We start from the raw sequence: 121,479 nt of genomic DNA, 5'->3' as shown, positions 1-121,479 counted from the left end.
CTCATAGTGTCAGTGACTTGCTGACTTGCTCATCTGTACTGGCACCACCGCAAAGCGTCACTAATGAAGTGCATCATTGCCAGTAATTAATCTCTACCTGACGTTAATTGCTTTATCGTGTCGGTTGCTCTTATCGCATCTTTTAATGTCGTTAATGCTCTAAAGTCCTTGAAAAATGTTTCAGTCTTTTCTTCACTCCATTAGGGTTTAACTTTCCTCTTTTTATCAGGTATTTACAATGTGAAATTGCCTCTGTGGTATAATTTACGAGCACACCAAGCCAATGAAAGCTCCATTTTGATAATTCATTCCTTCTTTAATGTGTTTTTTTCCCCTGAAACATTTCATGCCAAGTCATCTTGAGGTGCAAAATCACACATATTCAGACTCCAGTCAAGTGCACGCAACAAGCCATTTATCAGTGTTAATGAGAAACCCTGTCCCAAAAAGAGCAGAAGAATAGAGCAGCTTTCGTTCATTGTGGAGTCTGGAGATCAGAGAAGAGTAAGAAATCATTGTAAATTGCTGCAGTGATGTTGGGGGGAGGGGGAGGGGATGGGGCATTACTTGAAGGAGAAACTTTTTAAATATGTATGTAGGTGCTGAGTGACATGGCTATTCAAAACAACGAAGAGTCCTTGCATGACACTTTTTTTTTTACACAGATAACTTAAAGTTTCTCTGAATGTTGCTTCGGGTTCACAAGAGTTCGTCTCCGTCTGCTAGACTCTGCATCAAATGCTGCTGAATAATGAGAGAGAATACAGCTGGTCTACTTTCGACTTAGCAACAAACCCGAGACACATCAGGACTCTGGGGAGTAAGCCTATATTGATATAACGCAGCTTTGAAATTAGATGTTCTGGAGGAGGATCCGATGAGGGGGCAAAACTTTAACAATGCCAACCGACTTTTAAACTTTTCTCTTTTATTAATGTGAAATTTGAACTGGGAATTGCAATCAGTGATCTCCTGATGCCTGTATGGTGTTTAAAAATGGGATGTTCAGAGATGTTTTTTATCTATCTTTTGTCAATTTTTTTTTAAAGGCACGTAGCATTTCCTCATCTGTCGATGGAGGGTAACTTGATTATTCATGTCACACTTTGTGTCCCGTCCTTGTCGCTTCAGATCAAGGATGCGCAACCCTCTCAGGCCTCAGACTGCTCTGTGAGATAATTGGTGTTAAAGGTGGGTTGCACCTCTTCCAGCAGAGAGTCCGTAATAAGTATAGGGGGCTGCACCATGCAGATGTCAGCCCAGCTCCAAAGTCACTACTGGCACTATTTCCCTTTTTACAATCCTGCCACAAAACTCATTTTTGGCTCTATTCAGCCATGTGTCGCTGGTCAAGCGCGAAAGCCATTTTTCACTTCATGCAGCTTGTAAAGCAGCCATATGGAAGGAAGGGCCTGGCTGCACTCATGCTGGCTCACCACTACAGTAATAATATTTCACTGTCTCAAGGTCATAGGATATTTATATTTCTCTCTAAGCTGTTTTACTAATGTTTAATCAAATGTTTTAAAATTGGCTTTGTGAGACAAAAAAACAGTCCAGTTCACTTTTTCCTCTGATCTCATAAAAAGCATTAATGGTATTTTCGCTCCTGTACAGGTGAGTGTCACACACTTTGTGACACACTTCTGCAAACATTTGTGAAAGAGTGGGTGCTGCTCAGGAGCTCAGTGAATTCCAGCTCGGTACTGTGATACGATGCTGCCTGTGCAACAAGTCCATTCGTGAAATTTCCTTGCTACTAAATATTCCACAGTCAGCTGTTAATGGTATTATAACCAAGTGGAAGTTATTGGTGACGACGGCAACTCAATAGCTACAGACCTTTGAACATTATGTGGCCTTCAGATTTGCTCATGAACAGCGGGTAGAGAGCTCGTCGAATGGGTTTCTGTGGTCGAGAAGCTGCATCCAGCCTAACATCACCAAGCGCAAACAGCACAAAATGCAGTGGTTTAAAGCATGCTGCCTATAGGATCTAGTGCAGTGGAGACATGAGATGCTCTGGAGTGACGAATCAAGCTTCTCTTCCTGGTAACCTGATGGATGAGTCTGGGTTTGGCAGTTGCCAGGGAAACATGACTGTATTGTGCCAAGTATAACATTTGGTGGAGGGGGATTGTAGCATGGGGTTGTTTTACAGGAGTTAGCTTGAACTCTTAATGCTTCAGCATACCAAGACATTATGGACAATTTGATGCCCCCACCTTTGTGTGAACAGTTTTTTGGATGGTCTTTTCCTGTTCCAACATGACTGCCCACCAGTGCACAAAGCAAGGTCCATAAAGACATGGATGAAAAGGTTTGGTGGAAAGAGCTTGGCTGGCCTGCACGGAGTCCTGACCTCTGGGATGAATTAGAGCAGAGACTGCAAGCCAGTGTCTGACCCCACACTTTCTTCTGGAAGAATAGTCAGAAAATAGGACGTTACTTAATTTCATATGCATTTTTAAGACGAGTGAACACTTTGGGCAATATAGTGTATAAAAAGTGATTAATGAATAAACAACTGAGTTTTTTTGTTCTCTTCAACATATTTATTGAGGGAACAAAAGACGAGACATGGTTTGGCATAGCAAAAAGTCTTTCTCACAAACCAAGAAATAAAAGAACCTTTAATAGAGCATATTAAATCTTCTCTTTAATATAGTATAAGTCTAATAAAGAAAGCAAAAAACAACAACAACAAAAAAACAACAACTGCACAGAGACAAATTAAAAAGAAAGAAAATTGATGAATAAATAAATAAATAACATTTAAAAAAGGGTCAATAAATACAGGATGGACAAAAGATTAGGGTTAGAGTTAGAACAGGGTCACTGTCATGAGATGGGGGTTATAATGAACTAAATTAGTTCAGGAAGAGCTGCCACTTAACCAAGAATTTTTGGGATTTGCCTTGGAGAGAATAGCTGATCTTATCAAGTTCAAGAAAGTTCATCACATCACAGAGCTGCTGAGTGTGGAAGGGGGCACTACAAGACTTCCAGCAGAGGAATAGGTGTCAATAATGAGGTGAATTATAAAACCTTCAACTGATTAATAAAGAACCGTCTGTATTTGAATAGCAAACAATTGAGAAAAAAACTAATTAGGCCATAAAAAACTTTACAGAAAGTTCGCCTACACATTTTCAGTGAATGAAAATGCAATGATTAAATGCAACTCCTGAATACCGCCCGAAGACACTCTCAGTGAGATGCATTTTAATGTGTGCCAGGAATCACCTCCACAAGTTTGCTGTATGCTAACTGCTTTGTTGACTGTTTTTTTTTCTTTTCAAAGACTAAGCAAGATGGAGACAGAAAATCAGCCTACGGCTCCTGATCCAATTCAGGGGTGGGTGGGTCATTGCCATCTACACAGCACAAACCTTCAGATTTGTTTGCATAAAAACAAAAAAGTGGTGAACATGATTATTTCATCAAATCATCACTGTGCTGCTAAGTAAGGAGCACTGTGCCTTTCTTTTGGAACCCAGAAAGAGGAACACCCCCCCCCCCCCCCCCCCCCCCGCCGCCCAAAAGAGAAAAAAAAGCCACCATCTAAAACACAAAGACTGCTGTGTGACAAAAAGATCACCATGAGCGATACTAATCACATCACACATTCATATAGTGAGCAGGGAATTGCATCTAATTCAAATGCTGACGTCGAAACATCCAGCAACTCCCAGCTTTTATTATGATAAAATATTACCTGATTTCAAAGATCAGAGATGGAGGAAGAAATGATACCACGAAGAGCTTTGTAGACAAACAGGAAGATCTTGAAACTGTTTCTAAAGCTCACTAGCAACCAGCTGGGAGAATGTAAAACAGGTGTAATATAATCTCTTTTTCAGGTGCCTGTGAGGAGCTCAGCAGCAGCATTTCAGACAAGTTGGAGAGGGGACAGAGCAGACTGACTGAGACCAGCATAAAGTGAATTGCAGTAGTCCAAGCGAGAGGAAACAAGGGCATAAGTAACAATTTTGCAATCTCTCATGGAAAGAAAAGGCTCATTTTTCAAAATAGAGTTGAAATGGAAGACACTAATTGGTTTAAATTGAAGATCTATGTTTAATTTCTGGGTAGCATAGTTGTGCAGTGTTTACCGTTGTTATTTTCTAGAGAGAAGGTTCTGGGTTCAAACCTTCTGGTGTGGGCGTGAGTGTGAATGGTTGTCTTAATGTTCAGTATTATTTCAATTCAGTTCAGTTTTGCTTATATATAATATAAAGGCACTTTATACTGCAAGATAAGACCCTATATCTGGAGAAAACCCTAATAACCAAGCAATTTCTCCCTTAGAGCAAACACTTTGTGAAAGTACGGAGGAAAAACTCCCTTTTCAGGGAGGTGTAGCCATTTGTAACAGCTAGTTGGCATTGAGGAGAGAGAGAAAAGAAGAGAAGAGAAGAGAAAAGAAAAGAAAAGAAAAGAAAGGGAGGAAAACGTGGGGAGAGAGTAGAAAACACAGAATAAGGGAGAAAGAAACAAGACAAAAAAAAAAAAACTGACTGGACTGTTGCCTGTGGGTTGGGCAGCAGCTTTCACGTTTAACGCTTTCACGTTTAACGTGAAAGCTGCTAGATTATTTGCCCTGCGTGTTTACATCACTGGTCCACTACGGCCCCGCCTCCGGACTCCGGTGATGCTGATCCCCCCTTGCATCAGCACCATTTCTGGTTTCCTTGCAAAGTACTGAGAGAGAGAAAGAGAGAGAGGGGGGTGGGGAAAGAGACAGGGAGAGAGCGAGAGAGAGACTCAACCTCACCAGAGCGTAGAGGCGTCAGACTGCCGCCACAGCATCTCGGTTACGCACTGTTCAGAGGCCCCATCGACCGATCACCGCTCCAGAACCAGCTAAAGGAGAAGTCAACATAGCCGGGCGCGTTGCCACAGCTACAGTCAGTAATGGAGAGCCTGCTGGATAATCCAATGAAAGCCGTTCTTTATCTGAAGGAGCTCACCACTATCGTCCAGAACCAGCAAAGCCTGATCCAAACACAGCGCCAGCGCATCGACGAACTCGAGCGGAAGGTGGAGGACCTGATCGGAGAGAACCGACAGTTGCGGGACCCCCATCACTACGTCCAGCAGCCCTCTCAGCACCACCATCACCACCACCACCACCACCCGACTCACCGCAGCGCCAGTCCCCAGGCGCCGGCCCACCTTCACCCACACCCGGGAAGCAACAAAGCTGCGGCTCATCTCGGCCAGCAGGCGCATCATCAGCAGCCACCACCATCCCAGCAGCAGCAGCATCAGCAGATTACCGGTCTGTCGGCCCAGCCTCAGCAGCAGCAGCAGCAGCACCCGACTCCTCCTGCACCGTCTTCCCACCACCCACAGCAGCTGCAGCTCGTTCCCACCTCGCCGCAGTCGCCCAAAGCGAGCCAAGCCAGCCCCGACTCCGCCGAGGAGGACAAGAGGAGCCCCTGCTGCAAGTCGCTTGTTCCGCAGACTCCAACCACTCTCTGCCGTTCAGTGGGTCTGGCCAGGAAAGCGGAGTAAGTAGCTTTCGTGCTGCGTGCACTGCATAAAAAAGTTCCATTAGTAACATTAATAATAATAATGATGATGATAATGATAATAATGTGCCTTTTCCCAAATGACCTTTAATTAAAATGACAGAAACTGCTCTGTGTCAAACAGGTGACATTACTTCCCCAGATCTGCAGACTTTCTTGCCTCTCATGAATATCAGATTTAGTGACCTGAGTAATTTGTTCTACATATTACATTACTGTGACGTTACCTATTTTATTGCAGTTTTTCCAGGCTAAATATAGCATATATAGAGTCCCTTCCTAAGTAGCCATCATGTCAAGTCAGTGCACGCACACACTATAACAGACCACAGTGTCTGTATGAGCTCAGTGCTGGACTCCATGTGATTTCACTTTGATTTACTTAACATCCCGCTTTCAAGCTGAGGCCTAATTTTCTCATTCAAGTTCCTCCTGTATTTTCACATTGTTCACTCTCAGTCACGCTCCCATTAGATCAAATGAATACTTAATGGATATTGATTTCAAGGACCGAGACTGGCATTTTAACTTGGGTTAATTTTGCACCAAGGTAGAACGTGACCACCTTTGCACGACCAAACAGTGGAAAGGACGTTTTTTTTCTTTTTCAGGAGAGTAGAACTGAAATGTGGTTCATTTATGCAGTTTACATGCTGTTCTCTTTGAGATGAGGTTACAGCGCTCTGCCCCCTCGTGTTTCCACATTCTGACTGTGGAATGCATCTGTTAAAATGCATCTGTTTTTAGGCACAGCTGAGGTAGCAGTTTCACAGGTGCCAGGAGTGCCTGGTGACATCGTAAACACCCATCTTAAAACATCAAGCAACTCCTAAAGGCACATCACTGACTCTGAGACGAAATGTCACCAATTTTGCTTGGAACACACCTACATGGAACTTTGATAGTGCAGGCTGTGGGTAAAAACAGCACACTCCTCATTAAGACAGAAACGGAAACACACAAGAGGAGCAATCCAGCAGGAATAAAAGCAAAGATAGAAAGACATTTTGGGGCTGTTTATAAATCGCCTAACAGCCACGTCAGATTGAAGCTGAATTTTCTGCTTTTTATAGAAGTTTTGCAATTATGGGCATCTTTACCGCAAATAAAACATATAAACCAAAATGTAAATCATCAGCAGCTATTTCTATACACACTGATTATTTACTACTTGTCTTCGTCTTACTTGACAGTAAATTGCTTATAACTTACACAAAGACACAAGCGTTGGCTCTGCAGCCACTTTTCACCAACAAATACATTAATGGAGCAAAAATTAATAAATGAAAATAAACACTGTCTGCATTAGCTGAAATTTTGGACGGCGGTAAAAGGTCAAAGATCAAATATTTACATATCTTATATCAATTAATCAATACAAATGATGGATAAAGGTATAATAAATACATATTGTCTGTGACCTCCTTTTATGCAGCTTTAGTTAAAATGTACAGAGAAGACTGATGAGTGTTAGTATGCATCTATATGAATAGATTACTAGTTTGACCATTTCAACTGTTTTTATGCCATTTCTGTGCATCTTAAAGTTTCTCCTCTGTGTCACCTTCTTGCTGGATAACAAATCCTCCACAAAATTGCAGGTGTAGTGCAACTGATTTTGATTTGATTTGCATCATTTTTTCCCAGTACCTTTTTGTCATTTACAGCATACATTCGAGCTCACGGGTTCTGCAGGGCTCACATGGCATATTCTGATCGGCGTTACAAAAATCCCCTTTGATTCAAAGTTGTAAAACAATAAAACCTGCAAACCTTTCGTATTTAAACGCGCCGGAGTTGCTTCAGAGGTTTCCGTGCTGCTGATGTTGTTTGCCTCCTGCAATCAAGGTCACATGAACTGACTCTTCCAGATCCGCACAGTTACAGAAACAGCGCACTGCACTGAGCCCCATCTGCTCCACTTGGCTGCATTTGCATTGTTTTTGTTAATCCAGATTGATTCATCATGCCATTAAGTCGTAATTTCTAAAGAGTGCAGGGCAGGAATGGTACCCACACATGCACAAACACACACACACACACACACACACACAAAATCAGCAACACACAAACTCACACAGTATGAACTGTACACATTGCATGTGATTCAGTAAGTAGGTTCAATTGTTGATTCAGTAACCATGCCCCCTGACAGTTCCACTAGGGTGATGAACAACAAGACAGAGAGATGATGAGATGGACACAATTCAAAAGAGCGTATGGTACGATATCCCATCGTTAATGTAAAAGCGGTGATACATAAAATGCGCGAGACGTGAAGCAGCATCGTAATTTCCACTTAGAGCATTGATCTCGGTCAGGCAAGATTGTGAGTCGTTGCGCTGTCACTGCTGCAGGAGAATAGATACATTTCGAGTAATGGGAGGGTGACAGGGACACATTGCGAGCATCCTAATAAGCCGTGCATGTAAATGTACCTGTATATTTATCTATTCTATTTGCTGGCCAGTGACTTCTGGTTATTCCTATCACACAGCAAGTGTTGTGTAACAAGTGGCTTCTCCTGAGAAGTCTGTGGAAAATAAATGATGAGGGAAGCCCGCCACAAACTTAAGCAAAAGAACAGGGTACAGGCTTTCTTCCTGACATCACTAGGGTGTCTGTTTTCTGCTGTTTTCAGTGATACTGCTAAACTCAGATTTGCCCCACTGCTTGCAGTAGCTTTACATTATGAGCGTGGTATTGATCTTATCTAACTCTCGGAAAGAAAGCAAATAAATATATTTCCCCAAAGTTCACATGCCTATTGATCAGTGTAAACAATGAACATGTTTTATTTATAAAAGCATACATTTAGGTATGCTTTCCAAAGAAACAAGCTGAAATTAGCAGTCAAACGTGCTGATGTGGAGGGATTTTCACGGTATCTCAGTATGTCTTTTGAAATAAATTTTTGTACTATATTTACATGCACGTATTTTGCACAGTTGCACAAAACAGATGCATAGAAATCTCAGGAAAAATAACCCAAATAGCATCAAGAGGTTCTTGCATTAGCTGCAGAATTAAACAAATAATTCTTGACTATTGAGATGTAATGGATTTCCAGCTTAGCCGCCATTTTCCCAGCTCAACTAGGTGTTTTTGTTTGATTAAAAGACAGCAGAAAATCCATTTGCAAAGCTCTAAATTAAAAATTAAATGCTCGCTTGCTCCCGTCATGCATTTCTCGCCTCCTTCATTATTTTAGCACTGCGAATCGAGGCTGTTTTCAGCTTTGAGCGTCGAACTTGGCTGAAAAGTTGTTTCTAGTAACTTCTCAGAAAGACAGTCTGAAGTGTTGCAATTGTGTTACTCAGTCTGAGGCAGATTCATAAAGGGCCTGTGTGATCTAAACGCAGCAATCCTGGCTACACCTCTTTCCTCGTCACCCTTTTTCCGTCAACTGCGCCTCCAACTTTCTCGGCTTCCATTGTTCATATTCTCCCAATCTTTGACTCCTTCCTCATTACTTGTTTTCCATTCTCAGCTGTCCATCTGCTTGTCTTTTCCCACCCTTCATTCAAACTCCCTCTCTTAAATTTCCTCTTCTCCACATGCCTTCATATCATCATTCCCCTCCCCACTTCCCGTTTCCCTCTTAATCAGCAGCTTATGCTTCAGGAACCACCTCTGCTGTCTGAATCAGTATTCAGACCAGTCCTCAAACCATCAGGCTCTCCACCACTTAAACCATCTCCTGACTGGACTGGAACCTTCAGTTCACCCTGCCTGCTCTGTATAGGGGTTGCCAAGTATGTGTGTGTGTGTTAAAACGTATGTTCAGGAGGGAATCGAGGAGAGTGACATTAAGAGTAGGCGAGGTGGTGCGTTTGTGTTCATAGGGGCGACTGAGGTGGAAATCCCTGAGTTCTCACTTAGCTCCAGGTGCTTCTCTACCGTTTTTTGTACCTCCCACACACTCTTACAGATATAATAGGCCTCTCGCCTTTACACACAAAACGCTCACTAATGCAGATAAAACCCTGACATGTCACATGGCAGCCTGCATGTTTTTCCACATTGGCTGCAACTCCCTCTGCACCCACCGTGCCCTCGTTTTCCCTCCTACTGGGCCTGCACCAACTGGAGAGCAGAATGTATGACATTTCACATGCCATTTCCTGCCTGCGACCGTCTCCTTCAGGAAAATCATGTGTGTGTGTGTGTGTGTGTGTGTGTGTGTGTGGGGGGGGTTTCACATAACTCTTCTAGATTGGGATTTCAGTGAACGCACATACACTCACAAATACATTGTAGCATACATTAGAGTAACCCCGCCGTGTTCCTGCTGGATGCCACTTCGGCTCCTTGTTCTGATGCTCTCAGATCAATGAGCCTGGAGCTTGACAGTTCATGCTCTAACACCTAAGCCATCACTTTAAAGGCCCGCTAGCCTTGATCCTATTAAATCTCTATTCTAAGGCTAGACTTTTGCTTTTATCAAAATTTATTGTCTGCCTTTTCTCCAAATAATATTCTTCATCATGACTTTACAAGAGCACTGTGCAACCAACACAAGGTTAAGAGCCAAAGAGACTGCTAAAGATATGTGACAATGAGCGTTTAAATTGATGAATGCTGAATGCTTCTTGGGTGATTGTGTCACAGGAGGCTGAGCAGGTCATCCCTTATTTGGAAAGTTGGGGGGTTCAGTCAGCCTGCTTGCCAAAGGGTCCTTAGGAAGTGTGTCTGTGAATGTAGCTTGCAGTGAAAGAGTGTTTGGAGTGGTCAAGAAGACTTGAAAAACACTACATTAGCAGCAAATCTTCTTTTAGGCATAATAAATGTCGGATACCTTTGCATCTCAACTTACCACTTGTCAGTGCTGGTTTATTTTTTCTATCAGGATAGAGCTGGAGCAAAATGTGTACAGGATGTTTGAGTGTTTGCTTGTTCTTATTGGATGCATCCAGTTTTCACTTCAGCAGCTTATACAAATTTAGTTATGGATTCTTTACCCAGTAGGTGATTAAAAAAAATCCCCTGAAGATTAAAATGACAAGAAAATTAATTTTGTAGTGCAAAAAATAAATAAATAAATAAAAAAGATTTTAAGATTGCTTAAAATGGTTCAGTGAAGTCACGTAACTTCAACTTCAACTTCTGTGAGTGATAGCCTACAACCTATATTCATTGTAGCTCCACTTCTGCACTTCTGTGATTGCCCAAGTTTCTAGGCCAAAAACCTTGGCACAAAAAGTGATGTGACTAGTTCAAAGCCAGTAGTGGTAAATGGCAAAATATATATTTATGATTCAAAAACAACCATTTCCTGTCTCTGGAGCCTGACAGAAAAGTAATACTGCTTCTAAGCATGTTTGTGTATTGGAAAACAACAGTGGGAGTGATTCCAAGAGAAGTAGATGGGTGGATGATGGATTTTAGGAGGTAAATGGTCCTTTCTATTTCTTGCTCTCTCGCTCTCTCTCTCTCTCAGCCCCCTTTCTCTTGCCATTTCCCTTTGTACCATTACTGGAGCTCTTTACTCTACTTCCCCCTCACCTCTCTGTATGGGAATCATGTCTGTTCGGTTATGACAGGGTGACTGCTGCTGCTGGAATCCAAATCATGAATATCACATTTGGTGCGTAGTGCTTTTAAATTGCTTCATTTCTCTGAGGATGTAGCTGCGGGGTGATTCCTGACTCACTGGTAGAATATTAGCTGTTTTCATGCACAAGTTGAGCGGGTCGAAAGACTGTCCCAGCTGTCTGTAATCCAACCGTGTGCGCTCGTGTGTGCATATGTATTTAGGATTGTGACTGTTTTTGTGCTAGGGTGTAAGAAAATTACATAAAAATTGCTGTTTTCTGAGATATACGGGATACATATCAAAGCCTTTACATTTATTTCAGTATGTGGATATGTGTAGTAATCCAGAGTGTAACTTCTTTAGGATTTGCCCCACCGGACACTGGACTGTTGGTCTGCAGTGCTGGTTTGATCCAATTTAGTTGTAACTGTGGCTGAATTTAAATTGAATTATATTGTACTGAGTGCAAATAAATAGGACAGCACTGCTCACACTGTGCAAATGGTATAAAATAAAATTACAGTTAATGGAATGGGCAGTTCTCTTCACAAGTGTGATGAGAAGCACAGGGAAATTGATCAGTTCTGTTGACTGAAAACATTCACTTTTAAAAGAGATTCAGTTCAATTTTTCTCTGTAACAAATTCAGTACTTAAATGAAAACAAACTACTGGCAGCTGCATTTGTCAGTGTCAAATGGTTTATTACCGTAAAACTATTACATTACTGTGTTGTATAGAACATAATATTTGGTTGCCATTATACTATTGATTTAGTGTCCCTACTCAACATGAATATAAATATAACATATGAAAAATACTTTCCTCTATACCTTTCCTGATGAACAGGGTCTTAACCGTATGTTCTTATTAATGCATTAGGTTTCTTATCTTTTCTTAATTGGTAAAGGGGTCTTTGTTATGGTGACACACTACCCACTGACAATAATGTATTAACACAGTTAGTGCAGGACTCTATGCAGTTCTTTTGAGTACTAAGGGTGTACTAAGTACACCCTTAACCGAATGTAGCTGATTGTCGTTGAGCAAATGTGAGCACCTCTATGAGAGCAGAAGTTTTGGCAGTTTGCTGGTTTGGAGGATTCAGATGCATGTTAGCAGCACACCAAGAAGTGGATGTCCCATGGTGGGCCGTGCAATGGCGAAAGAAATTGCAAAAAAACTAAGAGACTTCTGGAGCAATGTCATTTTACAGATAAGACCAACATGAAGATATTTCACAATAATGCACTGTGCCACAGTAATTCAGCATAAACACCTCAAACCAACTGTAAGCAAGGAGGTTTTGCGCCTTTCACTAAGTCGAAACCCAGTTTGGGACAAGGTGTTGTCCTGCAAAAGGATAATGAACACAACAAACACACTAGCAATGTCTAAAAAAGGTGCTGCAATGACCCAGTAAAAGTCCAGATCTAAATCTGAAATGCTAAAATGAAAGCCCACAAATCTCGATGAACTGAAGTAAGGGGCAAAAATTCCTCCACAACATTTTGATATGAGAGACTGAAAAATTCATGCAGAAAAATGATTACTTGAAGGTACTGCAACTAAAGTTGGTTCTACAACTTATTGAATTTGATGGGGTGCGCTTAGTTTTTTGCAGGACTGTAAAGAGAAAAAAATGAGAGAAACCCCCCCCCAAGAGCTACATCTCTGACTCTACAGACCTCAGTTAGCATGTTAACTGTTATGCCTGTTAACAGACCTGCATAGAGTCCTGTGAAAATGTTCCTTTTCACAAAAATAACTGTGACCAATATTACTTATGCACTACTTTTAAAGTAGAGTTGAGATGACCTTTGTTATGTATTTGCTCAATATAAATATTGTAAAACTGAACTGCAGTGTGATGTTAAACATTTAGTAGGAAGAGTCTTTGCACTCTCCAGTACATAACTGTCATCCTGGTGGTGCCCAGTTCGTATCATTACATTGACTCTGGGAATGGATGAAAAATGATCGTGCACAGATGAGTTTGATGTGGACTCAAGCAAAAGAGATACTCAAGTGTGACTTTTCTGAAAAACAAAAAAAACCTTTATCATACCACAAAAACAATATGATACTGTATACAGGTTTTCCTGAATTTTTTGCAGGAATGTATTCATTTATTTAGTTTACACATGGAAAAATCTGAAACCCTTTTTTTCAGTACAAGCTAAAAACCCGATCCGTTCAGTAACTGTATATATCAGGTTTAAATAATGGTGTTTTTGACTGCGTTCCAGGTGATGCCAGGTGTTTCAAGCTATAGTGAGAGGGGTGATAATGTGGCACGTAGTACAACAGTATACACCCCCCCATGACGGACAGGCTAAATAATTGGACAGATTAAAAAATAAAACAGGGGCAAAACAATTGCATAACACATACTGAGAAGCCCCATAGGGCTGAGGAGCCCAAATGAAATGTTGTCCCACTTTCCTCACGGCTGAAGTGCAAAACGGTTTCCTTTCATTGTCCTCCATCTGCATGCTCCCTAATCAATCAAAATGAAAAACTTTGGCTCAGCCGTTCTTTTTCTTGTTCTTTTTTTTCCTGAACATGGCTTCCAACTGTTTCCCAGGCAACACGCCGACTCGCTGAAAGACAGACGTGCCGTTCTCGTCCTTGACGCATCCAGATGCCTCATATGACATTTCATTCCATTAGTAAATATTGCACACCCACAACGTGGCTCTGCCCAGGATTTTGACATGTTTTTGTAGGTTGTCATGTTACACTAGCTGCGCAGCAAGTTGCCGCCTTCATGGTTGGAGGTAAATTATTCACACATCTGATGGATGCATTTCATTTCTTCTCCATGCAAATGAACAGCAGGCCTAATGAGCAATCAGCGGAGTGCACGCGCGCCATTAGTATGCAATCTACATATTTCAGAGTTGTGTTTGCAAATGGAAATGCCATCAGTGTTATCATCTGGTGTCACTCAGTCCCATCGCATATTGTAAACAGATAACGTCACGAAGTAACCAAAGCTTGCATCAATATCAGTTGCTTCTGAAATCTGTGCTTTCTCATCACTGCGATAACTTTTATTACGTTAATGGTACATTAACAAAATCTACGATCATATAATATTTCAAAGAGCTGGCCTCTTTAGCAGCTGCCTACCAATCGTATGATTTAAAACTATTTTTGTTATTGTGGAGCTAAGAAAATAAGTGATGTGCAGATGTCATTAGAGTAGCACTAATACATGCCTCATGGCTTGCTTTAAAAAAAAACTCCTTAAAATCCATTGCAATCTGTGTTATCGTTCAACTTAAAATGTGCTTTTAAGCGTCAGTTAACAGCTGCTAGCATATGCAGTGTTTTAAAAATCTGTTGACCGTAGCGTAACACTTCTAACCCTCTCAAGGCAGGCGTTGCAGATTTGCAACAGTTAAAAGCTAACAACCTGATTACCCCACATACATATTTTATGAGTTTTTTTTTACTCAGAAGTACCACTGCAGGTATTCTTTTGTGCATTAGCAACAAAAACTTAATTTGAGCCTGAGAGGGCTAAATGTCTTCAATGTTATGCTTCATTTCAATCTGTGCTGCTCTAGTGTTTGCCCTTCATGCTAAGATGCTGGAATTCCTCAAGGGCAGACAGCGCTGTGGCATGTCTGCGAGTGGTCAGTGAGCTCCTGAAAATGTTCTTTGAAAGTAAAAGCAGTTGTGGAAAAATGTCCTCCCATCTGTCACAGAGATTTCACCTCCCGAAAGCTTAGCAGAGAAAATCCCTCGACAGACAACTGTGATTGTTTAGTACCATGTGCACTCGTCTGCATCAGCGTGTGTGTCCGCACGAGCAGTTAAATTATGGGGTTGTGTTGGAGGTGAACAGTTTGAACAAAATATTTAATTTTGTGTCATTTTTTGAGTCCAGTAGTGAGATTTAGTTAAAGAACTAAAGATATATATGATGCACTTCTGCTACTACAGAGTGTTTATTGTGTTACGCTTCTTTTATATGTTGAGGGTATAAATGATTTTGCAAAGGATAAACCTGTGCATCTTCAATCATAGCTAACCCAGCAAGCCTCCTCTGCCCTCAGTCCTCTCTCCTCTAGATGCATTTCCAGAATTGAGACATCCTTCAAGATGGCGTGTGGGATTGATGTCCGTGTCACAGCGGGAGGATGGAGGTTACCCGAGACAAGGAGGCACGGAATAGAAAAATGAGACGAGGAGTTCAGCAAAAAAGGGAAAGGGAGAAAAAGTAAAAGCAAAAAAAAAAGAAGCCACGTGAGAAATATAGATAGATATATAGATTGATAAAGGATGGTGCACACAGTTAATAAGGAAGATGCAGTAAAGGGAAATGTTTACAGGGGCTATATATTTTTTATTTTAATTTCATAACATGAAGTATGCAACATATGCATTTCCTGCCTTTTAAACTTTGTGTAATCTGAACATTACTGCAGTTCATTTATCGGCCGTTGCTCTCTATCCAACATAATCTCCGTACAGCATTAGATACTCGCACAGCTACACGCACACACACACTTGTGGACAAGCACACGCTAGCCTAAGGAAATGTCAGGTATGGTTAACTTTACGAGCCAGAGTAATGTTCAAAGCCGTCCACCTAAGCCTGCGAGGCACTCTGGAGTTGATCGGAACAGGCACTGCATGTCCAATCGCCTTTCCTGGTCTTCTCAGCGGCTCCACCAAGCCTCAACCATGATTTATTGTGCTGTGTAGTAGAAAAAATATACAGGAAATACTTTCATTCAGATAATAACTTAATCACATATTCACTCATTTGCATTATTTATTGCAGCTGTGGGTGCAATTTTTTCACCTGATTGATTTGACTTTTCACTTATGAAGCTTTTAGAATTTATTGCTGCACAAAAGTTTGCGGCTTGTATCGGCTGTGATCTGTGATATTTTGTAGCCATCATAGCCTGTGCGCACATTTGGACGACCATAAAAGCACTCTGTCCTTCTCCTGCACTGTGGTTACATCATCAACGCCTGTCTGTCAACCCTTTGACGCCCTGTATTACATCATCAGGTACACAGTCCCATAGGGAGGAGACGATGTTGTCTTTGGATGCTTCGACTTGGAGCAAATCCTAAAAACGGGCTAATGAGGTAATCAGGACACGGATGCTGTATGAGTCATATATATGAGACCCGAGCTTCCACGCCTTCATTTTCCTCACCGTACAAACACAATGTACAAATTATGCAAAAATCCCAAAGCACAAATGCTGTCTGAATGAAAATAAGTTAAGCTACATCCTCAGAAAATATAAAGCTGCTGCTGCTGATCTGTTACATGGCATTTTCCTCATCAGCATTAAATCTGCAGATATGACAGCCATGTCACTTTGATAGCATCAGCGTGAAGTGTGGAAAATATCTGTAAAATCTGACCCGCTGCCAAGTCTTCAGCAGATGGCCCCGCGGCAATACGGTGCAGCTTGATGCTCGATATGAGCTGCTAAAACGGCTCGATAGTGGAGGCACCAGCTGGAGGTCAGATGGACGACAGTGGAAATAAATAAAAAAATAAGTAAAAATTGCTGCTTTCATGGGAGAAAGAGTGAATGTAATTTCTGTGCGAACAAAAAAAAAGTCTATGTGTCATATTTAGCATTGCGCCTGAGAATCTGTCAATTTTTTTTCATTTATTCAGGCTGACAAAAGAGTTCAGGCTAGCAAAATCAGTTGTGTTCATAATATTAAAATTGATTTTGAAAATCCGATTTATGATTTGCTATAAAAGGAGTCAACCAAATAAAATGCAAAAATGAGAAATAGGTGGAGCAATTTGCTGAAACTTGTGCAAGCCTATGGAAATGTAGTATATAAGGAAGCAGGAACTATGTTAGTATAATTCTAAGAGCCTTTACTGACAATATTTGGCATGACCACCTTTATTTTTATTTTTTTTTTGCACTGCCTGAACTCTCTTAAGCAAGCTTTTTTGTAATTTCTTCGATCCATTGCTTGTTTCTGGATTTCTTTCTTCCAATGACCTAAATTTTAGGTCATTGTGTTAGTCGCAGCCAGTCACAAAAACACATAATCTGTTCTAATTTTCTTCCCAAAGAACTATTAGATCAAAACTCAGCATGGTGTAAAGTAATTCCTCTGAAATACAAGTGAATTGGCCAAGTCAAAGACAAAACCAGGAAGGGTCAGTCTAAAAAAAAGTATCTAACTAAAAAGAAATAGAAAAAAAACAGCAAAGAGCTGACAGGACCTGATAGATGCATGTGGACCCTCATTATTAGGAAAAGCTTACAAGAGATTACAAAAGATTACACATTACACAAGAACAGGGTTGAAAACCAGTGCCAGGTTCTTATGGAGTGATGAATCCAAATTTGACATTTTTGGTTCAAATTGTCATCAATTAATACAGCGAAAATCAGGTAAGAAGGACAACAGTGAGTATCCGCAGCATCTGTGTGAATGGCAGTGGCTTAATTTTTCAGTTTAGTCTTGATCTCAAACACAAGGTCAGTACTGTTAAAGTATACGTGGGTTGAAAAGCACACAATAGAATACTACAGTATGAGTCATGGGTTAGCCTCCTCAGAGCCTGGACCTCAATATTATTGAAGCAGCGTGGGATCATCTTGACAGAGAATGGATCAAAAGCTGCCAAAAACCCAAGAAGAGCTTTGAAATGTCCTTCAAGAAGCCTGGAGAACTATTGCTCAAGACCACTTAAAAAAAGGGCTCCTTAGAAGCAAAATATGAAGAAATGATGGGTAGCTCAAGACTTAGTAGTTAATGAGATATAACTCTTACTGCATTCTGTAGGAAGATTAAGCTTTGTCAAGATGAGATGTAAGAGATGTCCAAATTGAGGCACTTGCGGGCATTTGAGGCAGCGATAAGTCCACAGTGAAATAATAAAGATACACGTGGCACTCAGAGACTTTACAATTGTCAGACTACATTATTCACACTTGCAGGTGCACATTTGTTCACCCCATTAATTTGTCTTCATTTTTGCACATGCTACTTTTAGAACTTCAACGTTTGCTTTAAAGCCCAAGAAGCAGCTGATTCAGGTCCATTTTGCTCTAAGATGAACTAGTTTCTGGTTTGCGGTTACAAGCCTGAGTGTTATCTGGCATTAAAACCCGCATAGGACTGTCTTAGTGTGGCATGAAATTTGGCTAAAGAACAACATTTCTGACATAAAACATCTCCAGATGACATAAATCCAGCTCAGAGTCAATCTTCGCTGAGATGGAGCTCTCTTTGACAAGCGTGCACTCTGGAAAGTGGTTCACTCCTGTTCATCGAAAGGGGCAGAGCTCTCTCATGCTCTACTGGGTGTGCCTCTATTCATCAGAAGGTTTTTAGGTTTTATTGAAGAGGGACCAACAGCTGGGAGTGAAGTTAAAATAGAGCATAAAATGTCGAGAGCCTGGAAAGTGCTTTGATTTCAGGGGGTGTGATATCAAAACTTGACATTTGCTGTTGATATTTTGTACATGTCTTTTTTACTTGTACATAACTCATGTCGCTGCTAAAATATGCCCAAACAGACAACACAGTATGAAAAACCTGGTTTATATTCAAATGAAGCTTTCAAACGGGCTCAATGTTCAGAAAAAATTATTACTCATCACATTCGGAAGCTTGGTTCCCACCAACTGGAGGTTTGTTTTGGCATAAACGCAAAGCTTTAGAGTGAACTGGTTTACTGTCAAATGCTGGAAATCACATAGGCTATGATCACACAGAGAGAGTGTATATATAAAGCTAAAATCCTGGAGGTTTTTTTTTCTTGTTTGAGGGCCTGAATATGTGGATGGAATGTTTTTCCACCTCCTTTGTTAGCTTCATCTTGGAAAAATTGGACTTGCCTTTCTCGTCCATCTCCAGCTCTTCCCGTTTAAAGCTAAGCCGCTTGGGAGAGCCCATAAGTCCATGCTGACGTAAACCTTTCAGGGATTTTTTTTAATTCACTGTCTGTATGTGTAGAGGAATTAATATAGCAGGCTTTAAGGTGTGTGTGTGTGTGTGTGTGTGTGAGAGAGAGGAAGACTGAGATCACTGCGTTACTCATAATAGATGCCTGATTTAGTTTAAGGATAGTTTCCTGCTAATAATCCACTGCACTATCACGTTTAATTTTAATGCCCCAACACACCCCCAGATGCAAGCACTGGGTATGTGTGTTGAATTTATTCGTCACAGAAAGCCTTACACACTTGTAGCCTGTAAAACACGGTGATAAACTAGCACTTAGAGCGGCTGCCAATTTGCCAAATGGAGGTGAAGTATTGCAAAAACATTTTGGGTCTATATTTTTTATTTAACATGATCAAAGTGCTTCCAATAATACTGCCACAGGATAAGTTGACTTGCGAAATGCATGTAATATATTAGCCGACCTAAATTAATCTCAAGGGCTGAGAGGATCGCTATGGCGATGCAGAGTACCAGTGTTTTCTCTTTTTTTCCATTCTGTGTGAAGCACTGACAGAGCTGCTTGGCTTTAAAGCCTTTTTTCAATGGAACGCATCATGAATGTGCTTTATATAGATTTTTTTTGTTGCTTCATATAAATTTTACCTTGAATTTTAAATCCATTTATGTCACAGTGTGAAATAATGTCAAAAAACAGAAATTAATCCCCTTTAAAGCTAACTAAAAGTCCTCAGCTAGCCTTAATATCTCCCCCCAAGGTTAATTCTTTTTGTATTTACCATGTTTGGTCTTCAGAGGCAGACTAATATGTTATTTCCAGACTGCCAGGACATGCTGTGCGAAACCTAATCTATCAGATATCACATGCTTTGATCTACCTCCCTCCCCATACACACAGACCACCACCACTTCGCTGTGAAGTGTATCATTTCAGCACATGCAGGTTTTTTTCCGCCTTGAGCTTTCAGCCAGAGAGCTATTGACACAGTAAAGCTGGATTCAACACTGGGAGGAGCGCATCGACAAACACATTAGACACCACAAGTTAAAACAAAATACAATGATACTGCTGTGCGCAAATTGCGCTCTCCCTCACACAGAGCCAGTGTGCGGAAGAGCTTATAAAAGCTTATAGATTTTTTATAGGTGGTATTAGTGAGCTCAGGCCATGAGGGGGGGGGGGGGGGGGGGGGGGGGGAACTGAGTCATTGGTGTGGAAGATCAGAAAGCAGGTCATGCGAGTTCAGTTTAATCTTCAGTGCCCGCATTGATCAAACAGTCCGCTACTTGCCGGTGGTGTGTGTGAGTGTGTGTGTGTGTACAAAACTAAAGGCAAGGATTTGCAGTCTTGTAAATGTTCTAATTCAAACGCATGGAGAAGAAGTCCTGTTGATGTCTTGTAGAGGAAATTTTCACTTAAGCCTAAACATGGGAGTGAGTGGATTGCCATCACCCATAGACAGATAGAGATTAATTAGGAAATTATAGCTACTAGTGTTGTCATATCAGTGCAACTTGTTTCCACCATGAATAGATTCAGGATATATGGTGCCACATTAACTTGTACGCAGGGTCAGATATGTGCTATCTCTCTTGCGCAGTCGTCCCTTTTAGAAGTCCCCTCATAAACCAGAACGGTTATAAAAAGCTTGCAAGCTGTTTTGGAAAGATGGAGGCGATAGTAAAACTGAGCAGAGAGATGGTAAAAGTAATGGAGAGAAAACTGTGAGGAGCCAGAGATCAAAGCAGGCAGAGATAGATAAATGAATGAAAGGAAATGTGCTTTAAAAGATAAAAAGAGTTCGTCCTCTTTCCATCCCACCTTACCTTCGTGTGCAGTGTTTCCGCCCCAAATTAGGTGAAATCAAGTGTCCTAAGAGTATCGAAACAGTCTGCCTCTGCGTGGATACAGATGTGACTGTGTCTGTGCACACATCAGAGATAACTGATCGGCCTCACACATGCTGTGGCTGTTGTTTTTCTAGAGTTTATTACCTGCATCTGTACATGAACTGATCAGGACACAAAGTAAAGAATTAACAGCTTTTGGACTTAAACAAAATAATCCTATAAGTCAACGAATGATGCAAAACTAGTGGTGAGTTGTTGGTTTTTTCTTTAATGTCTGCAATTCTGGTCTTAAACTCATCACACTATACAAGATAAACCTGATGGTTAAACATGGGTTTGGAGAACATTGTGTGGATAAACATAAACATTACAGCAATGACTACAATAAAGTAGTAAATGATGTTTATGATAGAACGATCACATTGGCATTTGAGATGGTCATGGCTTAAATAATAAGACTTACTGCGTTCCTGTTTAACTCATTCACTTAAAAAAAATCTTTGGCTTTCCTTAAGTGTTCAACTAGGTTCAGGAACCAAAACGTCTTTTTCTGCATTGAATTATGATAAATCTGGAGTGATGTTGTCCTCACTGTGCTGTATGTGTCAAAGGCTAATGGTAAAAGAAACCAAGCTAGCAGCTTGACTGAATCATGGTAGTTGAAACTATGGAAACTGACTAAGAAGGGGCTCACTGATCCACAATGAAATAATTCATAAGATAATGATATTTGTGCACTAATGACAAATACCCATATTTGTTAATGATTTAGAAACATTGTAACAATATTGTATTGTATTCAACTACCAATTCGTTTATTTAAGACAGCTGTTATGAAAGTGTTAAGGTGAAATGTTTTATGGTGTCACTCAGCGCTTCATGGGGTCACCATTAGTCAAACTAGCCTTTTAAAAACTCCAAAATATCTTGTGTTTTTTTGGGTTTGCCGTTCATCCATCTATTTACCTCCACTTATCCAGTTCAGGGTCACAGAGGAGCCTGTCCCAGCTGTCATCAGGCAAGAGGCAAGGTAGGCACCCTGGTCAGGTCAACATTTTGCTGCAAGGCTAGCACAAAGAGATACCATTCAGTCTCACATCCACACCCATGGCCAATTTAAAATAAACAGTTAACCCAAAAAACATGTTTTTTTGGACTGTGGGAGGAAACCGAAGCCCCCACACTACCATGCTGCTCTTTGCAAGGTTGTAAAAATGGTCATTTCTGCTGGAAAGTCAGGTCAGCCTCTAGTGGTCATTAGTAAAAATGCACATTTTGGCTCTAGCTTAAATTTTCAGCCCCAGAGGTTGCTGCTTCTTTTGGACAGAGGCAGATAACTCCCCCCCTCCACCCATTCACAACATTGTGTTAAGGCAAGCAGCTGGTTCCAACTTCATTTCAAGCATATACATACACTGTTTTAATCTTACTCTTGCCAACAATGCGCATAAGCATTAGTTAGAAAATTAATGCAATTTGGTCATAAATGCAAGAAGTGAAGACATGCCAGGAATTGTTTGTGCGACTCTTAATAAAAAAGATTTGCTCTTTTTGAAAATGTCATAGTACAAAAGTGATAAACAGATTTTATTAGGTTAATTAAACATTAATGCAACCCGTCTGAATTTTGACTATCAAAGTGCACATAATTTTTTTAATGGACCTTCAGAATATAAAACCTTTATCTATGTGAACAAGTGGCTCCGCTGTTCCAGCACTCTTACTAATCTGTGTCCCCTCTGAGACCGCCTGTGTTCTGGACCTATTAAAATCGGCCACAGCGGTGTCATGCTCGTTAAGGCGAACACAATTAGAGGAGCCATTAACAATGGGAATTAATTTGCTGTCATACCCTCCCTGTACTGCCTGCTATTGTTGCGTCCCACAACCCTACTGCCACTCCACCCCAGCCTTGCTTTTTTGAGGCCCTGTCTCCACTTCTTTTTTCTTGACTTTATGGAGTACAAGTAGCACAACAATCTGTGCTTTCATGGCTGAGCTGTTTTGGGAAAGTCTAAAAATGATTATTAATTTTTTTTTTCTGTTTAATGTGTGCAACTATTGCACTTCACAAAGGCACTTCACAGGGAACAGACTGAAGTACTCCTAAGTTGAGCCTGTAGTCATGCTCTTGAAGGACGTTTGGAAGAGGGCGTACGAGTCTCCTTGTGATTCCAGTCAGTGATCAAAAGACTAGTATGCTGTAATAAGGGATTGAGGGATTGTTGCTGTTGTAAATGTTGGCCTTGCTTTCTCACCTTTATGTCTTGATTCTCATCTCTCTGTCCTTCCCTGTGTCCTGGGTCAAGGGATGCGACAAGGCATACGGAAGGCCGGTTGCTCTTTTTACCAGTGACACCCTCTGACAGCAAGAGTAATTGTGCAAATTCTTCTTTAGCTCAACGTGCCCAGAACAGGGGGATGGAGAGTCATCGAGAGTGATGGAAACCAAGTGTTAAAAGGACAGAAGGAAAGGAGTGGAATGGGGGTAGATGTGGGTGTGGGGGGTATTGGAGTAAGAGATGGACGATGGAGACTGGAAGTCAGGAATGTGGACAATGTGAAGTAGCTTCCACTTTGAAAGAGAACTGCAAACTGAGGAAGAAAGAAAAGCAAAATGGCCTCAAAGCTTTTTGACATTAAAATTTTAAGTCCTTGCTCTGTCTTCACTATAAGCCAGTATTGCCTTCATCTTTGACTGTAGGGCCATTGACTGTTCCAGCAAAGGAGGGGGATGTCTTGCTTTGATGCATTATCAGTAGACTTGCTGGAGCCACACTTTCACTGTCCTGTCAATTGTATTTCTTTCTCTTAGAGGTTTTGATGAACTGCTAATCGTGGAAAATTTCACTGTGTTAGTATAATAAAAGCACTTTTACACAGTGAGTTCTTGGTCAGCAGCTTTAAAGACAAATGATCTAATCAGTCTTTCTACTAAAACTTTATGAGAATTCTTTGTTCTGAAAAGAGTATTTTACCATTTCACAGCCCAACCTGCTAATGCATTGGTTTGAAGTGCATGGCCTGACTCTTTAAGTCTGTTGGTAGAAGACAAAGATTTCTGCTATTATGATAATCAATTAATTGTTCTCAGTTGGTAAAAAAGGAACACACCATGAACTAGAAAAAACAAAACAAAACTGAAAGTGTCAGCAGGAATTTATTATTATTTCTTTTGCAATTTAATATCATTGTGAAGACAAAGAGAGGTTTGTTAGCAGTCCAGTGTCCACAGCTTTCAAGATATCATTTTTAACAGCTGTGTGACTGTAGACCCTGGTAACAGCTAACTAGATTCTTTAAGCATTTGGTCTTTGTCGTCACTGTTGGAAGCAAAGGTCAGCATTCGCCTTGAAAAAGAAAACATATCAAGAGTGTTGTACACAGTTTTTTCTCTCAGTATGACGCCACACAACATCAGAATCCTTTTATTATCATTTAACATCAGATATTCAGCATGTTGTAGTATAAACATCATAAAGCATCAAAGTTTAAGTATAGCCTTTGCCCTTCTGGGGACATTGTGCTCTCTGTGCGCACTTGTTTAAAATGAAAACAACCGTTTGTTGCACACATTGTATTGCTCTGTAAACAGCTGAACAATTTTTTCTGCACTTTTTTTTAGCTGGGATTACTTTTCAAAAACTTCAGTTGAGTTGAGAATAGATGTTTTTTTTCCCGGAGACGCAGTTGCCTGGTCTGTCTCTGTCCATGGTGCTGATTTATTCAAAATATGAACTCTGTGCTTCTGTGGACATCTCTCCTGTATTACCTCTAAACCGGCAAGAATGGAAAAGGATATGGGGGGGGGGGAGTATTAAAATGAAACATCATTAGATAGTTTTTCACCTAAGTAGTGTTTTTAATCTTGAGTTGAATTTCCTAAAATAAATATGTTACTAAGATTAAAAGAAAAATCCAAACACTGCAATATGTTTTGGATGATATATTCTTTTCTCTGGTTGTTTATTTCATACACGCTATTTTAAATTGATTTGATCATTTCTGTCAGCATACACATCCTTTAAACCATATCCTCCACTCCCTCCTCCCCTTTCCTCGTTCCATGCTCACTGACTCGCCGTGCTGCCTTAATATGATTTCCTCATCTTTATCTAGGAATTCTGAGGAGCTTGCAGGGATCTCTTTTATCACTCATCCACTCTCAGATTTCTGCACTTGCCTTTCTTTGCTATAAAAGGAACTAACTGTGATGCCCTGCAGGAAAATATGTGGCAGAACTGCCATAATGGACATAACTGCGTTGCTCTATGTAGTAATGCTTCATTTCATCGTGGATGTTAGCAAAGTCCTTCGACAAAAAAAAGTCTTGCTCAGCAGCTAGTTTGAAGCTCCTACTCATTCATGCACTTAACTCAGGGTGAACATGCTCAGAGCTGACTGATCTGATCAGCTGTTCTTGAACTGTAAACTCAAAGTTGTCAGTCCGAATGTTAATTAACTCTAACTTCATGAGTAGACTCAGAGTTTGCTGAACCTGCTTCCTGGAATAGGGCCCAGAGCACTGAACAAATACCATCTTTATTCACATTATAGATACACTGTAACAATCCTGTGTTAGGCTCCGGGGCAGATATTGTTGTGCGAGAGCAAACACAGCATCTCACATTCTCTCACTAAAGTAACATAAAGACAACTGTAATGTCAATAAGCTTGAAACAAAAGAGAAAAGTGACTGGAAAGATCACCTTATAACATCCAAACTCATTTACAGAATATATGATTGAGTAATTTTTTTTCCCCGTGGACCAGCTTCCAGATATATCACACACACACATATTTCAGTGTGAGTGCATAATTTCCACATATAAATGATAACAGTGTTTCAGTCCTTTACAAAAACAGAAAAACAAACTACTCACTTATAAGCAGTGTTGGTCAAGTTACTTGAAAAAGTAATCAGTAACTAATTACTGATAACTTCCCCAGAAAAGTAATCCCGTTATTTTACTGATTACTTATTTTCAAAAGTAATTAATTGCTTAGTTACTTTTTAAAAACACAATTTACAACCTGCATAGGTGATAAAGCGATAGATCTTTCAGCCCAATTCTACGTTTTCTGCATAATCCATCATATAAAATGTAAACAAATGGAAAAGTCTCTTTTTTTTAAACTTGTTTTTATCAGTTTTAATCTTTTAACTTTATGCATCAAGTAAAAATTTAATTATATGCAACATTCTCTGACTTGAAGAAATTAGTTTAACATTTAAACCTATTTTCTGCACATTCCAGCACATAAAATAAAATATTTTTTGTGTTTACACTCAGTCTTTCAAATAGATGCAAGTAAAACACAGCAGAAAATAAATAAAGTCAAAGACTCAGCGGTCCTGTTGCTCTATTTTCACCTGTAAAGCAGGAGTGGGGTAGGCGGAGGTGTGCCCTGGTGCAGATGAGTCGCAGCGGTCAGTGGAAGAATCCGCGAGTTTCTCTGTGAATTTCCCATTACGTCGTTGCGCACTCGGTGCTTGTTTAGGGGGTTTTTTTTGGCTGTAAAAAGAAGTTTTCTTCCCACGCACAAGGGACACTAATGTTTTTGTCACTTTTTGTGGAATCAAACTCAAAGTAAGGTCAGTACTTCCACGCTTTAAACGCTGCACGCTCATACTCTCTCCGCACTCGATATATTATCCATTGTTAATCTGCGCACAGCTGTTGTTAGGAACGTTGCACTCGCTTACGTCACTGTGATGAGACATTCTCGCAACAAAATCACGGTTTTAGTAACGCAGTAACGCAGCGTTCCTACGGGAAAGTAACGGTAATCTAATTACCGTTTTTGCGATAGTAATCCCTTACTATCGCACAGATGGGCAGTAACCCGTTACTGCCCATCTGTGCTTATAAGAACTCCAGTTTTGGGGCCTTTTGCTTAAACAAATTAGACTTCTCCAAAAACAAATTGCTGCACAGTTGACATTAACAGGTTTACGGCCATTTTGCACAAATGACAAGGAGCAAGGTCAGGAAGTGCAAGTAATATATTTTTCAGCCTGCCACCATCATTTTTTTTTTTTTTTAGAAAAAGTGCCTATTTTAATAAATGGAGTATAAAATGACTGAGTAAGTATTTGCAGGGCTACAATTCAATTCAAAAGAAAAATGCATACTGCATTAAAAAGTTAGGCTTTTGTTCACAACATAGAACAATGACTTAAACATTCAGTGGCACTCTAATAATGTGCCCAGTTTGCTGTAACATTGTGAATATATGCATTCAGTACAATGTAAAGAAGGTTCTTTCCCACCATCAGACATCACACGATGTGACTGTATGCTAACTTTCAACTCTGTAAGCCTGTTATGAAATGCTTGTTTCAGGCTAAATAAGCTGTTCACAACAGAGTTAATATATCTGTGATTGTTGGGATAACCAAAATAGCCACACAAAGCCACCTGTGAACTGCATTTATAATTTATTTGTTTTTTTTAAATAAAAAGGAAGAAAAATGTCCCATAAACAAATTAATATTTAGCAATTGTGAATACTGTAAAAGCCTGAGAAAGTGAGTGCGTATCCCAATATTCAAACTATATTGGCTCAAATTTTTCCAAATACATCAGTCTGCATTGCAGTTCAGTGCTAGTGGACTGCTGAAAATCACACTGTCAGCTGTCAGTGCCTCAAATTCATGCCACTGCTGTCTTCAGATTGCCATCCTAACCAATGCTAGCACAGTGATTTCATGCTAGGGTAATCCTGAAAGTCTCCCCATAAATAAACTCTGTAGCAACACTGAGCTTGGGTTGAGTAAAGCAGTATCTTAGAGAGTGACTCTGAAACACAGACAAAGCAGACATTTCTGGTTGTAAGGACTGCAAGGAGTTGAATAAGGTGAAACAGGGTGCATGCTGATATCTTGTTTCCCCCACTGGCATTGGTTTTATTTGATTAGCTAGGAAGCTGGAAATATGCAGGTGTTGGTGACTACAGCTATGAGACACAGGGCTGATGACTGATGGGAAGCAGATGTGTATGTGGGAAACTAATCAGGTGATGAGCTAAAATGGGAAATCCACAGTGGAAAACCAGTGGGCAGTGAGGAAATGCAGGCTTCAGGATCTCAGGAAACAGATTTTGATGCAAATCATAAGACACTGACGGGATCTTTTAACCAGTATTTCAGTCAAAAATTAAAATGCATTCACTGAATTTCTTCTCTAAAACAGCATCCAGATTTTTTAAAAACTTTTTTAGACATTAATGTTTTTAATGTAGGGTTTGCAAACTGTTGTCAACATTTTTGTGGGCTTTTAGAGACTGATAAATTCACCTGACAATAGAGGTTTCTCACGTGATACCATCCAACCATGGTCAAAGGTTATCTGCCTTATTGTATATAGTATAACCACCAGTCAAATGAGTTCATGACTGGCTGGTCAGAAAGGAAGGCAGACAAAGATTTACCAAAAAAAAACTAAGTAATGTCAGACTAACTTTGCAGCACTTAAAACACAGCTACAAGAAAGAGACATTAAACTATATTAATAAATAAATCAACAAACCAAAAACATAAATATATATATATATATATATATCTCAATTACTATAATCATATAAAAAATAATGCATTTTAACCAAGCTATGTTTGTAAAGGAAATAACACAGTTCACCCCATTAAGAGCATGAACAGTACAGAGGATGGACGTGGGGCTCACACCCCAACTGGCAACTAGGTACACCAACCTCATCCTCTAACCTTATTACTCTGCTACACTTTCATGGTGTTATACATATATGGTGTATAATGATTTAGCCACTAGCCACGCTGGCTAAGCCATGATTAAAAAGTTGCTGTCATATATAGTGTTTTGTTCTACATTTAAACAATAACTAAAGTTTAAACAAAATATATGATTGCCTCTGTTTTGTTTCCACTCTTTTTCCACACAGAAACCCAACAGTACTACACCAGTTCTGCTGCCCAGCCCCAGAGGCTCCTGAGGGGGAGACCTCCACTGCCTGTGTTCCCAGGTAAGATGACTGCATCCTTGTAACATCTGCACAAATGTTTCTTTTTTCTTTTTTCAATTTTTTTCAATTTAAGTTTATTTATTTGTTCAACTTTGATTGCAGCCACGTATCATGCATCCTTTTTATAGCAGTGCTGCCGTAGCTACACTAGTCAACACAAGTGCCCCAGCAGTGGTATCTAAGTTGAAGTGGTTGTAACTGCTTCAGGTTCTTCCAGGACAAGGTGCATTCCATCCCCTTCATGATCTCATCTATCTTAAATAGACACCGAGCCACAGAGAGCGAATCACTCCCAATGGTTTTAAATGTCCCTTGTCACAACAGCTTGGGTTTTGGATCTTGTTGTGGTTGAGATTGAACTTGTTTCCTGAGTGAATTTAAGATACACTGGATACGATTTGTTATTTCCAGCGACTGTTAGTGCCATGTTTGTCAGGCTACTGCGATAAACACAATGAAACACAGCAATATGATCTATATCAGTAACATCCCATTTTCTGGACAATGGTCAAGTACTTGCGAAAACTGAACAACTGGGGAAATATTACATTGGATTTAGTAGGCAAAGCAGAATGATAATGCTGATGATATCTTTTTTTGACAGATTAGCCCATGCAATTACTTAGTACTGGTGGTAAATTACAAATAGGCTCTTTATTTTAAATCAAGTTTTCCATGTAATTTGAAAGCTCTGAAGTCAGTTTGATGGGGTAATTTACTCCCACTGTCCTGGGAAATATGAAAAAACACAGCAACTAATAATTAGCTGCTGTAATGACTGTACTTTTGTAGGACTATTTTGGCTAGGCAGTTTTGAGGACGCATAATAATCAATACTTAATGTTGTACAGGCAGTCTCTAAGATATATAATTAGACATGTAGGAACAAAAGAAATAATGAAAGGCTTTGACAAGGTATTATCTGGCCCCTTTCAAGCAAAATTGACAGTGCCTCCTGGTTATATTTTCCCCAAGTGCACTCTACCACCAGACTTTGAAAGAAAATTATGATATTCATCTAGCCAAGGAGCATCAATAGCAATTAAGCTATCCGCCCCAAAATGGTTTGTTTGTTGTTGACTGCACGTGTCACAGAATTGCTTTGCCGCATTGTCTGAGCTTGGCAGAAAATAGCAGATAAGCAAACGCCCATTGATAGCAAATCATAGCCCCTGCAGTGCTGGACACAGTAAGTGGCAAAAGGCTGCAGACCAACACAATCACACTCTAGTGTAGTTGAGAAGCAGAGGAAGGAAGAGTTGTGAATATTATACAAGGTTTATTTGCTGTTTTGACAAAGCAGAAAAATGGGCTTCAGAAAGCCTGCCGACTTACTGAAACCCAGCATCTTGTACTGGATCTTTTGTTATAAAAGTCACTTCAGAGCCTTTATTATTTAATACATGCTGTGATTCTATTGGAAGGGATTAAAGGTTCACAGGAGTGACTCTCATGGGTTTAAAACTGGTGAGGGGTGGGGCAATTCAAAGAGCAAAATTGATCAAGTTCACCGGCTTGAACTTTACTTGACAGAGGGTGTTTGGGGCTGTTGTGTTTTGTGATTGTTTTGTGCTTTGGGGCCATTAGCAAAAGGTACAAGCGAAGTGCACAGCAGAAGGTCTTTGCTAACTTGTCAACCCCTCCATCCCTGCAAAACACCCCCTCCCCTCGTTGCCAGTATCTGAAGCAAACCACTTCAAAGCAGGACTCTCTGGGGCCCACACGGAAAGCAGCTTGTGGTTTTGTTTTGCCCTTTCTCGTTTCTTCTTGTTGTGTCTTATCTGTTTTTGAAAGCTGTATTCTGTTGTCGTTGATTTCTATATGTCCGCATTGTTGTCAGTGATTGGTCGATCATTTACTCACACGGCATCATCGCATCACATAACTCCACATGGCACCCACGCCTCATTGCATCCATCGTCATTCATGCTCACGTCATTCGGGCTTGTTTCTTCACTGTGGTCACACTAAGTTCAAAAGAGCCATGTATGAATATTACCATGTAACTGAAGTCTTGAGTGTGTTTGTGAAACTGCCATAACACATACTCTGTGTACAGTAGGGTCTTTCCCATGTTGGAATCTGGTGCGCCTCCTTGTCGACACATGTATTGCATCTGTGTTCATGTGAAAAAAGGAAGTTCTTATCATGTTGCATGCTTCGGCTTGGCAGTGATCAGAACATAGCTCCCTGTCTGTGTGCGTGGGTGTGTGCTGATGTACATGTGTGGGTGGCTGCGTTTCACTTTGGTACACACATCATGGATTAATTAATATGCATGTAATGCAGAAAAATATACAACACTGTCCATCTAATCAACAAAGACATCCATAATAACAGACTGCCCTATCACTTGTAACGAACACTTTGATTTCTTACTCGTTTTTCTTTACACCGTGCTATTCAGAGTTACATATTTTTTTTCCTTGAGAACTGACTACATTCGTCGTGGCATAGATTCAACAAGATTCTGAAAATATTCCTCAGACAGTTCGCTCCATATTAACAGGATAACATTACAATGTAGCTCTAGAATTTCTGGCTGCACATCCATGATGTATATCTCTCATTCCACCGCATCCCAAAGGTGCTCTTCTGTTGCCGTAGCCCATCTGCTTCAAGATTGGGTGTGTTGTACATTTAGAGATGCTCTTCTGCATACCTTGGTTGTAATGAGAGTTTATTTGGGTTTCTGTTGCCTTCTCTTCAACTCAAAGGAGGATGACCTCTGACATCACCAGGGCATTTTTGCATAGAAAGCTTCCACTTTACTGGATATTTTCTCTTTTTCAGACAGTTCCAGACTTTAAAGATGATTGGGTGGGGAAATCCCCAGCGATCAGCAGTTTCTGAGATACCCGTCTGCTACCAAAAACCATGCAATGTTCAAAGTGACTTAAAAGACCTTTCTTCCCTGTTCTTGAGCAGGTTGTCTTGTCCAAGCCTACCTGCCCAAGTACACTGAGTTGCTGCTGTGTGATTAGTTGATTAGATATTTGACATCATAATAAACTGGCTAATGAGTATATGTTTGTAACTGTATCAGGGAAGGCTGTAATTCAGAAATCATGAAACTTTTAGGAGATAATCCTTATATTTTTGACTTACCTCTGTCTTGATGATGATGATGCTCATTTTGAATTTAACGCCAGGAGCACCACTTATTCTTGTGTGTGCTGACATACATGTTTGTAGTAGTAGTTCGCTATGGTACACATGGCATAGATTAGACATAATGCATAAAATGCAGGGAAACATACAACATTGGCAATCAGCAAAGAAATCCTTAAAAATAGGCTGCCATGTCACTTGTACTGAACACTTTGATTTCTTACTTGTTTTTTTTTCCCCCATACTTATAATCCTTAAGGGTGAAGCATGCCATATATGCACTCACCAACCACTTCATTAGTTACACCTATTTCTACTGGGTTGGACCTTCAGAACTACCTTAATTCTTCATGGTGTCGATTACGTTTGTTTAACTATGGGCTACTTGAGCTTCAAGTTTCTTGGCTTTTTGATAAATTAATAACAATACAATTATGTCAAATAAGGTCAGCTTGAACTTATTGGCAATGAAGCAGTGGGTGTACAAGTTGACATTCTGTGGAGGATTATTCATGGTATGCATGACATGAGAGATAATCGAAAATCACAAATTACATTTAATCTAAAAATATTTGTGTCATGTCTGTCTGTCGTGATTTGACAGAGTTATGACTCTGACGAGGAGTGTGAAATCTGATGCAAACTGCAAATGGTGCAGACTATACTGAAACAAGAGCGAGTTGTCTTCAGCGATAAAAGGGTTTCACAGCAAAAAAGACCTCATTAACATATAAAAAAGACAACTCATTGCCTCGTTGTGCATTGCCTCCGCTTCGGGATGAAGCCTTCGTTCACTCACTAAACCTGACAAAGTGCAATCATTGATGTTTCATTAGCACCGCTCTTTCTACTCTGAGTAATTCAAGCCTCTGTGTCAGAGGGGTCAACTTAGAAAAGGGCAGCACCATGAGCCTCTATAAGAACTAATTGTACTGATTTGGAGCTTTGTTTGCTCTTGGTTTGTGCACGTCTTTACCTAAGGAGTTTTTTTCTGATTAGCCTGGCATTCACAATGCTGTGAATATAGCATAATTTAAATGAGCAGAAAGTGGAAAGTTGAGAACTGAAAAGGAAAGTGAAGATTTTACTGTCACGTATAATGAGGACTCTGAGGAGGCTGGAAATTCATTGTGACAGTGTGGTCACTCTTGCCATGCATTAAGGAGGCCCCAGAGGGTTTAGAGACGATAGGTGATCTGTATTCGGGGTCACAAAGTCAGATATATAATCAGTCATTGGAGGGGGTGATTGGAAGGGATGGCCACAGCCTTTCAATTAGTAGTGTGAGCCATCTTTTGCTGGAGTGTGCTAAACTTGCACTCGGGAGTACTGTTGATACTTTTACAGTCCCATAGGGTACCTTAAGTTTAACTTTCTGCTTTACAGCAGAACTGAGAACTGCTGTAGTCAACACACAGGGCCTCGGGAACCTAATAAATGGAAGGAAAACATGATTATTAGAATATTGCAGCACAGAGAAAGGCACAGCAGAAGATGGCACTTGGAAAGATCCCCAATGGACAAGCTGCAGGTAGAATTTGCTGTGTGTACAATGATTGAGTTTTATTTGAGTCTCTGAGCCTGTAACTACAAATGCGTACCAATCATGAAATCTCAGCTAGTCAGCAGCCTATAGTCAATTGGTTTGATCTGAATGGAAGCACAACAAAAAACAGTATGCACTTCCTCTTAAAAACCCCTCCCAGAGCATACATTTATATTCACACTTTGATGCCACAGTGTGAAGTTTACTCAAGTGTTTGGGATCATATCCAAAACCATTTGTTACAAATGTTACAGGGAATCTGCACTCTTACTTCTGAACTATTTTTTTCATTTTTTTGTTTATTTATTTTTTGCAGAAGGTGCTAACAGTAGTGCTGTTCTGTTCTGTTGTCAGCAGGTACATGGGTGGTGTTGCTACTACCAGTAGATCAGTGACAGTACACTAACTTTCTGGGCTCTGCTCTGCTTAATAAATTGCTAGACAATGTTGATTATAATCGTCACTTAGAACTTATAAAGGCATTTGTGCAATTTCTGGCAGACTGACAGCCGGATGCAGCAGGGATGTCCCAAACACAGAGCCACCATAGAAACCGTGCACAGAAAAGACCAAATATATAAAATATTAGAGACACTATTGAAGTACATTCAACATTTAGTCCTTGTTTGTTTTCTTTCATCCCTCATAAAAGACCAGATCAGTTGGAAAAGATAAATGAAACTCATATATCAAACCATGTTTCCCACAAAATGTCACATGTCAGTGTCAGTCAGTGTCACTCGTGCTGAGTTTGAAATATGAACTGCTTTTGCTTTGTTAGGTATACTCCATATTACTTTGTTCACCTTTTTTTTTTTGCTCACTTAGTCACAAATACAAAGCACCCATAAAGAAAAATTAAACATGTTCTGCCATAATAAGTTGTTCCATTATGTTGGATTAACAAAGAAGTGACACCATGAGTGCAGTGAGTCACCAGTTTGATGACCTTCCCCTTTCATGCTAGTGCAGATGACTTGAGTTAATTGATTCCCAGCTTGTTGTTAAAAATAAAGTCATTGTGTGGAGAATCTCAAGGGAGCTAATTTATCTGTTTAATGAGTGAGCTGTCACTTGTTATGTTATAATAAGCGTAGGCAGTTACTTTAATAGGGCAAACGAAATAATATTGGAGCAGGCCTATATTGCATGTTGTTGACCATTTTCTGCAACGAAATCTCGCCTCTGTTAAAAGCCTGTTTCAAACATGTGTCTGATTTTCTTATTCTGTTGTGGTAAACTAAACTATCATTTGAGGAAATATGGTATAGCACTGTTTGGCACTATATTAGTTCTATGCTATTGCTCCCGTAACAATCCTTCAATAATCATTAAAAAGCCACACTATGATAGCAACAAACTGAATTAATACTTGGAAGATAGCTATATATTTCTTTTTTATCAGAGATGATAATGATTTGTTTTTCAAAGCATATTTTAATTATGCAGCCAGCTATAATACATTAGCAGAGCTTGCAGATGGTCAAATTTATCACCGAGCACTTTGGTAAATCTGACAGCGCCTGCTGTTTTGACAGTGTTTATCTTAGAAAGCTGGTAAATCCAAACAAGGGGGCTCTTGCTTTCTTAACAAGCTTAGAAAGCCAAATACTTTAAAAAGGCATGGAAAATAACTTTGATATGCCGCTGTCTGGCGTTGTAGACAAGGAGAATAATGTAAATACCCTGCAGATGTAAGTGTTGCAAGTGGTGAGGTTCTTTCAGTGACATTATAAGAGAATGACATACTCCTCAAAGAATCCCGAACTGAAGTCAAGGGGAGATTACCACAACTTTATAACTTCCAAGGAAGAAAGAGTTTTTAAAACCTTGTAAAATATTTCAAAATAACAGTTCAAGTAAATGCCCAAAAACATTCAAAGGTAACAGCAAATATTTTGTTTTTAATCAAACTAATTTCATTTATGCATTGCAGTTCACCACAATTAGCATAAAAATGCAATTTTCATTCTTGCAATATAAAGCCATTTTACTGTAGTTAAACCATTTAGGGCAAAAAATATGGCACAATTTATTAAATCTGAGTGCTGTCACTTTTTGTCTTTGTAAAAGAAATAGCGCAGCTCAAGAGACACAATTTTCCTGTCATTGTTGTGTCATGCTGGAACCATAATGATGATGCTGATAGGTTTGTAAACACTCTTTTGGTCCCAGAGTTAAAAATAAACTGACCAGTCAGCCTTTGGCAGGTGACGGCGCACATTTTTGGCACGATACGTGATCGTGTTGGCAATTCGGCTGCCGAACAGACTGCTTTTCTCCACCACTTCACAGTGCTTACAGGAAGACTGACACATTGCTCACTATCTAAAGCCCCTTTAAATTAGTTATCCTGCAGTGCATCTTACAAGTGACATGCACAAACATACACACATGCATGCCAACATCTTAATGAGGTATCCAATGCTAATTAGCTTACACAATCTGCCATTTAATTTTCAGAGAGCAAATTAGTTAGCTTCTTCGTGAAGTTTCATCTTAATGAACACATGACAATTAAAAGAGTTTATTTAAGGAAGCTATTTGGGTTTGTTTTTTTGGTTGTTGCTGGGCAGTATCTCTATTCCGCCATCCAAAATTTAAATGTCTGATTTATTGATAAAATTAGACCCAATCCTTTTTTAAATCCCATAGCCTAATCAGGATTTACAGCCTTATCTTTTATGATGGGTTATAAAGAATGATTAAGTAGAGAAGAGGAAGGGTCACACGTTGCAAGCATATGACTTTACAGAAATATAAAAAAGAAGGACAACACATTTGGGCCATTGCCCATCCAATGCCCTTTATCGCCAGCACTAATAAAACAAATGCCACGAGTGGTTAAGATGAAGCTGACACCCCGAAAGATGGCACTGGGGAGAATTATGGTGTTTCAGCGGGAAATTAATTCACCTCAGATCATGGCATGAGTAAGACAGCTGTGTCATCTCAACAAGACATCTTTTTTTCTGTAATTAATCACTGGAATTAATAATAAACTACACTAATTTACCGGAGTCCTGCTGTCTGCCAAATGGAAAGGTGAGGCGGCATGAATAAGGACACAACAGGTTATGCTTTGCCACTTTGGGGAGAAACCCAAATAGAGTTTCTATCTGTTGAGAGAATCTGGCAGGAATACAGGGACCATGATGCATTGAGGTAGACAAGGGAACTCATTCAGTGATTGATCTGTTTTGTTGGAGGACGTTCAGGGGCATGTTAAAAAGTATGCCTAGAGCCTCTTTTTTTTTGTCATTCAGGATTTGGCCTTGAGATGAGTGGGGGAAGTGGGGCACATGCTCTCATCAGCACACCTATTCAAGGCTGAACTCGTTAAAGTGTAAGACCGCAGATGCTTTTGTCCTCACACGCGGCGCTAGTCTCACCTGTGCACCTGCGAATGAAATTTCACACATGGTGTCCTTAATCATCAAATTTCCTTCACCCTCTTCACACCATAATTTAATATTTGTCCTCCCCTTCTTCTGCCTCTGTCTCTTTCTGTGTTGCCTGCCATGGCTGGGCTACCGCGTTGCCTTGGCTAGCGAAAGTGACCTTGTCGGCAGTCGTCATGGGAACAGAGGGCACAGCAGAAACATATAACCTAGCATTCAGATACCTCCTGAGTGTCTAAGCATTCACATGCATTGATCCTCCTTTTAAAAAAAAAATCTTCCTCGTTGTAAGCCTTAGCTTTTTATTTTCCTGTCTTTCTGTTGCCATCTTCCCATTGGTGTAAAGGGCTTTGTCTCTTGGCCAATCAGAAGCACTCTGTCAGTGTCATTATCCTCTGGGGTCCATCCATTCAGCTGTTGGTTTTTGTTCCAGTTTATTCCTCTTTAAACACATCCTCTGGGACTTGCGCAGCCTAAATTCGCTTGAAAATTGAAATACAGCATTGTAAATGAATGAAAGGAGCTTTAAAGAGTGCGAGTGCTTGGAGTAATTTCTAATTAAAGTGATGCTCCGACTAATTTATTTTTACCCTAAGGCCTGCTTAATGCAAAACAGCTAAGACACCAGATCTCTTCTTGCTCAGCTGCATGATCAGAGATGTTGTGCACTTGTTTTGTCTCATTTAATATACACAAGCACACAGAAAGAGGACTCTTAGACTTTGCATGGTGCATTCGTGCACAGTGTCGTGTCAGCCTGTAGGTACTCATGGATTCTTCTGATCTGAGAGTTTCTCCTCCTCTTTTCTCTTGGTTTTGCTGCGTATCTCAGCATTGTGAGGCAAGTGGAAGGTTTTATTGCAGAGGTGATTTAATAAAACCACAACATTTTGATGAAGTTGCTGCAGGATCTTTCATGCACCCAGCGCCTGCGTGTGTTTGTGTGTGTGCCTGAGCTTTGAAATGTTTGCATCTCAGTGTGTATCAGCAATCTTTTAAGTTTCAGCCGTTGTGTAAATGTCAAGGCCGGGTCCTTAGATCTTCCCTGATGCATGCAAACTGCTGTGAAAGCCAGAATGCTGACAGTAATGCAGCGGATTGACACTTTTAAAGAGGCACTCTGAAATAAAAGACAGTAGATAATGAAAGTTAGTTTACAGGTCATTTGGAGTGCAGCTCCGTCTTTTAAAACTGTTGAGTCAAGTTTAGTCAATTTACCACTCGAATGATGTCATAATGATGTCAGCTAACTGAAGATTTGCCTAGAGGAAAGGGTTTAGGTAAAAATGTGTTTAGTCTATTTTACTGTATACTGTATATATTTGGTAACAGTTACTTCTCGGATAAAGATGTCACATGAATATATGATCATCTTTTTGACTGTATTTCATTGTCATACTCTTTTTCTAGTTTTGGGTTCTTATAGTAAACCAGTTTCTAAATGGCCTATCTTTTTTTATTTTGTCTTGTTCCAAAAAGACACTGGACCTCATTTACTAATATGTGCATGGAAATGTTCTTACCCCACACAAAAAATTTTGCAAATGTAGCATTGGATTTATTAAATCTGCACACTGTTTCCTTAAGAAACTGAAACAACTGTGTCCAAAGAGCAAGACTAAAATAACAGAGTTTTTGAATATTGTTTCCCCTAAGACAGTCAGTGTGACTCAAGTAAAAAAAGACATGAAAACTATCAAAGCTGATATGAAAAAGACTAACAGACTACAAGGAAAAGAACCAGGAGCACATGATTTGTCAGCCTTAGATGAGAAACTCACCACAAAGAACAAGAAAAGAGTGTAAGTGATGAAATCCAGCCATGATGTGCCATTTTTGTAAAAATCTAAATGATATACAGAATTTAAGATGAGATAAGATGGAATTTAATTATTAATCATTTAATATAATTAGCATTTTGTGATTCATGGTGTTTTGGAAAACGGTACATATAAGAAATAATAATAATGACATTAGTAATAAATATTATCATTGTTATTATGTTAAAAATAATTGTGTACGCACTGTGAGTAAATGAGGCCCCTTTTTCTCCTAAACTCAGCAACTGAGAGAACCTCAAGCTGCTACAAATAAAACACATCCTAAGCAGGAAATCATAATGCTGTTTGATAAATGGATCATATTTCTGCTGCAGAGCCAGTGCTTCATTTTGCTGAAAATTCTTCTGTAATCAGTCACAAATGCAACATTCATTTTTGATTTTCTATAGAGGTGGAATGTGAAAAAAAAACCAAAAAAAAAAAACCTAATACAGGGCTTTCCAACCCTTCCTGATTTGATCATATTTTACCACTCTCTGACACATGTTTGCAATGGCTCTGGTCATTTCTAGAAACTGGCTCACACTTCTCTGGAGGCACAGCAACTGCCATAATATCTACTAAAATATGCCGCAGGATGACTTGTTATGCAGGAACAACCATTCTGTGCTGGCAGAGTCACCGCAGGGAAATAATACAATAAATATACATTTTCCTTAATGTTTTCCATTTTTCTGAGAAAAAACGACACAGTCATTATGAGCTGAATTTCTATTTCGATTATGGTGCCTTTGGTTCTCAAACTGAATACAGATTATTGATTCACATGCACCTCAGATGGATGCGGTATTCTTGAACCCCATCCTATAACTTTCGATAATAAAGATTTTGAGTACAATGCCAGAGTTTTAAAATATATAGGCTTGTGAAACTTAGTAGCCCTCTTTTTCCCACTATCTTACAAATCCCCTTACACACACCTGCAAGCACACAGATCCACACGATGTGCTCTGGCAGCACTAATGCTTTCCTTTTGTTCCTTTCTCCTATTAGTGTTGATCATTTGAGCGGTCCCAGAATGTCCATAGCTCTATTTTACAGACAGGTCAACAGTCTGACGGTGCTGTGATAAAATGCACATTGCGAGTAGGTGATTGTTTGTGCATGCAAGAGACATGCACACTGACTGGAAATAAAAGGGAGCACATTATCCAAGGATAATTATCTGATCTCTGCATGTAGCTGTCCCTCTAAATTGTCTGCAGCTCCCCAAATGGACAAAACATTTCCCCTCTGGACAGCAGGGGGTGCTGATGAGGAGCAGACGGTCTGCCAGTCAGAGACATCTGCCTGTCCACATGCTGGCTGCACATTTTGTCCTGACCTTTTAGTTTTTGGCCATCTGCCTATATTTTTTAACCACCACCTTCCCACATATAGCAATCCTTGCTCCATCTGTTAAACTGTAAAGTTCAGTGGCCATCACTTTTTAACTTATAGTTAATGTAAACTTCTTGCCTTACTGTGCAAAAAAAAAAACACCAAAAAACAAACAAACGAAAAAAAACCCTGCCAAATTTCCAAAAAGCAGACATCTGGCACTTTCATTTGCCCTGCCCATCTGCTCCAGAGGTAACTGAGAGGACAGAGTGTGGGCTGTTTATCTCTGTCAGCTCAAATTAACAATCTGCTTCTTCCTGCAGCACATGTCAGGTACTATGGCACTAAGATGTTCTAAGAATGTGAGCTTTGTTCTAACTTGGTAGTAGTAGTAGTAGTAGTAGTAGTAGTATGAGTAGTAGTATGAGTAGTATCTTAAATCAGGTTCTTCATATGGAAATGAAGAACCTGATTTTACTAATTGGGTATATTAAATTGTTAGCTTAAGTAAAAACAAGAAGCTGTTGGAAATAGCATTAGTATTATTCTAATGTCACCATACCTTTCAATGTTGGTTTTGAATATTTCTGATTTTAATGTGTGAATTTGATGTGGGATTGATTTGAATCATGTGTCAGGTTGGTAAATATTTTTGACTGAGAACCGCCAGGTCGGAAATGGAAGGATGAGATTAGCGAAGGAAATTCAGAATAAAAGACAATCTAGTGACATATAGAAGTGATAATAGATAGCTAGTAAATATAGTTAGTTGGTAATAAGTTATGAGTAAAACTAATTCTAACTCAGTAATATTTTAGCAAATTCTTTCTTTAATTAGTGAGTAATTAAAACTACTGTAAGTTGGAAAGTAAGACACTTGATTGACATAGGATCTGGTGTTAAATATATTAGATGGTTACCCAGGCAACTATAGCCAGAATGTCTGTTAGCCACTACCAAAGGTTGTATTATGAGCAAAGTGATTTGTAAGCACAGAGCTCCAAAAATTCCATGGTCAGTGAGGTGGCCTGTTGTTAAATCTCCGACTCTTTATTGACTTCATACTTGGTATGACATTATTATGCTTGCTTATTTTCCTCAGTCAAAGGACAAGCCATGGCGGAGGTATTTTTTTAACTGCTGCCTGGTAGTGTCCTTTTGTCTGTCAACGAGACTACCCAGCTAATTTTCATGAAACGCATTGGGAAGGTGAAACATAAGCATAGGAAAAACCCATAATGCAAGTATGGATCACTTTATCTAAAATGACAAAATAGGGCATAGGTATTAATGGAGGAATGTGCTCTCCGAACTCCTTCCTAATTAATTACTGTGAAATTTAAAGTTCCAAAAATGGCAGTTCCCCTAATGCCCACTCTGATCAATCCCCAAAGTTAAAATTCCCAACTTTACATCATTAAGTATTCATCATGATTTTTTCCCCTTTTGGATGTCCTGTAAGACTCACCTACTCTAATTAAATTCACTGAACGAGACCTCTTTGCCATGCTGGTGACTTTCAGAACATTTAAATTAAATAACCTGACAAATAATATGACCTGCTGTGAAGTATAGCCTGTCTTGGAAGTTAGTGCTCCAGTTTCAGTAAATGAGGTTTTACCATTTGTTAGTCTGTTATTTATTGCTAGTCTGCATGTATGTGTGTCTTTGCATTGTACCACTACAGTTTATTGATCCATAAACTCCACCAATCCATCCAATTCAAGATTGCATAGGGTTGTCAAAGGGCAAGAGGCAGGGTTCACCCTGGGACCCTGGGTACACACACACACACACACACACACACACACACACACACACACACACACACACACACACACACACACACACACACACACACACACACAGAATCATTCATACACACCAGTTAGAATTACCAGTTAACCCGATATGCATGTCCCTGTCAAAGTGCTTGGAGAGAATCCACAAAAACACTGAGAGAACATCTAAACTAAACACAGTTGCTGATGCAGCTTGCTATCAGACTTGCTAGCATTAGGGAACTTTGGACACTACCCTGTCTTGCATATATGTTCACTTATTACACAGAAGAAAACAATATTTTCGCAGTCAAAGCGCTAATTCATATTCAATTTACTTTTTTTTAAATGAGTACTGTATATCAAACTTTTTTATACTGTCTAAAATATAATACTGTCCATCACCTGATGGCTAACCAAGCTCAATAGGACTCCTCCTTCAGCTTGATGCCTCCCTTCTGGAATTACTACCATGTCGGGCACCAACCACCTTGCGGCCACAGCTCCTTGCAGCAGCCTCAGCTATAGTGGTGCAGGACATCCATTCTGACTCAATGCCTCCATCAGAATGCTGTTGAAGACCTCCTGAACCAGGGCCTCTGCCATGCGTCCCCAGTTCACCCTCACTATACGTTTGGGTGTGCCAGGTCTGTTTGGCATCCTCCCTCGCCACCTGATCCAACTCATGGTGATCAGTTGATAGCTCAGCGCCTTTCAAGAACATACAGCTGCGGATGTCCAAGCTGTTTGTTGAGGTCAGTATCTCTTAACCTCACGCACTAACTCAGGTTCCCTCCCCAGTGTCCCCAGAGTTGACATTCAGTTGTCCAGCTCATCAGCCTATAAAGCCCTGACTGCCGCAGAACTCACAATAATGTCATGAAAGCATTTTTAAAAAAGGACCATGCAAACATGGCCAATAACGTTTCATTCTAAATGTCTTCTCTATACATGTAAAATTAATTCATTCTTTCATTTTAATTACAAGGTGTCTATATACCTTTGAAATGATCTGCAGAATGATTTAGACACAAAACAAATTTCAGACAGTGTGGTACCTCTAGATTAAGTTTGTGGGATATGATCTTTCAAGAAATGCAGACCAAACTGTTGTTGTTTGTATTTATTTAATAATAATAATAATGGTGATTGATATATGCATTTTTTTTCTTTTTTCTTTTTTTTTCTGCCCGTTCTGTTGGTTTTTGTCTTTTGCCCTTCTCCCCCGTCCCTCTTCTCAGCTGTTTCTCTTTCCCTCTTTCTTTCTCCCCTTCTTTCCCCCAGTCAAGTCTGTCCCGTATTCAGTAAGTGAAAATAAAATAAACAATAAAAGGTGAATCAAATGGACCATTACGGCAAGGCTGGGATGGTCAATTTGGTAAAGTAAATCCGTTGGGCATCTTTCTTTGCCTTTAGACAACAATTCTGATGGCAAAAGAGCCAAACAGGACAGGCAAGAAAAAAAAAATAAAAAAAATTAATGCATTTTATTTGAGGGCGCCTTTCAGAAACCCAAGGTCACCTTACAAAGAACAAAATTAATAAAAGGAACAGTAGTCATAAAATACATAAAATAAGTTAAAATTGCAAAACAGAGCTTGACAACAGATAAAATCAGCACTGAAGCGAATAAACCAGTTTAAACAGCTGTGTTTTGAGCTGTGTCTTAAATACGCAAAGGGAGTCAATATTCAGAGCCGGGGAGCAGAGCGACTGAAAGCTCTGTTCCCCATAGTAATAAGGTGTGAGGACGGAACAGTAAGATGAATAGCAGATGAAGATCCGAGAGGGCGGGAATTTAAACAGCAGGTCTTGTAGAATTTACTGGAGTCAACACCAAGTACTACTGGAATTCCTTTGAGGACAACAGCATAGTACAAGTCTAATAGCAGAAGATAGAAAAGATCAGCAAAAAAAAAACTATTTCCCCAAGCTAAAGTGCAAATCAAACGAGAGGTAAAACGGGTTGGTCTAAAGTATGATTGCTGAATACACTGAAGATTAGGAATATATTAGAAAACCAAAATATTTACCACTCATTTGACGTTTTTCTGTCCAACAGTTGCTTTTCTAGACTTGCAAGATATTGATGTAATGTGGGGAGAGCTGGTCTAGAGGGTCAAAGAAAGTTAAAAAAATATATATATTTAGAAGCCAATTTGATTTTTAATGGCTGTGCATGGAAACAGAAAGTGCATATAGTACTTATTGATAAAAACAGACATTTAAAAACATCATCTACTGCTATGTCTGAATGTGTGGTATTGCCACCTTTGGTTTAGAGACACGTGTTTTTAAAAAAGATGATCTAAATTAAATGTAATTATTGCAAGTTTATTAAAAGTCAACTTCCAATATAGACAGTTGCTTTATTTTCAACTATAATCCAACCTAGATTTGAAACACACATCAACAGGCCACTAAACTGGTTTTAAATTTGGCTCTGACTTTTCACGACAAAACTTGTTGTACAGTTTTTAATAAAATAAACAGTACCATGACTACTATTATTAAAAATGTAATCAAACAAAAATGTTGGTTATTTAAATGTAAAAACAGCTGTTGCTAAAGAATGGCTAGATTTGATATTAAGAGATGACACAGATATTCAAAAGCAGCCACAATGTAAATAAATGCACAAGTTAATAAATAAATACATCTAATAAAAAATACATCTAAGAGTCACCTGCTTGTAAATTTTTGCGCCCTGTTGATTTTGCCACTTAACAGTTTGTGTAGATAGAAAAAAACCTGGCATGTTTTTTTTTTCAGATCTTCTAGCCTGCTTCACTTTATCTTATAGGTTCTATTTAAGTGGTTTCTTGATTCAAAAGGTCCGGTTGACTGTAGCTAGTGAGGGGTGGGAGAGAGACAGGGTCACGCAGCTTTTTTTCCTTAATAAATTAAATTTGTATTTTAACATTTATTTAATTTTAAAATCTGCTTGGTGATCTAATATGTCTGTGTGTTACAAGCATGCAAAGGGGGGCAAATACTTTTTCAGAGGACTGTCTAAAGTGTTAATAGCTACCGCTTTCTCTCTGTTTTGGCTAGCTGTGCTGATATAGTATATTTCTTATACTCATCTGACTTATGTAATGCTATCCCATGCTACTATTGTGTTTGCTTTTCTTGTGGCTTTGTAAGCCTGACATTAGATTTTATAGAATTGGTTTTCTTTTTTCATTTCAGCCAGTGAGTCCTCTATTAAAAAAAAATCTATACTTTAAAACACAGGCAGCTCATGACAGTTTTCAAACTGCTACTAAGCCTCTGACACCTAAATCTTAAAGCCCAGCACTTACCCATCCTTGATTGTGTCTCGGCGTATGTGGCACCTTGAACATCTGGGTTTGTTGGGTTCTTCCAAATAACCACATGATCAGAAGAGTCAGGTGGTAAAAGAGAAAAATGGCAAAATGTGTTATATTTGGCTTTCGCTCCTGTTCACACAAACACTAAACAATGTAGTGATCTAACAGAGTGGAGGTTGTTCACCACGATGCTCTGTAAAATGACTTTAGGTACCCCACGTGTGGGTGACTCTGTCACGTTCAGCATACATCACCGGGTAGAGTCCTTGTCCTTGACAGCTAGCCGACAGCCTCATGACGGTAGATCAACAAGAAAAAGAGAGGAGAAGAGGAGGTGGTAGAGGAAGAGGAGAGGACACGGAAAACTGCTGACAAGGCTACCTCGCTCTGCTGTCACCTCGCTCCGTGTAATGAGAGACGGGGATGACGAGGAAAGTGAGTGGGAGTGAAGGGCCGTGGTTTAGTTTTGAGAATGAGCTGGAAGGAATAGTGAGATTTAATGATGTAGGTACTTGTTTCCAGAGAGATAATATCTTATTTGAATGGGCTTTGCTTTTCCATTTCACTTGTCTGTGATCAGTATAGAAAATATTGAGCAGCTGGGTAAGATAAGACTTTATGTGAAAGATGTATGAGCTTAAAATTGGCTTTTGTCGTTCCCCATTAATTTATAATATGTGAACCACCTTCAGACCATTCATTGCTGATGAAAGGAAATGAAAGAAGGCAACATTTAGTCATGCTTTTGTGCACAGTGCAGCTGTTACCATGACTTCAGTGATGCTCTTTATTTATTTATTTGATTTATTTTTGGTGGCAAGGGGGAAGGGTGGGGGTTGAGTCATCTTTGCAGTGTTCATGTCAGACTGTCATACCCTGTCAGTTCTAGCTTTGCTTGGAAGAGGTGATGGGTGGTCATCATGCGTTACTTCAGACCAGTGGTGCCAGTCTACACAGATTTTCCCTTTTTATCAAGATATGGTTTAATAGACCTCAAATAAAAGGACAAATACAAAGCTGAAAAAAGTGCTACTGACTCATAGGTGGCGCTAATGTGGCTTGAGTCTTTAATGTTCCAGGCATTGTTAGTATGTGGAGAGTCTGCAGCAGATCAGACCTTTCCTTTTCATTGAACTCTTTCAGCCCACCTGGTCATAAAACGCATCATTAGTTTGTTTCTCTAGGAGCCTGCTAAGCCCATTTTGACATAGACCTGCTTTGACATTACCAATCAGTCTGGCCACTCAGTAACAGCCCACATCATCTCCAAAGAAGACCATAGCTGGAGAAAAGAATAATTGTGAAAGCCCACACTGACATAGAGTGACTCCCATTCTGGTTTTTAAAAGAATCTTCACATTTCACTGAGATGTAATTGAATTTTGCCCAGTTCTTATCATCCTGGTGAGGGGATAGCATCTTGCCACTTTCTGTGGAGTCAATGGAAACATAAGATTGGCCACAGCTGGAGTTTCCTTTTTTTCCACCCTGGAATAACCAGAGTGAAACATTTTTTTCACCATTCCTTTAAAAGCAATTTCACCGATGAGGAGATACTGAAGTATGAGTGTGTGAGAAAAGTGACAGATAATGGAGAACGTGGCATGGAGCGAATGGTGTGCCTGATGCTAGACCATGCCTCTCCTGCCTCGGCTCCATTGTTGCAATAAATGACCTCTTCACTCAATTTTTTTTCCTTTTCGGAACACCAAGTGCTGGTGACAAATAAACCCAGTAAGAAGGAAATTAAATAACTTGACACTGAAACTCTGTGAATATAATCTTCTCTAGAAAAACTGATGTTAGTTGTTCACTGAAACAGTTTAAAATGACCTCAGTTGAAGGCAGCAGTGTGACCTTGAACATTTAATCAGTTGCGGTAAGAGCAAGTGTACAGTTCAGAAAGTGCTTTGACATTATGGGGTATAATATGATACTATAATAATATCGTATAATACTCATGTTACTTTTCTGTCTTTTATGTTAAGCACTTGGTATACCGCTGGTTTTTAAATGTGCTCTATAAATAAAGATTGTATTGTATTGTATACATAGTGTGTGTGATACAATGAACAAGGTGCATGTTTGTGTCATGTGTATATCCATGTGTATATATTTGGCTTTATCAACTATTTGGTTGTACTGACTTGAGTCTGTGTATAGGTATGCCCACTTTTGTGTTTTATTAGACATAGACTTGTGCCTTTATCTCTTTATCTCTGCATACAACAAGCAGATCATCCTGTATGTACAGGACAGCTTTCACCTTGTGTGTGTTGGGTAGTCCACCAATGTGTTGACAATTCTCTTTAACATTCTGTATTTGCCTTTTCTACACTTATGGTAAATGAAAGTAAGTCCACTTTCAAGTCCAAGGTTTTACATACTGTATAAGTACAGAACAAAAAGACCAGGTTCTAAAATGATCCAAACCTCAGTTGAACAACGGGGTTTGGGACGTACGCTCCTGGGAAATTTTTAACTGTCTTGAGTGTTTTCCAGTTGTGAAAAATCTTTCACACTGTAGAATGATGGAAACTTCAAATTGTTTGGAAATAGACCTTTAATCATCCCCAGACTGATGGGTAGCAACAGCTGCTTCTTTAAGAGAATTGATCTTGTCTTTCCTCCTTGGCATTGTGTTAACACACCTGAGTGCTCCAGACCAGCAACCTGTAAAATGGGATGTTAAACTTTAGAATTAAGAGAAGGTGTACTTTCTTTAAACCATGACTGCATATTTAGCATTGAAGCAAAAGTGTTTAATTTGGAACTGTATGACTTTTATTATTACTGAAAAATATCACAGCCAGCTGCTACCAAAATAAATGCCTTAAATCCAACAGATGTAATCCCCCGTTGGCTGACTTTGAGCAGCATCATTAGCATAATGATAAATCTACTAACAAAAAAGCAGATTGCTTAAAGCTCCAACTTTACTGTTTTAGCTTCTTCTCACTGCTCTCATCTGTCATTTTGCAGGTCTTATACTACAGTAGATGCTACCTGTCCAGCATCAACTGAACGTCTGTCAAACTTAGTGGCTAGCTATGAATAGTTGCACTTCCCTTAACTGATGTTGGAGAGCAACACAAAGCTAAAAAGTGATTGAATATTAGACTTGGATGGGTGATAGCAAGCAATCATCAGTGAGTTTCATAAGACTGTGTTGTGTCAACAGTTACTGCTAATACAATAAAACAAAATAAAAATATTGCCAGACCAACTAAGCTAAAAAGATCTCCAACTCCTCCCTCTTGGTCCTCGGTCAAGCCACTGAGCCTCAAGTTGCTCCATTGGTATTGGTGTGAATCTAATTAGATCTATGCGCAGCAGATGCTTTGTAGTAATTGCTGGACTATGGTGGCCAACATTACACAATGCTACTTCTATAGAAAATGTTCATTTTAGAATTATTTAAAATCAATGTATTTGAAAAGAGTAAACGTGCTGAATGCATGCATGCATTTTCTCTTTTTACTGTGATATCTGTCATGTAGCATATTTTTCTGATGAATTATTCTGATATTTTTTAAGGGGAAAAATGATTGGGAGCTGCAAATTTTAATGTCAGTTCCTGGCTTGGGCCTTTCATCTACAGCATTTTCACCCAGTATACCTTCATCTCTGTCTCCATTGGTCCATATTCTACAGTATATCACTGCAGTTGAGCCTCCATTTCAGTACCTCAGTCTGCCTTTCATCCTTTTTGTCTAAATTATTCTGGAAATTTGTGTATTTTCATCCCCCGTACTCTTCTGTTCTCTGTTAGGCTGTAATCTCTTAGACAATCAGTTTCAGCACTGTATTGATAATCCTCTCAGAACTCATCTTTATTCTTCATACAACAAAGTTATTTTTAACCATTGGGGAAATTTCTCACTCACTCACTATTTTTCTCTGTATTAATATTTCGATTGAGCAGTTTCATTTTCATTCCTCATGACACGTGCATGAGCCTCTCAGTAACATTGGTGACTCAGTCTAAATAATGCCTGATAAGGCTTCATCCTCTGACTCTCCTATTCTGCTATAACGTATAGTTAACACATGCTGTCGAAAAACTAAAAACACTTCCAGATTATCAAAAAAAAAAAGAAAAAGAAAAAAGATAGCGCCCAAATTACCAATACACTTTAGCGAATTCTGATATATTGGATGGCCCTAAAACTACCTCCAGAATCACGTAATATTCAAGAAACACAGCTCTAATACATACAGCTTTGCAGAATACACTAAATAATAAATAATAAAGTATTGCCTCAGGTTGCACACACATGTTCCCACTGCTTGAGGAAGATTGTACATTCACATTCAACTCCATAACCTGCTCTAAATCCTGGCCAATTTTTTCCTCATCATTGTGTCCTTGACCAAGGCACTGGCTGATATCAGGAGCTAGTTCTGCAGCTGCCCACCATTTCTAATATTTAGAACAGGTTAAATTAATATCATGAATTTCTCTAAGGAGGAAAGCCATCCTTGTCCTACACAATGTAATGGAAACAAATGGACTACTCTAAATGTAACTTAGATTTAGTTAACCTTTAAACATCCACCAAGGTTAGAAGTAATGTTAGTAATTCATATTCTTGAACCAATGAACTGTTTTGCTGAAATGCACTTGATTTGATAGGTACCATCTTTTACTTCCTGATTATTTGAGTGAGGCTATATTTTTCTCAAGATAAAAAAAACAAAATAGACATCTGTAGCATTATGATAATGCTAAACTAGCAAACAACAGAGTGGCAGACAGTTGGGAGTAGTCCACTAAAGCAGCGGTCCCCAACCTTTTTTGGGCCACGGACCGGTTTAATGTCAGACAGTATTTTCACGGACCGGCCTTTAAGGTGTCGCGGATATAAAACAACAAAATAAAATGATACCACCATGACAAAAACTGCGATATTTTGTAAATATAATAATAAACATGAATTCATTGTGTAATTGTGTAACTTTATTAGCGGCGACCTCCTGAAAATGGGCCAACAACATTGAAAGTAACATCCTCCTTTCTGCCCCTTAATCCTCTCTGGTCGCTATGGTAACGCGTAAATATTTCTTTCAAAATAAGACACACAAATACAACATGGGAAAAGACCGAGTTAACGATAAAAACCCTGAAAACCATCAATTTCACACCCAAGCCTCAACTCTCGCGGCCCGGTGCCAAGCGACACACGGACCGGTAACAGTTGTGACTGCTGCACTAATTTAGGATAAATACAGTCATGTTACAAGGAATGTATACACCTTGGGCATGGTGGTGGAGGGATGATTTGGGCTTCTTTTGCAGTCACGGGACATGGAAAACATGCAGTCACTGAATCAGCCATCAAATCCTGTATACAAAATAATTTTAGACTCAAAACTAGGGCTGTCTGTTTGACGGCTAAAGCTTGGCCCAAATTAGGTCATGCAACAGGAAAATGATCCCAAGCACAGCAGCTAATCTACAACAGAAAAGAAAAAGAAAATCAATTTGTGGCAACAGCCACAAATTGGACCATAAGAGAGCTGTGTATAAAGATTATCCACAAATCTTGATGAGCTGTAGCAACGTTGTAAAGAAGAGTGGGACAAAATTCCTCCACTTGAAGTCTGAGACTGATAAAGTCATTATTTCAACTTACTTTAAGTTGTTGCTGTAAAAAGTGGACTGTACTTAATTTCCCAAATTACTTCTGCATTGCGGCGTAACTTAAAATAAATATTGATAGTTTAATACATAATACATTAGAACTGAAAGAGGGTGAAGTTTCTTTTTAATACGACTGTAGATTTAAGCTGTACTAGTAAATACTAGAAGTATTGCTGGAGTGATATAGTTGGGCCTATTGGTAATTGTGGGTGTCTGTCTGCTGAGATTATGTTTCCAGTAGCTGGACTACACATGTAATCAGTAAGTCACTCACGTCAATATTTTGTATAAAACCACTTAGACTGAAGTCTGTTCTGAGCAGTTTCAGGTAACCTAGACTTTTTTTTTAGTGAAGAACCAAATGCATCTGACTTTTCTCCTCTTGACTATTGATTGATTGACTATAAATTATTAGCACAAAAAGCTGTTTGCTAAAGAAATTCTGATTTGCACCCTTGAAAGCCTAACCTTTAATTCTCCAAATAACACTTCGAGCTCAGCCAGAAAATCAAAACATACATGAATACTTTAATCAGGGTAGTCTTAAATTTATATTTATATTATATTTGCCAGTATAGTATCTCTCTGTTCACTCGCCCACATGACATAAAGTAGCTCCCAGGAGATTTAGGATCATGGTGAGTGATGTGGGTGGCTCGCCTTCTTTGATTTAATAAGTACATGAGTAATAAAATACTCAGTAAAAAAAATGTGTGGTTCATAACAGTTCAGGGTTCATTCTTTCTTCAAAAGTTGAATATTTGCTTGCTGTAAAGGGAATCTCAGTGGTGACAAATATTGTTACTCACCAATGACTGTGCACCATGTGAAAAGAGGATGGACTTTTTACGTGGTGTTTTTGTGGTATTCATTTAGACCGGGTTGGGGGGGATAATTGAATCATGATCTATACATCATTTCATGTTCCTTCATTCCATCCCTTTTCACTCTGATGCATTTTCCACAAATATGCTCACACAGCTGTGAATAATTGCAGAAAATGTACATCTGTCTTCAAACTGCAGTACAGCACTGACTCACAGCTAAAACTCACAGTTAACTTACCTTGACATTTCACATCAGCGGCTTTTTCAGCTCTTTTGTTCCAGTTTCACATCAGCATACAGACAACATGTAACTGAGTTTGTCAAACTCAGGTTGACACCCAGCGCTTTGATCATAACCATGTGATGAATTACAATGAAACAAGTACCATGCTTGCTGAATAATCATATTTCTTTATTGTCAGTAGAGTTGCAAGGTAGTAGAAAGAGGCCAGCATATTACAACTACTACAGTTATCATATTAGTTCATAAGCACCTTTGTCTAATAATTTGAAAGGTGAAACATTTCAGATTCACTTGGACAACAGGCAGTGTGAGACATGTGATTTAGTCCCATTCTCTTAAGCACAAGAGCTTGCATGTCTATGAAGTTTAGTTTAATATATATTTTCAACAGTTCTCAGACTTTTTTTCCATATTAACACCAAACAAGCATTTTCCAAGTTTCTCTTGTTACTGTAAATATCGTGAATATGCTATTGTGTGATCCTTGAAGTGTTCAGTTTCAAGTGTTCTGTGTTGCTAAAGAGAGCCAAGTTCAAATACAAATTCCTGCATGGGGAATCTGCCTTAGGATGTTTTCTAATATGTGACAAAGGAAAAGAGCCAAAAACAGGAAAAACACTCTTATTTCCCTCTGACAGGCCACATAATAGGCAATTAGTTTGTGAAATCGTCTGAGTGGGGGGGACGGGCTCAATTGTTTGTTCCTCTTGCAACGAGGCGAAGCAGCCGCTGAATCTTTCTCCGGGCATTGTAGTTCTTGACCGCACCCCCTTTTCTCTGTGCCTTTCTGTCAGGCATCCATAAAAAGCTGCTTTTGCAGTGGACACACTGTAAATGTTTATCAGATTTTCAGGATTTTTATGACATGGACTGCAGGGTGGACATGATGCACATGCTCACGGGAAGCTAGTAAATCCATTTATGAGAAATGTGGTGTTACATTTGTGTGTGAAGGTAGTTTCAAGCACTTGGCTGCGGTCAGTGTGTTAGTAACAAGTACTAAATGACGTTTGCGATGCATGACTCAAAATCTTCAGGGTAACATAACCTGGACGTCCAAGAGACTTAATCATAAGTCTTTTGATTTTAGGCTTCCAAACAGACTTGACAGCAGTGAGTCATGGCTTCACATAGACTTTAGCCTTTTTAAACCAACTTGTGCTGCCAATCTGCCCTTCTTTTTCCAGACAATATATCTGCATCTAAACATTTTCTAACACATGTAGGGAAAACTGCATATCTCTGCATAAAACAGCAAATACACATGAAATCATCACATCATAGTAACGGCGACTGGCTTACTTTGATTTGATTGATGTAATTACAATCAAAATTGTGATTGTAATTGCACCACAGTAGCAAGATTTAAAGAATGGATGTTTACAACCATCACTCTAGGAATGTCAATCACTTTCTCTGTGTCACTGATTGAAATATGTACAACGTCTAAATGGAATACAATTACATTTTGTACAAACATTCATTATTTGATGATTTCTAGAATTTTCCTCCAGCTCTCCTGTTGAAGTTGAAAGCTGCAGGACGATTGAAACGTTTTCATGAATATAGTATGGTTTGCTGTAATTAGTATAAGTCCATCATACACTGAAACTAATGCATTGAGCAAATTCTCCATATTCACAAGGCAAATTGTTAATGTAGGAACATTTTTTTTCTAGATTGAAGGGTTGACACCAGTTTTATAGGGGACATTTTATGACACTGAATGATGGTGTATGTCATTTTCCATCCTTGAAGTCCTGCCCATGATTCCTGAGCTGTGTATATAACTATATATTACTGCAGTGTGTCTACCGTATATCTACGATGCAATTTCCACTGCCGCTCTCTCTCTTTCTGTCTCCGCATTGCTTGCTGTCTTTCTCGCTTTTACCCACAACCTGGGGCAACAGCTTTTGAAGAGATTCAATTTGAAATACTGGCTTGCATATTTCACGAGCCCATCCTGTTTTTATACCCTGTACTCTGTTGTTGCTGGGAAGATGTTTCATTGACATTGCATTGGAATGCCTGTGGTTACTGGTCTCTGTATGTACTTGCATACTGTATGTGCTACTAGTTTGTTCCTTCAACCTTCTGGGGTGAGTATCCTCTTGTTTACTCTTGAAATTCAACACGATAAAGAAAACTCTGGCTTTTTTCTCTTTATAGCAGGAGGCAACGCGCTGTTTGTGTTGCAACTCTTTTTGCATTCTTACCTCAACCTGCAAAACCTGTGATACAAATCGTTGGCCCTTAGCAAAAGACCCAAGAGCCTGTGTGGGATTTTAACAAGAGCCAAAGGGCCATTCTTTGCTTTCGGAGACACAAACTGGTTGGCATTGATCTTAGTCGTCTGCTTATTCTGCTTGCTCAGAATGTAGGGATCAAATGTTTTCCTCTTTCATGCTAAACAGTTGTATTTATGAGCTCTGTCCTTCCACCCAAGTGAGCACAGTATTGACTGGCATCTACATAATCAATCAATTCAAGATTGATCACAGCACAAGGAAGGGTGATGCCCCACACCATGCATCACTGCATGTCCACTGAAGGTGAATTGCATAGGGTAGGTTTCATCAGCCATTTAAAAACAGCCTTTTTTGGTGAAGAGAAGATTTTACTGCATCTTATAACAATTTTAACAACATCTTCTTGTAGAAAATGAATTCAAAATGAGCTTTTCTGTTAAGAAAAGAAAAGAAAAAATAAAAGGAAGAAAAAACAATACAGATACTCTTTAACCATGTGAGTCATCTGTGGCTATCTCATGATTTAACCATGTCATGTCTATATTTGTAATCCATCCTACACTGAAGCCTCTCTCACAAGAATGGACAAGAAAGTGCTGCCAGCTTTCTGTAAATTACACAATATGCAGAAAGCATAAAAAATGATTTCTCTGTCCCTCTCCGGACTTTTTTTCTCCTTTGAAACAAGAGGGTGGCTCGCACTGATGGCGCTGCAGACGTGTGTGTGTGGGCAGCTGATAAATGTCTCCAGTTGACCTTGATCATTGAAAACAAAGACTGAAAGACAAGATATATGGCTCTGAAGAGAGACCAGATGGATGTCTTTAACTCCAGAGAGAAAATGCAGTATTTATGTTTTTTGTAACTCTCTAAACTTGTATATTGCACACAGTATGAATAACAGGAAAGTAGTCCGGCATTAAACGACAAAACAAAACAGCATTTATACTAAAAAAATGGTTTGGTGTAAATACTGCAAAAACCAAATATAAAAAATCAGTCCACACTTTCAGACACTTCCAGATCATCTGAGATTCCTCTGCACTGCACCCAAAGAATGATTTCTTGACTTCTGTCAACCTCACTCATCAACAACCACATTAAAGTTTCATAGCCCAATACACTTGCATCATCAATTTTATCGTACAAACAATAAAAATGTACACACTAACTAACTAACTAACTAACTGATACAGTTCATGGAGTTATCTTTAAAATGGAGTGCTATCTGTCATGGAAGGAATCAGATATTCCAATTTCATTGTACTACTGTACTATGTATGACTGTGCAATGACAATAAAGAGTTATCTTATCTTATCTATCTTATATGACTTTCTACTGCATCCAAGTATTCCTGATAGGAACTTGAAACATCTGCTAAGCATACAGGACTTTGGGCTCAAATACACACCATTAAATTTTATACGACCATGAAATTTAACAGCTTTGATCATTGCGGTTTAAATTTGTCAGTGTTAACATACTAAGATGACAAACATGGTAAAAATTATTGAGGTTTCTCGTGTTATTCAATGCATAAATTACTTAAGCGTCATCCTTCCATCCTCCAAATACTCACTTAAGTACTCGTCTAGAAAAGGAGGTTTGCTGTCAAAGTAAAGTTCTCCAGCCAACGTGTTTCAAAAGGTGTAACTTTTTGTTTGAACGCAAAAAATATTAGCTTGAGTGTTTGAAGACCATACATTCAAGCTATGACTACAGAAATATGGTAGCAGTTGGGTCATTAATAATACAATGAAATAACAGGGAGCTTTTTGTCCACTGGTTGGAGAATACACATTTTTTTGCTAGCAACAGCCATTTGCCTGATGGTCACAGACCAGTCTCTAGGTCTGTGAATAAATGGGGCTTTATTCACTTGTCACACATGGAAAATTGCTGATGCATCTTAAAGGGTTAGTGATCGTGTGTCTGCAAAACTTAAGTATCTGTTAAACCTGCATGTTAACATCATTGTTAGCATTGTAGCGACTTTATATTGCCATTTAGGTTTTTGGAGTTAAAGTCTCAAAAAGCCAGCATAAGTTGGTCAAATTCCAAATGTACATTGATATATTTAGAAATTTCTTAAAACTAATGGAAATGACTTACTTTAGAGTCAGCATTTAACTCAAAATCTTCAAATGTCCTTAAATAATAAGCCTCTATGGGTTTAGCTTACATTCCCAGTAAACTTTCATAGTAAAGTTAGTGCAACTTGTCTTTAACTTTTATATATAAAGCATTTGACATGGGTCCATTACAGTCATAAAGTTTAAGTGAGCTATGCACCCTCAAAATCTGCCCCATTTTTCTCATTTCCAATGCAATATACATCTCATAACTGCACCATAATGCCAGCAGACAGATCATTCCCTGTACTCACACTGTACTCACACTCAAGGTCTCCCACTTATAGCCCTGAGCAGTCACATCAGCATATGGCATTTTAAAAGTGGCACACTGAGTAAAAATCAGTGGAATGTCCCCTGTTGAAGCATTGTGAATGTTCATGGTTGGCAAGGGGTTAGGTCATAGATTAATGATGAAAAAGGCGGAAATGTGTCATGCCGTTTGTTTTTTTGTTTTCTTTTTTACTAAGGGTGAAGAAAAATGATTAATCTTGACCTGGTGATTAGAGAGGACCTGGGCCTTTGCTGCTAATTGGCTGAAAGCTGACATTGTGCATTTTAATAGCTGTTGTTTCTTTATCTGGGCTTAGTGCCTCTAAACAGTTTCAGAAACACTTCAGAAACTTTTTCTTTCCGTCAGTGTGAGACTGAGGTCAGTTGGCTGCAATGCAGCATATTTCTTTGGCTTAAGTGTGCAGCACAATAACCTGGAAAACGTAAGAAAATCAGTTTTTCCTCAGCTTTTCCTCAGTGCCCTCCTGTTCAGCTTCAAGTCTCTTTTGTACATATGACACTAAGTCATGCATTCCCTGTTTGCAGCGACTGTGATGAATTTCAAATACACTTGAGCAAATTTGCTCCATACATCATCCTCACCATGCATTCGAAGGGAGAAATATGCTTATTTATGCAGAGGCTTCTGCTCTTCAGCCTGCCCTTGTTTTCTGCCTGATGAACTGATTAATTCTCTGGGAGCAGTATGAGAAACATAGGGTAGGCACTGAGTGAAGAGGAATTCAGCAGAGGTGACAAGGGAATTCATTTCTGTTTAATTTAAGGAATGATTTAAGTACAAAGAAAATTAAGCCAAAAATAAAATGCTTGCTAACTGACAATACACATGTTCAGTGCAAGCCGCTCTTCTAAATTCAAGCAACCATAACTTATCTTCTTCTTCGGGGATGTTATTTGCTGTGACTTCTGCTGATGTGGTTTTGTTCACATAATGCCCTCTTCAGCAACTCCTTGGCTGCAGTCCACCAGAGGATAGACCCTTTGAACCCCAATGGTCACACAGTCCAATAACTCATCTCTCCTGCTGCACACCTCTGTGGGGATGATGCAGCAAAAGCTCTGCGGTCAAGGTTAATGATCAAGTAAAACTAGCATGAGGCAACTGAGTTCACAGCGGGAACATAATCAGTGCATCGCTTATTTAAAGAATGTTGTCACTGATGTCATCGTCTGTCCAAATAACATTAACTTTCTTTGACCCTCCTGAACCCCAGTTTTTACAGTGAAAATGTGCTTATGGTGCACTTTTCTAGTTGAATAAATCTTGAAAAATAAAGTAACCCAAGCATTAACATCAATCTATTAAGGCCCCCACGCCTTCTAACCACCCACCATTACAGTGGAAACTTTAATCCAAATGAAACAGTCCCTGTAATGGATAATCTCCACAGAACTGACTGGTATAGCTTATTTCTGAATTCGAGTTTCCTTTCATTGTTCCTAAACTTGTAATAGGTTTACATTTCTTCATATTTGCTTTCTTGCCAAGAGTCAACTGTAACAATTTACTGTAAAGCTTTCTTCACGAATGCAGTTGAATACTGTAAATCAGGATGTTTTGGGAAAACTATTAACATTAACATACTGTACATTGCTTACAGTAGCGTCACAGTATTTAGTAGTCTGGTATTTACTAGAGTCATTCCTATTCCTATTCCTAGAGTCATCCAAAGAAAACCTTTAAAAAGAGCTTCACAAGCCCTGGAAAATTGTTGCTTGAGATTACTTTAGAATTATAAAAAAGTCTGGCCCCTTGAAAGTAAAATAAAAAGAAATAAGTGGTGCTTCAAAACTTTTACACAGTAATGTATTTATTCGTTTTATTTAATGAACTGCAAATACAATTGTATTAAAAATAAATTTTTTTAAAATGAAACAAAAAAAACTGGATGTATTGAATTGCAAAGCGTACATTCTATATACAGCAGTGTAATAGTTTGCAGACTATAGCAGCTACACTTTAAAATTTTCCATTCAATTCAATTCAATTTTATTTATATAGCGCCAAATCACAACAAAAGTCGCCTCAAGGCGCTTCATAGATACAGAGAAAAACCCAACAATCATATGACCCCCCTATGAGCAAGCACTTTGGCAACAGTGGGAAGGAAAAACTCCCTTTTAACAGGAAGGAACCTCCGGCAGAACCAGGCTCAGGGAGGGGCGGCCATCTGCTGCGACCGGTTTGGGTGAGAGAAGGAAGACAGGATAAAAGACATGCTGTGGAAGAGAGACAGAGGTTAATAACAGATATGATTCAATGCAGAGAGGTCTATTAACACATAGTGAGTGAGAAAGGTGACTGGAAAGGAAAAACTCAATGCATCATGGGAATCCCCCGGCAGCCTACGTCTATTGCAGCATAACTAAGGGAGGATTCAGGGTCACCTGGTCCAGCCCTAACTATATGCTTTAGCAAAAAGGAAAGTTTTAAGCCTAATCTTGAAAGTAGAGATAGTGTCTGTCTCCCGAATCCAAACTGGAAGCTGGTTCCACAGAAGAGGGGCCTGAAAACTGAAGGCTCTCCCTCCCATTCTACTTTTAAATACTCTAGGAACAACAAGTAGGCCTGCAGAGCGAGAGCCAAGTGCTCTAATAGGGTGATATGGTACTACAGGGTCATTAAGATATGATGGGGCCTGATTATTTAAGACCTTGTATGTGAGAAGCAGGATTTTGAATTCAATTCTGGATTTAACAGGAAGCCAATGAAGAGAAGCCAAAACAGGAGAAATATGTTCTCTCTTTCTAGTCCCTGTCAGCACTCTTGCTGCAGCATTTTGGATTAGCTGAAGGCTTTTCAGTGAGTTTTTTTTTTTCAGTATTTTACTTTAGTTTCACACTTCAGCTGATCTGAAACATCACAAAAGCTGGTTAGAGAAGTTGAGCACAGACATAGGAAAACTTCTAGTGCTCACAGAATCGCCAGATATCTCATTTGTTTTATCCCCAACAAAATTTTATGTATAAAAACTTTAAAACTGCTTAGCAAATGGGTATTTCCAAAAAGTGACAGTTCCTTTAATTGTTCTTCATCTCAGCCTGAAACTAAACATACCATGCTTTAATAGAAAAAGTACCCCCAGATTATTCTCTTCCATTTAACTTAAATAATTTTACATCTTCCAAATGCATGTGCTCTTTTTTGCTTACATCTTAGATGTGGCAGCCAGTGTGAATGAATTACCGATACCCTGGACTTTAAAACCTGATATACTTCCATGTTGCCTGCAGTCAGTGTTGCTTCGTGTCGGAAGAACACAGATTTCTTTGCCGCTACCCTTTTGCTCCCTTTTACCTAACAGCAGAAATAATGGATATCAGTGGAGCAGCATCTCCAAAATGCATCTCCTTGATGTTCCTTTGCTAGGACTCAGAAATGGAGCACAGCTGCTTCTGAGCCACTCAGGAGGCTTTTTAGAGGGAAACTAAGATTGCCATGAGGCCAAAAGAACTTTGATGCTTTAGGGGCACACGCTGATGGGACTTACTGATGTCATTTTTCCTATCTTATTACTTTACCTTTTTGTTGGGAAGCATCACCGTAATTAAATTCACAACATTAACACGAGAAGGTGAAAGCATGTTGATGGACCTGCTTTTGTATCTTTTATTAAGGGTGTTTTCATACCTGCTGTGTTTAGTCCATTTAACACGGTAATCGCATTTGAGCAAGTGCACCGAGACCCTTTTGAGGAGGTGGTCCCGGTGCAGTTCCCAAAACTTCCCATAGCCACATATGCTTTAATGTAATGCAGCAAGCTACTATAGATGCGCAAAGGTCTGTATGGTCTAGCAACTAGCTGTGAAATGAACCTAAATTCTCCATGTTCTCCTATATTGCAGGTACAACACCTTCTTCCAGTATTTACTTTTATTGCTCCTGCCCCAGACGCTTCTGCAATAAAAGAACTGAATAGTCTAACTTGATGTGTAGTGACGCATTTTTATTTGCTTGGGGTACACTTGGATTTTTCACTGTGTAAAAACACAACAAACCATGGGGAAAAGCCACAAGTTTGCAAACCCATCAACTATTCGGACCAGAATAAATAAACTATAGGTGGGAAATCACCCCAAAATGCAGTAATTAAATTAGTCTAAGTAAAGCAAGGAATTAGACTAATTAACCAATCTAATAACTTTCCAGTGATGGAAATGGAAGATTAGAAAAAGATAAATGAATATTGAGATGAAATGAAAAGGTCCAATTTAAACTATACCTTGAGTACTTGAAGGTCAATTTTTATTGGAAAACATGAATAAATCTTGCAGGGTGCCCAGTTAATTAACATTTAAATGGAAACAATAATTGATATCTAGAGAATCATTGTTTCAGAATATGGACTGTATGTGAGCTATCATAAACTGAAATAAAATAGTCCATTTGGAACAGAGACAACCCGCACCTTCCTGATTGGTATTCTTGCATTTCAGACATTTTCTTTCATTTAGCCTCTTATCATGAACAGAAGGATTGCCCTGTTTCTCATACCGAAGCTGTAAGCGGGATAGAGACACTCTTCCATAATGTGGATATTGCCACACTGTGATGAGCCTGTGGAGTCATCTGGCTAAGATTTCTAATGAATCTCAAAAACTATATGATAACTGTGGTGTTTGACCTTTTTAGCTTGTGATCAAAGTTTAACTTCATCAGATTCGAGGTGTTACCTCCTTTGCACAGTATCACCTTAAAGCACTTGTGGCAGGCTGCTGAGTTTGCATCTTTTGCTGTGAAGTACAGCAAGACTTTTGACGGCTTCACCTTGGGCATTTTTAATTTGTAGCTCTGCTCTAAAAGAACGTACGTACCTGGGCCCGCCTACTATCCTTGGAAAGGTAAAATGATTGGCTAGAATCCAAAGTGTATGACATCTCAGGGGAAAAAAAGCACAGAAATAAAGCACCAAAATGTGCGCTGCTTTTCGGTCTGGTTACTACCGTTTATGTATGGCACCGGATACCAGTACCCATCCCTACGTCTCAGATTTATCTTTTAACTCTTTGGAGGGTGTCTCTGGGCTAAAATAGTACTAGTACTTTTGACACACAATATTAACAATTAAGTAACCTGATAAGCACTCTTAGAAATAAGGGTACAGCAAAAGTCAGTTTCTGTCCAGTTTCTATACAAATGTACCCTAGTGACCAGAGTTCAAGGTAACTCCTGTACTTTTCCCAGGCAGAAATTACAAAACATTTTGTACTTGGAGATTTTATGGCTTTCCAGTTTTCTTATTCATTTAAGTTAGATAGAAGTTAGTGTTTTCCCTGTGCCAAGTGGTGTTCATCCATGTGTCTGTCCAATGACATCCATGTTATGCTAAATAGTTTAAGTTGGCTGTAGCTGCACATGTGATAAAGCTTTGAGTGCTGTATAAGACAAGGAAAGTGCTATACAGCTGTGAGTTCGTTTCCAAGAATCTGAATGAGTATTGATTAAAGAATGATATATACAAAAGAAGAATAGAATGCACACTCCTGTATCCAGGTTCATTTTTGTGCTGTAGCATTAAGGTGCAAAATTGACACCGGAGCTTTAAGATCGGTTTCTGTGAGATACAAACAGCCTGTCAAGGGTAGAAAAGGAGTACCTTAGGGGGATACAGCCCTAGTGACAAGCCATTGTACCGCTGAAGGAACAATATGGTACTTTATATTCTGTAAGAGAGTGTAGAGTATGATAATATATCAGTCACCAAGCTCTCTGTAGAATATCTTATTTTCCTTTGATGCAGTAAGTACATTTTGCTGACTTCTGTACTATTACTTCATGCAGTACAGAAACAAAGGGCCTGTCCTTACATATAAAGACATGCATATATTCATAGAGATGTTTCCAGACTTTGTAATACTGCAAAATAAGTCAAAGGAAAACTACTCTCTCATGCATCCCGATTCAATTTAACACCTGTACATTGTATAGTATTTTGCCTTCTTTTACCTTCTAAATGTTATAAAACTGTACTGAATTTCATTCAGATTGTTTAAGGTGGATGGATTGTCTTTTTATTTTACACAAGTGGAGATTCCCTTTCTATGAGAGTGATATTAGCGGTTGTAGCCCAGCATGCAGCATTAGCAGACGGCCCCAAACTCGCGTCACACCACCGTACCGGCCTGTTCGCAATCACGGCAGTGAGAGCAGGAGATGTCAGTGGACACTATAATTGTATTCTGGATGAAAAGCATGGAGGCCACTGCGCTCATCCATCTTCAGAACTGACATGTGGAAAAACTGGGAAATTAGAGGAAGCATCCAGACCTTGTCCTTGCCTTGTCAGTCACTTTGATACATAGAACAGCTCAATCCCCTTACCTGGGAAAGACAGAGCAGCAGGAAAACTGCATATATATATATATATATATGCGTTCGTTTTTCATGGTTATTTGTGCCTCTTCAAAAATAATTCCCTTTGATCACCTGTTCCTTCTTTTTTTTGTTCCTTTTATCGGAATCTGACTTTAATCCAGCTGCATGCCGCCTGTTGGTTGTCTTAATATCTCTCACCATAACGGGGGCTCTAGCAAAATGCAAATCGGGACGACTACATTTAGATTCATAACAATGAAAGGAAACATTGTAAGCAGGGATCATGGCAGGCTCTCTTCCCCTAAAAGAAGTCTTCTGTTTTTTCCAGGCAGGTCTATTTTCTGCATGAGAAAAAGCTCACCTGCAGCTGAATGTTGAAGAAGCACACTTTCCCTCTTCATTATTCATTGCTCATATAAGCTCTATTTTAGAAGTAGCAGACCTAGCTATACCCATTACCAGAATACTTTTTTGTCAAGCCTATTATGTGCTGCCGTATATATATATATATATATATATATATATATATATGAGACCCAGGCCTCTTGTGCAGAAGAAGGCGGCAGACAGGTTTTTGTCGCCATCAAGGGATCTTTTTTTTTTGTAATTATTAACTCTCTACATTAGCAGAAATGCAGTATATAAGTATGCTATTATTAATGAAGGCTTTTTTTAGACAGACACTTAAGACACAAACTAAAAGTTTATTGTTGTTGTTGCCCTTTGTCTTCCTCTGAAGAAAAATCGTGTTGACTTTCTTCTGAAGTTCTGCATGAAAAGTGGTGATTTTATGCTCAGTGATTCAATTCTTATCACCAAATCCAATAACGGGGGGGGGGGGGGGAGTCTTATCTTGTTATCACAGTTACTTTTAGCTGGTGTGCAAAACCGGCACAAATTCAAAGTAAGTCTTTCAGGAAAATCTGCTGATACATGTTGTTCTTATAATAAACAGAAACGTTGAAATGTCTTTCAAACTTCATCAATATGTAATCAAAGATTAGTCAGTCCCATGTGTTTAAAGGCACATGTGTGCTAAAATAAGAGCTACACTCTACACAGCTTGGTTTGTGGTCAATATCACTTTTTTTTTCTTGAAGGCACTTTTTTGTATGTCTCAAAGTGGCAGAAATAGTCCAACTGAAAGAAAGAAAAATTGGCAGTGAGAGCAGTTTAAACCATGCTTACTTTTATCTTCAACACAGATGCCAGTGTGTGTGCATTTCCATTTGAACATCCCAATGCCCCGGTTATCAGGGTGTGACGGAAAGGTGTTTCAGAAGCTTCTTGACCGTCTGACAAGCACTCCTGATAAATGATACTGGCAGATTAAGTGCAGCCTTACTGAGCCACTAACATGACTGCTTAGTCATGTTCTTCTATCAGCTGACAAGGGAGCATTGAAAACTGCTCTCAAGGTGATGTCAGTTAGATCAAAATGTCTTTAAACACATTGGATGATTAGAGAAACAGCTGGTATTTGCTATGTGGACAAAAAGTATATAAATATATTATTTGTTCCTGTATATTACATGCCTATTACACCTCTTTTTGTTTTAAAGTGTAAAACGACACCTACAGTACACTCCAACATACAAGTATTCACACAAGCAGGCACACATTTAGTGACATTTGTTTTGGCTGCATGACTGTCCCCCCTACGTCTGTGTGTGTGGGAGCGTGTGTCACTATTGGCTGTTAACTATCTTGTTTTTTTCACATTTTCTCTTCTAAAGATTTTGCTGTAAGAAGTAATGCCTTGATCTTTTTCTTTCTTTTTTTTTAAACTTTTGTACACTGTGGTTTTATAAGCTGCTCTGTGCTTTATGTTTTCCTGGTTTTCATTGTCTGTCAGTGTCTAGACAGACAAGAAAGGCATTCATAACAGAGCAGGCAGACAGATGAACTGTTGAGTGATGAGGCACAAAAAAGAAAAAAGAGAGAAAGGGTCAACATCTTACCACTAACCCAGGCAGCCTGGAGAAGAGGTCAGAGCTCACCACGGATGCAGCAGACACCTCACTCTGCATTTTCTCCTCCTTTCTGCAGCGATGACCTTTCTCCAGACTCGTCTATGGTTCAGGAAGGGAAGGGAGGAGAAGGAGAGCTGCAGAGTGAGGCCCAGTCACAGCCACAGCTACAGCCGCAACCCGAACTGCAACCGCAGCCCCAACAACAGCAGCAAGAGACTCAGCCACAGACTCAGCCAGCACAGCCCCAACCACAGACTGAGCCCCAACCGCAGATTCAACCTCAACCTCAACCCCAACCCCAACCCGAAGTCAAACCTCAGCCAGAACCTGAGCCGAAAGCCCAGCCTGCACCAGAGCCCGAGCCTCAGCCGCAAGTCAAGGCTCTGAGCGAGGCGGCCCCACAGGAAGCCCCTAAAGCCCCTTCGCCTTGCCGAGAGGAGCAGACGGTTGCAGAGAAAGAGAATCAAGAGTCAGAAGAAGTTGTGGAGGCAAAGACAAAGCAAGAGGTAGAGGAGGCGCAGGCCAAGCCACGCGAGGGTGAAGCAGCACAGGAGGAAGAGGACGAGGAAGGGGGAGGAGCAAAAGGAGGTGGCCCGGGGAGGAGAGCCAGTCTGCACCACACAGCCTCGCCCTTGAGGGTGCAGCGCAACGGGGCCGGCTCGCACTCCGCCGCCTCTGACTATGAGCTCTCGCTTGACCTCAAAAATAAGCAGGTAGGGTTGTGTTGGGGTTGGGAGGGGGCGGGTTGAGTGTTGGTGTGTTGTGTTTGGGAGAGGGAGGGGGAGGGCAGGAGGTGCAGTAGCTTGGCTTGTGTGTATTGTACGTCCTGTGGTCTGACATTTTTGTGGTGTTTCGTTTTTTTTGTCTGAAGAGAAGGTCAGGTGGTTTGTGGTCAAAGCTGGTGTCTGACTTTTTAATTTTATTTTAATTTTTTAAATTTGTTCATTTATGTTTTTGTTCGTTCGATGTATTGATCCCTATTACCGCTTATGGGCTGTCAAAAATATTTCCTTTTCTCCATTATCATAAACCATCATCATCAATGCCATGTCATCACTTCATTGACATCGTCAGTTGTCTTCATCACCAAAACCGGATTGTTTTTTTCAAACTGTGATTTTCTGAGACTACACTAAACAGTTTTCAGGTGCAGGCTGCTTTACTATTCTAGCAAGGATGCACAATTACCTATCAAAGTCGAAGTAAAAACAATGTCACAAAATGCAAGTTTGTATTTGCATGACTCCTTTAAAATTTGTATATTTTCTAATGCTTTATATTAATCAGTGGATGGTGAAAAGCCTTAACATTTGTGGAGAATAAAAGCACATTTCATTGCAGCGAGTTAAACCGACTTTGTCCTGAACTGTAAAAAGTGACTGTTTTTCTACGTGCATTTTCATGTTCTCGTGTCTGTGTTCTTATCACGCTGTTCATCAGGAGCTCAGATATCATCTACATTACATAATCATCAAGAGCCATCAAACATTAATTTTCATTATCATCCATCTAAACAACATTCTTCAGTCCATCGAGCTTCGACAAGGTAAGATGGCAGGTAAGGCCCCTACCTGAGGGGCTCCTCACCGTTTTTGTGCTGGATTGATTATGTAAAAGGGCCCTCCACTGAATTTTAGATCCATTTTAGATTCAGCCTGTAAGAAAAGCACCCTTGAGGGCTGAAAAATGCATTTCCATAAACTGCTGTTTATTTACAGCCTTTCAAAGAGAGTCAGTAACTATAGATGCTGATAAAAGCATGGCCAACTTTAAAGCTAAAATAAACCTGTTTACAGCCGTATATTCTGTTGTCTCTCTAGTTAATTTTCCGTTTCACGACAATTGTACTGGGGATGGATGTTTTCATAGCTAACTTGTTAAATTATTAGGGCTTGAAGTTACTGATGCATCATTAGGGGTGTGGTCAGTGGGCTGGCTGTTGGCTAGGCTTCACCATCTGCTAAGGTGAAGTGCACTTCTCAATCAGTGTTTGTGGATCTGGTCTTTTTTTGCGCCATTTTAACAGAGCTATATAAACAATAACTGCATTAACACACTGCACATGTGCTCCAGTTTTGGTGTGTCAAGGTGTAATGTATAAAGCAAGTAACACTGTAGAGGGATCTTGCTCACCCAGCTTCCTACTGCTAACTAGCTAAGCACTCCCTTTCTGCTAAAAGAAAACAAACAAATGAGCAAAAAAGAGCTGCAGTAGTAGAATCTGTGTTTTGAATGTGAATCCAGATTTGAAGTTATGATTTTGAAAGAAAGCCATCCAAGACTCCTTTAAACTGCCTTGTGGAAGTTGTAATATCAAGTGTAAACTATATCCAGGCCCCCCAAATCTATTCGTTTTTCCGAGTTTCCTTTTCAAATTGCTTCCCTATATTAATGTGCAATACTAATTTCGCTGGGATCCTCTGTATTTCAAGCAGAAACTTGTCAGACTTGAGCCACTGTAATGTACTTCATGCAGGTATTTTTTTCAGGTATTCCGAGTCCCTTGGTTCAATTTGTTTCTTTTCAAGGTACACCTCGGTCCCTCAAGTCTTGACTTCTATTACTGTCCCTGTAAGTGCTGTGCGGCACGCTTGGCTGCGCTTAATCAATAACCCAGAACAATCAGTAAACATGGTCGCTCTAGTATTAAGTGTTTCTCAGAGTCAGAGCACCAGTGACACACTCTGAAAGGAAATTTGCTCACAGGTGACAGGGGAGATGTCATTTGGATTGTGTCCTTCTCTGCCAATACATATTTAAATTCGCAGAGTGAGAAGAACACACAGAAAACTGCCAGATAAGCCAGCAAAGCATTCATTCCAAGCCACTGAAACTAATATGTCTGAGCTGGATAGTTTTTCCATATTCGCTCTCTGTCAGCTCCATTTCATTCAGTTTTGATTGCATTTCCTCAGTTGTCACTTCTCTAATTGAGGCTCATGATTCTTTTAACCTTAACGTCTCCTTCTCACTTCCATTTTCTCTCTTTTAATCTTACATCTGAAGGTCCCCCTTTCCTGTGATCTCCCTGTCAACAAGGCTTGAGATACGTGATCAGCTAGATTGATCTTCTGTCTGTACAACCTGGGGTGCAGGGGGCTTGATGGATCTCCAGATCAATGTCAGAGTAATTGGATCTGTGGGGCGATACCTTGATAACTGGGGAAGGACCTCATGATGAAGTATTTGAGCATTAACTCACTTTAGTTTAGCGTTCAACCTCCAGATCCCCCTATTACTTTTTCTCTCTAAATAAGGTTAAATTTAAATACGTAATGGTTTAAATTTAAATACTAGTCAATCCATGTAATAATACATACACTTACATGGAAATGTACATTATATTTGTTTTGCTCATGGCTCACTCATATAAGATGAGCCTTTTGCGTTGCCTGCCTAAAGTTGCTGCATACCTGCAAGCCCCTTTGCAACCCTGCTCCACTCAGGCTTGGCATTTTCATGCTGTCTGACTTAATCAGTGTCATATCTGTTGTCACTGATGCTTTCTCTACACTTACACCTGCTTGTTCTGCTGTGTTACCTGGGGGGTTCTTGCTACAGCTCTGCTGGTTTCCCATGTGTGCACATAGAAGGGCGGGGAATATAGTCTCCAAACATTTTCTTTCTGCCCTTTCAGTTAATTTTTGTCAATTTAAACTCTTCTAGCTACAATCCTAGTCACACACAACTGTGTGTACTTTAAGTTGCTCATAAAATGGAGAGGTCTTGAAGAAGTAAACAACTCATGCAGAATGCACAGCACTTTGTTTTATAATGAGGTGATGTGACCTTTACTTCTGCTCAGTAGCTGCTGCTAATATCTGCTTCAGCAGTTCATATTTCCCAAGAATCAAAAAGAGCACTGAAAATGGATTTGATGGGCTGCCTTCACTCATAAATACACTAAAAAGTGCAAATGTATGTTATCTATCTCACAAAACCCAAGTTAGGGTTTATAGTTTTTTTTTTTCATTCCACAATAAGATGATCACTTTTCTTCTCTTTAAACAGCTCATGCAAAATTTAGAATTTTAGGGGGGTATTGTTCTGCAGATGTCCGCAGCAGTGGATTACATCTGATTTCGGCCACGCTGGGACTTTTTCCTTGCAGTTTTTGTTTGGCCAAGGCCCATCAGTGTAATTCTATTTTTTTATTAAATTAAGATAGTGTCTGCATTAAAATTTAGTCACCGCTGAGCTTTTTCTGTAAATGACTTTGGTCAAGGACGCATGAGCTAAAAAGATTTCCATCCTCTGATGACATCAAGACTTTTCTATTGTCATCCTCATTTACCCATACAGTCAGCATTAGTTGTGTCCCAGTTTTGCTGTTATATAATCATCTCATTAATCATGCAGATGTTTCTGCGCTGTAAGACTGTGCATGAGCATGAAAGCTAATAATCATGGTTTGAATTTCCACCCCTTAGTTCTGCAGCATGTGAAAAGATCATCTGCAGTTTTGTTCACACAGCTCAGTCTGTGCCTGCACGTTTAAGGACGAAACTCGACGAATCAGTATTTTAGGGCTGTTTGATTTATAGGGACTGTAAAACAGGCAGTATTTAATCTCAGGGTGGGTAGTATTTTACAAGTCTATGACATTACTTAGCTTTGCAGGTACAGTTCAGCACATTTTGTGTTCAGAAAAAGCCGAGCTAAGCTAAACTAATATTGCCTCATAGATGAAAGGAAGCAAATAAGAGTGATTCTCAAAAACTGAGTGGATAAAAAAGAGATAAATGTTACCACTGAAAAAAAGGTGTTTAGAAAGCATTTTAGTCAAAGCTGTCTTCAACGTTCTGCAGGAATGAATAAGTGAGGTTAACTAATTTTTGATTATCAAGGTAATTGGTATTCTTTAAGAAGCCTTCACATATATAGTTTTACAATTAGGTTTAAATGTCACAAGTTGAATATAGATGAGGCTTTTCTAAGAGGCCATTTGTGATAATGATACCGTAGAAGGAGGTGGAGATAGTAATCATGGCACTTGACTCTAAATGGCAACAACTGGCATTTATTTGCAACCAGTAAAAACAAAACAAAACAAAAAAGCTGTGTACTGCACCTTTAGTTGACCTTTCGGTTTTGAGACACATTTCTATTTGAAGCAGAAACTTTCAGACTAAAACATATTCCTTTTCCAAAGCCCCTGGGTATTAATATTTCATGTATAGACAGAGAAAGTATTTCAAACCAAGATATCTATCATCTCCATAGCATCTGAAGCTGAGAACCCGTCTCTGCCTCCGCAGCCCAAAAATATTTGAAATTTGCATTTTGAATTCGCACTTGTGTTTAAGTAAGATCATTATCTTAATGTGCTAAACCTCTATTAAACCCCCTGTTTGTTATGGGTCATCTTCAAGAGGATTAGAGACCGTGTCCTTGACTTCAAATATTTACATACCCCTTCTCTTCTTTTTGTTCACCTCAAAGTTCAAGTAAAATCTGTTATTGCACACTCTAATTTTATTCTGCATATTCTGCATTGTGGCACCGCTTTGTGTTGCATGGTTTTTCTCCATTTTTGTGTGCCTCATTCAGAGGGGAACATGAGGTCAGCATGGTGCTGATCTCTCCGTCAGAATCGATTTAGAGACGTGGTGTGAGAGAGCGGTGCCATCGCCGTTGTCTCAGACCACTGTGTCTCCAGAATAATCTCTCATCAGCGCTTAGTGAAGTGATCAGAGGTAGAAGTGACAGAGGTCTAATGGGGAAGATTTTCAGCAATGCCATTCTTGACACGGTCATCTGTCTCAGCACCTCTTTCTATACCTTTCTTCCAATCTTTTTTTATACACGTGTCTCCTTTTCTTTTACCACATGCATTACATTTGCAGTGGATTAGCATGCAGCCCTTTAAATGACAGCTAAGGATTTATTAACACACGAAGAAATCAGAGTTTCCTGAATATTTTGCTGCAATTGCTGACTGAGCAGTAAACTGGAATTTATTAGATTCCCCAGTGCAATCGTCACCAAGTGAACCATTTTGCATCACTGTAACTGGTCTTATAGTAACATTAATGGACACAGCAGGCAGTCGCTGTGAGTTAAAAGCCCACTGCATGCTATTCTCTGCACCAGTGAGCCAACAAGCTGGCTTTGGAAGACACATCAAAAACATTTTCTCTGTGTCACGAAACTTGACTCCAAATTAACGATGGTTTGTCCAACTGGCAGAAAGAAAAGGTTGAAGGTTTTAGACTTTTTGAATTCAAGTCATAGTTCTAAGAACTTAATATTTATGCAGTGCAGTTAAACAAGACACAAGTACCACCTACATCTATGCTCTACCTTCACATTACTACTGAGAAATAAACTTATGAGGAAGAATGTAACACTCTGACATATGTGCAGAGCCACACCAGTACGCTTCAGTACCCATAAACCAAGCTGGACTAGTGTTAACATAGAAGGTCAAGGACAGAGTTGCTAAATCTGCAAAGGTCCATCTTCTACTGGGTCTGATGGGTCCTTAGAGATGAAATAAAACAGGTAACACAGACAGAAGCACTGTGCACTGTGTTCTGAAAACATGCACTTTGCACTTTTGACTGGACTGTCCAGTGAAAGTGGTACACAGCATTTGCAGTTCCAACACAATCCTCGTTAGAGCTGCCATCAAATCCTGTCTACTTTCCTCACTTTCTTCCTCCATCCATCATGTTCCAGCTCGTCCCGGTGGCTGTAATTCCATCTGAATGGCACAGTGTATCAGATACGCACTCTAATAACGAAAGCAACGTGACCCAAATGCTTTATTCATCATCCCCGACCCGGCTTACGCGGAAGCCAAAACAAACAAGCTCGACTGCTACATTTAATCAAATGCAGCCAAGCTGACAGCCCTTTTTTGCGCATTCAAGGGCACCCCTGCAGTGGAACTCTGCAGAATTTGTTTTGATGAGGGACTCCTCTGCGAGTAACGAGGTCAATCATATTACCTCAGCGCCTGTCTTATAAAAAAAAAAGACTACACAATCTCTATTTTAGTTTCCGCACAGTCATGGTGATAACGTCTTGTTGTATTAAGAGTGCATGCAGCACAGAACAATCCAGATTAAAAAACGATGAATATTCAGGCTGAGTTCGACTGGTCTGCAAGGGATGACAGCCACTGAGAAGTCGCCATCAGCAGATACAGTAGAGCTGTGAACCAGCATCCTATTCAAACTCCACCTTAATATTCTCAGTACGTTTCACTTTGCTCACAGAGGCTCTGCAGTGAAATGTAAATGGAGTAGATAAGGTGGATTTTCAGTGTCATTCCACTATTCTAAAGAGCTTTGTATGTGATTCGGTTCCTCCAATGACAATGACAGAGGCTGCATCTTGCTGAATTACCCACTTATCAAAAATTGCAAACCCTACAGCCATTACAGCCTATCAGTGTTTTTTTTTCTTTTGCAGAAGTCTGATGGTTTGGTGACTTTGTCCAGGACTAAAAGGAAAGCAGATTAGCAGCTGAAAGTCACAATTTGATCCTTCTTAGCTGCAGTAACCATTCACTCAATTGCATTTGAATTGACAGGAAGGTTATTTTGTACGGACCAAATTTATCCTCTTGTACACATCACTCTGATATAAGAGTTCAGCTCTAAATCCGTAAGAGAATCAAAGGAGGAAAAAGCAAAGATGTGAATTCTCTCAGATGAATACTTTGCTTTTTATAAAGTACATTTTCATGCAAAATATTTTGAACATTTATGTATTCGTTGTGTTTCTTAGTGATGGACTATAACTCTTTTTTATGGAAAACAGTTTTCCACTTCTTATTTTGCATAAAATTATATTGCTGTTAAGTCATTTGACCAAGGTAGAATTCGTTTGTAGTTGAATCGAGGCAAAGAGGTAGCCTGAGTTTCTTGTTCACCCTTTCATTCACCAGTCTGGATACTAAATTGGTTCTGGTGTAACTGACGCCCCAGCTTCACAGACATGACTGAAAGGTAGCCCATCTGCAGCCGTTGACTCATAACCTCCAGTCAGGAGAATCGCTTCAGGACATCGTCCTCAGCTGTCCTTTCTGGCATGCAGCCGAACTTCAGCTACGTTCTCAGTCCTGGAAGTATTCAGTTTTGTTTAGACAAGCTTGATGGAACGTGCAGCAGGCAGGATGTATTTGTTGTGAATCCACCAGGCGATTAGCTGCTACAATGCCAACGTGGACTCCATCAGACGTCACACGGACTTTGTTCTAGTGAAGTGACAGAGACACTTGTGTTCTCACACGCAGCTTCATGTCTAGAAAAGTTCAGGGCTGCAGTGCATGTGTAGAAATGTCTTGAGTGGGGTTTTTTTTGTTTTGTTTTTTGAAAGAGTCACCCACTCACTCATGAGAGTAAGTGGGTGAGTCTTTCAATGTTTTTTGTAGGTGTTTCAGTCCCTGCAAGGCAAACGTTCACCATGAATGAGACTTTCACAAAAATCGTGCTAGTTCTGTTTGTAAAACGGTGGTGCTGTTCTTTCAAAGCTGAAATCTCCTCCACATTAATGCCCTTGATAAAGTAAGATGAGCAACAGAATTATATTCATTGATTTGGTGCGAATGAAAAGGACTTTGAAAGATAAGCGCTCTTTCTAGGCACTTCCAAAGATACCCACACCCTGATTGTTCTGGGAAACTCAAAGAGGTTTCATCTAGTGTTTGAGCTGCTGTCAGATGAGGGAGGCTATATTACATCTCTATCTATTTCCCACAGCATTTGAGCAATTTTTCACAGGCAAGATTAACGGCCTGTTCCGTTTCAGACAATTTAAGGTTGTGTGGAAGACTTCTCTATGGACTTCATGTAGATTATGAGCTCTGTTTGCTGAAGAAATAGCTGGATGCCATGACTCAGCTATTAGTGTGGTTACAGATTCAGGATCCATAACAAAACCAGCATGGAAAATACATTTACTGAACCATGACAATATTATTTAGATTTGCTGATCTTTAGTATCTAAAAATAGGCAATGTTTTTTTTCTTTTTCCAACTAAATTAACTTATTTTTTCTTTAAATCTCCTCGTGATTAGTATTCCACCAATGCACGCCTATATGCATTGTACACTTACAAAAAAACGTCGAATTATAATAATACTCTTTTACCTATTCGCATGTATCTTGTATTCGTTGCAGTTTTAAAAATTATTATACAACTATGACTCTCATATTTGGTCTTAATAATTGCTGTCCTCACTTTTACTATCACTGACACAAAAGAAATGTTTCACCAATTTATTTTCGCTCTGTATGTCTCTTTCCATTTTCTTTAGATCGAAATGTTAGAGCACAAATACGGCGGACACCTCATCTCCCGCCGTGCTGCCTGCAAGATCCAGACTGCCTTCCGCCAGTACCAGCTCAGCAAAAACTTTGAGAAGATCCGCAATTCACTTCTGGAGAGTCGACTGCCTCGACGCATCTCCCTGCGCAAGGTCCGTGTGCAAAATACGGAGGGTTTCTCTGCTGAACGGGCGCTGGCAGAAGGCTGTAACCTGGCAGGCATCCCACTGGTACGCTCACCATCTTTGCCTGCCACGGTTGGTGGCACCCTAACTGACCTGGAAGACTCCTTCACTGAGCAGGTCCAGTCATTAGCAAAGTCTATAGATGATGCACTCAGCAACTGGAGTCTGAAGACCATGTGTTCACTCCAAGAAGGCGGCAACTATCAGTTCAGTGCCGATTCCTTTAGCGCAGCAGCGGCAGCAGCGGCAGCAGGGGTTGGAGGTGGTGGAGAAGGCGGGGGTGGGGACGTGCGAGACTCTGTAATTCATCAGGGCTCCGTAGACCCAACCGACCTCTCAAGGAATGCAAGCAAGCTGATGATGGCGTTTCGAGATGTGACGGTGCAGTTTGACAGTCAGAACTTCCGCGTTTCATCTTCAGTTAGGGAATCATCCACTTCTGTCACCCTCAACAGTGGCACCCAACAAGAAGGAACCTCCAGCACTGTCACCACCACTTCCACGACAGCAAATTCTGCACCAGCCCCTATCCCACCCGGTCCTTCACAAGAACCCCCTCCTCCACCTGCAGACATCCTAGCAGAGCCCAAAGAACTCCCACCCCCACCCCAGGAGCCTCCACCACCACCAGAATCAGAGATAGAAGGCAGCGAGCAGGATGTTGAATTCCCTGCGCCACCTCCTTCTGAAGAAGAGCTTGGGGAGATGGAGCAACCTCCTCTGACCCCTCTGGATAAGATGGCATTCCCCCAAAGCCCAGAGGAGGTTGTTGTGGTGGTACCGCCACCACCAAGAGAACCAACTGTGGCCCCTCCACCACAGGAGACTATAGTGCTGGGTAGCTCTCCTGCGGTGGAGCCTTTGGATGTTAAGAGATGTGGCTCTGAGACAGCAGACTATAGCTCAGAGCAGATGAGCAGCAGCAGCACATCGACGGAGGCACGCTCAACGTCCGAGGCGTCGTCCAAGGAAGCATTGCAGGCTATGATCCTCAGCCTGCCACGCTACCACTGTGAGAACCCCGCTAGCTGTAAATCACCCACTCTGTCCACAGACGTCATGAGGAAACGCCTCTACCGCATCGGCCTCAACCTCTTCAATGTGTGAGTAGCAGATTCATTCATTAGTGCTTGTAGTTCTATGGTAACAGAAATTAAAATCAGCTGCCGGTTTGTTGATGAAATCTCAGTATAATTTATAGCTTTTGAATTAGTGAACTGTTGGGTGTTGAAGTTACGTCATAGTAATATAGTTCTTTTCAGATCTGCTCAAGTTATTGCCAATATTAACACTCTGGTATTCATACTGCAACCACATTTGCAACTTCTGTTGTATTTTCCTGCGTGCCTTCATAAAATCAGCAGAAGAAGAAGAAAAAAAGAAAACAAAATGTGCTCTGAAAGCTTATTTATGTCTGGGGTGTTGCACCTTTTCTCTCATTCTGAATCCAGTTCCCCTCGCTGTCTAGTGAAGAGTGACAAAGTCAAAACAAGATAAAAACTTCCCAAAATGCCCTGCAGACAGGGGCAAGGTGGTTATATGGCAGTGATAAATAGAAAGAAAAAAATGTTACCAAGGTAACAGTGCAGTGCATGGGGAATGCACTTGTGTTTATGTATTAAGTAAAACAAAACAATGAACCCTGGAGATGTGTGCTTGGTGACATCCAACCACCAGTAAATTAATTATTGAAACATTTAATCATAAACAAAGTTTACATATGAAGAATTTAAGTTAAAGCTAATGTCAGCAAACCAAGGGAAATGAATATCCCATATTTAATTTGTGCACCACTATGCAATCCCATTTTAAAATGTCTGGAACCACGTGACCCCTGTGTGCTAAGTACCCAACAGCAGACTTGGAAGGCATTAATAAATAGAGAAATTTACCATATGCTCTATTAGCCTTTCACCCAGAGCATACCCTAAAGGGCCTAAACACCCCACATATTCTAATAAATGAACTGGACTCGTGTAGCAAGCTCAGCTCAACCGCTGATTGAGTTGCTGGGTAACAGTTAGTTGGAATGCATGAAGGATGAATCCCCCAAAATAATGGCAGTGATCCACAAAGCCTAAAATTCTCATTAGTCATTCTTCTGCGAGTTGCGAATGTAATTAAAAGTTCCTTCAGCATTGTGTGAACCAGTACCTTGGGAACTGGGATGAAAAATTTGTTAACATTTCAGCCCGAGCAGGATTGGATTTTTCTCTCTGCCACCTCAGCCATTTCTGTAGAAGCTCTACACGCTTTCCAAAATATCTTGCACTGAAGGAAAATACACTCTCCTCCCTTGGGTGTGAGATTTTGTGAGGATATTCATCCAGTTAGGCCATGTCACACATATTTGCAAGATTGGAGCTCATAAACACACATTATCTTTTTTCTTATAATGCCAAGCTCTGCAGCGCCATAAATGTGCACAATAAAGCCAATTAACTTTGACTCAATGCTGGAATGAGACGATGAAAACAAGAGACGGAACGAGCTGTGCTCTTAGTGAAGAGTGAGCACAGAAGGAATACCAATGTGGGAAATATCCAAAATTTAGAAAGCAAAAAACGATGCTACAAATGATACTATTTAGTATTTCGATACTATTTAGTTTTATCTTTGACTTTTTGATTAACAGCAGACATCACATGAACACATTAATATTGTGATTGGTGACAAATTAAAGGAAAAACCCAATTACCTGACACTCATAGTAAAAGGGTCAAGAGGTAGTGCTAGTCTACTTAGAGGTGAGTGATCACCTTTATTATGTATTTGAAATTTTTCTATAGTGACTAGTGTCTTTTAGGATGACATTGCTCCAATGTAAAGAGAGCAAGACAACAATGCATTGTGAAAATGATTTAGATGTAGCTATGGCTTTGCAACTAAAATTGTTTTAGTTTTTTTTTGTTTTACAACTTTCTATTATGTTTCTGTTAAAACTAATACATCAATATATATCCAAATTTGATGACCATTTTTTATGATGAGAAAATCCACCTGACTATTAACATTAAAAGCCTCTGAAAAACTATTTTTCCTGAGCTACAATTTTGCTTGATTCAGTGGAAACCCGGAACCCATTCTGTGTAAACACATTTCTAATGCCAGTGCCAATGTTTTTAAAATCCTTTCTATTAATATCTATGTGTGGTACCTTGAATTAAGCAACTAAAACACCCGAGAAAGCGTCTGGAAGACTTTGGCCGACATTATTTTAAAAACAGGTGACAAAAGAATCCAACCTTTAGTCTTCTTCATTAAAATGCAACATGGCAGCCACCCATTGCCTCTTTGACACTTCCTGCACTGGCAAATAAATTATGCAGATTAATCCAATATAGATATAATTCCAGGTGAATAAGGCAAGCTGTTATTTATGTGTAGAAAGTGTTCCTGCTAGATCCAGTTACAATACAGGTGGGCTTTGAATGTAGGATATGCTACTTACATTTAATCCAGTTTTTCAAACATGTCTGCTTTGATAGTTTTAGTCTGACATGCATGTGGAGTGGCAGAAAAAAGACTGGATGTAGGATTTATCTGTTTGCTCAGTTGAGATACTGAGTGTTTAATGGCAGCCCCCAGTTTGATTACAAGCCTCTGTGACTTTTGAGCGCAGCTTGTGTAGCCTTTCAGTCATCGTCTTTTGATCAAACACCTCGAAAGATAAGCTGACTTTTAATAAATTGGCTGAGAGGAAAGAGAGAGATAGAATGATGAATTAGGAGCAAAAAAAAAAAAAAAGGTAGGGAGAGGCAGGGAAATCTGGCTTGTGGCTTATTAGTTCCACCAGTTCGTATCCTTCTTCTAATACCTTTGCTGTTGTATCCTTTGCATCTTAAATAGGGCTGTTTGCTTTGGGCTAAAACTTTAGGTATTGCTTGATCATGCAGACAGAAAAGGCTTACAAATATGCATCCAACTGGGTAGTGTAAACAGTGAGTGTGCACTGGTCTGTGTTTGTCTTGCAGCGGGGGGTCAATGCATCACCTTTCCAAGGGGAGCAAGAAGTGTTGGTGTAGAAAGTAAATTAAACAGAGGAAATTCCAAACATTGGTGTGTGCATGCATGCATGCGTGCATGCGTGCGTGTGTGTGTTTGTATGTGTGCATACTAGAATAAAAAGGCAAGACAAGTGAGTGATGGAAATGTAGTGCAAAAGCAACAGAGAGGAACTGAAAGAGACACAAAAAGGTAGCGCAGGGAAAAGCTTGAGAGAAAGACCACTTGATAAAGTTTCCACCTTGTGTGTGGCTGGAATGACAATGACTCCATTATGTGAGGAGAGTGTGTGCCAAGGACACTGCCATCACACAAGGGAGCTGGTAGAAAGTCTTCAACAGGGAAATGTGCAAAGAGGAGACAGGAGGATGTGTGACATTAATGACAGATTCCTGAGTAGATTTCTCTTTTGGATGCATGACTTCTCAGCTTAATACGGCTCAGTTAGACATGTCCTTATTTCACTTTTCCCCGCGCATACATTCTGGTGTAGTGAAAGTATTGATTGGACCGCAGAGGAGGCCCAGCTTGCATAAAAATGGAGACCCGTAACTGCTTTTCAAATTGAAGAAATGGCGACATGTGAGATTTATCAGTGATGTGAAGAGTGAGCATGTGAGACAGACATATCAAGCAAGGCTAATTAACACAGCAATTCCACAAGAGGGTTTCTGCCAATCAGTAGGCGAGGACTCCACAAGGGGGGGTCTTGTTTGTTTACTTGGGCATACACAAACCTTTCCTGTATTAACATTCTACCCTCAGTGCTAAATGACCCAGCACATGATTACAAACGCTGAAATCCAGATGGTCAAACAGAGGAAGCAGTTTTAATTTCTCACAGAACCCAACACCTTTTACCCTCATTTGCTCCCAATATTTAGAGAATAAGACAGGCCATACTGCTTTTTAAAAAAACTGTGAACCTATTTCATTAGAACAAAAAATGCTTTGTAACAAGTGCTATCAAATGCTTTCTCTTAAATAGATAAATAAACACAACGTGTCATCTGTGTGTGTATATGTTGTAAAAAGTAGCAAACTTGTGCTTTAACAACCAACCAACCTAAGGACGGTAAAAGCAGGCATGTGACTGCAAAAGCTCTGCAAAAGCATGCTTGATGGACACGAGCAGTTTGGTGCAACAGTGGGTCCTTGTTAATGATTTGGGGTTTTGAAGCGTTTACAGGTACAACACACAATCGTGTTTCCACTCAGAGAAATGCACAGGGGTGCTAACCGGCCATCAACCTGTCACTGGTTAGTAATGGAACAGAAATCTGTGCATCTGGAGAAATAGGCAACATGCAGTGCTGACACTTAAGCTCTTGTAGGGCCCATAAAACACAGTTTTGACTGCACATCTGTCCATTAGCAATAAAATAGAGGGCCAATAAAAGAGGGTATCAAGGTGGTAAGGGAGAGGTGTATTTATGGCGAGGTCGTACTACACCGAGATGTTGCAAAATAAAAATAAATAAATAAATAAAAATAAATAAAAACTATGTCTGCTCTGAGGAGGCAAGGGGGAAAGACGCCTGGGAATGTAGCACTATATTTAGAAGTTGTTGTTTTAGCATGACATCTGGGTCCTGTCTGGCACTTACTCTTCCCTTCCCCATGCTTTACACGGGTGTGGGTCAATTTGCTGTGTGTATGTTGTGCTCTTGCTCTTCTTTTACAGTTTTTTTTTTTTTTGTCACGCCTAAACTTTGTAAGAAAACGGTTTCTGTTCTTAGCTGTGAATAACATCCGGCACCATCTTGCAAAAATCCTCAAATAAAATACTGACCCATATAATCTTAAAAAAAAATAGCATCTTTGCTCTTAAGGCTCAGATTTGATAAGGGAACATTCTGGAAAAGAAAATAAATTGCAAAACACTCCACAGCATGATGAAAGGATGAAAAAGCAAGAGTGAATCAACAGTGCTTTCACGATCTAAACTTAATGAGTTTACCTGTGCAGCAAAACCCTTGACCAAAAGCATAGTGCTTGCAAAGATTCTTTAATATTTCTTTTTGAATAAAACTGCTCTTTGGACAAGTTGATGTGTGCAGGCTTATTCTGCACTGCTAATCCAAATCTTACACTTCCTGCATGATTTTGCAGTCCCCCCCCTATCTTATTCTGATTACGAGTAATAATCGCCATGTGGGATCCATCTGTTGTTGGGCAAACATCAAATGAGTGATATCTGCCAAATCCATTTGGCGAGACAGCACCTTCAGCTGAGAGGTTGAGACGCTGAGAGTGTGCCGAGGCTGTTGCAGCAGATGCTTTCAGGCAGTCCAGTCTGCGCTCATCGTGCTCACTCTTTGTCCTCACCCTCCCATTCCCGCACATCTGCTCAGTCTGGTCCTCTTCCAGTCTTCTCTTTCTATTCTGCCCTTTATCCTCCCCTCTGTCATGCCCTTGCCTCACTAAACCCATTAGCTCTGGTACACACTCTCTTATGTAAAGGCTGTAGTTTAAACACTGTATGAAGACTGGAGTGGGACAGCTGTGACCATAATGCAGCAGCCTCCCTGGAGCAGCTATATGGTTATAAATAGTTAAGATATTACTCCTGTATTCATATATAACTTTGGCCATGTAGTCAACTGAAAGCTCTTGAATCTCCTGAACGAATGCTGGACAGGGAGATGTACTCTCTTTTGAAAACAATGATTCATAGGCCCGCTGAGATATTTCGACAATTTTCTGATGCATGAGCATGTGAGTGCACCTCATCACTCAGTAAAATAAATGTTTCCATGCACTACTCATGCATTAAACACATACAGTCCCAAATGAGTTTTTGTCTCTGTATCCAAGGGATACTGGCATTCATTTACATACGTTAGCCTGATGAATTATATCCCTCTTCTGGAATATGTAAAGAGCAATATAGTGAGGTAACCATGTGTTCGTCCTGTAACAGTGACTTTATACCTACATGCTTCAAAGAGTTAAAAGAATTACCACCAGTCACCAGCTGAACACATTAGGTACCAGAATGAAGCACTGCGAACTAAGAAAAGGAGTAAACACATTATAAGAACATTTTACCTATCAAGATATAATAAAAAAAAATTGTAAAAATAGTCCTTACCAGGTTAAATACAAATACAACAAACACTAAGCCACTAAGAAGATAGGTGCTGCTAATCAAATGCTAATAATTGATAATTAGCAAGTGTGAGCACCTCTATAAAAGCAGAAGTTTTGGAGGTTTGCTGGTCTGGAGCATTCAGGTATGTTTTAACATAATGCTGCAATCTTAAAGAAGCAGCTACTGCTGTCCATCTATCTGCAAAGGGCTATAACACAATTTCCAAACAATCTGAAGTCCATCAGTCTGCAATGAGAAAGATTATTCATAAGTGGAAAACATTCAAGACCAGTCCCCCAGGAGCACGTGTATTAGCAAATCACCCCAAGGTCAGACCTTGCAATGTTCAAAGAAACTGCAAAGAAAATCCAAGAGCTTCATCTTAGATTCTACAGGCATTAGCATGTTAAATGTTAATGTTCATTACTGTACAAATTAAAAAAAGACTGAACAAGTATTGTTGGGTTTGTAAAAGTTGCATCTGAACCAACCTCAAGACTTCTGGAGACTGAAGTGAAGATGTTTGTCCATAATGTAATCATGCACCAATCAAATGATCCAAATCCCAGAAGAAAATCTATAACAGAATAGCTGAAAAAGAAAAGTATCATAGTGTTGCAATGGCCAAGTCAAAGCCCAGAAGTCAACCTGATTGAAATGAGAGCTAATTTTTGAGAGAGCCCTACATAAATGAATGACCACAAATCTCAATGAAGTAAAATGAGTTGGCCAAAAGTCTACAATGATCTGAGAACCTGATGAAGTCATACAGAAAACATTTCTTTAAAGGTGTTGCTCCTAAAGGTGGCTCTAAAAGCTGATGAATCATAAGTTAAACTGTGTTTTTCACACACTGCTTCTTTGGCTTATAGTACTTTTTATTAAATAGATAATTATACATCATGTGTTATCATAGGTCATGTGTTCTGAGGTTGTATTCATTTTAGAACTTGGGCTATATTTGAATATGTATCCTGTAATGTAATGACTGTACATTAAAGAAAAATTCATGTTAGCCAACAACTAATACAAAGTATACATGTGATCCAACAAGTGCTGTTAAAAAATACTTCAGTATTTATTTGGTAACAGATGGCCATGCCAGTAGCAGCTGCTATATGTGAGCAACAGAGTATTAAGACTAAACCAGCTGCTGGTGTAAAAATAAAGTGAAAATAAATAAACTTGATCCCATGATACTTGGATATAAAGTCAATGCTAAAACCACAGAATTATCAGTATAGAAGTTCCTTTATATACAATCTATATCTAAACTATACTGTATCAGAGGAAATGTAGAGCATACAGTTGACAAAGTATTGCAGTGATGTCTGTTTAAACCCAGTTCTAATTTAACTTTGCAAACCTTGTTAACATTTTTTGAGATTAGCCACCATAAACTAGCATACTAGTCGCACTAGTTTAAATAAGGCTACAGACGCAAAATCTTTGAGCATGTGTGCTTTTTAAATCCCACTATTCAGATTCGAGTTGAATTTGAATTTATTTATTTAAAAGGGACAGTGCAGTTTAACATAGTCCAAATACAAAACATGAAACTGATGTAGCGCACATAAGTTTATAGCTATTGCTAATTTTCAACAATTGTCCCTTGTTGGGCTTGCAATCAAAATAGATAAATTTTACAATAAAACATACATTTTCATAAAACCAAATTACATCATAGATACAATTACAGTTAATAGACAATGAATTAAAGTACGATTAAAAATCTTTAGTTAAAATGACTACATCTCTGATTTCCCTTTAACCGAACTTTAACCTTCAATGTAAAGGATCTGATGTCTGTAATCAATTTGATTTCGGTTGGAAGTGTGTTCCACAGATGGCAAGCCTTTATGGAAAAAGCTGACTGACCAAATGTAGATCTGCAATATGATATCTTGCAGTTGCCGTTCACCATGCTCCTAGTAATACAATTACTAGCTTATCTCTGGATGTATCTATTAAGACACTCTGGGGCCATCCTATTTGTACATTTAAAGACTAATTTAAGAAAGCACAAATGATTAAAACTCTTAAAACTAAGTAGATTATATTTCTTTAAATGTGACAGTGATGCCACCGAACAGATTTTTTTTTATCCATTATTTTTAAAGATTGGTTATATAAGGATACCACAGACTGAATTGTAGATGGTGCTGCTTGGGTCCAAACTGTCATACAATATGAAAAATGAGAGAATATCATGGAATGCATAAATAACTGAGCTGCTGAAGTGGGTATATAGTGCCGAATTAACTTAAAACAATTCAGATTAGCCTCGACCGTCTTAGAAATCTTCTTTAAATGCTTCTCAAATTTAAGATGTGATCTAAAATTATTCCTAAAAACTAAAATGCTTTAAAAAACGAACCAACAGAATAGGCAAAATTTTCAGAAATGCCACCTTGAGGAGGAGACACTTGTAAAATTGACCAGAAATATGAATCACTAAGTTGCTGATGTCTACAGAAACAGCTTTGTGATTAGGTTTTAGTTGCTGTACACAGTAAGCGACCTAGGATAGATACTTTTTTTATTACCAGTTACACTGTTACAAAAAGCCTTATTTATTGTCCACCAGAAATGGCTCATTAACATGCTGTTTTAATGTTCCAAAGTATGTTCTTTGGAGTGATTGACCTTGTTTTCATTTTTCAACCTAACAAAACACAAAAACAACGAAATAAGACCATTTAGTGAGCACATAAATTACATCAACAAGTTAGATACTAACTGCCTCACTGATGTGATCTAACGAATTTGGAATCAATTCATAGTTTCTTAGCATTAACTAATAGCCATTCACAAAGTGTATAATAGCTCTAAAAACTTTACTTTTCATACAGCATACTTCAATACTGAAAAAAATGTGTCTGCTATAAAGCTAGTGACAAATGAGTGGACAAGGGCATCGTTTTGAACATTGCCAGTCTGGTTTTACTGATGAATTCATCAAAATTGTATCACATTTGAATGAAAAATGTAAGCAAAAGTCAAAGTTTGAGGGTTTTTTTTTCTCTCATGGTGAAATAAATTCTATGGTAGAGCTATATTTTATATCTGTGTATATGTGTGGATTTAAAGTTGCTTCCTAAGGCGGCAGTTGTGATTCTTGTTATATCCTCTAAATTTAGCAGAGTGTTGTGTTGTAGTTGTTAATTAAAGTTGTAATTCAGCAGGGGAGTAACTATACACAGCCTTTTGTATGTTTATTTACACTAACACTCTGTAGGTGTTCACTGTAAGAACCCAGAAACTATAGATTGTCAGACCAAAATCCTCATCTTTGCAAAGAAATACTTACAGTATATATTGTGGATATAAATTCTAGCCCAGTTATTATTCGACTAATTAAAAGATAACCAAAAAATAGCATCCTTGTTGAACACTTCCTACAACTTTTGCTACAAAGGATTACCTTTGTTATTTTTGTTCCTATTTCTGTCACACTGGCATATGCGATGTCTCTAACCGCTGTTCTGAACAAAATGACTTTTTAATTCTGCTAATTTTGGTTCAATATGATACAGAAAAAATCATCTGTCACAGCTGAATGAATTTCACCAATTTTTCGAGAAATAATATTGCAGCTGCACAGCATCAAACCACTGCTAGTCTCACATAGCCAGATTTATCTCCACAGCAGTGTGTCAGAGCTGGAGAATGGTGTGACTGCACCCATTATCTTTCTGCTACAGGGTGGAAAAAAGGCTTTTCTGTTGCGAGAAGAACCAAGTTGGCCTTATTACATGATCCAAATCTTCATCCAGACTTGCAGATTTAGCATGTGCTGTAAGTTGGCAGCGCAGTGGTTGCTGTTGTTGTTTTCTGTTGTGAAAGGAGTTCACTGACAGATAGCACAAGAGTTATGCAGTGTGACTGTAAATATAGATGTAGAGTGTGGCCACTGGAAGGTTTATATCTACACTCTACATCATGCAAGTCACACCACTAACTCACTTTAGTTCACTGACGTTTCCCCTTTCCTTTTTGTCTCAGTAACCCTGACAAGGGCCTTCAGTTCCTGATCTCAAGAGGCTTCATCCCAGACACGCCCATCGGTGTTGCCCACTTTCTGCTACAGCGAAAGGGCCTGAGTCGACAAATGATTGGAGAGTTCCTCGGCAACAGCAAGAAGCCCTTCAACAGAGATGTCCTAGAGTGAGTAGCCCACAGGACTGCAGATATTGATTCCCCAAATCATTTGGGGGGATCTTTTCCCAGTAATCTATCCTTTTTCATGAAGCCTTATTAGGTACAAGCTGTGCACAGCTCTAGCTTGGGGTCTTATTATTCTCTAAAACTCAATTGTGAAGCCTAAATTATAACTTCACTATCCACTTATGTGTGATTTTTTTTGCGGTCATTTCATTATAGTTTCCATTGTCATAAACACATCTGAAATAAGCTCAAATTGAAGTGCTAAGATCCAAAATTCAAAAATGAGCTCTTGTCTGATTTTCGTAAAGCTCGTAAATGTAGGTTGACTTGTAGGGCAATAACTACTACAGAAATTAAAGGAGGTTGACATGAAGCAAAAGTAACATTTTCCTGGCCTAATAACATTTTACTCATCTTTATCACATTCATGTTAAAACTGTTGTTAATATAGAGCAGAAGTGAAAAACAAGGAACAGTTTATCTGTGATCTGATAACATAAATATTACTTTTGAGATTTCAAAAACTTCCATTTCCATTCAGGACATAGGGTAGATGTACTGAAGTGTGGGAGATAAGGCACTGCTTTATCTGTGTGTGTGTTTGGTACTGATACGTGTTGGGCATATTGAGAGGCTGCGTCTGACTCGAGTGTTTGGTTTCTTGCTCACTCCTCTCCATAGCTACTTGTATGCTACGTGAAAACATTTTGGCTGACTCCTTATGAAATCTATGGACTGATAATACAGTAGTTTGTAATAGCGCCAGAGTCATGGGCTCAAACTCAGGTAGGGTCCTTGTGTGGAGCTTGTATGTTAGGCACATAGAGACTGTGTAATTTGATCACTAGCCACTAGGTGAAATAAGAAAAAAAAGCTCCTTGTGACTGCTTTCATCACTAGCAAAGACAGCTGCATTCATTAGCTGGTCAGCTGCAACACATTAAAGTGTATGTAAAGGTAGCATCACTGTAGTTTAATTCTGTGTAGTCTCCACTTTTCATAATAACTGCTAACAGCAGAAAGTCTTTGCACTGCATGTAGGCCATAGCACAGGTTTGTGTACCGAGTCTTTCCATCTCTGTGGTGCCGACTTGACAGCTTTCCATGGCTGTCAGTGAGATAAAACATGGCTCGCTGCTGAGACCAAAAGTAGCTCTTTTAACATTTTCCCAATAATTAGATTCTATTTAAATAATACAAAACTATCAATTTGATTTCGATAGGATAGCTGAAATTAAACCAAAAACTAATACCAGGATATCCTAGTGGTTTATTACTCATCTGGAAGGTTCATGTGGTCACTTCCCATGGTGCACCACAGCAGCGTCTTTAGTCTGATCATCCTGAGAGCAAAATCAGGCTTTTAGATATCTTTAAATATCTGAGTTCCCACTGTGTGGTTCACTTCAAAATGCAGGATCCTAAAACTCCAGCTGTATGGCATCAATAACATCTTTTTAAGTCCGAGCCCAGATAATTGTGATAACAGGAAGACGCTTTTCCAGTCCTGACAGAGCTCCTCGAGAGTTACAGAAGCCATCATGCGATTGTTTTTAAGATCGGAAAAATGACTCTTTTCATCTGACGTTAATATTTGATGTAGACATTTCTTGGTCTTTGTGTACAGGTATATTCATCTCAAGAACCTCTCAAGAACCTCACAGTCCACTAAAACTCATTTGGAAGCTGAATGGATTTGCATTTTGGTTATGAATGCTTTTCAAAAACAAGTGTTATGTGCAAGACAATATAGATACATGAGATAAGTGAAGAAAAAAACAAACAAACACATGAACTTTGGGGTTTAGAGAACAAGAACTTCATATGCGCACACACACACACACACACACACACACACACACACACACACACACACACACACACACACACACAAAACTCACTTCCCCCTGCAAGATTAATTCCAGGTCATTAACTTTATTGCCTTTTATTTGCTTTTAAAGTACAAAGATCCCTCTCCCGTCCTCGTCTTCAGCTATTTCCATCTTTCAACACCTTCCTTGCTTTATCTCACTAATTGCCTCTACTCTGTTAAATTCTGTGCTTCACCAATTATGTCTAAATTTGCATATCAGCTCAATGAGGTTGTGAAGATCTTTCTTTTTATCTCCCGCCTTTTTGTACAAGTTACAAAACCAAGAACGGGCTTAGTCTTTGCAAGGTCAGACAAACACTCCATAGCACTCTACCAAGTTGTTCATTCCAGCTCATGCTCATCTAATATCCATATTTCCTCAAACGGATACCGTCATGGTTTCAAAGACATTTTATTAACAGGAATATGCTCTTAAGGCTTCAAGCTCAAATTCACACCACAGATATATTCTCAGCGCAGGTGATATTGGTATATATATATATTTTCCCTGCAGCACTCAAACAGCAACACTCGGGGTGAAAGTGATGTTGAAGAGGACCGTGATAGAGTGAAAAGTGTGCGAGAGCACTTTTGATAAAGTGTGCAGTCACAGGAGAGCGGGTGAGGGATAGCAGTCTAATGTGAAAATCACTCATGGTGATTTACTGAGCCTGAATGAGTCGGTGTGGATATGTGAGTCTGTGTGCGTGTGTGTGTGTGTGTGTGCGTGCGTGCGTGCGTGCGTGTGTGCACGTGTCTGCAAGCATGTGACTTTTCAAGTATGTGCATGTGACCTAGCCTTGCATCAATATGTGGTTATGGTATCTCCCTCCTCTCCTCATAAAGCAAACTAAGTCTCATTCCCTTCACATTTCTTGGTGCATAAACAACAATAGTTAAAGTGTCTCAAGACAATTAAGTCAATTTGTGGTTATAGATTTGGGTGCCAGAAAATGGACACCCCAAGGACTCATTTACTGATAACACGGTGTACTTGTTTAGCATGAAAAATGAGATCTTGTTTTCAGCCTGTCATCTACTCATTGGCTTCTTAAAATATGGCTCCATCTGGCCTTTTATGTCTTTTTATTTTCATATGTATTTGTATGCATACCTGCCATCGCAGCTTTGTAAACATAAAGTACAGTTTAAGTGGCGTTCTGCAGACAGATGTGTCTATTTCTCTCCGAGGCACTGCAAGCGAGTCAACGATAGTGTGTGTTTGTGTTTGTGTTTTATGTGTGTGTGTGTTTTCCCATGCAGATGTGTAATTATGCCAGAGTGTATGGGGAGAGATGTAAGAGGGGAGGAGAGGGCTGATGTACTTAGGCTAAAGAGCATCTCGTCTGACATTACATAAACAAGGAGTGACAGCCAGGGAAGAAGGGAGAGAGAGGTGGTGGAGCGAGGAAGTGAGTCATGAAGAGGGCGATCAGGGTGGTCTGACAGTCGACGAGTTGATAAAGAAGACGATCAATCCAGGCTCACTGCACATAGTATGAGCTTAACTTTTATGAGCCTTTAATTTTTCTCTAAGTGCTATAATTTGTTGACAATATGCACAATTTGACCTGTCTGTTAGTTAGTGCAATTAATAATTACACTTATCTCTATTAATGCAGCATTGAGCAATGAAGGTCAGAAAAAAATCTGTGCTGTGCACTCTCTAAAACCATGCATTCTATTTGCTTAGCTGTACATTTAAGCAGAAGGAAAGACTGAAAGATGTAACCAACATTGTAACCATGGAAATGCAGTTGTGTACAGTCTGAAATAACTTAAAAGTGCATCATATATGAAAAAATAGCAACTTTTTGGCTGTAACAGCTTCTTTCTATTTGCTGAAAAAGGAACAGAAACAATGTTTTAATCATGCTTAACATTCAACTGATTAACTGTATATAAATGATAGGCTTAGCTAAGTTTCACCCAAGATTCATTGTTAGGCTTCAGGCTGAACAAATTTGTCTTGGTTTTTTGAAACTAGATGTGACAAGCGAGAAGTTACCTGAGTGAAACCAAACTGTCAACTGAAGAGTAAAACATACCCTGCTTTAGTTTAAATCTTGATTTGATCTGAAACTAGCGACTGAGTCCCGAAATTCATCAGTAAAGTAATTACTGAAGTCACAAAGCATCCTGGAGCCTTTTGACCAGCCAGCTAAGTCTCTGTTCAAATGCCCAAAGGGGACACAAATACACTTTTGACCTGGAGACTCTCGCCTGAGATCACTTAAGTTTTGATGTCACTCACTGTTTATGTTCATTTACACTTGGTTGGTTATGTTGCACCCTGGGAGGACACCAGGGCTTTATTTCTGTGCTTTACAGGAGCATGAAGCAACACACTGCTAAAAAAAACTAGCTTCTCTTGTTAGTCAACAAGAAGAACAAACTTTTCTTTATCTTGTACGGCTTGAATTTCTACATCATTACACACTATTAGTAGCTCTAATGAGCTGACTGGCAGAATTATTTCAAGATTTACTGCAATTAATAATTGGAATTAATATTAATAAAGTTGATAGCAGTGTTGCTGTAAGTAGTGATAGAGATGTACAGTAAATCAGTTAGTAATGCTTTTGCACAATACTGTGCAATTGTTTCTGTGTATGTTGCTTACAAGGAGCCAGACTTATCATTTTTAAGGTAGTCTTTAGAAATAGTTCTCCAGGTTTACTGAAAACTGTCTTACTTTGTAGACTGGCTGCTTTTTAACCCATTTTCAGTCCATTTCTTCTACCCAACCTTTTCCGTAGGAATGCTGTTTTTTTGGTTAAACCACTTAACACTGACTTGTAAATCCATTGGTGTTATGGGTCTTATCAAAACAAATGTTAACATTTGATTGGCGACAGCTTCATTTTCTAGCATGACAATGATCGCAAACACACTGCCACTGCAGTAAAAGCATACATGGTTAGAAAAAACTACACGCATGCACGCACGCACGCACGCACACACGCAAAGGGGAACGCTATGAGTCGTGGATTGGCCTCCCCAAAGCCTGGACATCAAGAACTGAAGTGATGTTGTCGGTGTGAGCAGAATTTGCTGTTCTCTGCAGTGCTGTGTGTTATACTGTATGTGTATGGCAGGACTGAAGACTCAGCTATCTGATGCTTTTCTGCTGGAGCAGCATGTGTCACAGTCAAGTACTCACCTCATTAACTCCCTTTGTTCACAGTAATCCATCATAATGTAGAGTGTGTCTGTGCATCTCCCTATTTCCCGCAGTACTGCAAGTAGAAAAGATCAGAGGCAAAGGATAATGTCATGACCCCGCTACTTATTTTATTTATTGACGATTTTACTATCAACGCTATCTTTTCTCTTTAAAGCATTTAATCCCTACTACTACTACACTACAACCACTAAGTGTGAGTTAATTAATTAGTTAATCTTGAATTGGTATGGGCAGGATAAATAATTATAATTGTACCTCAATAGGCAACCTAACATCACAGCTAGGAAAACTTTAACCCTGCCCCATGGTATTTCCAAAGTCACCTTCCACTTCAAACCTCATTTCACCTTCAAATTGCCCTTCTTGTATTTATCTCCCGTGAACTCATTGGACAGGATATTTTGCTTTTTTAATTAAAGTAATTAAGTTTGGGTTGTCAGGTAATAGGAGGATTTTCTGCTCTGAGGCATTGTGTGCATATGTGTGTGTATATGTGTGTCTTGGCAGCTGTGGCACGAGAAGATAGCTGGGCCCAGTCTTATCCCTGGTGTCCGTGCGTGGCTAATACCTGCAGTAAGCAAAGTAGTGCTGTGACTGGGAAGCAGATGAGTGAGAGTTTTGCATCCTTTATCTTGGGTGTTCATCCACACGTTCATCCAGCCCACCAGTGAAGGGGCAACCTCTACTCAACCTCTAGTGAATTTGGCTATAAATTGTAATATATTTTCCTATCTCCTATGCCCTTTGCTTATCTCATCGCTGCCTCTCTGTGCTTCACAGTTGTGTGGTGGATGAGATGGACTTCTCAGGCATGGAGCTGGACGAAGCGCTGAGGAAGTTTCAGGCCCACATTCGTGTCCAGGGGGAAGCCCAGAAGGTGGAACGTCTCATCGAGGCCTTCAGGTACTTACAGTACAGCTAGCCTTTAACATAAGTTGTTGTTTTTTTTTAAGAAAATGTTTATCAGTCGGTATGCCCATTAAATTGGGAGCACACCAGCTTCTGTTTCCACAGAGTTACGGCTGCTGGTTTTACATGTAATTATTATCAAGTTTGTTTCATACCTCATCTATCATCTTGGCATTGCAGACTAAGATAAACACTACAATATCCATAAGTCGGTGTGGTCAGGGGAATAGAGGAGGGCATGAATAATAGAACAAAAAAATGGAATTGTAGTTGTGCAATAGCTCCTTAAAATTGAATCAGAATTTAAAAGTAGTAGAAGAAACTGTCACTTCAGCTTCCACAAAGTACACAATTTTAGGCTAAGTAACAGGAGAGTCTGGGAATTTGGGGAAAATAGGCTTGACATGTTATCAAAGAATCTGATATTTCATTTATACATCTATCTCAAAGAAAATCAAAGATATTGAAAGAATTGAAGTGTGAGTGATGTCACAATGACATGATTAACTGAAATAGCTGAAGTTGTGTCGTCTTGCTTTAAAACTCCATTCACTGCACCCTAAACATCTCCTCATTCAGGTATCTAGCCATAGTCATGTATTTAAGTTAGGATGCTATTTTGTAACATCTCCAAAAGCAAAAGTACAAGACTAAAAGTATAGTTAAAGATGTATGTATCAACTCTAGTGTAAGCTGCAAAACTTAAAATGTCCAGTTAATGTGACTACTACACTATGCAACCATATTTTTCTTCTATGATAAAGAAGGATTTTTGGAATGATTTTTAAGGTTTTCTATTTATTTATTATTATTTTTTTTTTTAAAACATAAATAACAAAAAGGAAAGAAAAGAAAAGAAAACTGACTTTTAAGCTCTAAAAAGTCATGCAGGCTGAATAGAGTTCTGTGGAAAAATCTTGAGCCATCACCCCGTATTTCTTTATATTTTGCCTCTAATATTTTTTTAAGCAATTTTTCTGAAGGTCTTTCTTTGGATATTGGCTGCATTTTCACTCATGTTCTGCTGACTTTCCTGGATGATTTTGCCTCTTACATGTGGGTTCGGTCACAGTATTTTGGTGCACAATTATGTATGTAGCAGTCAAAACTTTTGATCATGTTTAAATGTAAGTCACCCTTCATATTAAAAATTCAACTAGAAACAGTGTTTATTATCCAGCTAACTGGACTAAAGTCCATTAGCTACTTACTACCGATGCTGATTGACAAAATCAGGATAACAACCTAATAATGAACCTGCTGAATTCAAGGAGAAGTTTCATGGTCATGCAGATAAAAACTGATGGCTAAACAGGTGTAGGAAGGGAAAGAGTCACTAGGGAATGAATGAACTTCCAATTCTTACTGAAGAAGCAAGCAAAAAACAGAGAGCTTTAGTTATGTATGGCTAATATATTTATTTATGTTCATAAACATTGTTGTAAAGAGAGAATAAAGGCAACAAAAGAGCAGGATATGAATATTTATCATCTTGAATGTTATGTTTTCCTCATTTGGCAACATTTTTTCCCCACTGAAATGTAACTTTAGGTGTGACTAGAACAAGCTTAAAAAAACAAAAACAAATTATATACCATCACTCAAGAAATTACTTCAGGGCCAGACTTGTTGTTGTAATGCTTTAAGATGCAGTTCATGCAGTTTACAAGTGTTTTGATCGTGAAATATTCTTAAAGAAAGTACCATACAGAAAAGCAAAGATGTGAATTTGTTGTCTTTTTTTGGGTGAGAAGCAAGGTTAAGAGGGGACAGAAAAACAAGTATATAACAGTTCAGTCAGAGAACTTTTATATTCGTGCATGCAAAGAGACAGGCACACACAAAGCGGAGTAGTCTTGGATTGCCATACATGAACATTAATTGAACATGAAGATTATAACACATTTTACTCTTTCCCTTCTGTGTGGCTGAACTAAAAAATTGACAATCCACTCCTCCATCTGAATAGTGAGGCAATGTATAATTTGTGGCCACAATTTGCAACAGGGTGACAATTTGCGGTGCAGCTGTGGCTCTGTGTGTTAATGCTAACTGTTTGCCATCGCCCCTCTTGAGTAACAACCACCTGCCACAATTGTCAAGGTTCCCAATAGGAAGAAACATGGCTGCATTGTCATAAGCAGTGGGCAGGGAGGTTGGCACTGCTAATGTTTGGACATCAGGCTGGCTCTGCGTGCTATCAGGAGCAGGAGAGAGTAGGAGGGAGGAGGGGCTAAGGAGACAGAGACTAGAAAAGGAAGGGAAGAAGGGGAGAAAAAGGAAGGAGGGAGGATGGTTTATAAATAACCAGCGTTGCATAACCGCCACTGCCTCTCTGTGCCTGCCTTCCCTTGCTCCCAGGCTTTGAAATGCCTCCAAACACACACACACACACACACACACACACACACACACACACACACACACACACACACACACACACACACACACACACACACACACACACACACACAGACAGAAAGAGAGAAGTCTCAAAAGTAAGTGAAGGGGATTTGAAGCAGCAGTGAAAAACAGCGAGGGGAAAAAGTGAAAAACACCCAGTAGCCTCAGTATCTGCTGTGTCAGTCTACTAATGAATGAGCAAATATGAATCATCTCCAAATGCTGCAGATATATTCAGTTTATGTTTTCCTTCCTGTATTACAGTGTGATATCTGTATATATTTACTCACTATGTAATCACTGTGTTATGTATCTGCTCTGTATATTACAGTCTTCATCGATGAAGACCATGCATCTTATATAATTTCGCACTAAAATCCACCCAAGGAGCGCATGATGATGTATTACACCATTCAGGGCAATTTGAAAGAAAAGCTAAATTGCCAAAAACTGACAAATCAATTCAGCGAGAAGCATCATATGTCATTTTACCCTCTCATTTTCGTTTTTTACTTAGTCATTTTTCCATGCCTATCTGTGAAGAGTAACAACATACTCAGAAAGCGACATAAATTGAGGTTTTTCTCACTGCATGGTGCAACATTAGGATTCACAGACAAGGGTGTAATTATTGGTTGCTGACAAGTCATGGTTTTCAGACAGTGAGATGTGAATGAGCATCTGTGTGCCCTGTGATTATCACACTAAAGCAAATACAGTATGCGGGACGCCACAAATACGCAAAACATTTCATTTAAGGCACTCAAACATATATCTAGACATGCACATGTGTAATCATTGAGACTGAGCCCTAGAAAGCACATTCAAAACTGGCACAGAAAGCGTGAAGCTACATGCATGCACGCCTATATAGAACGTGGGTAAGTAGGGGAGGATTAACTACCTTAAAAATTACTCCCAGAATGCAAACTGTTCTAGCAGACTCTTTGTACACACACAGTTATCAACTATGTTGTAGAATAATGCTGATTGCAGTTCGACAATTTATTTTTATATGTTACATGAGCAACCACATTACGGTGGGTGTTTTTCAAACCATTATTGTAGTAAAACTCCAATTCAAAAAAAACTTGACATGTTGTGTAAAGTGTAATTAAAAGCAGAATGCAGTGATTTGCAAGTCTCATTAATCCATATAATAGAATATAACATGAAATGTTTGAAAAAATGTATCATTTTGAGAAAAAAAGACAACGTAATTTTGAATTTGATGACAGCAACAGGTTTCAAAACAGTTGAGACAGGGCAACAAATGGGTGGAAAAGTAAGAGATACTAAAAAAAAACAGCTGGAGGAACGTTCAGCAACTAATTAAGTAATTAGCAACAGTCATCAACACCATGACAGGATATATACAGAGCATATTAGAGGGGCAGAATATCTCAGAAGTAAAGTTGGACAGAAATTCACCAATCTGCAAAAAACTTTGTCTACAAATTGTAAATCAATTTCAGAATAATGTTCCTCAGCATAAAATTGGAATGACTTTGAATATCTCATCATCGGCAGTAATCATGATCGTCATGATCATCAGTAGATTCAGAAAATCTGGAGAAATCTCTACGTGCAAGAGTCAAGACTGAATCTTGATTTTGGATGCCCGTGATCTTTGGGTCCTCGGGCAGCACCGCATCTTTCTGTCACCGAAATCACTCAGTGACCGCTGGGACACTTCCAGAAATCATTGTCTGTGAGCACAGTTCACAACAAACTGCTGTCTAATAAAGCTTATTTGTAATAGGCCGACGTAAAGTGAAAAACTATTCTCTGGTCAGGCGAATCAAAGTGAGAGGAGGAGTGAGACCATCAGCTTGTTATCAGCACTCCGTAAAAAAAAACAAAAAAAACAAGATAACCCGTCTTTGATGGTTATGGCAGTGTATTAATGTCTATGGAATTGGCAACTTGCACATCTGGAAAGGCACCATCAAGCTTAAAAGACATATAGAGGTTTCGAAGTAACATATGTACCCATCCAGATGTTGTCTTTTTCAGGGAAGAAAATGCATATTGCAGCAAGACTAAACCACATACAATTACATATCAGCATCATGGAATGAAAAATATTACAAAAGTGACCCAGGCCTGTTGAGCATCTGGACACCGATTTCATACAAGAATGGGACTAATCTCATCAGTTTGCAGATGTTGAGAAACTGTTCAAATAAAAGAAAGAAAATTCCTTCTTGTAAAAAATGACGGCATGCTATACAGTGGTAAACAACTTTTATGAGGTCAAAATGACTTTATGTTTCATGGTCCTGGGTCAAGCGACCCAGTGTTTGAGTTTATGTATCTTTTGTACTTCTGTTGTGCCTTAGCTTAGTGCACCTAGTTAATTTCTAGATTGCTGTTTAGTCTTGTTCCTTAGTTGTTTATGTCATCTTCTCCTATACTAAGTCTCCCTGGTTCATGTGTCACGTCTGCGTGGTTATGTTTAGTTCATGTCTAATCTCCATGTTTCCTGTTTTACTTTGAAAGTCTGTATTCAATGTCAGTGTATTCAGTTTCACCAGTCCTGTCGTTATGGTTCATGTGTGTCAGCTGTGTTCCCATGTGTGACCACTTCCCCTGATCATCCCTCATGTGTATTTAGTCTCTGTGTTTCATGTAGTCTGTGTCGCGTCGTCTGTGTTCCCACCCCCTGTGTTCTGTATCTCCAGCCATAGCCTTTCCATAGTTTATGTCCAGTTTAGGTTTCTGTTGAGTTATACTCTTATGCTGCCCTCACTCTGGTTTGTTCCTTTTCATCAGCCATAATAAAAGGCTCGCTTTTGTTTAATCCACTCCTGTATCTTCGCTTGTGTTCGCACCTGGGTCCACCACACACATTTCCGCACGGTCTGCCTCCGCAGATCATGACAGTATGTTTCTCGTAAAATGGTACGCTAGTACATTTGATATATTTTCTGTGCTTGTGAGATTTACAAATCATTCCATTCTGTTTTCATTTAGAATTTGAACAACTTCCTAACTTTTTGGTGACATGTGTTGAGACTGATTGCATTGTTGCATTTAAAAAGACGTAGCCCTTCACAAAAAGCAACTCTGTTTACATATGCAGACGATAAGTAACGTGTCCCAGGAACAGCACAGTGCCGTTTACTGCATGCTTGTATCCACAATAGGGACTGGAGGAGAGTGCAGAAACATGTCTGAGTGCAGGGGCAAAGCCGCAGGGTGACATTTACTGAGGTGTCACCTGAAAGAAACCTCAGGAAGCAGCACAAGGAAAATGTACGCACTTGGATTTGTTATGTATTTATTTATTAATCAGAAATACCAGAATGCTGCTCCCGACCTTTTCTGTGCTCTTTAACCCCTGATCTTTACTTAAAAATGCTCTGTAGCAGGGGTGATTAATTCATGATTACTGTACACATATATATATATATATATATATATATATATATATATTTCAACAGAAAGCCCACAAGGTCTACACACACCTTCTTTTTTTAATCTATATATGCCTTCCATATACATGTTGGATGTTCTTTTCTATTATTCATCACCTAACCATGAAGTTATTCTTGCACCACACCACCTTCTAGGCTTCTAGGAAGACACATATAATGTATGTGTAGGCATCTACAAATCTACACTCCAGCACAACACTTCTTATACTTAGGAAAGTAAATCAAACTGAGCCTTTGCTTGCAGAAAAGGTGCCTAGGTAAGGGATTTCACATTTCAGTATTCAAGTATTTTCTCTTCTGCACAATGACAACCTGCAAAAAATTCATCCAACTAAGCCCACAAACGTCAGACAGTGATTAACTGCAGAATAGGACTTGACTTTTCAGGATTTTGGGGTGCTTAGTGCAAGTAACAGAGAGGATGAAACACTTAAAAAGAAGGTCAAATCCTTTGTTTTTGTCAGCAACATCACCCTCAGTTTCTAGTGTGATGCATGACCCATATAAGTATTCATTCCAGTGGGAGAAATGAGTTTTAGCAGAGCTCACACAACCTCACCAACGCACTGGTGCTGAGGGGCAGCTTACAGCTTCATGTGAAGCCACCGGCAAAATTAAAGCCATAACTCTCATTTCAGTGTGACACTCTTATGCTAATGTTGTATTTTTAATAGCATGCAGTGTTTTAAAAAGTGTCTCCTGTGTATATTTATATATGTCCTATTTCCTGTCCCACCCTGTGTCATTCCTACATGGATAAACCATCCTTACCCCCAACTTTATTCATTTTACTCCCATTCTATACTATCTTACATAAAACATGTAATGTTTTACTGTTTTCTGTCCCTGTTTTTCCCTTTTCTTTTACACCCACAGTCAGCGGTACTGCATGTGCAACCCGGATGTGGTGCAGCAATTTCACAATCCAGACACCATCTTCATCCTGGCCTTTGCCATCATTCTGCTCAACACCGACATGTACAGCCCGAATATTAAGCCCGACCGGAAGATGCTGTTGGAGGACTTCATAAGGAATTTACGAGGTAAGGGACATCAAGGTCACGTTGAGGTCGCATTACGGCACAGCTTGCATCTGAAGATGAGCATTAAGGGAGTTATAATGACATTAATTACCTGACATAATCAGCTCAAGCCGGTAGGTGAATGTTTTAGGTCGCTTGAGAAGAGGAATGGTGGTTTTTGAGTTGCATAGTTGACAGTGTGGCCTCGTTGTAAATCTAATACTCAGCTTTCTGTGTCCAACCTGATGTCTTTGCAAGGAGGAACAAGGAAGAATTTCCTTCAGACTCAGGATAATGGCCACAAAAAGAAAGTTGACTAAAAAGCACTGGTTTTCTTTTTAGCTTTATGTCGTTAGTACAGTTTAAGAATATACTGTGTGTATTGCTTTTGTTTTAATCTTCTTTAATTCTTCTTTAATTAATCTTATACTTTGACTATTTTATTATTCTTTTATATCATATTTTTTATTTCTGCTTTGAATTTGGCAGATTTAATCCTCCATACATGCAGCAGTTGCTTGAGAAATGTTTCCATCACCTTGTTGAATCAATGCCATGAAGAATTAAGGCAGTTCCAAAGATAAAAGGGTGTCTAATGCAGTGCAAGCAGGGTGTGCAGATCTAGAACAGTAATCTATAATCTATGCTGTGTTATGTGTTGCACTATGCGTTATATAATATAGCCTATAGAGCAAGGGCATTGAATGAGACAAGCAACATCCCATAAGTTGAGTTACATGCGGCCTAAAATTAAAACAGTCAGAAGGAGATTTTTTTTTTCACGCAAAGTTTGTATTTCTCTAGATGAGAAAGCTGCTAAATCCTCTGCCTCACCAGTAACTTCTGGTACAGATTCCTGTTGTGGAGCCAATCCCACATGACTCAGAAGAACTGAGTGTCCAACAGTTTCAATCAAACCTCCCTGCATAAATTCAGGGGATAAAGATTAGGTTACATTTCTCTTCCTGCCTGATTCGCTTTACACAGTCACTCAGAGCGGCACCGACAGAAAGCACCTGTAAATCTCGTCTCCAGTATGCAGACAGATGCTCATTCGGCAAGCGCTGAGAAAGAGACATGAGCGTCATAGTTTTGCTCTCACTCTGTGCAATCAATCAGAGATTGCCGAGGTCGATGCAGAACAACTTTAATAGATTCATCCAGACTGTTCCTCACAATTAAATTAAGTTGGAAAATCAATTTCAACATCTCATGCAAATTAAGATACGCCACTCTCTCTTGGCCGCTCTATTTGTCTTCTGCTCGTTTTTTTCTTTGTCTCCCTATCCATTCTTCTGTTTTGTTTTGATTTCAGTCACAGTATTACGCTGTCTGTTTATTCATCTGTCTTTACTTGTTTATATTATGTTCCTCCTCTTTTCTCTTCCACTGTGTCTGTCAAACATATTGATGGAAGAAAACATGCAGTTCACTCAGCTAATTGGCTAAGGTGAAAAGCAATTATGGACCAGAAACCAATAGTAATGAAGAACTATAGAACATTCATTATCTCAATTAAAACGGACTGTCAGTGTTAAAGCAATCCACAACAGGGCAACACAATATACACCCGCCTAATTAATCTAGTGACTCAACTCACTGAAAAACTGTAACATCTTAGTTATTGGATTCTTTTCTGTTTTCTCTTTTTTTTGGTGGATGGCCTCGTATTTTTAGAGCACATGCATTTCCCTTAAGTTCTTGTAGAGGGCTGGCATTAATCAGTACACCTCATGAAAAGCCAGATTTAAGCTTGAGGATGATGAGCACAAAACAAGATAAAGAGTTGCAAGGGAAACATGAGTAATGTCAGACTCGGACTAAAGGAATTTCAGGAGAGAAATTTAGTTCAGGACTGTGGTCAGTACTGATGTTCGTCCCAGGATATCTGATATAAGAATCACTCATTTAAGCCTCCTAAACTGTTCACTGACTCATCTGTGACATATCTGATATTTAATTCTGGGTGATTAAAATTATGATTACGTGAGCACTCTTCACAAAGAAAAGAGAGAAAGAAAGAAATTAGAGGCTTAGGGTAATAGTGGCCACAAAACAACAACAAGTGCCTCTAATGTGTACTGGTTTGTCTGGATCAGCTTATGGTGTTTACAGTTGCTAAGCAACTGTAAACACTAGCCCTTGAGGTTAGCTAGCACATTTCTATTGACAGAGATGATTAACACTGAAAATCTCACCTTCAGTTCTCGTTGAAGAATGTTCATACCCTGTTAACCACATTAACCAAAGTATTTTGTCATTCCGAATCATTTAGCGTTTGTTGTTGTCCTACGGTCTCTATTTACAAAGTGGTGCATTGCTTTCTCTTGCAGAAAAACACTAATAACTTTCTGTCCTGTACTCCTGGAGTCTGGGTCGGGTATGAGTCTACATACTTGCACCTCTCTAAGGCTGTGTTAACAGAATGCTGACATCTTCATGATGATGATAAACCGTAAAAAGTCTGACAAGTCGTTAGCCATTGAACATGTGGTTTTATACCACAGAAAACCTTCCATTTTAAGACATAGTGTGACCAAGATTTACAAAACAGAATTACATTTTTTGATCATCATGACACATAAACTCAGCATTTAAACACTTTAATGCTGGGTTTATGTGTCATGATGATCATATAGTGATCAAGTCAGATAGCTGTTTTCCCATAGACATTTATATGACCAAAAGTAATTTCACTGTCATAACTATCACCATCTGGTAGCCTTTGCATAGAAAGCAGGTCTAAGCTACGTCCACCTTGGCTTTATTTTTTAAAGTGCATTTAAAAAAAAAACCTACTATTAAAAAAAGTACACATAATGTCATTTCAATCAATTTAATTGTTATTGAGCTACTCCGGATTGGCTCAAAGTGGTTGCTGCTAGCAAGGCTAAAAACACTATTTAAAATCCTAAAAAGTGGCAAAGAAAAAGAGAGAACACGAGACAATTAACAGCAAAAAAAATGCTGCTTATTAATGTGACAGTTTACGCACTTTTCCCTCTGGTCATCTCTTTCTCTCCCCCTGACTCCATTATGTGCAGTGATGTCCCCGGGTGCCTCACTGACACCGCCGTCACTTGTGGCAGCTTCATTTTCTCCAAACACATCCTGCCCCATTGAAGGTTCAATGTACCACACAGTGCGGTGCAGCTGTATCGATATAATGGGGAGCATCTCGAGGGCAACCTTTCAGCCTAATGACATGCAGCTTTACCTGCTCCAAAATGTCACGGCCTTGAACTGCACTGTGTTCCAGACAGAAAATCTTCCAAGAGATGAGGCTGGGTCTTAACCTTTCGCTTGCCAATTAACCTCCTTTCACGGGGCTTTCTGTCATTACTTAATGGAGACGATGAAAGGAAAAAAGAAAGCGTCAGAAGGACACATGAGGGGACAGAGCGAGGAAGCGCTATTCATTTTTCCAATTTTTGCACAAATCAAATGAAGAAGCAGAACAAAGAAATGTAGCATGCACACAAAGTAGTTGCATTTTTTGCTATTTATATTTATGCCAGCGTAGACACACTTTTTGTTCATCTGCCACTGTTAAAAAAAAAGCAATGACTCCATATCCTGTAAAGCAACCGTGTTGTAAAGCGTGTGTGTATTTATGAGTAATCAGCCTCTTCCTGTCTTAGGTGTGGATGATGGAGCAGATATCCCCAGAGACATGGTGGTGGGAATCTATGAAAGAATACAACAGAGAGAGCTGCGCTCCAACGAAGACCATGTCACCTACGTTTCCAAGGTTGAGCAGTCCATCGTAGGCATGAAAACAGTAAGGACACACTAATATATCTGAGAACGCTTGCTATAGATTCTGTTTTTTTTTTAGTTGGATTAATTCTCTCAAAGATGAGTGACTTTACACAAAAATGACACATAATGTAGTCACTGAACTGATTGCCAAATGTGAATATGACTGCGTACGCACACAGAAAGACACACTTGTTAACTCCATGCCAAGTCACTCGCTCATTAGTCAAGCTCTTATCACTATCACCTAGCCTTAGTGGCTTTAACAGAGCACATTTATTAGTCATTAAATGTCTCATCAGCAGCTCAATCATTACCTCAGGTCATTACGCGAGCTAGATACATCATTAACCACCGCTATCATTAGACTCATTTTTTAACAGTTTAAGGTTAAAAGACTTTAATGCAACCTCATTGCACATGAACTGAAATATGTATTTGAACATAACTCTGGAGGTTCTTTAGTTAAAACTCAACTTCAGAGACACTTGGTACAGTTTTGTCTGTTTCAGACTGAACACGTCTGAAGGCAGTAGACCTGGCAGACAGAAAGGCAGTCTTTAGCTTTATAACTGACTAATTACACTGATTCATATAGGAATGTACTGTCTGTGCTGGCTTGTAACACTGGAAGGTTTTTTTTTTTAAAAGCTGCAACAATAAAGAGACTTCTGTTTGAATCCGATCAAAGCTGAAGGCCTCCCTGTCTTATTTTTTAATGAAATGTAGACAAGACAGACAGATTTTTCCTCATGTATGCTTGGTTATTCAACACTTCAAACATTGCACCCAAATACTAGAGTTAACTTGAGATATTCCTTCAAAAGTAAATTCAGGTTCAGTTTATTCCAAGTGAAGTCTCGACATAGCATTGGGCATGCTAGCAGTTTGGTTTAGCGGTTTAGTCCCAACTGAAATATTGTAGCATGCCTCATGAAATTTATCAGACATATTTCTGGAGCTGCTGTCCAGTCAAAAAGGGTGGCAGCGAAACTAAGAACCTGCAGATGTAGTTCCCAAGCTCTGCTTTGTAATCACTTGTATTAGCAAAAGTTAGCATGCTACTGTGAGGAGTAAAGTTGTAAAGATTTGACCTGCTCAATGTTACCATGTTGCATTAGTACAGTCATGGCAAAAATAAAATACACCCTTTTTCAATTCTTTATGCATATAAGTATAAAATAAAATAAAAATGTCCTCACCAGGTCTGAAAATGATCTATAATAAAGAGAGTGCTAGTCAGTTGGTTTGAGGTGTTTGTGCTGATATTCTGTGTTTAGTTTTCACCAGACATGGTGATATGCATTATGGCCAAACATCTCCACTTTGGTGTTGTATGTTTAAAGGCAACCAGATATCATGCTGGTCCACCGTGTCATTATACACTTTTTATTGAATTGTTAAAAGGACACAAATGCAGAAGTTGCAGTAAGCTGTAGTAAAAGCAGAGGGAAATATTTAATTTCAAGCCAACATGAAAATAATCAGAAGAAAGCATTTAAACAGACATTATTAACAAATTTACATGTGTGTATATATATATTAGCCACTTAGTTAAATTGTTTCTGATCACTGAGGACCCTGGAAGGCACTGCATATGTTTTTTGCCTTTATTATCTCCCCCTGGTGGTAATGCAACTTCTGCATGCAGTTATGCAACTTCTGCATGTGTGTCCGTTTCACATTTTGAAGAGGCAAAGCATGAAATAGACACAATGTACTGTCTATAGATTTGTTTAAATGCATCTCTGCAAACTAAAGCCATGCTGCCATGTTCTCTTTAGAGAGTAAAGGTAGCCCTTCAATATAAGATATACTTGTTCTCTCTTTTTCGAATTGTTTTGCCCTAAACTTTAACATTTAACATGCTAACTGAAGCCTGTAGCTCTTGGCGTTTTGCAGTTTCTTTGAGCAGTTTCTCTCTTGCATGGTCTGATCTTTGGTAATGGATGAATTTTTTTAGTATGTCCAACTCTGGGAACATTAAACGCTGTCTTGAATGTTTTTCACTTGTGAATAATCTTTCTCACTGTAGAGTTCAATTTGCATGAAAATGGCCTTATAATCCTTCCCAGATTGATGGACAGCAACACTTGTTTCTTTAAGAACTTTCTTAAATTTCTTCCTTGGCATGTTAAAACACACCTGAATGCTCCAGACCAGCAAACTGCCAATGCTCTGGTTTTATAGATGTGCTTACACATCTGTTTTGATTATGTCCTGATAAAAAAAATGTCCAACTTTCTTGGTGCATCCATGTCACAAAAGGAAATGAGTGAGTCTTCATGTTTTAATTAATTTTAAATTCAACACCAATTATAGCAGTTGCTTCCAAATGACATTGACTTTGAAAGTATTCCCTCCACCTTTTTATCCCGGCTTACGCCTTTAAGTGTCTCTTAGTGATCGATGAGTAGCCATAGGATGACAGAGGGAGTGCTGTCAAAGCCACAACAATGATGGATTGTTGTGATAGGAAGTGACTGTTGCTGCCAATGGCGGCCGTCTGCTATAAAAAGAGCGAGTCTTAAATAAAGTTTCTTCTATTGAAATAATAACCCAGCCAACAGTCTCTGTACTTTGAATTCTAAACGCCTTATCTACTATTACTCCAGAAGGAAGTGGCACACAAATATGATGAATTTTTCTGTATCGCTAGTAAATAATTGATGATTTGATGAAAGCCGTATTAGAGCCTTTGATGAATGAGATGAGGTAGCTTTATATCTAAACATGTGAATATTTTTTTATATTTGTTTTTATTTTATTTTTTTATTTGAAGTCAATCATTTGCCTATAAATATATTGGCATCTCTTGTCAAGCTGTTTCTTAATAATACTTTTTTTTTTTTTTTTGAATGAGCAGGAGGCATTTCAGGCTAATGATGTCTTTACATGTTTCTGACATTAGTATAATGAGAAAGCGGGCTGGCTGTGGAAGGCTGGGCTCGAGTCGGTATACCCTGCAGTGATGAGAGAGCAGGAGAAAAGGAGACAGAGGCTATGTGTGTACTCCATGCATTGGAAATTATTCTCTCAGAGCAGAGGGAAGGAAACTTTGAAATGCACACAGGGAAAATTGCACAGGGGCTGTGTATATTTGTGTTTTACCCTGAAGAGGGATCAACTCCACATCTACTCTGCTGCTTTTTGGATTTTTGCAGAACACAGAAAGCTGGACCAGACAAGGCAGAGACAAGTGTGTGTGAAAGGGTGACAACATGATTAGATCAGTCCTCCGAAGGCAGTCTGTTTTCTTTCGGGTTTTTTTGGGGTTTTTTGTTTCTTTTTTTTTCTTTTTTTTTGGGGGGGGGGGGGGGGTTGCAGGGTAATCTGCTTAAACTTGAAAAAGCACCTTAGTTGAAGAGGAGATACCAAATGTTTTCAGACAAAAGGAGCATTTTCTGAATTAAAAAAAAAACACACCTGTAAGCACAGGCCTGCCCTCTATGCTAATAGAGTTTTGTCTTATGTAGGATCCAGTAACTAAACAGCAAGAAGTACATTGCAGAAATAAAACTAACAGGATTTGGCAACAACTCGTATTTTTCTTTTTCTTTTTGTACAAGCAGCCTGTGGCAAAACATCCCTCTTTGAGGACTACCACAGCTACTAGAATCGAGCAGAACAACCATCACTGTAGGAACACAAATGCTCGAAATATGACATTTGGAACACAGAAAGTGAATCTTCCTCTTGTCTTCTTCATCTTTTATTTTTAAGAAACCTGTTATAATCCCACTAGCAATAAAAAGCAGTTTTGTTTGGACTGGTGCAAAGACGCCAACAGCTCGCTCTCACAAACAATGCATTGCAAAGATATGCGCTAGATAAGATAATACAAAATATATTTGCTTTTGGTGTTTTGTTTTATTTTATTGTCATATTAAGCTGGGATTCGTCTTTGCCAAGAGGGAACGCTGAACATCAGACAGACCAAACCTAAGTAAAGAATCCTAAAATGTAAACCTGGATTTGTAGAAATGTTCTCCTCAAGAGGGCACAGATTTTGTTCTTAAGCTTTATAACCATTCTCTCTCTTAGCTGTTGCTATAAATTACCATTTTAAAGTACTCTTAAGACTAAGAAATAAGTGTCCATGTCACACTAAGTTGTCTCATTTTGTGCTTAATGGAGTTTTTTCTACTGCACCAGTCTTGTATCTCCTAGCTTTGGGAGGAAATGTTGATTTAGGTTTTTTACTTCTCTTTATCTGGATTTTTGAATTATTTTAAAGCATCCCATCAATGTCTGTAATATGATTTTTGAGGCTGGGTCTCCCTTTGTGTTCATATTCAGGTTCTCTCCGTCCCTCATAGAAGACTAGTGTGCTGTAGTCGACTTTTTGAGGTGACAGACGTCAACAAGGCCCAAAAACAAGCAGCACACCAGCGAGAAGTCTTCCTCTTCAATGATCTCCTTGTGGTAAGTAGACGAAAAGCCTTACACTTTATTAAATTGACAATCATTATGAGATATTCAGTATAAAAATACTGTTTTCATCCTGAGAGTTTCTTTTTCCTTCTTCTGCACACAATCACACTTTGAAGTTGCTTATTTAGTTATGACAGCTGCAGTCCAACAATTCTTACTTTGGGTCCAGCTTTTCGCAGTGCTTGTCTTTTTTATGTTATTTCATAACTCTGGCGTCTCCAGGCATTTCTTTTAATTATAGTAAGCAAATAATAATAATCAAAGATCTGTCCTCTACAGAGCTGCTTTAAAGGATGGTAATATAGTTTCATTTCACTTGAGGACAGCACAGATTAGCTGCTCATTTGATCCAAAGTTATATAGATGTGGGAATTATCAAAGGTTTAAATGTTGGACATAATGTTCTCATTAAGAGGCGCATAGGAGTTATCTATCCAATGTATTTAACTGACCTCATAATTATGTCAAATGCCACAACATACAGGAAAGGCAAAAAGCAGCATAGCCATATTACTTCACTTTCTATGGAGGCATAAAAGTAATTGGGACCTGCAGGAGAGGTTGTTAAAACTCAAATTTGAAGTAAAAGACTAAAGAAGCTATTGTCCAACATCACAGTGCAATTCTGTTCATTTGGCACTAAAAGTTAGCGGAGCGATATATTTCGCAAGGATGTCTTCTCGTGACAGCTTTGAAAGCGGGACAGAAGTTGTCTTTGAAAATTTTTCACTACGGGATGAAAGTGAAGGGGACTTCTCTTTGAATTTGGCCCCTGTTACAGCAGCTTGAAAATGTCAAGAAGTGTTTAAAGTGCCAATGTGATGTATTGGTTTAATACGCCTTTCCTGGTAAATTATGCCTCACAGTAGTGCTGGAAAACAGATATGCCTCATCTTTCTCTATCTGGAAGGTCATTCAGTGGAAAAAAAAAGGAGCTCCATAACAGCCACGATATATCCTGATATAAGCACTGGCGCGCAATCTGAAACACTTGGAAGGTTGTAGTGTACATTAGTATTGACTATCCGCTCTCGATGTTGTCACGGCGGGGTGCGCCAGTGTGTTTTTTGAAACAGGACCCAAAAGCAGATGTGGTCGAGGAGTTGCAGGTTTAAACAGAAAGCGATCCTTTATTTGGATGATAGCAGGAGTTAAACATGGAACCCTAAGCAAACTAAAAAACACTAAGAAACAAACACTATGAAGTTCTATGACTAAAACAATGGTGGGGATAACAGACGACCTGATAATGACATTCAGAAAACAGAGGACTTAAATACACACGAGGCGATCAGGGGAAGTGGAGACACACGAGGAAACAGCTGACTTGGATATACATAATGATGCACAGGAAAGAGTAAAACTAACCACATGAACACAGAACACAAGACCCTTTTCAAAATAAAACAGGAAACATGCAGACTTAGACACGACAACACAAGCTTAACAGGCCTAACACACATGACAGACTAGACAAGGAACCAAACACAGAAACCAACGAGACAGATGATAAACAATCACTAACCTAAACCTCCACTGACCCCTAAATAAGAACAATACAAACTTATAACCAAACTAACATGAAAGCTTCAAAAATTACAAAATAAAACACAAAATGCTGGGTCAGAGACCCAGCCTGAGACAGATGTTTTTAAATGCTCAAATAGTTTGTTCTTTCGCAACTGCCTTTGATGTTGTTATGCGATATGGAAATCTCTGGCAAGATTTTTGGAAGTGTTCAGAACATGGAACAAGGAATTAAATAGGCAGTTCTGTCATTCAAACATTTTACTACAAGGCTCATGATGTTGTTTATTTCTACAGATCTTGAAGCTTTGTCCAAAGAAGAAGAGCTCCGCGGCCTACACTTTCTGCAAAGCCATGGGACTACTTGGCATGCAGTTTCACCTTTTTGAAAATGAATGTAAGTCACAATGCTGGTATGAAAAAAAATCCCCTCTTGATATCTCCTTAAGTCATTGCTAAAATCTACCATTTCCAAGCTTGCACAGAGAAAAAAATATCTGTCGAAATTCGAAGCGAACAAGGACTGTATAATTTGTTGCTTTATCTTAAAGGGCTTATTTTAAGCACAATAGTCTTTTTATTTTTTTCTGACAGCATCAAACTATTATCGGTTTTATTCCAATCTTGCATTTCAATTTCTGGAAATGTCATTCTCCCAGTCCCATTCAATACATGCTGCATGACATTTTTGCAAGCAAGCCCAAGTTTGCAGCTCAGAGTGACCTTTAGAAGTCTTTTTATGATCACACTTGTAACTAAGACACCCAGGAAAGTAGTTTAGATATGCCTTTCACTCAACAGTTTAATGTACTCCGCAGACTACCCCCATGGAATCACCATCCTCTCACCATTCGGATCAGACAAGAAGCAGGTATTAAACTTCTGTGCTCAAAGTGCCGAGGAGCTGCTCAAGTTTGTGGAAGACCTAAAGGAATCAATCGCAGAAGTGACGGAGATGGAACAGATACGCATCGAGTGTGAGAATCTTTCTAAATTGTCCATATCAAATTATAGAATTGATATAATTTGACAACAATAATTGTTGTTTTTACTTGGAATGATGTTGAGCGTTTGAGTATAATCGTCAACTTTGTGTCTATTCCTTTTGTAGCAATACTCCCTACAACTGAAGAAGGGTCAAATGCTATTACATTTTGCACCAAATCAATAATGTCATATCTTGGGGTGTTAGAGATCTTCTTAGATGTGAGAATCAATATGTCTTTTTTTTTTCATTTTTCTTTTTTCTTTTTGGTATTATGCGCAAACTACTTGTCTGTGTCCCATCTGTGTGGTTTCAGACTGAGTTTTGAAAGAAAAAAAAACCTTCTGATGCACTGCAGCTCAAGCACACTGCAGGGGGGCAATGATACGGAGGTGAAAATAGGTCAGGGCTCCTCAAAGCAGCCAGGCATCTGACTTGCTCGGACTTGTGCGCGCCTGAAATTCTCTAGACAATGAGTCACTGCAACACATGGACAACCTAAGTGTGTCCGCAGCCTAGCTTCTGCCAGTGGGCTTCAAAGAGAGGATCCCTGCTGGGTTTTGATGCAGTTGCCTTACCCTCGATAGAGCGGGAGGCCCTGCAGCCAAGGGGGAGCAGGCAACAACATACGGAGATAGGCAGGTGTTGACAGAAGGAAATTATTTTTCTCTTGGAGCTGTGTAAAGGCTGGAATAACTTGTGCTAAAACATAAGAGAGTGGATGTTGGGACACATTTATTATATTTGCAAAGGCAAACTTTTTTCTTAGGTGGTGATAGATAAACATTTTGAAAACAAGGAAGAGCTGTCACCTGAACAGACAAACTTCCCATCGTTTTCCTCCAAGGGGCTTGATTTTGTCAGCAGATTAGTAAACAGGCCTGCGGCAAGCTCACTTCTGTTTCGAGTTTCCCTCTTTGAATTTCTTTCCCCTCTCGCTGCTGTTTTTAATAAAGGTAAATTAAATATTGTCGTAATTCTTTGCCACCACAGAATTTCTTAGTTTCGCCACAGTTTAAACCAAATTACTGTACACAGAATTTTAAGCCCGAGCTAATAGTTACACCGACTGAGCGTGCCAGTGCAACAGCATTAAGCATGCAGGCTTATTATTCTTCAGATTTTTGCTGCTTCTTCTTCTTCTCATTATTATTCTTACTGATTGGCATTAAAGCTCACTATTTATTAGCTGTCAGATTTTATCTTCTTATTATTATTATTGCTATTATTATTCCACCTAACATTTTGACATCCTTCAGCTTTGAGAACCTCCCACAGAAGTTATACCAAGATCCACAGCTCCAGTGAGAATAGTGGGCTCTGGCTTTTGATAACAATTTGTCATATAGATTTCCATATTTATAATTCAAAGTTTTTTTGGATTACAAGGCTTTGGATTTTTTTCCACAGGAGCAATTTAAGTTTCATAAAGAATTAGATTTAAAACAGAACAGTGTAGAGATATCGCCTAGAAAATACTTACTTTCACAAATGCCATTAAAGCCCAGCCTTTTCCCACCACCTTGCTTATAGCCAATAAATATAAAACAGGTTTTGGAATTTCACAATAAAATGTGAAACTTTTGTATTTTATACTTGGGAAGTCTCTGGCACTCGTGATGAATCAATTTTTCCGATATCACTTGTAACTTTTCTTCGAGACCCACTTCCATTGTTTCTCTCAGTTGTTTGGACAGTAGGCTCACACCTCCTGTTCTTTTTACAAGCTTTAGTCACCATAGCAACTGGTGACTGGTGTCACCCTTTCTCTCAATTTAAAACTCATCATGGCTGATCCAGTGGGGATCGGTGTGTCCTGTTTTTATTGATGCTTTGATGCAATTCATCACAACTGTTGTTCACTGTAAGATCAATTTTAGTCAAAGTATTATTGACTGACAGGTTTTACAGGAATTTTGCTAGACTTTCAAATGAAAAACTGCTTATCAGGGCTTGTAAATACCACTGGATTTTCAGGACTTTCAAAACGAAAGCTCAAAAGGGATAAAAAAAAAAAGGTAGCGGCTGCATTAGTGGTTCCTGTTATGACCACTATTATATAAACAAAATGAATTTACATGTTCTGTTCTTTCAAAATGAAATCCACTTCATAATAAAAATGACATTTGAACACTTTTCCAATAGTCCGATTCATACTCTGCATGTTTTTTTACCTTTCCAATAATTTTAGCCAAATTATACTTGACTGTCAAAATAAAACCTTAAAAAATATTAAAGCTGACTTTCAAGGCTTATAAAACATGACAGTTTTTATATATAATTCATTATCCTGAGGCTCCCTGAGTAGCTCAATTTATGCCTACTGCTGTGGCCTTTAAAAATAAAATGTCCCTGATATCTTTTCACTGTCTCTTTATCTAGCTAGAGGTACTTACATTAAGCTCCCAATACTTTTGCAACGTCCAGAAAAAAAATTCTTATTATCTGATGGTTCATCATAAATCATCATCCTGTTACATCCTGTTAACTGCTGACAACTCAAATGGCAGCAGGTACATTAGCACACTCAAAATTTCTTTTTCTTTTTTTCTTTTTTTTTTTTTTAGTTTTAGCTTTTTCTTACTTGTACTCACCAACCACCTTCGGTACATCTTAGGTACACAGATATATATCAAGCCAAACAAGTGGCAACTCAATACGTGCAGATGTGGTGAAGATGACAGAGGTCAGAGGAGAGGCAACAGTAACTTGTTACAATCAAGGTATCCAAAAGAGCATTTCTGAATGCACAACACCCCCCTTAAAGCAAATTGGCAAAAGCAGCAAAACTATTAACAGCTGTTTGGCTAACAGCAAATTATTATTAAAGACAGTGAGAGATTGTTAACTATAGTATCTTCTCAATGCATGCTGCTAGGCACTGTTGAGATGTTGTTATGCCAGGCATGCATTCGCCTAAAACAGCTGGGCTTAAGTTTGGTTGGTCCAACTGCTGTACAGTCAATACTGAGACTGGTCTTTCCAGGGTTTAACTAAAGTTACACAGATCACTGACATTGATAACAGGGAATAGTCCTGCGTGTTAATCCAACTTTACATTATGGACATTTTCCCTCTTTAATACGGAAAAGTGCATATTAAAATCATAATGCTTTGGTAATGAGCCATAGTGTTTTAATAATGTTTAGTAATGAAAAAAAAAACATAATTATAGCCACTATAATAATTTTATTGAAAGTACAACTACATTTCAAACCAAGCAATCGTTTTATTGTTGGATTTTTCATCAGTCATGGTAGATGTTGTATTGCACATGTGACTTTACAAGAAACATCCAAGTAAATTACTGATTCAGTTCAAATAAAGACTGTTATTTATATTTTTAGTTTTCTATCGATGGAACTTGAGCTTACTTTTTTTCCCCCCTTTCCGTTTATCTCTTAGTCTCAGAATGCGGACATGTTGTACCGCACCCTCAAAGTCTCACCTGGCAGTTTTGTGGCTCAGCATCAAAATTAGAATGCAGTGTTGTGTTGGAAACAAAACAACATTTAGTCATGATGATTGGAAATGACATGCAATTACCATCAAGTGTGAAGTTTAATTAGCGAGATGAAGAGGTGTGTGTTGAGACTGGAGAAGAGAGTGGGTGGGAGAAATGTGCATGAGTGTGTATGTGTGTGTGCTCGCTTTTGAAGGAAAAACATTTCCTGGTTAATTTTGTTGCTCTTACCCATCATCATCCACCAATCTATCAACTTCCTTTCTCTCTCTGTCATGGTGATTATGAGGATGATCATTTTTGTTTTCTGCTCTCTGCAGGGGAGCTGGAAAAGCAGCAGGGAGCCAAGACACACTCGGTAAAGAACAACGGCACACAGCTAGAGCTTCGTGGTAAACAGGGCTCCCCATCAGGTGTGTGTGTGTGTGTGTGCATACTGTTGCTTATTGAATCCCACTGGAGAGACACCAACTGCGCTGTTAATTTGTTTACCTGCTGCTGTTTTTATGAACTTGATCATATCTTCAAAAACTAGGCACTACCTGTAGCATTTAACATCAAGAACACTGTGTAATTTAAGATGTGTACAATGCTTGTAAAGACTGTAAATGCGCAAAAATCACCTTTAGCTAAGCCTCGCCTAGTTTCAGGTGTAGTTACTAGTCCTCCAAAGTCACATGAAATGGGGTATAGTCTTTCAAACAATGTCTTTCTCAAAGTAAACTAAACTGGGCTTCTCACTTCTACTTCTCTCTTTCACAGCTTACTAGTTGTTATGAAACTGTCTCATTTTAAAAAGAGAACCAGGTGAAAGGGTCTTAGAGCTACACTTAATGAATACAAGCTCAATAAATGAGAATTCAAATTAGATTTTTTTGTGTAACAGGGCTTTTTCTCCCCCCCCTTGATCGTGAAAGAATGAAATATTCATAGTACTCACAATACTTTCTACACCATATTATGAATTACACTCAATGGCCTCTTCATTAGATATATCTGATCAACACCTTGCTAGCACAATTATCTAATCAGCCAATCACATGGCAGCAACTCAACTCAATGGTCAAGATGACCTGGTGAAGTTCAAACCAAACATTAAAATGGTGAAGGAATGTGATTTAGGGGACTCTGAAGGTGTTATGGTGATTAGTACTAAACGGCCTGGCCTTTTACAAACTGTTGATCTGCTGGGATTTTCCCATACAACCAGTTCTCTGGATTAAAATACCTTGTTGATGCCAGAGTTCAGCAGAGAAAGTCCAGAATAAGGAGGAATATATCTGATTGTACAACATGTCAAACCTTGAAGTAAATGGGCTACAGAAGCCAAAGACCCCAACATTCAATGGTAGGGTCCCAGCCACGTCAAAGAGGTCAAACCACCTCAAACTGGTTTCTTTAACATTTGCACTCTATGGGCTCTACATTCACCAGAGATCAAAAAATAGGTCGCTTTTGCGATGAAAATCTCATCATGCATGTGCAGTCAACAAATCTGCAACAACTGTGTGATGCTATTATGTCAATATGGACCAAAGTTTCCAGCCCCTGCTGAATCTGTGCCACTGAGTATTTAGGCAGCTCTGCAGGCAAAACAGAATCAAAATTGGAACTTAGCAAGGTGTATCTAATAAAGTGGCTAGTGAGTGTATCTGTCAAGGTTGTTGCCACTTGTCACGGTTTGGTGCTGTGGCGGACAGGATGAGGACCCAAATAGAAGGGTGAACTTAAAGAAGCAGCTGTATTGCACTGTGCAGACACTCGAAAGATAAACTCAGGACAAATTAAACTAAACCAGGAACTAAGAACTGAAACACTGGAAAACTAGGAACAATGAACTCAGAGCAATGGAAACCGGAAACACAAAGAAACCCGCACAGCAGATGGCGTGGTACAACACGGCAACAAGCGGAAGACTGAGGACTAAAATACACAGGCGGGATGACGAGAGGATGGGGAACAGGTGGAAATACAGCTGGGACTAATCAGACATAATAAGGCAGAGGGAAAGCAAAACTCAAAACACTGAACACAGGACACAAGGCTATCAAAGTAAAACGGGAAACAAGAGATATCCACGAAGACACAGACTTGACACTGACTGAGGAGACACAGGGAACAAGGAACACAGAGCACAGAAACAGAAAACAAGAGACTAGAATGAAACTAATGAAATCAAAGCCTTTTAATAACACAAAAACACTGGGTAACTGACCCAGGTACGACTATGCTGTTACTAGATCCAGCAGTAGATCCTAAAAAGTAGCCTAAAACCATGTAAAAGTTTTGCATTCATTTTTAAGTAATTTTAAAAATAAACTTTTATTTGTCATGAACACATAAGGTTGTATAACCAAAATCTTCTTATCGTCTATTCATGCTTCTCCCAAAATGCTGATGCTAAAGACATATGATAATAAACACTGTTTTATTGGGCACTCTTCTGAATGAGGTTACAAGGTGGCTTCTGGACAGCAGTTCAGTATGTGAGGCTCTGTGAGTGTGTTTGAATCATAGGTACACAGAAGGGAGAGAGGGACAGCCTGTGTTCTATAGCCATCCCAATAACTGCAAGCCATAGGATATTTCACATCTTTGAGTTCAAATTCAATAACTGCAACACCAAAACACAGGAGACATTATCTCTGGAAGTTCCTTACACTCATTCTGAACTGGAGCACTTGTTTCCTTCCTTCCTTAGCATTCTTGTACTATGCTGCATCCAAGCTTGAAGATAGACACATTTGTTCCATTAGTAAAGTTTTAAAGTTGCATGAATGCAGTTGTGAGTGTGATGGTATTTCTAGGTGAATGATTTTCATTACTGTTATCTTGTGTTTATGTCATTTGTCCTCATAAGAGAGCTTGACATCAGTAGCATTTTCTTAATGTGTGAGGCTAACTAATTGCATGCATGGCATTATGATAAAGACACAGGAGAGCAGACTGTTTCATTTTAACACAGTGATGACTTGGAGGGTTAGCATTACTTGTAACAGGTTAAATTTATACTTTGTTAACATTTTTCCTATCTTGCAAGAGAGGATAAGTGATAGTTTTGGCTTTTTGTGGAGGGTAGCTTCCCCAACTCAAATAAAAAGAGGTCAGTTACATGAATAAATTCTGATGTGGCAGCATCACGGACTATAACTACAATTGATGTAAAGTTAATGGTGTTTATAGACTACCTCTACAGTAGCAAACATCCTTAAACTATGCTGTTTATGCCATTCCTTGAGATTTCAAGAGCCTGCCATGAAAAGTCACTGATGCTAAGCTCTGATTGTACATTTGCTTTTTAGAGAGGGGTTTACTGAATTTTCACTTGCTTCTAGAAGTTCTTCCACATAATAATTGATTGCTTGCTTGCTTCAAGCAAGTCTAAAATTCCTTATCTTTATCTTGGAAAAAAAGAGTGATTTTGCCACCACCTTTGTCCCTTTTTCCCTTCTGTTTTCCCCCCTGCAGGACACCAGGAGATAGATGACAGAAGTGGACACAATGCAGTAGAGGTAAGTGCCTAATAATAGGCTTATGTCCCAAACAACAGGTAAGTGAGTGCAGTGAGAGTCTTTGCAGTGGCAGTATCGAGGTAGGACAAGATAAACTCAGGAGTATCTTTAGGATTAGAAGCGTCAAGCAAGTGTGGGTGAAGAGTGCGTGAGAGAACGAGTGCTGCTGGGTAATGTGCAGCGGGCATGTGAGGTAACCCAATCAAACAAAATATTAGATAAAAGGACTCCTTTGTCGTGTAAAAATTAAATATGATGGCTCGGGAGAATTAATACACTCACAGCGGTCAGAGCAGGTTGTCCTCACGCTGAAAATGCATCAGGCTTAAATATTATCTGGAAGCCAAAAAAAAGAAATAGGTTGTAATTAGTTTCGCAAGCTCAGGCAGAAATTGTGACTCCTTTGGGGCCTTCAAGAAAACGAAGAAAAAAAAGGCTGGGGAAAGCTGAGGACATGTGTGAAATGCATTTACTGTGTGTGTACCCGCATGCAGCATTGAGACCTTAATTAACACAGCAGCATGCAGGCGGATAATTTTAACGCTCATTTGACCTGGAATGGTCGCCTCCCCACCCTTTTGCCAGACCTCTGGGGGGAGGGGGACCTCTCGTGTGAACATTTTGTGCAAGAAACACAGGAAATGGAACTACACAGTATGTGTATCCTTGAAGCATCAGGTGACCTTTATTAGCCTCTGTTTTTTGTGGCTCTGGAGTTTAGGCTTGGATTGAAAAGCCAAATACACGGGGTCAATTTGACATTCAGTGGCTGTTTAATTCCACACAGCCACTGGTATATGTTACACTGTATGTCTTTTGCTCAGGTGCTGGCTCAAGCAAATATAATTCATAAGTTCTATCAGATGCTTCATAGTCATAATAATGAACTATTATCGGCTTTAATTTGAAAACATGTGCAGTCACATCATTGGCGTTATAGATTCCAGAGTGCTTTTATACAAAAGCCATTCAACAAACTAGCAAGAAAAAATTAGAGTGCAAATCAAATTATAAGACTAAGATTTTAGCTGTAGTAAATTTGGACATACTCCAATCCCAACAATGTATTTTTTTCATCATTTCTTTGCACAGGGTTGGCTTCAAGTCATTCTCGTTCCATTTCTTTTTTCATTTGTGTGCCTCAGGTCAGTTCTACCTCGGGTCAATCTTCATGGTTGTCTGAACTACCTTCACCAGCCATCTTGCTCTCTGCCATCCAGCCTACAGTAGCCTAAATGTCAGCGGCTGGTGGGGAGCCACTAGCTGTCCAAACACATTTATCTCAAAAACCAGGAGGGTCCACTCCAAAAAAGCCTCTTTATACTAGAGGCAGAAATCTAAGGATACCAAATCCTGCGGCAAGCTTTTAATCTTAGATTTGATAAGGTGATGAGATTCTAACGTTACTATCTGCCTCAGAGCAGTGACAACAAGCCGACTGTGTTGTTACAAAATGGCCGTTAGTTGTTTTTAAAATCCTGTTGTTGTCAGAGCCTTTAAGATTTCGAGAAAAAGTTTATTCAGTGCTGTGCACAGGTCTTGAGCCACCCTTTATTTCTTCATATTTTGCAAGGAACATGGCAAATAGGTGTGAAGATTTATTTAAACATGTGCAAAAATAAACGGAAACCTAACATATAAGTCAAAAAGTTTGTGTCTAACGTGCTTGAAAGTCAATATTTTAGATGAACACATTTATTCTTCAACACAGCCTGAACTCTCTTAGGTAAGCTTTGTTGTCATTTCTTTAAGTAGTCTTCGGGAATAGTTCTCCAGGCTTCTTGAAGGATATTCAGAACTCTTCTTTGGATTTTGACTGGCTTTTGTTCTATTTTCTGTCAAGATGATCCCCCACTGCTTCAGTAATGTTGAGGTCTGAGAGGACCTATGTCTGATAGTGTTCCATTGAGTGCTTTTATATGCAAGTCTTTGTATGATACATAGAGCGAGAAGCAGGGTATACCCTGAACAGATTACCAGTCTGACGCAGGGCTACTGATGCTGATCTGAGCCAAAAGTTTTGGATTTGTTACTCTATAAGACTTTTTTTCCACCTCTTATTGCTTTTGCGCCAAGCTGCTGGACTTGTTGAGTGTAGAAGAACCAGATGTAAAAATCCAAATCTCTAATTACACCTGCTGCAAAATAATGGCTTTAGAGCCCAAAGACAAACTTGTGCTTAGTACAGATACATGCGAAGGCATCCTTTTGGGCTTAAACTAATGAGCTTTTTGTGATTCTTGACTAATTTGGACCATCTGTTAAACAAATCTATTTTTTACTGAGAAAAAAAACTTTTGAAAGGCACAAGAAAGTCATTTAAATCCTTCACTCTTTATCTGAAGTGATTTAGAGCTCACTGATACTGTATGGTAAGTCATCAAGAAGAAGTGACTCTTGGCACATTCAAAAGGAGAAAATGTTAATTGAGTTCTTTCGTACAAGAGTCACACCGACTGCTTTAAAAGAAGGGACGAACACTACTGTAAGACCTTTCTAACCTTAAGATACTTCAACTTCAAAGACTATTATATTCACACAGCCGGCATTCTGAAGAGGTTTGGTGGTAAAATGTTTTCTGATCGACACATTAAAACTGGAAGCATATGTAGATAGTTGTGCTGTGGTTAAGAAGCTCAAAATACATGTAAAAAGTCCCAAACTCTTAATATACACTATTATACACTTCCATGTAGGAGACTATGTACTGTGATAAAAGTCTTGAGTTGTACTTTATTTCTTTATATTTTGCAGAAACCTAACTCCACCACATAACTCAAGGAATGAATCAGTGTTGTGTCTGCATATAACAAACAATTCTGCAAAGAAACTATTTTAAATGGTATCTTTAGGCACTTTGTAGCCTGTCAAAGCATAATTTGTTCTTTGTTCTTTAGCTGAATCCATGAAAAATTCAAATCATATCATATGCCTTTTATCCCCTGGAGAGCAATAAAAGAAAGTTTTGCAGTGATTCCCAAAGTATTTTTTGCCAAAAACGTGGGATATACCGTAGCGTGTCCAGAAAAAATATTTGAGAAAAAGGACCTGACAGAATTGTGCAACTGTTAGACAGAAAGCACATGTGTAGAAAAAGGTGCTGGTGTGAATGAGGCAAGTTGTACAAAGCAGCGCCAGTCCAGTTACTATGTAGCTAGGTTAGGAGACAGACATAACAGTGACTTTCTGCATGTGAAATATGCTGGAGGTTCTGTAATTTGTCTGGGGCTGCATTTCAGCTAGTGGTGTTGGGGATCTCCAGATTTTGATTCAGCATGCAATACCTTCTGAAATGTGTCTCATTGGCATACAGGTTCATTTTCATATATAGCTTCAGTATGACAGTCATCCCAAACACAGCCAATGCATTTAAAGCATATCTGATTGAAAAATCACATGATGGAACTCTTAGTCATGGATTGGTCTCCCCACTGCCTGAACCTTAACATTGTTGAAGCAGTGTGGGATCATCTTGACACAGAACAAAACAAAAGGGAGCCAACATCCAAATAAGAGCTTTCAATGTCCTTTAAGACCCCTAGAGAACTATCACTGAAGACTCGTCTAGCAGTCCACCCGACTTCCACGCTCAAATGTTAGATTTATATAAATACACCATCGGGGTACTTTTTGCATTAATTATCTCCACCGTACACAGTGTGCATTTCAGATTGTGCTCAGTTCCTTGAATTTCTTGCCATATGTTTTCGGAGATACACATTTCTGAAACTCTGAGACGTTATACAATTCTGTAAGTAGGCTGCATAAAAAAAGATAGTAAAGGAAGAGAGATAAAGGGGGAAAAAGCTGAGGGAAACTGCCTATAGAAATCAGAGTGCTGAAACAAATGGGACATCTGGAGGTTTGCATTCTAATTGATTGTTGCCTGTGGACGTCTGTGGTTGTCACTCTGCTCACTTCCTCTCCTCCTCTTCTTCCACCTCTCCCTCTTCTTCGTATGACCTTGGTCTATGTTCTGCTTACCTCGACCCACAAGTCTCCTCGTGTTCACTGTCACCGTAGTGCCACACAGTGGTTTGGAAGGGAGACACGGGGGCCCTCAGTGTCCCCTTTGGAACCACCGGGACCGTCCTCTAGCATCGTTCTTATCCCCATTCCCCACCACTATTACCAATGACGCCAGTCACACACACTGGTGTTCCCAGCATCCAGCACTGTTCCCAGTACCTGTGGGGGTGGAGGGAGGGGAGAATATTGTAGTCACAGAATTTTACACCTCCACCGATCCTTAACACCTAAGCCCCCACGCATGCCCCGTGTGTGTGTGTGTGTGTGTGCTGTGCGTTCACTCCCCCCACAAAAAAAGAAAAAGAGGGCTTGACGGATTGTAGAGGAGGAACCAGTTTTATAACATTTGATGCTGTTCTCTTGGCTGTTTTCTAAACTAGGTGTCAATTCACAACAGGCTTCAGACGTACCAGCTCAGCAGCAGCATGGCTCGGAGCCCCGAGAGCGCGGCCCTTCTTAATCACCGGGGAGAGGTGCTTTTCCAGCAGGGGCCCCAGGGGGTAACCCAAGGGCCTGCGCCTCCACCACAGCACCTGCAGCTGCAGTCAGCGGCAAGCACTCCCGCCCATCATCTCCCCCTCCAGCAGCACCACCAGCCCTGTGTCAGCATGGCTGACCTGCGGCCTGAGGCGCTCATCCAGTGTCAGCAAATTGTCAAGGTCATCATGCTCGACAACAGCAGCCATGGACGCATGGAGGCCTTCCTCAGCCAAACGCCCACACACCACCACTACCAGCATCACCATCACCACAGCCACCATCAGCTTAGTCACTCCGCCATGTCCACCCCTGTCCGCTCGCCAGACGGTTCACACGGCAGCGACGGCCACCAGCCCCCACTGCCTCCCCCGCCTCCACCTTACAACCACCCGCACCAGTACATACCCCCAGACCCCCGCCTCAGTCTACACCGGACCCCAAGTGGCTCTCGGAGCATGGTGTAAATAAATGAATTCAAATTTTTCTCCCTGAAAGACAGACACATACTTCCACATAAACCCTATCACTTCTCTTCCTATCTAACAGTACATATTGTACATATATACATACAGATGAAGCTATAATGAAAAAAATAAAAATCCCACTTATATGCATAAATTTAAGGAAAAAAAGATTTAAAAAAAATAAGGTTTTAAAAGAGATAAGAAGAAATATAGTGCGTATATAAAGTTTTACTTGATTCCACATGTATTTTGAAATATTATGTAGTTTTAACAAATTTCTATAACTTTTTGTCAGTTTTAACTCTAGAGAAAACTCACTGCTATTCACTTCATGGATGGATTCCTTCCAGTTCCAGTATTTATCAGCAACAACAGAAACACACGAATCCCTCAAATCTTTTGAATTTTTCTTGTAATG

The 121,479-nt window shown here is 39.4% G+C and overlaps 1 protein-coding gene across 4 annotated transcripts; it reads left to right on the top strand.

The window, feature by feature from the left end:
• Positions 1-4,565: 4,565 nt before the first annotated feature.
• Positions 4,566-121,196, top strand: iqsec3a (IQ motif and Sec7 domain ArfGEF 3a). 4 transcript variants are annotated; one of them, XM_026147346.1, is made up of 14 exons: positions 4,566-5,516; positions 28,767-28,847; positions 64,921-65,557; positions 74,114-75,411; positions 85,413-85,574; positions 91,415-91,537; positions 98,263-98,429; positions 102,050-102,189; positions 106,467-106,592; positions 108,426-108,525; positions 108,947-109,105; positions 112,897-112,989; positions 116,045-116,088; positions 120,498-121,196. In XM_026147346.1, the coding sequence occupies exons 1-14, from the start codon at positions 4,918-4,920 to the stop codon at positions 121,059-121,061; spliced, it is 4,293 nt and encodes a 1,430-aa protein (XP_026003131.1). In that variant the 5' UTR covers positions 4,566-4,917; the 3' UTR covers positions 121,062-121,196. The 4 variants fall into 4 exon arrangements, with proteins under 4 accessions (XP_026003131.1, XP_026003132.1, XP_026003134.1 ...); XM_026147347.1 differs by having other exon boundaries at positions 4,575-5,516; positions 120,515-120,644; XM_026147349.1 differs by lacking the exons at positions 4,566-5,516; positions 64,921-65,557 and having other exon boundaries at positions 28,790-28,847.
• The last annotated feature ends 283 nt before the right edge of the window (positions 121,197-121,479 follow it).

The sequence above is a fragment of the Astatotilapia calliptera genome, chromosome 17 (genome assembly GCF_900246225.1).
Source record: "Astatotilapia calliptera chromosome 17, fAstCal1.2, whole genome shotgun sequence".
Taxonomy (NCBI): domain Eukaryota; kingdom Metazoa; phylum Chordata; class Actinopteri; order Cichliformes; family Cichlidae; genus Astatotilapia; species Astatotilapia calliptera.
The sequence above is the reverse complement of the archived record's forward strand: the minus strand, read 5'-3'. Positions and strand labels throughout refer to the sequence as shown.

What these genes read in the sequence shown, in the direction of transcription:
- iqsec3a (XM_026147346.1), top strand. Translation starts at nt 4,918, where the DNA reads ATGGAGAGCCTGCTGGATAATCCAATGAAAGCCGTTCTTTATCTGAAG. An exon ending in GGCCTCAACCTCTTCAATGT is followed by an intron (nt 75,412 to 85,412) that starts GTGAGTAGCAGA and finishes TTTTTGTCTCAG; the next exon opens with TAACCCTGACAAGGGCCTTC. An exon ending in TAAACAGGGCTCCCCATCAG is followed by an intron (nt 112,990 to 116,044) that starts GTGTGTGTGTGT and finishes TCCCCCCTGCAG; the next exon opens with GACACCAGGAGATAGATGAC.